Source organism: Physella acuta, unplaced genomic scaffold (genome assembly GCF_028476545.2).
Source record: "Physella acuta isolate Inbredline_101_S28 unplaced genomic scaffold, ASM2847654v3 ptg000028l, whole genome shotgun sequence".
NCBI lineage: Eukaryota > Metazoa > Mollusca > Gastropoda > Physidae > Physella > Physella acuta.
In genome coordinates, this window is record NW_026731548.1 from 48,270 (window position 1) to 192,448 (window position 144,179).

Here is a 144,179-nt window from a genome sequence, read left to right on the forward strand (position 1 = left end):
CTATATTTTGCGATATTAGTATTTTTATGGTCTGTCGGCCTTATGGTCTGTCGGCCTTTTGTCCTACACCCTCTCTCTCTCTCTCTCTCTCTCTCTCTCTCTCTCTCTCTCTCTCTATATATATATATATATATATATATATATATATATATATATATATATATATATAATATATATATATATATATATATATATATATATATATATATATATATATATATATAAAACCTATATAGTTTCAGCATAATTACATATTATTGTATCTACCCTAATCGTTTTGCTTTGCATAAATAATGTCTATGTTGGTTTAACTAAACAAAATTTTGACCGAACTGATGGTAAAACCTAAAATTATAAAACATATCGGGAGCCTGGTACAAAATAAATAACTGTATATGGCTGGAACCTTTAGCAATACAAAAATTCCTATCAATAATATATTTCTAGTTAGTATTTCTGTTTTTCGACTAGTCAATGTTTAAGTGGTTACTGGAAGGGCTATTAATTGAAGAAAGTTGTTAAGTTTATTAATGCATTAATAAATAATCATTTAAACTTTATCAGCCGGTACCACATAACTCTGTCCATTAGATTTTAGTATCGACGCTTCAAATGTTTGTAATTAGCCTGTAATTAGTCATTTGTTGTACTCAACTTTTGGCTAACTAAAATCATTGTAATATAAGACATTGCACTATTAACTGATGTTTTACGCAGTTTGTTTTGAGAGATTTTAACCAGATGAAAAACTACTTTTTTAAAAATAGCTTTTACGGACAAATATTTAACAGTAGCTTTTGCAGTCAACAATATCCACAAATATTAAACCATAGTTTTAATAAGGCTAAACAAGAAATTCCGCAATCAATATCCATTTTAAAACGTCATTTTTTTAAATAATTGTTTTGTGTAATTAAATGTATTTTACATGTATTTTACATTTTTAACAAATGGATGCTTTTAAAAGCGGTTTATTATTATTGATTTGTTTAGTCTATTGAAAATAGTTTACTATAGTTGTTTACTTAAAACTTTAAACAAAACAGATATTTAGATCTATATGAAAACCTCACAATAAAAGCTATCATTAAATTTCAAATTAAAAGACATGATTTTGTATTTTGTTTAATTAAGTTTTTAAAAAGTGTTTTTTTTTAAATTAATATTCTTAAAAAGTCAATATCTAAGGCTAGTTTTTAAGGCGACGAGGCGGTGTAGGTAAGGTTCGTTTAATGCTGCTTCTCTATTAAATCGGTCACACTTTTTGGTAAAAAAAAAGTTTTAGCTCTCAAAAAATGAATTTTTATAATTCTACAGAGAATTTGAATATTAACTTCACAAACACTATAAACATGAAGTGGTTTGAATAGGCCTATTTGCTTGTTTAAACAGTATCTGGCTTTTTGAAATAAACAATTTTTGCTAAGGTTTAATTATATTTTTGTGTCCGAAAATCATTTTAGTGGTATACAATTGACTTTTATTTTTTGTATTAACGGTATTGAAAAAATACAATTACAATCCAGAATAATCTCTGCAAAATACCTACCAGAAAATCATTAGACGAAAGTTAGTGTATAACCAGGTAGATGACATTGTTGTGATTTTGGTGATTGTAATATTTTCCTGTTAAATAAAAGCTAAATCAAATAGATCCATTAATGTATTTGAAGTTTGGCTTTCAAAGTTTTAAATGTAATGATATTGTAAACAGATGTATGCATTTGAACATTCTTATTAATGCGATACACATTTATCTCTGTAATTTTTTTCAGATGCCAAGCATTTTATTAGATACATCCAAGCACTAGATACCACATCGATGATACATGGTATTAGGGCAACCATGATGTTTTTCTTACTTTTTTTCTGTGCTCAAGTCCAACACAGCCACCAATTTATGTTGAACTTTGCCAGCAGCTCAAAGAACAACAGCACAACAATCACATCACCACCAACATGGTCAACCCAAACATCCACAATTTCATCAACGTTGGCAACAAACACATCCACAGCTACTCCACCAACGTTGGCAACAAACACATCCACAGCTGCTCCACCAACGTTGGCAACAAACACATCCACAGCTGCTCCACCAACGTTGGCAACAAACACATTCACAGCTGCTCCACCAACGTTGGCAACAAACACATCCACAGCTGCTACACCAACGTTAGCAACAAACACATCCACAGCTGCTCCACCAACGTTGGCAACAAACACATTCACAGCTGATCCACCAACGTTGGCAACAAACACATCCACAGCTGATCCACCAATGTTATCAACAAACACATCCACAGCTGCTCCACCAACGTTAGCAACAAACACATCCACAGCTGCTCCACCAACGTTGGCAACAAACACATCCACAGCTGCTCCACCAACGTTAGCAACAAACACATTCACAGCTGCCCCACCAACGTGGGTAACCAATACAACATCCACAGCTCCACCAATATTTGCTACCAATACAACATCCACAGCTCCACCAATGTTGGCTACCAATACAACATCCTCAGCTCCACCAATGTTGGCTACCAATACAACATCCACAGCTCCACCAACCAGGGCTACTCACCATGATTCCCCTGACCCCATGAGGGTACCATCTTCGTGTCAAGGCCGATGTTGGATGATCCTGTTTCCATGCTCCTGTGACGTCACTTGTCACTTGCTCCACTTCTGCTGTGATGACGTGGACACGGCGTGCCCGGAAGTGATCACCGCCAGCAGAATTCTCTATGGTAACGTCTTTGACCGTCAGGTTGTGTGTAGTTCAACAGAAAGACTTAACTTCGGCTATTTTTTAATCACCACTTGTCCAACGGGAATCCACAACGCCACTGACATAGATGGCGTCACGCCTTTTTTTCATAGTCTCACTACAAAAACAGACTCTAATTTAAACCTTGACCACATTCTGAACAATGTTCCAATCACCGACCCGAAAACAAAATTGAATTTCATCAACCTCACCGTATTTCACTGCAACACTCAAAGCAAATCCACCCCTCTCAAATGGAACGTGTGTTTCCAAAGTAAGAATTTCATACAGTCTTTAAAGAACGCCAGCGATTTGTCGGATAACATGGACAGAGGCTGCTCGTCTTATTATCTTCCACCTGAAGAGTTAAACAACAGGGTGATGGCCAAGTGTGTCCCATTCGCTATTGCTAAGTGTAGCCCTAGTCTAGCCACCCTTGATAACCAACGTAAGTGCAGTCAAAACATTTCTTTTGTAATCGATGCAGATAACACATTTTATAAAAATAGACACTGTGCTATTTGCAATGGTCTGAACGAAACGGAATTACTCTTTCCCAAAGAGATCAAACATCAAGACGCCGCACGGCACAAAAATCAACTGTCCGTCTTAGTTTCGTTCGATGAAGTTGGCATAAAATTAAAGTCTTATCCTCGACGCTTCTCGGGTAAGTCAATGCCATGGCTGACTGCTTCCTGTCATGCGCCGGAAGTAGCCTTCGACCTGGTGACATTGGACAGTTTGAGCTGTGATGTGGACAAGTGCTCGCCATCCTTTTACAAAAGCCCTGACGGCAACTGTGTGATGACCAACGTTCTGCAGCTGGCTGTCACGGATGACGGATTCCCCCTGTCCCATCAAGAACAGTTCCGGTTACCAGGGTTCGTCGCGTGCTATTTGGAACGCCTTATCGGATGGGACGTATCATATTCTGAAAACTCTACAGAAATACTGTTTGATGCTCGCCTGAACATCACGCTTTATTCTACAAAAACAGCTGTCAATGAAAATCTACAGTTCCTAAATCCCTCAGAATTTTTATTAATTGAAAAGCCGAGTCTTTTATCTATGGCAAAATCTTTCGTTTTATATCGAAGGCTCCGAAGTTTGAACTCTCGAGAGGTCACATTAAAGGTCACACAAGAGGGGACGCTTGAAAACAGATCGACAGACGCGAACGTGTCTAAAAGATTTAATTCAACCCGTCTTACTCAAAGTTTCTTCCCAGAGGAGTCGCCGTCGTGTGGAGACAGCAATCGTGTCGCCCTCTGCTACTGCACCTTCAGGCCGACTTTGCAGGAGACTTCTTGCAGTCTTAGCTGTCTTCATGTCTGCCTGCACATCAGCGACAATGAGCTGGAGACCAACCTGTGTTTGGACGTTCTCAGTCAAGGTCATTTTAACTGGCCATCAGGAGCTGTCACTGCTATTTTAGTTAGCGTGAATTGGGTGTTATTAATCGCTGATTAAAATAAGAATTTTATGTTTTTGAATTTAAACTAACAGCCAAGAAAGTATCACTTAGATATTCGAATTAATAGCAGAACTGACCAAATAAATGTCTTTAGGGTACTTTTTTTTACCGGCTGATGTTAAAAGGCATTGTGCCGTAAGAAATAAATGCATCAAACACGAATTACGCGTCTGTTTTGTTTTTTTGAACGGAAATATTGGTTGAATGATCAACAGAGGTTGCAGGGGTTTAAGTGTTATAGTTTGTACAAAAGTTAGGAGATAGAAAAACAGAAAAAGATAGAAAAAGAAATCAGGAGGAATTAAAATAGAAAAAGAGAGAAACTAAATTTAAAATAATAGAGTGGGGAAATCACAGAATGTGATTGTTCACTGTTTAATTTCACAAAAGGAATTTGGCTAGTCTACATTGAAAACTATTCAATTGATTGAATAGTTAAAAGAATAAACTTATTTTATGTGTTTTGGGTAAATACTACATTGCTGTCTTTTCTTTTCTAATACATTTGTATTTTGACAATTAAAAACAAATACTTTTAAAAATATACACCAATTCGGATATATCTAAACAACCCAATGCATGCAAAATTGGTGTCTTTAGCTGGAAATGCATAAACCGAAGCATCGGAATTTCCAGCTCATCTTTGCAAACGAACAGGCAAGTTATAAATACACAAGATGATTCGCCCGTTCAGGGAAAAATACAATGGGTGCTGGGATGATCATGGTTTTTATTGTCACCACTCCCCATTCACAGCGGTGATTACCAATGATTTACAATCAAATGATAATTAAAACCAACTGCATCATCATTTGTCTGTTCAGTATTTGGCGTCAACATTACTGTCCATTAAAATAAGACTTTTGACAGTATTTTTATATCTCACTAGCGTACCCGTCCCCGCGCGTTGCCGCGGGAATAGAAGAAAGTCCGACGAAATATATAAGAAGGCTTTCATCCATGCATTACCAATCCTATACTCTTACACTCGTGACCTTGTTTTCTAAAAGTGAGTTATTTAAATGTAAACAATGCCTGCGCTTGGATCATAAATATAGGGGCACGGGTTTACCTACACTACCGCATGAAAACCTTGAGTGTACATTAATCACTCAACGAAATAATATGGTAGAACACACCTCGGTGACCGCCCATGTGTCAGAGACGTAGAGAGGCGCACTCAGGAGCCCCCCCCCCTCGATTACACTACCGCGTAGGGGCGGCGTACCAACCCTGGCTCCTTAAAACTAACAGGCGCCATCGTGCCAAATAGCATCCTGTTAACAATGATGCAGATTGCGCCATTCGCCAAAGTGACACAATTGAACAGGATTTGTTATTTAACACGTAAAAAAAATATTTGACGTGTTTAAAACATCAGTGTGACTGATGCAATATTTTAGCGTTTCTAATGGTCTATTCTTAGATATTAGATGCTCGTCTCAATTTCTGATTTGATTATATAAAATAGATGCTAATTGCATCATTCGCAAAGTGACGAAACTGTTTGGATTTTTTTTCGGACAAAAAGAAACATCCCAGTTAATAATCTAACCTTGGTTAATTTTTCTGATTATTAAAATAAAACGTATTAAATGGCCCTCAGCGGCCCATGTGAGCCTTTGGGGGCTGAAACAGACATTTTTATTTGCAGCCTAATCGCACCCTACCAGGGCGCCAGAGGATATGCCTGATTCAATTTAATGAGCGCTTGTAACGTCCTATCCTATCCATTGTCTAACACAATGTTTAGACCGAAAGTAGTTACCATAGCGCCCACTGGAAAGACCAGGGCGTCAAATCGCATCCTGCCGGGGGCTTTCCATGCAATATTAAATCCCCCTCCCCCACCACCCACCCATCCCTATTCCCCCTCCCACCTCAGAAACCTCTGGAGTATTCATCTACTCCCTAAAGTTTTATGGCACCGGGATAAACTGTGTCGAGCCGCAATCGACGTTTATTTTTATATACTATATATAGAGAAAATCTCACCCTCCTGTGGCGCCGCCCTTGCGAAATAAAAAATGATTTTTTTACAGAACCCTTTCCTGTAGTGTTCTTATTAAGTCCCTGAAGTTTGATGGCCATCGAATGAACGTTGTGAGACCGCAATCGACATTTATTTTTATATACCATATTTGAAGAGAAAACAAACCACGCCCTGCCGGGCCGCCACCCCTGCGAATTTGAAAATGTTGTTAGCGCAGAAACCTCCCCAGGAATATTCTCAACATCTTCCGAAAGTTTCATGGCGATAGTGTGAACGGTGTCACCGCAGTTCACTTTTATTATTTTTATATACCGTATATTGAGAAAAATCGCACCATCCCGTGGCGCCGCCCTTGCAAAATTAAAAATAATTTTTTTACAGAACCCTTCCCCAGAGTGTTCTTATGAGGTCACCAAAGTTTGATGGCGATCGGATGAATGGTGGCAACACAAAATCGAATTTTATTTTTATATACCGTATATAGAGAAAAAACAAATCGCGCCCTGCTGGGGCGCCACCCCTGCGAATTTGAATTTTTTTTTCACAGAAACCTCCCCAGGAATATTCTCAACAACTTCCTAGAGTTTCATGGCAATGTGATAAGAGGTGTCGTAATGCATAAAAGACACACACACATATATTGCTTTATATATATATATAGACTACGCATTCTGCCCAGCTTCGCTTAGGCTTTCGAAAACATTGAGAATTTGAATACTTAATTAATTCGCCCGAGGGTCGGTCTACGACCTCAGGAGTTATGAAGAGGTTCCTACGTGGACTTTTTTTTTCGATTTATAGCTCATATAAGGCGCCGGTCAGTCGAGGTCACTTTAGACTTTTCGGCCAACCGGCCCCCGTGTTCTGTCCCCCCAAGGCAAGATCCTGCCAAATTTGAAGCGCCTGCGGGGACGGGAAGTGCCATATACCCGACAACTTTGCTTTATATATAGATAGAGATTAGCAAATTGCATAGATAAACAAAGATTTCATTAAAGTAATTAAGGCCTGAAATACTTTAGTATAGATATATATTATTTGAATAGATTCTAGATCTAGGTAGGGTCTACATCTGTGTAAGTCTAGTTTTTCCGTAGATCTAAATCATCTAGATCTAGAATCTCTAGATCTAGAATCCTAATAGAATTTTTTTGTAAGTTCAGCCTGAGCAAAATTGTATTGTATAAATTTTATAGCGTACTTAGATCTAAATCAAATGTGAATGAAATAGTTCATTTCTTTTTATTCCAAACGCGGAAGATGACGTCATTAGTTAATGTATAAACATTAGTGACGTGACTGTTTTATGTATTCTTTTTCACAACTATAAACGCTTTTCCTGTTGCATAATTAAAACTGTTTCTCTACATTCGAATACGCCTTTATTTTATTATTTTTCTTCTTTAAATAAAATTGTGGTTATACATTTAAAACATCTAACATATTATTTTCAACAAAAGTCCGTATAAAGGTATTCATATATCGCTGCCGATTCTGACGTGATATCCGGCGAAAATATTTTGCGGCAGCCGATCAAACACTATTTCTATGTAAGACTCGATGAAATTATCAATGACAGAGTCAATGATAACTACCGCTCTCTTGTGTATTTCTCTCGAGAAACTCAATGATAAAGCGTTAATAGTTATAAAGAGAGAGAGTTTATCAAAACGGAAATAGTTCAATTCGTTTAATTAAATTAAGCGTTAAACGTAATTATTAATTCATAATTTCTTGGCGATTGATACAATTGTTTAGGGACAGTTAAACTAGTTTTAAAAAAAAATATAGAACCTCGATCTTTGTTTATAATTTATTAATTAAAATAAGATTTTTAAAAAGATAATTAAAACAGGCTTTTTTACTATATTATTTGAAACAAAAAAATTAATAAATCATGAATATAATAAATAATTTTAATTATTTCTCATTCTAAACGTATCGAATATATTTTTAAAATGCAAGGTAATCTTTTATAGGACCTACATGATTAATTTTCATCTAATAATAAAAAAAACAAGTTAATAAAAAGTCTAGTGACAATTTAAGCGCAATTTCCTTAATTAATTTTTTGTGACCGAACGAAAGGATATTTTTGAAAACTTTCTTCGGTAATATTGTTCTACATTATTGCAGGAATCGAATGGTAAATGTTTCAAGTCGCTAAGTCGTCTGCTTGCTGAGATATGGGCCAAAAACTGCATTTTTTTCGAGTTTTTTTGGCTTTTCCAGGAAATCCAGGAAGGAATTATGGGAATTTTTTTGGCCACAATCATCCTCGGAACTTGCTTAACATATTTGCTTCGTTGAGGAGGAGATACGACTTAAAGCTGCGAACACACATCGGACACACATCCATCCAGAACGAGTTAATAATCGCAATTGTCCGTATGGAAATTGCGCTAAAAAATCTTAATAAAAAATATTAATCCTACAAATATTAGAGTAGTCTCCCTAGACAGTTTCTATTCGAATGTATTTTGTGTTGATTTTCGTCATGAAATACAGTTGACTTTTTAAATTAATTATATAAGAAAACAATCTATCTCTGTGTATATTTATTTTTAAAATATCATTACAATACTTAGAATAGGTGTTTCAGGTTAAATAGCAATTATTACATTATTTCTCATTCTAAATCTTTGGCTTTCGGGTTTTTAAATTTAAGATTATGAACACATTGGCTTGACGAAAATGATTATATACTCTTAAATACATAATAAAATTTACTTTTATTAATAAACCTACACTATTTTATGCACACATACAAAAAAGAATATTTTAGCGGCAAGTACGTAAAAAAAAACATAACAAAAGGAAATTCCTTTATACTGAATAGTTCTACCTAACTACAAAAATGTAAAAATACATAGTCCTCGAGCACACTAGCACATACATATATACATACGAACATATGTGTGTGTGTAAGTAGGATGTAAGGTAAGCAGACAGGCGGGGTGGAAAGAAAGCAGTTTGGCAGGAATAACGGCAGGTAGGAAAGTAGGTAGGCAGGCAGAAGCGCAGGCAGGTTAGTAAGTAGGCAAGTAGTTAGGTATGTAGGTAGGTGGGCCTAAGTAGGAAGGCGCCTCACTCGGTATAGTGATGGATTATAGTAGCCCTTCATATTCATAGCGTTTCGCAATTATTAAAACGAACAAAGGTACCATAGTACTCACGGGAAAGCCCAGGGAGCTAAACTGAACCTTGCCGGGGCGCCACCAAATCGAATTATTTTTTTCCGCAGAAACCACCACAGGGTATTAGCAATAGCTTCTCAAATTTAAATGACAAACGAATGAAATCTTTGGTAATGCTTAAACAAACAAACCCACATATTCGTTTATGGGGCACGGGTTTGTCCACACTACCGCCTAGACGCACCAAGGCGTACTGTATGAAAGCATTGCGTGTACGTTAATCAATCTCTGTAATAGTGAGGCAGAACACACATCGGCAACCGCCCACGTGTTAGAGACGCGTCCCTTAGCGCTCCATGGAGCCACTGGTTATACTTCCGCAGGGGCGCCCCTAATTAGGTTTAATTATCAAATGTCGTGTGCCACCGTGTCTCTATTGTAGAGTGCTCTTTAAAAAGCAAGTAGGCGATCTCGGTAGAACCCGGGGCGCTCTCTATTCTACTTAGTGAACAATTATAGTAGCCCATCTAAAACTTAGTGTCTCCTGGGGAAGCTCTTGGCCGCTCTGGGTCACTCAATCGCCGGGGAGCTGGGGAGCTGGCGGATGGACCTGATGTAGTTTTACCACTGAATCTCAGAGGCGTAGCGACCCTTCCTGGCGCCTGGGGACAACTTTTCAATTTGGCGCCCCCAACCCAACTCCTGCCGGGGACAAACTTTCAATTTGGCGCCCCCATATATTTTTTATATTTATAATCCAAAACTGTAGCTAAAATGAGCTTTTATTTTTTTCCAACCCATTTTGGAGCCCCCTTGGGTGGGCGCCCGGGGACATATGTACCCCCCCCCCCCACCCCCTCGTTAAGCCTCTGCTGAATCTAGTATTACATATGACCGCAATTGATGAGATAGCCCATACACTTAAAATCAATTTTCAACTGTCTTTTTCATTTAGTTTTACGATTAATTTCTCTAGATCTACAGATCAGCTGTCGAAGGAAGAACATGACACATGTTGTTATGAAATCTCTAGATTTTAGATCTAGACTTAGATCTAGAATCTAGATCTAGCTCTAGGGCACTAGACTTTACGTAAATTCTAGATCTAGTGTTAATGCAAATTCTACATCTAGAATCTATTTCAGGCCTTAATTTATATAAATCTTTGTTTAGCTTTAATGACCATCTAATTCGAGAATACATCGGATTTATCTATCTAGGTTCTAGAGCTAGATATAGTAGGATTACTCGCTTTATTGGAGGCGTGGTCGGTTGCTAACAACAATGGCGTCCGGACCGGACGCATGACTTCCGACTATTTTTAGGCTATGTTTACCACGAGCAAAATGGCGGGTTTTCACGTTATATAAACATGCTAAACGAGTCGTAGAATCTAGATCTAGATAATTCTATCTAGATCTAAATAATTTTAAACCTTCATTATTTTATATAAATCTTTGTTTGGCTAATTTAAGAAAAAATTTAATTTGAAACTTACAAATACTAGACTTAGATCTAGATCTATGCGCGTAAATCAAGTTGCATAAGGAGACTCAAAGTATTAAAGTATAGTATAAAAATTCATCTGCGACGTCACGAGTAAGAGCTAAGTTGTTAGTATAATCGGCTTTCATGCGGGAGGCACAGGTTCTAGACCAATACGACAATGATAATTTTTTTTTCAATTTTATTTTATTTTTTAGATGTGAATAATAAAGTTGCCTATCTGCGCTTGGCGGGATTCAGGGCAGGTGAAGTAGAGTTCATCTGTTTCTTTGTCCTAAGCATATGAAGGGATAGTGTTGTCAGAGACATGCTCGGCTGGAATCGTTTTTTAAGCGATAAAAACATGTTGTCTGAGACTTGGCGGGACACTGGGCAGGTGAAGTAGAGTTGAGTAGGTCACCTGTGACGTCAGTATATGAAGGGATAGTCCGAAATCGGTGTTTTCGGTGTTTTTAAAAGATAAAAAACATATTTTTGAATGTGGGGTCTGTTTTTTTGTGACGATAAGTGACACTGCAGTAGCATAGCGAGGGGGGGGGGGGGCGGGGGGGGGGGGGAAATATGTTCCCGGGCGCCGACCTTAGGGGCGCCAAAATGGGTTGTAAAAATAAATTGAAAGGTTGAGGGGGGTACAAATCGAAAGTTTGAGGGGGGGTGCACATCAAAAGTTTGAGGGGGGGGGGGGGGGGGGGTGGGCTTGCAAATCGAAATCTTGCGGGGGGGGGGGGGGGTTCAAATCGAAAAGTTTGTCCACGGGCGCCGGGAAGGGTCGCTACGCCTCTGAGTAACAGACGTGATGTTTTTTGATGGAAGACCCCCGAAACCCACAGTTATCCAACGGAGGACGGGTAGTCTAGTATATATATATATATATATATATATATATATATATATATATATATATATATATATATATATATATATATATATATATATATATATATTTCGGTGGTGTGAAGGGATGGGTGGGGGTGACACCACCAAATGCCGCACCAAATTAAACCCGACCTTGCTACGCAACTGGCTAAGAGTATATTTAATTTAATTATTGGTCTTGAATTTCGAATCTTTTCATTTTTGAATTAGCTACTGCTTTATGGGAGCCGGACATTTTCCTGAAAGACACTTGCCGTTTGCGCGAAGGCCGATTTCACGAATTGACACTTGCCCGAAAGGGAAAACGCCCAAATGGGCACAGTGTTTTTATATCTTTTTTTTAAAACTAAATTCACCTAATGTATTCAAGAATATGTTCGTTAAGTACCTGGAAGAAACACTGTGGTCAACTTGATTAACACTAACTTTTTGAAGTTGTGTGTAAATGTGTTATTTATTTTTCTGCGCATTCAGTTCTGTCTTGGGCGCCCTCTCTTACGCTTTCCGTGGCGGTGGCACTCAAGCGCCTGGCGTGTCACATTTGGATAAGCCTTGCTGTGTCTCACCATTCCTTACGTTCGATTTAAAGAGTGCCATACGCTACGCATACGGTAAGCTCTTATAAGCGTTTACTTACTAAATCGAATCAGACGCTTCCGCCGGAAGTAGAGTACGGTTGGGCGCCCCTAGTTTCAGAGTACGGTTGGATCCACCCAACTCTGATGGGTACCTAACTCACGTTACGGAAAGTATAGTGCTGACCACATATCCCTTGATATGCAGAGGTCAAGAAACATATGAACTCCACTTCATCTGCCCAATAGATCATAAGGTTTAAAGGGGTATTTTTACTTTTACTATACTACATTTAACCAGTCTCGTATTTCGCATAATTAGTGAATAATTATAAAATATGTAATGACAAATCGGCTGAGCAAGAGCTGTTTTATCTTTATCTCAGAGTCGTGTAAGGTCTAAAGGAAATACACAACCGTTAACGCAGCACTTTGATTTTTACTTTCAAAAGAAACGAGGCTTGAATTCACTGGGAAAATTTAATATGGAGACTGATTTTATACAAAAATTTCCAATATTTCAGTTAAATTTTAACCATGGGAGTTGCATAGAAACTGTCGAAAATTATGGCTGTTCCCATCACTATTCATGAGTAATAAATTGTTACTCAACACCGATAAAGTTATTATAAATGTGTTCAAGCTTAGTTATTTTGTAAGAAATAATGTATCTAAAATTGTTATATATATATTAGGAAATACCTTCATTACGACACCTCAGGGAGTCTGCAGTTTTAATTTAAAAAACTGTTAGCTAATTTAAAGAAATCTAAACTATAAATTATTTTGAATATTTTTTCTAGTGCATTTAAAAATATGCAATTTACTTCTACATACTGTCATTTCTGCAGTTCATTCGTAAATTTTAGACAACGTGATATAAATAAAAATGATATTTAAAAATTTAAAAACAATTTACTTTATGACTTTCAACGCCATACTAACAGTACAATAATAAATATTTAAAGAAACAATTCCAGACGATTATTAAATTGTCAGTGTTTACTGACAATGTAAACCAAATGATAGAAAGATTTGTATGATGTGGATTTACATGCAGATACAGAAGTTGGATGTACGTGTTCAAAAAAACATACTTCATTGTTCTGATTCATGTTCTACTAGTTTTAGTTTTCTGTGGCCTGGCGCAGTTAATGTGTGGCCTGGTTAAGTTAATTTGTGGCCTGGTTAAGTTAATTTGTAGCCAGATTTATTGGAATAGTGGCCTGGTTAAGTTAATTTGTGGCCTGTTTACGTTAATTTGTGTCCTGGGTAAATATTTGTGGCCTGATTAAGTTAATTTGTGTCCTGGTTAAGTATTTGTGGCCTGGTTAAGTTAATTTGTGGCCTGGTTAAGTATTTATGGCCTGGTTTATTTAATTTGTGTCTTGGTTAAGTTAGTTTGTAGCCAGATATATTTGAATTGCGGCCTGGTTAAGTTAATTTGTGGCCTGTTTACGTTAATTTGTGTCCTGGTTAAGTATTTGTGGCCTGGTTAAGTTAATTTGTGGCCTGTTTAAGTTAATTTGTGTCCTGGTTAAGTATTTGTGGCCTGGTTACGTTAATTTGTGACCTGGTTAAGTATTTGTGGCCTGGTTTATTTAAATTGTGGCCTGGTTAAGTTAATTTTTGGCCCGGTTAAGTTAATGTGTGGCCTGGTTAAGTTAATTTGTTGCCTGGTTTATTTAAATTGTGGCCTGGTTAAGTTAATTTGTGCCCCCCCACACACACCCACACACGACACACACACATATATGGATCCGGATAAAAGGCCGACAAGACAAAAGGCCGACACATTTTTAAAAATTAAAAACCATTTTAATAAACATAAAGTAAAAGTAAAACAGAACAAAATAAGGTCTAGTATGATAAATTGGTGACAGGACAAATGATCTCAGGACAAATGATCCCAGACAAAATGTCTCACGGACAAATGATCTCAGTACAAATGATCCTACGGACATAAGATACCAGGACTAAATATATCAGGACAAATGATATCATGGACAAATTATCTCAGAAAAAATCTCAGACAAAATATCTCACATCAAAATTTTAATAGTGTGTTGGATGATTTTAGTTGATCTGAACATTTTTTAATTTACTGTCATATGATCTTGATTACTTTTTAAAATATTGTTTATAGGCCTATATTATAATTGTAAGAAATGTTTGCCGCATAAATTTGTCATATTCCACTAAATATTTTAAAATTAAGATTATTAATATAGTATGTATAGTATATATAGATTAAAGAAATTGTTCGATAGACAGCGTTGGTGAATTTGCCAAACATAAGACAATCTTACCTTGTCCGGTGGACTAAAACTAGATCAAAGGAAATGAAATAACAATAAAGACACACCTTCGTATCAAGGTGGCCGCTCGATTTGACGGACATCCGCCCTCCATGGACAATACAACTAGATTCCTAAGTTAATAGGTATGCGTGGGTCACACCTTAGTGATCAGTTGACCAATGCTTATTTAAACTACATCGGTCATCGAGGATCAAAGTTTGTCGTGATGTGCATGCCCAGCTTAAGCCTATTTCCTTACATAAGTCCGAAATTTATCAATGTGATGCATTCGATAGGGCCCGTAAAGAGGACATAGAGTCTGTATGTGGATGGCACTATAAGGCTCGGCGGCGCAGAGTAATGTGGCCCGACGTAAGGCAAGCCATATAGCAGTAAGTTCGGCGGTGAAGATAGTGCCGTATACTGAAGCCATATAGCAGTAAGTTCGGCGATGAAGATAGTGCCGTATACTGAAGCCATATAGCAGTAAGTTCGGCGGTGAAGATAGTGCCGAATACTGAAGCCATATAGCAGTACGTTCGGCGGTGAAGATAGTGCCGTATACTGAAGCCATATAGCAGTACGTTCGGCGGTAAAGATAGTGCCGTATACTGAAGCCATATAGCAGTAAGTTCGGCGGTGAAGATAGTGCCGTATACTTAAGCCATATATAGTAAGTTCGGCGGTGAAGATAGTGCCGTATACTGAAGCCATATAGCAGTAAGTTCGGCGGTGAAGATATTGCCGTATACTGAAGCCATATAGCAGTAAGTTCGGCGGTAAAGATAGTGCCGTATACTGAAGCCATATAGCAGTAAGTTTGGCGGTAAAGATAGTGCCGTATACTGAAGCCATATAGCAGTAAGTTCGGCGGTGAAGATAGTGCCGTATACTGAAGCCATATAGCAGTAAGTTCGGCGGTGAAGATAGTGCCGTATACTGAAGCCATATAGCAGTAAGTTCGGCGGTAAAGATAGTGCCGTATACTGAAGCCACATAGCAGTAAGTTCGGCGGTAAAGATAGTGCCGTATACTTAAGCCATATAGCAGTAAGTTCGGCGGTGAAGATAGTGCCGTATACTGAAGCCATATAGCAGTAAGTTCGGCGGTGAAGATAGTGCCGTATACTGAAGCCATATAGCAGTAAGTTCGGCGGTAAAGATAGTGCCGTATACTGAAGCCATATAGCAGTAAGTTTGGCGGTAAAGATAGTGCCGTATACTGAAGCCATATAGCCGAAGGTTGGGCGGTAAAGATAGTGCCGTATACTGAAGCCATGTAGAAGTAAGTTCGGCGGTGAAGATAGTGCCGTATACTGAAGCCATATAGCAGTAAGTTCGGCGGTGAAGATAGTGCCGTATATTGAAGCCATATAGCAGTAAGTTCGGCGGTGAAGATAGTGCCGTATACTGAAGCCATATAACAGTAAGTTCGGCGGTAAAGATAGTGCCGTATACTGAAGCCATATAACAGTAAGTTCGGCGGTAAAGATAGTGCCGTATACTGAAGCCATATAGCAGTAAGTTCGGCGGTAAAGATAGTGCCGTATACTGAAGCCATATAGCAGTAAGTTCGGCGGTGAAGATATTGCCGTATACTGAAGCCATATAGCAGTAAGTTCGGCGGTAAAGATAGTGCCGTATACTGAAGCCATATAGCCGTAAGTTCGGCGGTAAAGATAGTGCCGTATACTGAAGCCATGTAGAAGTAAGTTCGGCGGTAAAGATAGTGCCGTATACTGAAGCCATGTAGAAGTAAGTTCGGCGGTGAAGATAGTGCCGTATACTGAAGCCATATAGCAGTAAGTTCGGCGGTGAAGATAGTGCCGTATACTGAAGCCATATAGCAGTAAGTTCGGCGGTGAAGATAGTGCCGTATACTGAAGCCATATAGCAGTAAGTTCGGCGGTGAAGATAGTGCCGTATACTGAAGCCATATAACAGTAAGTTCGGCGGTAAAGATAGTGCCGTATACTGAAGCCATATAACAGTAAGTTCGGCGGTAAAGATAGTGCCGTATACTGAAGCTATATAGCAGTAAGTTCGGCGGTAAAGATAGTGCCGTATACTGAAGCCATATAGCAGTAAGTTCGGCGGTGAAGATATTGCCGTATACTGAAGCCATATAGCAGTAAGTTCGGCGGTAAAGATAGTGCCGTATACTGAAGCCATATAGCAGTAAGTTCGGCGGTAAAGATAGTGCCGTATACTGAAGCCATATAGAAGTAAGTTCGGCGGTAAAGATAGTGCCGTATACTGAAGCCATATAGCAGTAAGTTCGGCGGTAAAGATAGTGCCGTATACTGAAGCCATATAGCCGTAAGTTCGGCGGTAAAGATAGTGCCGTATACTGAAGCCATATAGCAGTAAGTTCGGCGGTAAAGATAGTGCCGTATACTGAAGCCATATAGAAGTAAGTTCGGCGGTAAAGATAGTGCCGTATACTGGACCACACATCTCTGCCTCGTCTAACCCGTCCAAGTAAATTCCATAGCCACTCTCGGTTGATCGTCCAGGAGTAGATCCGTCTGTGTAGATACACAAGGAGTCAGAAACATAAGTGTCCAATAGTCCGAGAAATGCGGTCAGTTGGTCCTCCTTGGAAAGGGGGGACCCGGGTAAGGAAAACCGAACAGCCGGTATGTCTGGCAGGATGTACGGTGGGTACGCGCGTGCTGCTGTATCATCCTCCGGTCAATGGCATTGGTGAAGGAAAAAGAGATCGCAAATATTCTGCTTGTTCAACCCACGTCCGGCGCAACAGTCGTCCAAGTAGATGTTCTTCTGTCCGCCACTTATCCACCATCTGCCGCATGGGGTTGGTGGGGGCAGACGACGAAACCTTTCGTAGCTGGTGGTCATTGAGCGCCGGAAGGATAGGTCCAGGGATTCAATAGAGGCCATGATAGAGCAAACCAGGTCCGGGGTAAGATAGACGGATCGGAGGACCTTCGAAGAAACGCCCCAGTCTAAGGTGGCAAGGCGGACCAACCTACTACCGTAGGCCTGGTCAAAACGACGACAAATGGCGTTGACGTGTTTCTTCAGAAGGAGCTTCCGATCCAAAGTGAACCCTAGCAGGATTGGGTGGGCCTCAAAAGAGAGGGTGTCCGGGCCAAGGAGTAAACTCAGCCGATCCAGCTGACCGGTAAGGGAAAGTGAGAAGAGGCAGTAAACGGTCTTTGTGGGATTCATCCGTAACTGCCAGGTCCGACAAAAGTCCAGAATGATGTTCAAGTCCAACTGCAACGACTGCTGTATCTCCGCAAGGGAGGCTGATGTCCGGTGCAGTTTCAGGTCATCCGCAAACATAAACGGAGAGCTGTGCAACAACGGCAGCAAATCGTTGACGTAAGCTATGAACAGCAGACAAGACAGTGACGAACCTTGGGGAACACCTCGCCCAACAGGTAAGAAGTTTGAAAAGACAGAGTTTACCCTGGTCCGGACATGCCTGTCCAAAAGGAAATCTCGTAACCAGCAGTAGATCCGACCAGACACTCCAAGTCTCTGGAGCTTAAGAAGCAGTAGTGAGGGGTTGACCCGGTCATAAGCCTTCTCACAGTCGAAAAAGACAGCGCCGGTACTCTGCTTCCGAATAAAGCCTTCCCGGGTGTCCTGGAGAAGACGAATGACCAGGTCTATAGCTTGGTGACCTGGGCGAAACCCACATTAATGAGGGTGAAGAAGTCCGCCAGTCTCAAAATAATAGGACAGCCGGGCGTAGACCATCCGCTCGACCACCTTGCCAAGACAAAAGGGAAATAGGGCGAAAGATTTGAGGGATCCTTGCCCATCTTCAACAAGAGGTGAAAGGTAGCTCGCTTCCAAAGTTTGGGAACTCTGCCAGCCTCAAGTGAACGATTGGCCAAGTCTAGAAAATGCTGCAGGGCTGCAGGGGGAAATTACCGAATCATTTCGTACGAAACAAGGTCCTCCCCAGGAGCCTTCCCGAGTCGAACCTTGGAGACAGAAGTTTGAAGTTTAAAGAGAATAAAAGGTACAGAGAAAGTGGGTTCTCTGGCAAGGTGGCCTCGCGGGAAATCCGCTCATGATGGAGGGCAATATGACATGGCAGGCGCTCCGACCGTCCGAGAGACTCGTAGAACTTGTTCAGGGCCTGGGCTCGGCCAAACTCAGAATAGATTTTGCCGTGCTCAGTCTCCAATGGAGTATTTAACTGCTTGGCGGGACCAGTTCCGCCAAGCCGCCGCAGAGTGGAATTGAGGCGTTTTGGGTCCTTAAGACTGAGCCCGGCAAGATCCTCCCGTGTGCGAGTCCGTAGTAGAACCCGAATCGTCTGTCGAAGTTCTCGTCGTAAACTGTGGTAAATCCGAAGGCTGGCAGTAGAAGTCCGACGGGTCGCTCGTTTTCTCGCACAGTTCTTCCTGATACAAAGCCGCTCCAAAGGTTGATTCCAGGTCCGTCTCTTGCATAGACCAGTCCCAGGAATAGCTTTCCGGGAAGCGAATAACACTGCTTTGACGAAAGAAGCATACGCCTCATCGAGGGTTCCATGTACAGTGGAGAAAGTAGAAAGTCTCTCTACAAGGTAAGTCCCGAACTTGTCCCAATCAGCCTTCCGGTATATAAATCGAGGTACGACATAGGGCACATAGCGAAAGGCCAAGTCTAATACGGTCAACAAGGGAAGATGGTCTGAACCGACGTCTCCCAGTACTATAATAGTGGAATTAAGGTATAGTCGAGGTGTCAATAAGGTTAGGTCAGGCCGTGATGATTCTCCGCTACCCTTGCGTAGAAACAATGGAGGGGCGGTGGGAGATTGGTAGTGACGAAGTCCGAATTTATCTATATATCCTTCGATGGCTCGTCCCAAGGCATCAGCTTTAGGGTAACTCCATCGTTGGGAGCAGGCGTTGAAATCCCCGGCAAGTAATACATTACGTCCTGTGATACGAGGAAGCGAGACCTTACCTCGACAAGGCTGGTAAACACAGTAAAGAGTTAACACCTCGCCCCCTATCCTCAAGCGGATACCAAGTAAGTCAGTTGTAGTACGATTGCAAGGCAGGACCTTGACACACAGGGTCTTTCTGACCAATACCTCGGCAAGGGGTGGTTCACGAGCACTGGATTTAGGAATAGACAGGTAAGGAAAAAGCGCTATTAGTCTCGAGTCTCCTGCAGTAGGGCCACATCCACATTTTCCGATGACAACAGGTTGTACAATTCCTCCTCTCGGGAACGAAGACTGAGAATATTGCATTGAAGTACACGTAGTTCAGACATCAGGGGTAGGGTCAGTCTAATAAACACCTGGAAAGCGAAGGTGAAGAAAAGACAGGAGTGAGGTCTCTTAATATCAAAATGGAGGTTATTATGAGTAGACTATCCCCACCTCAAAACAACTCCAACCGGGACAAGGCAAAAATACTCACCTCGCGAAAAAAGTTAGCCAATCAATGAACAGAAGTCCAAAGCACAACTGGGAAGGGGCGAACAACAAGTCGAACATGTAAGCAAAACACGTAGTTCCATCGATACTGGGATGACATGGTAAAACGCTAGCCTGGACATCAAGGGTAGGGTCAGTCTTCAAAACACACCTGGAAAGCGTAGGTGAGTAAAAGTCTGGAGTGAGGTCTCTTAATATAAAAATGGAGGTTATTATGAGAAGAGGCGTAGCGACCCTTCCCGGCGAACGGGGACATGTTCGATTTGCACCCTCCCCTCGAGATTACGATTTGCACACCCCCCTCAAACTTTCGATTTGCACCCCCCCCCTCGAGATTTCGATTTGCACCCCCTCAAACTTTCGATTTGCACCACCCCCCCCCCCGTCGAGATTTCCATGTGCACCCCCCCCCCCCCCCCACCCCCCCTCAAACTGATGGTAAAACCGAAAATTCTAAAACATATCGGGAGCCTGGTACAAAATAAATAACGGTATATGTCTGGAATGTTTAGCAATACAAAAATTCCTATCAATAATATATTTCTAGTTAGTATTTCGATGTTTTTCGATTAGTCAATGTTTAAGTGGTTACTGGAAGGACTATTAATTGAAGAAAGTTGTTACGTTTATTAATGCATTAATAATAAATCATTTACACTTTGTCAGCCGGTACGACCTAGGTCTGTCCATTAGATTTTAGTAGCGACGCTTCAAATGTTTGTAATTAGCAAAAAATTAGTTATTTGTTAAACTCGACTTTTAGCTCACTAAATCCTTTAAAAAGAGGGCATTGCACTATTAACTGATGTGTTATTCAGTTTGTTTTCAGAGATTTTAACCAGTTGAAAAACGAAATCATTTTTAATAGCTTTTCGCAGTGAACATTACGGACGAATATTGAACCCTAGCTATCTCAGTGAACAATATTGATAAATATTAAATCATAGTTGTAAGGGTAAATCAAGAATTTTTTAAATTAATATCCCTTTCAAAATGTAATTTTTAAATATTCTTGTGTAATTAAATGTATTTTTTACTGGTAAGTATGATTTTTAATAAATTGATGTTTTAAAAAGTGGTTATTATTATTGATTTGTTTGATATATTTTTTTTTACTTACAACTTAAAACAAAACAGATATTCATTTGAGAACCTCACAATAAAAGCTATCTTAAAATTTTTAACTTTAAAAATTGTTTTGTATTTTGTGCAATAACGCTTTTTTAAATGATTTTTTAATGGCGTGGTGTAGGTAAGATTCTTTTAATGCTGTCCCTCTATTAGATCTGTCAGACTTTCTCGAATATTCTTATATAACACTACGTGAGATGGCAACTCGGAATATAGACATGATTTTTAATTACTTAAACTTTTAAAAATAAAATAGAATCTTAAAGAAAGAAATTGCGCGCCAAGCGAACACCAACACAAAATGTGCATATTAGTGCGGAATATTATTAGTCTAATATAAAAAAAAATAATAGTCTAATATAAAAAGCTCAATTCTGTATGTAAAATGTTTGTAAAATGATCGTTTGTAAAATGTTTGTCGTGGATACTTCCATGGATTTAAGTGTTAGATTATTATAGTGCTCATGGTCTAAATTTATGAGTTAAAAAATTACTATTGAAAGTCTTTAAAAACAATTTTCATTTTATATACTTAGAATAAAAATTTTCAATCATGAACATTACATAAAATTTAAAAAAAAAGTGTATCAACGTTTATAAAATTTCTAAAATTGTGTCGGACATGTTTTTGCATTTTGTCCTTTAGTTTTGTCCCTTGATTTGGAAAACACAGTTACTTCCCTTTAAAGAACCATTAAATCGGGGGAAGAAAGAATTTACTTTTTATTACTTTGTTTTGGTGTTAAGAAAAAAAAACAACATATTTAGCGGGGATTGATTAAGTGCAATGTCGTTGGTATTTTTAATAATGCCTTTTATTTATTCTATACACTGAACATACTGTTTACTAATATTTTTTTTTTAAATCAATAACATTTAATAAGCCAGGTCCTACAAATCCTATATGTTTATTTCTTTCCATTTACGGATAAGCTTGGAATATTATAATTTTTTTCACTAAATTGAAACAGGCGTATCCGCCGGCGTCCATGCACGGTTCGATTTGGCGCCCTGGAATATCATGTGAGCGCTATGCTGCATAATTTTGTTTTAAATAGTGCGATAGACTATGGATAAGAAAGGTTACTATAGTCTTTAAGTGAATCAAATCCGGGCGTCCTCCGGCATCCAGACAGGGTGTTATTTGGCGCCCCGGGCCTTCCCGTGTACGCTATGGTACCTACGTTCGCGTAAGTGAATTCAAAAGACTATGAATAAGTTGGGTACTATAGTCGTTTAATAAGTTGAATCAGGCGGTTACGCCGCACGTCGTCATTGTGCGATTTGGCACCCCGGGCTAGACTGCGGACACTTTGAGTTTATCTTTGCGTTTGTATTTTCTTTGTGTTTGAGTATGCGTTTGTGGTTGTGTATGCGTTTGTATTTGGGTTTGGGTTTGTTTAAGTTTGCTTTTTTTTTCTTTGCGTTCGTGTTTTCGTTTGCTTTTTTTCTTTGCGTTTGTGTTTTCTTTGTGTTTGTGATTGTGTTTGTTTTTGTGTTTTCGTTTGTGTTTGTATTTGCATTTGTGTTATGTTTGCGTTGTTTTTTTTTGAGTGTTTTGTTTTTGTTTGGTTGTGGTTGGGTTTATGTTTGCGTTTTGATTTGTTTTCGTTTGCTTTTTTGTTTGCGTTAGTGTTTGTGTTTTCTTTGTGTTTGTGATTGGGTTTGTCTTTGCGTTTGCTTTTGTGTTTTCGTTTGTGGTTTTTTTTGTGTTAGTGTTATGTTTGCGTTTTTTTGTGTGTTTTGGTTGGTTGTGGTTAGGGCGGGCAATGCAGGATAAATGCTCATTACTAAACACACAAGTTATGGTCCTTTACAGATACGATTTTCAGAGATGCCAGTGCAGGGCCTGGCCGGGACAGCTAGTACTTTATAAATTTACATGCGTTTTTTTTTTTTTGAGAAATTGGTAATAGCGTAAATTACTACTTCCGGTAAACGGAAATTACTCAAAAATTGATAGAAGGTAGAGAATTAAATCTTTTACTTACATGTGAAATTTCATTTATCTATCTGAAATAGTACTCAAGTCCATCTGTGTGTAAACACGATAACTTGAGTACCGTTAAAGCTAGGTTGATGAAATTTTATATATAAGTATTTTATCAAAATCGTAGATCCGTATCAACTTTTGAGCGATTTCCAATAACCTGAAGTGGTACTTTTTCTACTTTGAATTTTTCAAAAGCCTATAACTTGAGTACTATTTTAGATAGATAAATGAAATTTAACATGTAAGTAAAAGATCTATATCTCTACCTTCTGTCAAATTTTGACCGGGAGTACGAATTTACGCTATTTCCGATTTCTCAAAAAACGCATCTGAATTATTCCGCACTATTATACACATTTTTATTTGGCGTTCGCTTGGTGCGCAATTCTTTTTTTATGAGATTCTATTCTATTTTAAAAAGTTTAAGTATTTAAAATGGATTAAAAATCATAACCATATCCCGAGTTACCATCCCCTGTTGTTTTATAAAAGAATATTCGAGAAAGTTTAGTGGAGATCACTACCGGTTTATTTTGCACGATTACAATACTTTCTCTATACTTCGTTTATACGAGAAAGTAAAAAAAGATGTCTAAGTTTTAGCTTTCAAGATAGTAATTATTTTACAGAGAATTTGAATGTTAAACTTCACGAACACAGTGAATATGAAGGGGTTTAAATAAAACTATTTAATTTGTTTAAACAGTTTATGACTTTTTAAAAAAATCAATTTGTTTTGTGTGTGTGTCGGAAAATCATTTTTGTGCTATACTATTGACATTCAATTTTTACTTTCTCGTATATAAGAAGTATAGAGAAAGTCTTGTAATCGTGCGCAAAAATCACATTAAATTTGGACAGTTTTCAACGTTGTACTCCTCAGTTCTTTATCGCATCCGGGATGTAGAGGACTTATTTTAATCGGGCTAAAATTATAAATCCAGATATATCAAAATTTTGGCGTTTTATTGAGTAGGAAAAACTGGATTATCCAATTCTGTCCATATGTCTGTGTGTGTGTGTGTGTGTAAACACGATAACTTGAGTACCGTTACAGCTAGATTGATGAAATTTCATATGTAAGTATTATATTAAAATCGTAGATCCGTATCAACTTTTGAGCGATTTTCGATAACCGAAAGTGGAACTTTTTCTACTTTGAATTTTTCAAATTTAAATTTGAATTTTTTATTTAAACAGTAGTCTATATTTTATTTTCTACTTTTAAGTACAATAGTACATAACAGCTTGTTATCAAAGCGTTTTTTATGAAATTTTTTTACAAGCTTTTATTTAACTCACTTCCTCATCAGTCTGTCGTCAGTCGTCAGTCTGTATGGATCGGAACGCCGGAGTGAAAATTCGGACACTTCTACGTGACCGATGCGATTCACAGTTGGCACGTGGGTCAAGACATGAAAACAATGCAATCTGAAATTAAATTTGACTTAATTGGATGCATAATTAATTTGTTATGAATTAATTAAAATTTGGACCGAATTGGTAGGCATGTCTATCCAACCACACCACACGCGTCATCACGTTCAATAGCTGCGCCATCACGCTCAATGGCTGCGCCATCACGTTCAATAGGCGCGCAATGTTTTTTAGTCATGTAATTCTATTGTAAATAAAACATGTAAAGAACTGAAGCAAAATTCATAAAAAAACGTTTTAATAACAAGCTTTTATGTAATAATGCACTAAAAAGTAGAAAATAAATTATACACTACTATTTAAATTACTTTAAAGAAAAGCGTGGGTTTCTTCTCAAATATTAGTAAAGGTATCCAATAGGTACTCAAGTAACCCACGCTTTTCTTTATAGTTATTTAAATAGTAGTCTATAATTTATTTTCTACTTTTTAGTGCATTATTACATAAAAGCTTGTTATTAAATTGTTTTTTTATGAATTTTTAAAAAGTTTAAGTAAACAAAAATATTGTCTATATTCCTAGTTGCCATCCCACGTAGCTTTATATTAGAATATTCGAGAAAGTTTAGCGGAGATCACTCCCGGTTTCTTGTATTAAAGGTATTGAAAAAATACATTTACAATCCTGGATAATCTCCGAAAAATATTAGAAAATCTTTAGATTTAGTTTCTGCGTATAACCAAGAAAACCAAGAAGCTTGGGTTTCAAAGTTATAAATGTATCGATATTGTAAAAAGATTGATACATTTGAACATTCACTGTAAATGTTTTCAGGTGCCAAGCATAAATCTATACACGAGATAGATCCAAGCACTAGAACCGACTTCGATATTAAAAAATATCAGAGGCACCATGATGTTTCTATTACTTTTTTTCTGTGCCCAAGTCCAACACAGCCACCAATTTACGTTGAACTCTGCCGGCAGCTCAAAGAGCAACAGCACAACAATCTCATCACCACCAACATGGTCAACCCAAACATCTACAATTTCAGCAACGTTGGCAACAAACACATCCACAGCTGCTCCACCAACGTTGGCAACAAACACATCCACAGCTGCACCACCAATGTTAGCAACAAACACATCCACAGCTGCACCACCAATGTTATCAACAAACACATCCACAGCTGCACCACCAATGTTATCAACAAACACATCCACAGCTGCTCCACCAACGTTGGCAACAAACACATCCACAGCTGCACCACCAAAGTGGGCAACCAACACAACATCAAAAACACAACCGACGCGGTCAACTCACCATAGCTCCCCCGACTTCATGAGGGTACCATCTTCGTGTCAAGGCCGATGCGGGATACTCCAGGAGTTTCCGTGCTCCTGTGACGTCACGTGCCACGTGCTTCACTTCTGCTGTGATGACGTGGACACCGTGTGCCCGGAAGTGCTCACCACCAGCAGACGTCTCTATGGTAACGTCTTTGACCGCCAGGTTGTGTGTAGTGTAACAGATGGCTTTACCTTTGGTTATTTGTTTATTACCACCTGTTCAACGGGGAGCCACAGCGAGACAGCCAACGACGGCGCCAAACAAAATTTCAAAACCAAAGTTGACCATAACCTAAACCTTGACTACTTCCGAAATAGTGTTCCTGTAACAGACATGACCACAGGTTTAAATTACATCAATTTCTCCGTATTTCAATGCAACGCTCAAAGTAAATCATTTCCTCTCAAATGGGACTTATTTTTCCAAAGTAAACATTTCATACAGTCTTTAAAGAACGCCAGCGATTTGTCGGATAACATGGACAGATCCTACTCGCCTTATTATCTTCCACCTGAAGAGCTAAACAACAAGGTGATGGCCAGATGTGCCCCATTAGCTATTGCTAAATGTAGCCCTAGTCTAGCCACCCATGACAACCAGCTCAAGTGCATCCAAAACATTTCTTTTGTAATCGATGCAGATAACACATTTTATAAAAACAGACACTGTGCTATTTGCAATGGTCTGAACGAAACGGAATTACTCTTTCCCAAAAGGATAAACGATCAAGCCGCACGGCACATAAATCAGCTGTCCGTCTTAGTTTCGTTCAATGAAGTTGGCATAAAATTAAAGTCTTATCCTCGACGCTTCTCGGGTAAGTCAATGCCATGGCTGACTGCTGCCTGTCATGCACCAGAAGTAACCTTCGACCTGGTGACATTGGACAGTTTGAGCTGTGATGTGGACAAGTGCTCACCATTCTTTTACAAAAGCCCTGACGGCAACTGTGTGATGACCAACGTTCTGCAACTGGCTGTCACGGATGACGGATTCCCCCTGTCCCCTCAAGAACAGTTCCGGTTACCAGGGTTCGTCGCGTGCTATTTGAAGCGCCTCAAGTGGGACGTATCACATTCTGAAAACTCTACAGAAATTCTGTTTGATGCTCGCCTGAACATCACGCTTTATTCTACAAAAACAGTTGTCAATGAAAATCTACAGTTCCTAGATCCCTCAGAATTTTTATTAATTGAAAAGCCGAATCTTTTTTCGATAGCAAAATCTTTCTTTTTATATCGAAGGCTCCGAATTTTGAACTCTCAAGAGTTCACACAAAAGGTCACACAAGACGAGACGCTAGAAAACAGATCGACAAACGCGAACGTGTCTAAAAGATTTCATTCAAACCATCTTACTCAAAGTTTCTTCCCAGAGGAGTCGCCGTCGTGTGGAGACAGCAGACCTGTCGCCCTCTGCTACTGCACCTTCAGACCGACTTTGCAGGAGACTTCTTGCAGTTTTGGCTGTCTTCATGTCTGCCTGAACATCAGTGACAATGAGCTGGAGCCCAACCTGTGTTGGGACGTTCTCAGTCAAGGTCATTTTAACTGGCCATCAGGAGTTGTCACTACCGTTTTAATTAGCGTTAATTGGGTGTTATTAATCGCTGATTAAAATATGAATTTTATGTTTTTTAATTTAAACTTTCAGCAAAGAAAGTATCACTTAGATATTCGCATTAATAGCAGAACTGACCAAATAAATGTATTTAGAGTTTTTTTGGTTACGGGATGGAGAATAGTAGACATCGGCTGATGTTAAAATGCATTGTGTTGTGAGAATTAAATGCACCAATCACGTCTGTTTTGTTTTGTTGAACGAAGACATTGGTTGAATGATCAACAGAGGATGCAGTGGTTTAAGAGTTATGGTTTTTAAAAAAGTAAGGAGATAGAAAAAACATATAGAGGAAAAGATAGAGAAAGGAAAAAGGAGGAATTAAAATAGAAAAAAACAGAGAAACATAACGCAACTACCCTCACCCCCACATGGTCTCGTGAGCTGTGGTTCAAGCTAAATGTTTACAATCGTAGATCCGGGTTTAATCACGCCTATTAGGGGCAGATAATTTTGTTTGAAACTATTTTAAACTTAGGGGAGGTAACTAAGTGGAGGCTGCTTTCATGGGGGGGGGGGGGTGTGGAGGGTTTTAGTGTTTTAAAGCAAATATTTTCAGTGACAGCATTGGTACTGTCGAATTCACAAATTACGAATTACTGAAAAGTAGAAAATAAAACTAAATAACTGATACTCCGCGGGTCGGCTCGTTCAATTTATTTTATGTCTTTTGGGTAAATCCTACATTGCTGTCCTTTCTTTTTCTTATACATTTTTATTTTAACAATTAAAAAAATACTTTTAAAAATATACACCCATTCAGATAGATATAAACTAACCAATGCATGCAAAATAAAGTGTCTTTAGCTGGAAAAGCATAAACAGAAGCATCGCAACCCCCAGCTCATCTTTGCAAACGAACAGGCAAGTTATAAATACATAAGGTGATTCGCCCGTTCAGGGAAAAATACAATGGGTGCTGGGATGATCATGGTTTTTTATTGTCACCCGCCAGCCCCACAGCGGTGATTACCAATGATTTACAATCAAAGGATAATTAAAACCACCTGCATCATCATACTAAGAAAATTTGTCTGTAAAGTATTGGGGTCAATATTACACGTCCATTAAAATAAGACTTTTGAAAAGTATTTTTATATCTCATTTAAACCTAGATAATTGACACTATTGTTTAGAATTAAATTGTTACTGAAAGGACACATCCACTTCTCTGTACACAGAAAAAAAAACAATTGACTTTAGAGCAGAACTATCAGTAAGTAGCTTATACGATCACTTCACTAGTTTTCAGAATCCATTAATGGTATTTTTGTGTATTGTAGATCCATTTAGCATGTGTAGGCTATATCTGATAAAGTTGGTTAGTTAAATGTAATTTAATAATTGTGTTTCTTAACGCGTAGGTCAATTAAAACGTTAATTGTAATGCAGTGACGAACGTTTTTTTTTTAATTTAGGAGAAGCTCACTATAAATAAACAATGTCTGACATGAAGCGATGACGGCTGAGTTCGCGCTGTAGAGTGTGGGCATGTGTGTCCAGCTTAGTAGCTTAACTACAGTTGACTTTTATGGGGGGAAAAATCATATATTTGCGTTTGCAATTTTACAAAAAAAAAGCTTATGGCTTGGACATTGAATATATATTTTACTTGTAAAAGCAAAAAAATTGAAAGGATAATGATTTTATCATTGTAGATATGAAAGCAATTGGGGGCCCCTAAAATTTGGGGACACCAATGTTTCGTTATATAGCTACTGCCAGTAATACAAGATCTACATTTGTTGATTAAAATAACCGTTTAAAATCAATTTTTCAAAAAACTTGTTGCTGCCGTAGCATAACGCCTCGAGATGTTTCTTAGTTTTGTTTCGATAACCACAATTAACATGTTTTCTTCATTTTAACTTTCGATAAATAGACAACGTATAGGCCCATCACGTTCCTTTACTTAACCCCCCCCCCCCCATGAGGCTCAACGTCACAAAACTCAGATCTCTAACATAACGTGATGAATGGAGTTCCTTTTGTCGGGTTGACAGCTACAATGATTAACCTACTAGTGAAAGGTGTTGTTGGTGAATACTGTATCTTTATGCCTCACTATCTTTACTTGACTTAATTGTCACTTAGCTAACGAATGCATACATTTGACGACCAAGTCAAGCAACAGACGACAGATGTTGATCCACTCTGGGTAGACCATCTGTCAGATAACACATGACAGACGACAGCTTTTGGTCCACTCTAGATGGACCGTCTGTCAGATACCACATGACGTCATCGACTACAACTGAGTTACAAACGTTTGGATTGTAATTGCTCAACCCACCATTTGCCCGAGGCGTTAGGGTAAGTTTTAGCTTCACTTTAACTTACAAAAATAATGGATTCAGTTGGAATAGTTCGTTTAACCATAATTACCAAGCCATTTAACACAGATATGTCTGCGTAATAATAATAAACCGGGAGTGATCTCCCCTAAACTTTCTCGAATATTCTTATATAACTCGGAATATAGACATGATTTTTAATTACTTACACTTTTAAAAATTGAATAGAATCTCGAAGAAAAAAGAATTGCACACCAAGCGAACGCCAAAACAAAAAATGTGCATAATAGTGCGCAATATTATTAGTACTTTTTGAATTTACATGCGTTTTTTGAGAAATCGGAAATAGCGTAAATTAGTACTTCCCATCAACGGAAATTACTCAAAACTTAACAGAAGGTAGAGAATTAGATCTTTTACTTACACGTGAAATTTCATTTATCTATCTGAAATAGTACTCAAGTTATAGGCTTTTTAAAAATTCAAAGTAGAAAAAGTACCACTTCCGGTTATCGAAAATCGCTCAAAAGTTGATACTGATCAACGATTTTGATAAAATACTTATATATGAAATTTCATCAACCTAGCTGTAACGGTACTCAAGTTATCGAGTTTACACACAGACAGACAGACACACAGACAGACAGACAGACAGACAGACACACAGACATACGGACAAGATTGCAAAATTATGTTTTTCCGTATCAGTGAGGTTTAAAACGTCGAGATTTGTAAAAATCTCGATTTTTTTTTGCACGATTACAAGACTTTCTCTATACTTCGTATAATCGAGAAAGTAAAAAGGAATAGATCTATAGTATGCATTTGCACTCTCTTTTTCATTTAGGCAAATAAAAAAATATATAATAAAACCAGTGACAATTTCTTTAGCTACAGGTGACGCAACAAAAATATCACAATGAATCGAGTGATGCTGATGGTAACCATATTTCTTGTCATCAATGCTGTGTGCTTGGAGAGTGTCACTGGAAAGGGAAGTTCTCACTCAGGTAGGTTTGTATGTCTTTACGTTTACGTCTAGATTGCCCCCTCCCCCCTCAAATATGTACAAGGCATGGGGTAAAGAGGAATTCTCCAGGACAACGGTTAAATGGAGACGCGAAGAGTTTTAAAAAGCTGGACAACCCAATAGTAGAATTATAAGGGACTGTCATATCTGAGACTACCAACTCGACCACGCCACAACTGGACTACGACAAACAAAACAAGGAGGGGATGGCACTTTGAAATAATATAAGTAAAACAGAAAATGATGACTATTATTGGTTCTTAGAATTATAACAAAATTTACAAAAATTAATTGCCATATACAAATGCCATAGATAGTAATTTGATAATCGTAATTTCAAATGCCAAGATTTACGTGTCCTTTTATTTCTCTATAGGTGGCCGCCATCATGGTCGTTCAGCCGGTAGGTACTGAAAATATGGTCCAAGTTAAAGTAGGCTGGTTGGTAGAATATTTGGTACTGAAAATTATGGTCCAAATCTTAGTTAAAGTAGGCTGGTTGGTAAATTGTTTGGTAATGAAAATTATGGTCTAAGTAGACTGATGGGTAGAATATGTGGTGGTGAAAAATGTGGTCACAACTGAGTTACAAGATTTACCACAAATCCACAAACAGACGTTGTAACTAAGTAACATATTATAAAATTTTGAACATTTTGTGTGATTTAATTTATTCCAATCGTTGTCTGGCGCGGTTTGTGTTTTAATTATTTTATTTTTCAGAAGAGTCTTTACCAGTTCGAGCTTCCGTCGAAGAAATTGAAAGAACCAAGCAGTCTACTCGCTCAAACTTTAACAGGAAATAAAAGAGCCGAAGAATGTACACGTTCAAACTTAAACAGGAACTAAGAGATAAATAAAATGGGATAGTTAAAAAATCAGCAAATGTTCTTGTTTTGTGTCTAAAGCTAAGAATATTTTGTCAAGTGAGACTTACACATCCACTTTTCACGTAGGATCAACTGTGATATAGAGAAAAATTAAGTTAAGCAAAAAGTAATATTATGTCCCAATAGAAAGCAATAGTTGCGATTCATTATTTTTCACAGCAAAGTGAAGTCCTTAAACGTGTGCAACATTTCAATACTCATCCGATATCAGCTAGAATGTTTTAGTTCGTAGGTTGTTAATCAAATATTCCTGAACAAGAAATGATTTTCAGATCCTTTTGTTTTCCTAGACTTGTTGGGAATTTGTTGTTATTGCTTTTTTGTAAACAAATATTTCTTAAACCTGTGCACGCAACTGCACCGAAAAGCACTCGAACAAAGAAAATTGCGCTAAGGAAAGAATTCTTCCTAAGTAGAGTTCAAAATCTGCCTGCTCGCAGTATTTTTATTATGTTAGAGAGAATAAGTGAAGAGAGTCTATTCTAGCGCTTTGTCAATTTCCTCCTGTTCAAATAGATCTAGAGATTTGCAGTTAATTATTAAGATCCGTAATTAACGCACCTAATCAGGCTATACATGGTGAAAAAATCGCCCACTCGCCACGAAGGTAGATTTTAAAATTAAAAAAAAAACATTTCGATGTGTCTACACACTAGATTTATTATTAATTAAATCTAATTACAAGATTTTAATTATTACCACGTGATGCTGCCCCAGGAACGGCCTTAGCTATAGTCCAAATCTTAGTCTAACTAAAACTAATTATGACCCCAACAGTAGCCCTAATATAACCCTGAATATAGCCCTGACTACAGCCCTTACGCAATTACTAAAGTGTAAAAAAATGTTTAAAATATATTTTATAACAAAACTAAAGTCTTTAGATGATTTATGCTGAATCATAAGATTGTTATAATTTGGTTGTAGAATACGAGAAATAACTGTCTCTAACAGAACGCGGTAATTTTAAAAGTTTTAAAATGAGGTTAGAAAATGTATCAACAATTAACAATAGGGCTGGTAAGTAGGTCACCAACCAGTTCTATGGCTCATGCAGGTTTTATTGAGCCGTAGAACTGGTTGGTGACCTACTTACCAGCCCTATTGTTGTGAGCGATAGCGTATTTTAAAAGACTAGCCGCCCAGCTTTGTGAATATTACAGAAAAAAATGTGTGTTCGCTCCTTAATGTTCACTTACCGTGTAACGCAGGACGGTGGGTTATTTCTTAACCGGTAACACTGTTCGAGTTATGATTAGGATAAATATTAGGGTTCAGTAAAGGCATTATTTTTAGTTATGCTTAGGATGAAAATGTGGGTTAAGTAAAATATAGTGTTTGTGGGTCTATATTTTTTTATATGGAGTCGCCAAGAGAGCATCACTAGGTTGGATATAACTCATCCAAATACACATACATAATATTTTTTTTTCAACGTAGTGTCAGGCCCACGAATTTTGTCTCCTGGTACGGTCGCTGACCCCCTCCAGGTCACGCCACTGGCCGCCAGCAATCATAAACATAAGAACTGTTCTTTACAGGACGAGTAGTACAACCTTACTTTCAATTTTAGGTTGGGTTTTGTTCAGTTTTTCGGTTTGATCTTTAATAAGTGGGAAAATGAGTCGCGATAAAGTTGATCAATAATTCATAATCACCGATTTATTTTGTTAACCGCCCCCCCCCCCTTTCGCATAGAACCAACCTAAAACACATCAAACACAATATACATCAATATATTTGATCATAATTTGTTGCTTATATTATAACAACTATTAAAGTCCCGATACTTTAGTCACAGCCATCCCACCACTGGACATGAATGTATTACAAAAGTTTAGACGCATCATTCTCGATATCATACTTTTGTTGGTTAGCCTAACCTGACTCTCTACTCTACAGTTTTCCTCCAACTTGTGTTCGTGTTTTCTATTGGCCAGGGAAATGTCAAAGGTAAATTCCAACTTTTAACCGTACAAAAAATTATGTAGCTTTCAGACAAGGAAGATGATACAATAAATTGTAGATCTAGGTCTATGTTAAATAGGGCACAACAGTGGGGTCTCGCGTCAAATCTGGACAGGCGTTATGCGGATAATTCCTTCAAAGGAGCGTAATTATCTAATATAACATTCTTTATTTCATAACAAATAATATCACACCATCACACAATAACAACTGATAGCACATCATCTCACAACACTAACAAATGATAGCGCACCATCTCACAATCATAACAAATGATAGCACACCATCACACAACAATAAAAACTGATAGCACACCATCTCACAACAATAACAAATGATAGCACACCATCTCACAATCATAACAAATAATAGCACATCATCTCACAATCATAACACATAATAGCACACCATGGCACAACCACAACAAATAATAGCACACCATGGCACAACCACAACAAATAATAGCACACCATCTCATTACAAAAACAACTGATAGAATACCATCTTACAGCTAAATCAACAGAAGGTTTGACGTTTGTGGTCGCCGCACCATCACTAACCAACATCAGCCATCCTCATGAGGCCCGCATCATCTTCTATTTGTCAACCACCTACAGCAGCTGCAATGTGAGTTGTTGTGTTCATGTGTTTACAATTTGTCGTTGTGACTGACGCACAAATAGTAACGAGTCTTATATTTGTGACTGACGCACAGAATTAACGCGTCTTATCTTTGTGACTGACGCACATAATGTAATAGGTAGGCCTACACCCAACCACACCCTATATTTGTATCACCAGGTCTACCCAACCACACCCTTTATTTATATCACTAGTTACACCTAACCAAACTTTATATTTTTATAACCAGGCATACCTAATCACACATTATATTTATGTCATCAATTCCACATAACCCCACCTTATATGTATATCATGAAGCCCACATAACTACACATTATATTTATATCACCAGGCACACATAACAACACCTTATATTTATATCATGAAGCCCACCTAACCACACCTTATATTTATATTATCAAGTCCACACATCCACACCTTATATCATCAGGTCCACATAACCCACACATTATATCATCAGGTTCACATAACCACATATTATATTTATATCACCAGGCACACCTAACCACACCTTATATTTATATTATCAAGCCCACAAACCCACACCTTATATCATCAGGTCCACATAACCACACCTTATATCATCAGGTCCACATAACCCACACCTTATATCATCAGGTCCACATAACCACACCTTATATCATCAGGTCCACATAACTACATATTATATCATCAGGTCCACATAACCACACCTTATATCATCAGGTCCACATAACCACACCTTATATCATCAGGTCCACAAACCACACATTATATCATCAGGTTCACATAACCCACACATTATATCATCAGGTCCACATAACCACACCTTATATCATCATGTCCACAAACCACACCTTATATCATCAGGTCCACATAACCACACATTATATCATCAGGTCCACATAACCACACATTATATCATCATGTCCACAAACCACACCTTATATCATCAGGTCCACAAACCACACATTATATCATCAGGTCCACATAACCACACATTATATCATCATGTCCACAAACCACACCTTATATCATCAGGTCCACAAACCACACATTATATCATCAGGTCCACATAACCACACCTTATTTTTATATCATCATGTCCACAAACCCACACCTTATATCATCATGTCCACAAACCACACCTTATATCATCAGGTCCACAAACCACACATTATATCATCAGGTCCACATAACCCACACATTATATCATCATGTCCACAAACCACACCTTATATCATCAGGTCCACAAACCACACATTATATCATCAGGTCCACATAACCACACCTTATATCATCAGGTCCACATAACCACACATTATATCATCAGGTCCACATAACCACACCTTATATCATCAGGTCCACATAACCACATCTTATATCATCAGGTCCACATAACCACACCTTATATCATCAGGTCCACATAACCACACCTTATATCATCAGGTCCACATAACCACACCTTATATCATCAGGTCCACATAACCACACCTTATATCATCAGGTCCACATAACCACATCTTATATCATCAGGTCCACATAACCACACCTTATATCATCAGGTCCACATAACCACATCTTATATCATCAGGTCCACATAACCACACCTTATATCATCAGGTCCACATAACCACACCTTATATCATCAGGTCCACATAACCACACCTTATATCATCAGGTCCACATAACCCACACCTTATATCATCAGGTCCACATAACCACACCTTATTTCAACGGCTCCAGTCTCAATGACCAAGTCTTGATGAAAGCAAATAAAGTAAAAATATACGAGCTAAATACGATGTACTTGTGAGTTGCGCTTTTATTCATATAACTTCTGTTTTTAAAAATATGTTTAGCCTAAACATTTTGTGTTGAAGACTTGGTATTGTAATATTGAATTGATTTTTGCAGTATACTAATTGCTGGTTAAAATTTAATAAAATGGTTTAGCTCTAGATCTGTTAAATGTTTAGCTCTAGACCTGTTTAAATGTTTAGCTCTAGACCTGTTTAAATGTTTAGCTCTAGACCTGTTTAAATATTTAGCTCTAGACCTGTTGAAATGTCTTAGCTCTAGACGCGATTAAACGTTTAAATGTTTAGCTCCAGACCTTCTTAAATATTTAGCTCCAAACTTATATATTTAGCTCTAGGCCTGTTTACATGTTTAACTCTATATTTATATATTCAGCTCTAGAACCTGTTTAAATGTTTAGCTCTAGACTTACATATTTAGCTCAACAGTTTAAATGTTTAGCTCTAGACTAATATATTACTCTAGACTTTAAATATTTAGCTCTAGATTTTAACTGTTTAGCTCTAACCTGACGGTTGGCTTGAGGTGGAGCTACATGCTACGAGCTGTTCGCAGATTCAGCCTGACAGTGTTGCTACAGGCAGGCCAGGAGTCTGGTGCCACCTTCACTGCAGTGCCGGTAGAAAGCTGGGGGAAAACATACGTGCTTGCCACGCTTGAGTGAGTTCATGTTTGTTAATGTGCTAGCCACGCTTGAGTGAGTTCATGTTTGTATACGTGCTAGCCATAAGTGAGTTCATATTTCTATTAGTGCTAGTCATAAGTGAGTTCATATTTCTATACGTGCTAGCCACGCTTGAGTGAGTTCATGTTGGTATACATGCTAGCCACGCTTGAGTGAGTTCATGTTTGTATACGTGCTAGCCACACTTGAGTGAGTTCATGTGTTTTACGTGCTAGCCACGCTTGGGTGAGTTCATGTTTGTATACGTGCTAGCCACGCTTGAGTGAGTTCATGTATGTTAATGTGCTAGCCACGCTTGAGTGAGTTCATGTTTGTTAATGTGCTAGCCACGCTTGAGTGAGTTCATGTTTGTTAATGTGCTAGCCACGCTTGGGTGAGTTCATGTTTGTATACGTGCTAGCCATAAGTGAGTTCATATTTCTATTAGTGCTAGTCATAAGTGAGTTCATATTTCTATACGTGCTAGCCACGCTTGAGTGAGTTCATGTTGGTATACATGCTAGCCACGCTTGAGTGAGTTCATGTTTGTATACGTGCTAGCCACACTTGAGTGAGTTCATGTGTTTTACGTGCTAGCCACGCTTGGGTGAGTTCATGTTTGTATACGTGCTAGCCACGCTTGAGTGAGTTCATGTTTCTATTAGTGCTAGTCATAAGTGAGTTCATATTTCTATACGTGCTAGCCACGCTTGAGTGAGTTCATGTTTGTATACATGCTAGCCACGCTTGAGTAAGTTCATGCGTGTATACGCGCGAGCCACGCTTGAGTGAGTTCATGTTTGTATACGTGCTAGCCACGCTTGAGTGATTGGATGTTTGTATACGTGCTAACCGCAATTGAGTGAGTTCATGTTTGTATATGGGCTAGCCACGCTTGAGTGAGTTCATGTTTGTATATGTGCTAGCAACGCTTGAGTGAGTTCATGTTTGTATATGTGCTAGCAACGCTTGAGTGAGTTCATGTTTGTATATGTGCTAGCCACGCTTGAGTGAGCTCATATATACGTGCTATATTTAACTGAGCCAAATTAATGTAATTATTTCGTCTTAACTATATGTTTAGAATATATATATATATATATATATATATATATATATATATATATATATATATATATATATATATATATATATATATATATATATATATATATATATATATGTTTAATTGTCCTTCACTATAATTTTTTTCCTAATAATATTATTTTAATACCAAATTTACTACTTTCTATTCTTGCTAGCAAATCTCCATTTTTTCTTATAATGGCAAGTGCCTTCACATACGTCAATATCAACTTTAAAGTCAGTCCCCCAGCTCTATTCTCCATTGACTATATGGCACAGTATGGTAACGGGACAACCCTGACAGTCGAGCTTAAAGCGTAAGTCAGTTCTCTTCTGTTTCTCTATAATCATGAAAACGGCACCTAGCAGATACAAAACTTTTCTAAATTAATTCCACTACCAGATATAAAAGGTTTCTGAATGTATTTCTACTACCAGATATAAATGGTTTATAAATGTATTTCTACCACCAGATATAAATGGTTTATGAATGTATTTCTATTATCAGATATAAATGGTTTATGAATGTATTTCTACTACCAGATATAAATGGTTTATGAATGTATTTCTACTACCAGATATAAATGGTTTATAAATGTATTTCTACCACCAGATATAAATGGTTTATGAATGTATTTCTATTATCAGATATAAATGGTTTATGAATGTATTTCTACTACCAGATATAAATGGTTTATGAATGTATTTCTACCACCAGATATAAATGGTTTATGAATGTATTTCTATTATCAGATATAAATGGTTTATGAATGTATTTCTACTACCAGATATAAATGGTTTATGAATGTATTTCTACCACCAGATACAAATGGTTTATGAATGTATTTCTACCACCAGATACAAATGGTTTATGAATGTATTTCTACTACCAGATATAAATAATTTCTGAATGTATTTCTACTACCAGATATAAATAATTTCTGAATGTTTTTCTACTACCAGATATAAATGGTTTATGAATGTATTTCTACTACCAGATATAAATGATTTATGAATGTATTTCTACTACCAGATATAAATGGTTTATGAATGTATTTCTACTACCAGATATAAATAATTTCTGAATGTATTTCTACTACCAGATATAAATGGTTTATGAATGTTTTTCTACTACCAGATATAAATGGTTTATGAATGTATTTCTACTACCAGATATAAATAATTTCTGAATGTATTTCTACTACCAGATATAAATAATTTCTGAATGTTTTTCTACTACCAGATATAAATGGTTTATGAATGTATTTCTACTACCAGATATAAATGATTTATGAATGTATTTCTACTACCAGATATAAATGGTTTATGAATGTATTTCTACTACCAGATATAAATAATTTCTGAATGTATTTCTACTACCAGATATAAATGATTTATGAATGTATTTCTACTACCAGATATAAATGGTTTATGAATGTATTTCTACTACCAGATATAAATAATTTCTGAATGTATTTCTACTACCAGATATAAATAATTTCTGAATGTTTTTCTACTACCAGATATAAATGGTTTATGAATGTATTTCTACTACCAGATATAAATGATTTATGAATGTATTTCTACTACCAGATATAAATGGTTTATGAATGTATTTCTACTACCAGATATAAATAATTTCTGAATGTTTTTCTACTACCAGATATAAATGGTTTATGAATGTATTTCTACTACCAGATATAAATGGTTTATGAATGTATTTCTACTACCAGATATAAATGGTTTATGAATGTATTTCTACTACCAGATATAAATGGTTTATGAATGTATTTCTACTACCAGATATAAATGATTTATGAATGTATTTCTACTACCAGATATAAATGATTTATGAATGTATTTCTACTACCAGATATAAATGGTTTATGAATGTTTTCCTACAACAGATTTATGGCTTTCGTTGTCCAAAGCTGCGACAAGCCTTTTGTCGAGGGTTCTCTTACAGGTATTCGGATTGACAAAAAACAGCGTAATTTTATTAGTGTTTTTTTTTAGCGCAATTTCCATTCTGGAGAATTGCGTTTATTAACCCGTCATTTCTGGGTGTATGAATGAATGAATGAATGGATTGATGGATGGATGTGTGTCCGCAGCTTTAAGTCGTATCTCCTCCTCAACGAAGCAATATCGAGGACTAGTTCTAAAGCAATTATGTTAAGCAAGTTACGAGGATGAAAATAGGCTAAAAAAATTCCGGGTTTCTTTCATTGATTTCCCGGAAAAGCCAAAAAACCTCGAAAAAATGCAGTTTTTGGCCCATATCTCGGCAACCAGACCACTTAGCGACTTGAAACATGTACCAATCGATTCCTGCCATAACTTAGAACAATATTGCCGAAGAAAGTTTTCAAAAATATCCTTTCGTTCGGTCACAAAAAAATTTTGAATTAATGAAAATTTGGACCGAATTAGTAGGCATGTTTATCCAACCACACCACACGCGTCATCACGTTCAATAGCTGCGCCATCACGTTCAATGGCTGCGCCATCACGTTCGGTAGCTAGGCGCGCAATGGTTTTTAGTCATGTAACTCTATTGTAAATAAAACATGTAAAATACTGAAAAAAAATTAATAAAAAACGTTTTAATATCTAACCAATGGTTTTACTAACCCTGCTCTTGATTTACGCTACGATCAGAGCTATTTTTAGACAACATAAGGAAATTGCGCTAAAATTGTCACTAGACTTTTTAATTACCTTGTTTTTAAATTATGATCCTCTCTATGTTCCACGATTATAAATATGTCTATATTCTATGTTTAACCAAACTTTAACACTGCCAAGTGCTGCGTTAACTTTACTACAGTGCTTCTTCCAGGCATCTCTTCGGGGTGGGGGTGGGGGCTCCAAAGTCTAACCTCCCCCCTCCCCCCGAACGAAATGAAAATTTATATAGAAAACATAATTTTACCAGTGTCCGTCTCTCCCCCCCCCCCCCCCCCGAGAAAAAAGTCTGGAAGAAATGCTGATTTACTGTAAAGACTAGTTGGCTGTTTTCGTATGCCTAATACATTAGCAGTTGGAAAAGTAGATATACGGTTATTCTGTCACAACTGACGTCACTGCTATATGTGCCATTGTAACTGTAAAACTCGTGATTTAATGACGTCATCTGTTTCATTATCGCGAACACACCTGTCCTATTTTGACGTCATCTCTTTAGGTTCTACTGTGACGAGCGTCCATCCTATTGGTGTCATCAGCGGCAACTGTCACGGTCAGGTGAACACAGGTACCTGTGCCAGCCCAGGTGTTGCACCAGGTGCGACAGACCTTGTGGCAGGTAGGTCATTCAATGACAGCCAGACGTTTACCTGTGGCAGCCCAGGTGTGGAGGCTACAGGTGCCATGTGGCAGGTAGGTCATTCAATGACAGCCAGACATTTACCTGTGCCTGCCCAGATGAGGCTCCAGGTGCTACAGATTTTGTGGCAGGTAGGTCATTCAATGACAGCTTGACCAAAACGAGAGGCGTGGTCGAGCAGTAGATTGCAAGCTCGCTTACCCGAAAGTCACGAGTTTATAACCCGCAGGCCCCGACCTAACTGCCCCTCCTGTCCACGCCAGGTTGTGTGGTGAACTGGGGATAAAGCAAAAACCTAGCATAAACCCACCTGTCTTGCTATGGTAACATGGGTCAGATGAACTCGAATCTTAATTAACCCTGTTCCAGCCTGTCTTACTAATGAGCAAAAGCTTGAGCCATTAATCAGCATTATTGACGAAGGGAGACCTGTGTCAGCCCAATTGTTGAGGCCTTCTCCTACTGATACTGTGTTAAAATCATTACATGAAGGCTTCAACCTAATGTTTATTTCCTTCAACACTGTTGCAGTGTGTAAGGGGGAGGGGGGGGGTGTCCCTTTAAAAAATATTCTTTGAATTATTTTGAAATAGCCTGTTATGAATCTGCATATTTAGAAATGCTGTTGCCTGCATTCTCATTTGGGAAGGAATTCGTCGTTATGCCTGTAAGGGACGGCAGAGAAACGGTTAGGGTCTGGGTTGTCAGCGTCGAGTCCCGCACAACGCTCACCATCCTACACCCTGGCAATACGCCGCTAGTTGAGGAACACTTGCTGGACGTAGCGGGGGAATACGTGTTTGTAAGTTGGTAGATCAGTTGACAGCAGTGGCGTAGCGAGGGGGGGGGGGCGTGCGGACCGCACCGGGTGACACCATTTAGGGGGGTGATACCAAGGCAAAAAATAGCAAAATATATAGAGAAAAATGATAATTCCACTTAATTAAGTGATTAATTCGAGTGTTAAATAGTCTTTTAAGAGGTGCAAATCGAAAATTTTAAGTGGGGGGGGGGGGGGTGCAAATCAAAACTTTGAGGGGGGGTGCAAATAGAAAATTGAAAGTTTGTCCCCGGGAAGGGTCGCTACGCCTCTGGGGGGTGACACCATTAAGTGCCGCACCGAGTGACACCCGACCTCGCTACGCCACTGGTTGACAGAAAATGGAAAACTACGACATTAACAACATTTTAATGCGTTAACAAAACATGTCTTAAAACTTTTAACGCAGGGGGGGGGGGTGGCATGGTTATGGTAGACACACTTAAATGCAAGGCATATTACAAATGGGTTACACGATATAACCACAAACAATCCCACGGACACACATGAGGATTTAAATCTTCTAAGAGCGACAAGACAGACTACCAGATCATCAGACGTATAGACAGACACAAAGTCACATGGGTCCTAAATTTTACATCCCATAGTGTAAATCCGATGTTGTGTACATTGTGTAACTGGGATATTGTTTACATTGTGTAACTCGTATATTTCGTACATTGTTTACATCGTGTAACTGGGATATTGTGTGCATTGTTTGACTCGGATGTTGTGTAGATTGTTTAACTCAGAAATTGTATACATTGTGTAACTCTTCAGCTTGAGGTTAGCGGGCACTGTTTCATGACGAGCAATAATCCGGTGCAGGTGCTGACAGTACTCACGTCTGCCTGCTTGAACACGTCATCATTTGCACCTGGAGACACTGCCGTCTCCCTACTCTTACCCACCATTTTGTTCTCCAACAATTACATATTCAGGTATAGTATACCAACAATTACATATTCAGGTATAGTATACCAACAATTACATATTCAGGTATAGTATACCAACAATTACATATTCAGGTATAGTATACCAACAATTACATATTCAGGTAAAGTATAGCAATTGCTTGTTTATGCTTACTTAGATTATAGCTACACATAATTTGAGTTATAATAACTTAGGCTAGATATTTAGGGAGCCTATAGTATTTTAAAAATTGTTCTTTACGCTTTTATAAAGAGTTTTGACTTCAAAACCTATCTGCTTGTATTATAAAACTCATAATATTTAGTAAATCTTCTTTATTTGGAAGCCTTTTACAAACTTTCTCATCGTTTTAAATTTTGAAAAGCTTAGTCATTTAAAACATATGACTGTAATAACGAAACAAATAAAATATTTGAGAAAGATATATGCTAGGTATAATTGCATGTTTACTTCTTCTATGAGAATACATGTAACCTACCATAATATTCGTAATATCAATGATCACGCCTATAAGATTCAAAATGACTGTAAAAATTGTCAGAACTACAAATACAATGTAAACTTCAATGGGTCTATTAGACCCTACTATGTATAATCGCACATAAGCCTAGAACATAAAACTCTACATAGATCTGCCTATTGTGTTATTCCCTATAATGTACAATTCCAGCACGCCACGCACCAGAGAAGTGACGCCCCGCCATTTCATTAGCCTGGTGGCCACGGAGATGGTCTTCGCTCATATTTGTATGGACGAGCAGGCGTTACCGGACAGGTAAACCCTGAACATTGATATTACTGATGTCTGACAATAGACTCTTCCTACTTGCCTAACCCTCCTAACCTCACGCTCCCAGCCCCACCCTCCTAACTCCATCCTCCTAGCCTCACTCTCCTAGCCCCATCCTCATAGCCCCACCCTCTTAGTCTCACTCTCATAACCCCACCCTCCTAGCACCATCCTCCTAGCACTACCCTCCAAACCTCGCTCTCCTAGCCCCACCCTCCTAGCCCCACCCTCCTAGCCCTACTCTCATAGCCCCCACCCTCCCAGCCCCACCCTCCTAATCTCACCTTCACAGCCCCACCCTCCTAGCAACACCCTCCTAGCCTCACCCTCCTAACCCCACTCTCCCAGACCCACCTCCTAACCTCCTCCTCACCCTCACAACCCCACCCTCCTAACCCCACCCCTTTACTTCCAGATTTGTCTGGCATGATGTCGAGGGCACCAACGAATGGTTGGTTGCCAGTAGTGAGGTCAGCGAGGGCAGTCACGTGATCAGGACTGACCGGCACCAGACCTTCGGCTGCTACCTGTACGGAGTGGCTACCTCTTTTGGCTACATGCACAGTGCTGGACACAAGATCGCCTCCATCAGCGAGGTATGTTCTTAGTTCGTTTTAATTTTTTAATTGTTATCTCTCTTTGGTCATGTAATTTCCTCACATAATGCTTGTGCTTCTTAAATGGCGGTGTGTGTGTGGGTGGGGGGGGGGGGGGGGGGGGGGGGCGGGGGATCAATGTGTGGAATATTAATTTCCTTACTAATATGTCTGTGGAGTGTGGGTGAATAGGCTGGATTGTTGGATGGATGAGTAGGCTGGATTATTGGATGGATGAGTAGGCTGGATTGTTGGATGGATGAGTAGGCTGAATTGTTGGATGGATGAGTAGGCTGGATTGTTTGGATGGATGAGTAGGCTGGATTGTTGGATGGATGAGTAGGCTGAATTGTTGGATGGATGAGTAGGCTGGATTGTTGGATGGATGAGTAGGCTGGATTGTTGGATGGATGAGTAGGCTGGATTGTTGGATGGATGAGTAGGCTGGATTGTTGGATGGATGAGTAGGCTGGATTGTTGGATAGATTATGTGCGTTTCTTTTTTCATTTGCTACTAAAAAATTTGTACGAGATTACTTGAGCGAAAAAGTTTGTTTTTGTATTTCTATATTCTACGTATTTCATTATCATCTTTTCCCGTTGGTGTTCAAGGCACATGGGCAGATGAAATAGAGTTCATCTGTTTCAATAACCAAGGCCTACGTGGGGGTGATTTGTTCCCATTACATAAGTCAGGTGCCCATCAGAACTGGGTGGACGTCAAACTGACTCCAGTCTGGGATCCGAACTCGAGACTTTCAAGTTAGCAGCCGTAAGCTCTACCACCCGACCGTTGTTGTAAGGGGTTTTATGTTTCTGAATACTCCTCTCAATCCTTGTTTCAGCCTTGCTTTAAAACCCCAATGGTGATGGGTGATGGTAAAGACAACGATTGTGATGGTAGAATCGATGAAGAAATACTGAATGAAATCGGTACGTTTGACACACATTCAAATGTTGTATTGGAGTTAATGGGTAATATACTGGGCACGCCTTTTAAAGAACTTGTCACTAAAATAGGATTACTGTCACTAAAATAGGATTACTGTCACTAAAATAGGATTTCTGTCACTAAAAGAGATGACTTGTGACTGACTTTGTCACAAAAAAAGTAAAGTTATGATTAAAATGGGCTACTTGTCACTATAAAAGGGCACTTGACAATGTAAAGAAGACACTTGTCACTAAAAAACAAACGCACTTGTCAGTGACACAGACGTATGGATATGTCATAAACAATGCCGAGACATGAAATAACAAAAAAAACCAGCAAAAGTTGATGTAATTAATTAAGTGAATGGATCGATAAATAATTAGCTTTAATAAAGATGTTGACTGAAAGTATCCATTTTACAGATGATGATTTAGATACTCAGTTCAACGAGGACGTGGAACCTAACTACCCAAGTACGCATATGTGTGTATAACTAAGTGTACAAATATTGTGTACATAACTGTAAGCTAATATGTATTAATAAGTGTTAAAATAATGTATCAATAGGTGTAAGACTACATTTATAAATAAGTGTAAGCGTATGTTTACATATAAATAGTGTAATCATAATTGTACAAGTGTGAACATAGATAAATGTATCCAGTTTTGTACCAGAAAAATTTGTCCCAAATTTTGCCTGAATAAACTTTGCATTTGTCCCATGTTTGGATTTCTTTGAGAAAAGATATCCCATTCTTTGTCTAAGTGTTCCTAGAACACCATAGTTGATCTCAGCTTCAATTAAAAACAACTTACTAAGACTTGTTTTCTGTTAAAAAATGATACTGTATTTTACTCTCAGTTGATGGTCAATGGGGTATTTGGAAAGAATGGGACTGTTCACCTTTGTGCAATGATTCGCGCTTATCTCGCTATAGGTAAGTACAGAACCACGGTCACACCACGTATCCTCTCCAAACATCTTAAATTACACCCTAAACAAAAGCTTTATATTTTGCCCTTTTCGATCTTACCTCTGAAATTTTTCATAAACAAATATATCACAGTTAAAGAGGCCAATATTCAAGCCTATTACCTTGATAAATTATTGATTTAAACTGACCACAAGTTTTTACTGACAACTTAGTCTATATTTAGAGTCTGCGATGAACCTAGGCCGGCTTACGGAGGACGCCTATGCGACGGTACTGCGAAAGAGTTTAAAAATGGGACTTGCCGGAGGAAGATCTGTCCTGAAGGTTAACCACATCACCCATCCCTCCGTTCATCCACCTATCTATCCATCAATTCATTATTTCATCTACGCACCCTTTCACTCACTCAACAAGCTACCAAACCAACAACCCTCCCATTCTCCTACCAATCCAACAAGCTATCCACACACCCATCCGCTTACCCACTCACACACCTACCAACTTACCCACCCACCCATCTACTCACCCACACACCTACCTACTCACCCACCCACATATTCACCCACACACCCACCTACTTACTCACCTACCCACCCACCTACCTACTCACCTACCCACCCACACACCTACCTACTCACCCACCCACCCAAACCCACCTACCTACTCACCCACTCACCCACCCACCTACCTACTCACCCACCCACCCACCCATCCATCCACCTACCCACCTACTCACCCACCCACCCACCCACCCAAACCCACCCACTCACCCACCCCCACACTCACCCACCCCCACACTTACCCACCCATTCACCCAAACCCACACACCCCCTACTCACCCACCTACTCTCCCACCCACCCACACACAAACTCACCCACCCACCCACCTACTCACCCATCCAACCACCCACTCACCCACCCACTCACCCACCTCTAGAATGCCCAGCCTGGAGTTGGGGCGTGGATTGCCTACACACGTGCCAGAACTGTCAGAGTGAGTGTAACAAAACTTTGGGGAGCTGTGAGGTGTGTCATGCCGGCTACAAGGACCCCAAGAATGGATGTAAACGTGGTAAGCTAACACAACTACCTGTCTCACCTGTCTCAGGTAAACTTAAATGCATAATGAAGTTTTGATTTGTTAACCACGACACTCGGCCTTCCCAAATACATCAAGAATTATGGGGTCAAATGTCAAGGCCACTGTTATTCCCCGGGTAGTTACTACACAACCCCTCTAAATACCTTGACATTGAACACACAACCCCTCTAAATACCTTGACATTGAACACACAACCCCTCTAAATACCTTGACATTGAACACACAACCCCTCTAAATACCTTGACATTGAACACACAACCCCTCTAAATACCTTGACATTGAACACACAACCCCTCTAAATACCTTGACATTGAACACACAACCCCTCTAAATACCTTGACATTGAATACACAACCCCTCTAAATACCTTGACATTGAACACACAATCCCTCTAAATACCTTGACACTGAACACACTCTTAATACCTTGACATTGAACACACAACCCCTCTAAATACCTTGACATTGAACACACAACCCCTCTAAATACCTTGACATTGAACACACAACCCCTCTAAATACCTTGACATTGAACACACAACCCCTCTAAATACCTTGACATTGAACACACAACCCATCTAAATACCTTGACATTGAACACACAAACCCTCTAAATACCTTGACATTGAACAAACATATGTTCTAGTCAGATAAAACTAGTTTAACCTTGTAAAGGACCATTAGGTCTATAAATGTACATAACTAATGCATCACCGAATTCAAACTTAATTTTTTAATTGTCTTAATTTTGTTCCAGAATGTTCAATTTATCAGTACGGGATAAACTGCGCCTTTAGTTGTATTGAGAAATGTAATGCTGACTGTAGTGATAAAATCACCGGTGCGTGCAAAGGTAACAGTCTGCTATTAAAAACCTCACTAATTATTCACGGTGGTCTCAGTGTATGCATTCCTTGAATACCCTACAAACTATAAGATGTCCATAATAGCTGTCTCACACGGAGGGGGGGGAAGAGATATTTGTGACGATGTTATTTTAAACAGTTATTATGTTTCAAAGGCTAAAACCATGTTCGTTGGCAGCCAGATTGGAAAAACGATTGTTTTTTTTTTAGATCTTTTTGTAAAGGACAATGGCTCAGTCAACGTTTTAGGCAGATCTGTAGAGAAAAGAATTGTGATTAGGTAGTGTTAAGGGTAGATGCGGGACGTCGGATTAAGTATAATAATAACTGTTTGTTACGGTAGGGGAGGGGTGGGAAACTGACGGGGAAAAACTCAATGTTATTTATAGATGACTGTGATTCCTTTTGTGAACTAAATCTCTCTCCCGTCACGTTTTAAATGATTGTAAAACATTATCGTTTAAAAATAAACTTATTTATTTGTTTATATACTGTTTTTGTTTTCTTTTCCAGCTCAAAAATTAACGTTCATACCACATCTGATTGTTTTATTATCGGTCCCACTAATTATATTTATTTACAAAGTGTAAGTACGTCTATACCCCGGTACTGTATTTTAAAGAAATCAAATTCAAATGTACGTGCGCGAGGGAGACAGACCATTCTTAGGATCTGACAAAACAATCGGCTGCAAATAGTGACACAAATTAAAGTGCAGAGAATTAGAAACTTTTTTTCTAGACTCTATGAGAATTCCATCCAATGAAATGGATATATCTTTATTAGTGGCGTAAGCTGGGTGGGTGGGTGGGAGGAGGAGTTTAGAGAATGGGTTAAGATCATCCATCCCCCCTCCCAGACATATACACCATAGACCCTTTAGTTGTCTTACATACAGCTATTAGCGACGGAGCTCTGGTATTTGTCATAACAGCAACCAATATATACGTTCTCGATTGTATATATATATATATATATATATATATATATATATATATATATATATATATATATATATATATATATATATATATATATATATATATATATATATGCCCTATATTTATTTATTTAAGACGTATTGTCGTCGTTTCCACTTTACTTTTCACTTATTAAACTATCGTATAGAACTATAAATTGATGCTCATTTGCTAACAAAACTAAGATACCTCAACATCAGCTACTGAAATAACGAATACTTATCTTTAACAGGTTATCACGGCGAAAGGAGCTGGCTGATGAAGAAGATTATTTTGCTGTGTACTGAAAACTATTTATGATTAAGATTGACTGGGCAGTGAAGCTGAATTCTGAGAATATAAATTATGTAGAGTCGCTTGTATTGTTTTAATCATTACTTTTATGCTTGTTACTTTAATGTTGTGAAGAATAAAATTGATATGTTATAAAAGGCGCGGGTTTGTCTAATTTAACTGTATGTCGTGGTATCACCACGGGATTTATGGCCGTACATTAGGAAAACAGTGTCCTGCTCAGGGACATAGCCAAGTTTTAAATGTCGGGAAGCTGCATTTGCACTAAAAGGCATACGTCTATCTAACTGAAAATAAATGTCCAACAGAAAAATATCTAGAGAATTTAGAATGATTTAAAAAAATAATTGCGCCGTTTTTTTTTCATATTATATATATATATTTTTAAATTTGCAGCATAGTCGATTTCTTGTTTTAAAATAATGAATATCAGATCTAAGAAAAACATTTACAATTATTATACTGCCATAATCTCGAGTTATCAACCACACGTACCCCCCCCCCCCCCCCTTACTGAACGAAATGGAATTTATATAGAAAATATATACTTTTGACAGTCTAGAATAACACTGCACGGGGAAAAGCGCAACGAAAAAATGCGGACAAAAAAAGCGCAACGGAAAAATGCGCAAACAGAAATTTACGCTCGCAGTAATATCCGAGCACAGAAAACTGCGCACGTATTTCTGTGTGCAAATGTTTTGGTTTGCTCGATATTTTGCGTGCGTTAATTTCTATTTGCGCTTTTTTCTCTCCGTTCTCTTTTCCGTTGCGCATTTTTCTGTTGCGCTATTTTTCTGCTGCGCATTTTTGGGAACCTTTTCGGTCCTCCCCTCCGTCGGAACGCCCCCCCCCCCCCCCCATGACGCTATTGATCACTTCACAACCAGAGGCGATTTAGCAAAGAGAAGATAATATTAGCTGTTGATCTCATAATAATTTTTAAAGTTAAAGTATTTATTTTCAATTCAATTAAAATATGATGACTTGATTGAACTATGCTGATTGTGTGACTTATTGTGCCATGGCTTGTGTCAACTTCGCCTATTACGCGACAAAAGAAAATAAAACAAACATTTACGCTTTAGAAAAAAAAATTGGGCACTGAAATTGTGTAACAGCTTTTTTTTTTTTTTTTTTTTTTTTTTTAAATAAAAAAAATAAAGCGAGTTTTTATTTTTTTGAATTTTCTTATTGTCGCCGCATATAGATCTAGATCTAAAAGCTTCGTAAATGCCTTTTATGTTTGTTTTATTTTTTCCATTGTTTTCGTTACTGTTAGTGTTTACTTTGTTAGGACAGTTGAATGAACTTAAGTTTCTAAGTCAATGACTTCTGATGAAATCCTAACACTTCTCATTAAGTCAAGAGATCGAAAGTCAAGCATAGTAGGCCTATTCACCTCAACTGTTTACGTTTGCCCAGAAATTGGGTCAGACGCCCATTCGCATTTGATTGGACAAAACAAGCACACCTCCAGCTATATGTCCTTGACTGACTAAAAACAGCGCCAGCTGGAGACTGAGAAAATAAATAACAGCGTTGCATATTTTGTAGTTTAAAGAGAATTCGTTGTTGCCAAACGAGATTAGGAATAGATCTTCATAACTTTTCTCTTGTACATTCGACTTATATCAAAATAAGTGTAACTTTATAGATTTAAGGTAAGTTTAAGTTCGGTAATGTTTTCTTGATTTTCCTGCCTAAGATTCAAGATCTGTTGTAAACTAGAGACTGAGAGACTCTGTTATCGAAAACAACGGATGTTTGACACACATTGTGTGTGAGTGTCAGTGTGTACTTTTGCGTTGCCCGACACGAGTAAAGACCAAACAAGAAATTGAGCTAGATCTAGATTCTAAATCTAAGAGCGAAATCTAGTTTAGATCGAAGTCCAAACAACGTACTAGTCTAGAGTAGATTCTTAGTTTAGGTAGACTATATTCACACATATTGATTGTGAGCCACTTTTTAAAGTTTTTTTCTTGAGCCTGTTGACTGTTGGCTATCTCTAGAACCCAGGGGCTAAGGGAAGATAACTTTCAGTAAAAATCTGTCCAGAATTTCTGTCTTTAGTCTATATCTAGATATTGTTTCCCGTCATCTAGATCTATTAATGATTAATGTATTATTAATCGAAAATAACTTAAGTCCTATGAATGATATTTTATGAACTGATATAGGCCTAATTCTATTGAATTGTGATTGATTGATTAGTTAAAAGAATCACTTGCGATTCTCATTTAATAATAATTTAACTTGGTCATAGTCATTGTGAATTAGGCCTATTTGTCAAAAAATTAATTTTTATGATTTTTTTAAGATCTAGACCAAGATCATGCATTTTGTTCTATTCCTATAATTAATAAATTATATACTAATATATACTATAACTATAGGCCTATACTCCCTATAGTCCTATAGCTAGTATAGGTCTTAATAGTTAATTACCAACAATTAGGCCTACAGTTAGTCATAGCAAAAATTTGCTTTTATGAAAAAATATCATAGCAGCAATTTTAAAAAGAAAATGCAATTAGTTTTGTAAAATTTTTACAAAGAATTAGATCTACATATGTTTTATAATTTTTCATTAAACTTCAAAAACAAAACAAATATCAGTAGGCCTAAGTCCCTCTAATTATTTTTTAAACTTTTTCAATTTTGAACTCATACCCCCCCCCCCCCCCCCCCTCCTCCACAACCTATATTGAGCTTAAATAGATCTAGGTCCTACTTATTATTATATTGGATTTTTTTTTTCACTTTTTAATTAAGCTAGAAAGAATTTGGTATCAGTTAAAAGCAGGCTTTCTCTTCTAGCTAACTAATAGTAATATATGCTTTCAGGATAAAATACTCAAAAATAATGTTTTTATGTTGCTACACATACACGCAGGAGCTTCCCGTCCAATATGTGATATCATCCCAATATTTGGAAATTCATTAACTACAAAAAAAAAACAATCTCTCCAGGAGGTCTGTTATGCACATAGATAAATTCAGGACACTGTTTACCAGAACACAAAAAAGATATTGTTAAGATTTTTAATGAGCGCACCATATTAGAGCATTTGCAAGGCATAGCTCACAATTTGTCTTAATATATTAATTAAAACTAGGCCTATAACTTCAGAATAAAATACTTTTTTTTCTTACATTTGTATTCTTTTGTTATGATTTTTGTTTTCATCAATATTAGCATTTTCTTACATGATCCGTGAGGAGGTGTTATTGTCCTGTAGTATATATCGGGGGAGGGGGGGGGGGTGTGATGTCTTGGCAGTTTTTATGGACCTCCACCTCATTTATAAATGCTGATTTCTCCACTCCATTCACCAAGCATTCAAACCCAGCCTCTCCTATATATATATTGCAATTTTAATTGTTTTTACAGCTATATCTTTCTTTCCAAGATAAACATTGATCAATTTTTGTAGCACTTAAAAAAGGATATCTTCTTACTACATCTTCTATCCCCTATGTCATACAAAAAACAAAATTCCAAATGCGCTATACCTCTCTCCCCTGAGAGTGACCTTATGTTTAAGTATATGTATTGGTATTTCAGATCTGATTTCACAGATTCAAAGTTTGGCTAATAATTATTTAGAAGAAAATGTTCTTAATTATAAGCCAGTTTATGTTGTTAAGCTTTCAGAATTGTTATCTTCATTTCTCATGACTAAAACTAATAGTTAATTAATTCAATTATAAATATATTTTATACTGAAGTTTCAGATTCCATTTTCAAAATGAATGGCAGTGATTGTGACGAAATGGAAGAGCCTACAACCAACCACGTAGGAAATGGTTATGCTAATGGAGAGGACAGCGACACTATAGAGTTTACAGATGAGGAAGTGTTGGATCCCTTCTGCAATCCTGACCGTCCTGTGGAGGTGAACTTTAATGACGTCAGTGCTGCTGCCTACAAGATCAAAGGGGGCATTGAGAGAACACCTTGTAATGTGAGCATTCTGTTCAAAGCATTTTAAAAATTTAAATTTAATTAAAATGTTTTCAAAAAATTAAATTGTTTGTCACAGTTCAAAACCAATGGTTAATATATTTTTTGTTGATAAATGGTGTAGCCCAGTTGTAAAGAATCTAACCAGATAAATGATTACTAAATTCTGTTTTTTGTCATTAGCTTCAGGGTTTAATTAACTATCATGAATAATAATTAAAATGAGCCTATTATGAAATGGCAGACTGTAGTTATATTGATCAATGTTTCACATCTAGTTGATTAAAATCAAATAGCTTACACACATTAGCTAAAGGTTGTATTACTATTCATTAAAATTAAGCTTAATTTTACTATTATTCCTGCATAAAAGTTACTAAACCATCTAGCTATTTCCCCTATTCTTGTTACGATTAGTATTCTTTTAATTAATTAATTAAAGACTAATTTTGCTAAACCGAAAAGCCACGAGTTCGAACCCTCGGGCAGATGAGGCTCGTTAGCTGGGGACAGCCACTCTTCTAGGAGAGACAACTCCAAAATTAAACAACTGCTGCCTTGTAGTTTGTTCTTGGTTGGACAAAGGCTATGGAAGCAAATCCAAAAAGAAAAGCAGGCTGAAATCGGAGTCAATGGCCTCAATGGCGCATAACCAGTTGACACGTAACGCTTAATTGTGTTGGAGGCGTGGTCGAGTCGGCAAAAAGCTCATGGTTGATAAATTCGAACAAAGTCTCGAGTTCAAACCCACTGGCAGATAAATCTCGATCCCCTTCAACACAAATAATTAAGAGCGAAGAAGAAGAAGAAAGACTAATTAACTTATATAAATAAATTTAAAAATTTAATTTTGCTTACATACACTTGCATGCACAGTTTGAAAGAAATTGTGCTAGTAAAGAATGGACCACAAACACACAGACTACCAAATAAAAGTGATGAATAAAAGCAAACGAAGAGACAACTCCATGTTACATTAATAGTTTCTATTTGCTATATTACTTTCATACACACAATAACTTTTTAACTCATGCATGATTGACCAGTGTTAATGATTTTCTATTGTCTTATTGTTATAGTTATCTCAGATGTCAAAGCAGTATGATATGAAGCTCTACTTCAAGAAAGATTTTCTGCAATACACTGGCAGGTGAGTTAAGGCAACATTTACGGACTGGCTTTAGAGGTGGGTCAAGGCAACATTTATGTACAGGCTTTAGAGGTGGGTAAAGGCAACATTTTTATGTACAGGCTTTAGAGATGGGTAAAGGAAAAATTTACGTACAGGCTTTAGAGGTGGGTCAAGGCAACATTTATGTACAGGCTTTAGAGGTGGGTCAAGGCAACATTTATGTACAGGCTTTAGAGGTGGGTCAAGGCAACATTTATGTACAGGCTCTTACAGGTGGGTAAAGGCAACATTTATGTACAGGCTTTAGAGGTGGGTCAAGGCAACATTTATGTACAGGCTTTAGAGGTGGGTCAAGGCAACATTTATGTACAGACTTTAGAGGTGGGTAAAGGCAACATTTATGTACAGGCTTTAGAGGTGGGTCAAGGCAACATTTATGTACAGGCTTTAGAGGTGGGTAAAGGCAACATTTATGTACAGGCTCTTTTAGAGGTGGGTAAAGGCAATATTTATGTACAGGCTTTAGAGGTGGGTCAAGGCAACATTTATGTACAGGCTTTAGAGGTGGGTAAAGGCAATATTTATGTACAGGCTTTAGAGGTGGGTCAAGTCACTGGTAGATCCTAATTGTTGGTCAGTCAGGTGGGTCTAGGCAGAGTGTATCTACACAATCTAAAGTTGACAATCCTCTCAGTTAAGTTCAAGGGTCACTTGCTTTAATACCCACTTTACAAATGTGAGTATGTCCAATAGTTACTAATGATTACAATTTGAAATAATTTTTGCAAAAATTTAGGCTGGATTCCATTAAGTTTTGCTGGCACATAAATAAATTATTATATTTATTTACCAGCTGTCAGCTGTTTTAGAGAAGTCAATTTATTTTTCTGCTTGTCTTGACATTTAGTTCAGTTATTTTGTGAACATTATTAAAATTGTATTGATCTTTGTATGGACTTTAAATTTTATAATTAGTACACTCTAATAGTATGTTAATAGTGGATCATGTTACTTGTATATAATTAAATCCTTAACAAAATGTAGCCAAGTTTCATAAAAAACTGTATTTAGTCTAGATTGATCACATCTGTCACCATTAACTGTTGACACTGTTTTGATTTGGTCAACTTTTTGACACCTTTTAATGAAGAGGAGTGATCTCCCTTGAATATTATTGTAAATCTTATATATCATTAAGGGGGAGGGCATGTGACTTTCAGTGCAATCAGGCTTTAGAAATGTTTTTTTATTAATCTTTTTAAAACTAAATTTTTTAAATAGAATAGAATCAGGTAGAAAAAAATATTTGCACACCAAATGAACATAAATAATGTATGCATAATTGACTTGAAAATTAATGCTTAATAGAGGAAACTTTGATTAATTTTTACAAAGTTCAACACCTAATTAAATAACATTTTTGTCACAATGCTTTGTCATTTAATCTTGAGCTATGTCAAAAGTTTGAAACAATATTCACTGTTACTGATTGAAAATATTAATAATCAATACATCTATAACTAAATTTCCTTAGTGTTGAAGTGAGCCTTAATGAAAAGTGAACCAGTTTTTGACATGGGATACTGAGTATTATGTTATAACTACTTGACTGATTCCTTCTTGAACTTTTGCTTTCAGTTTTAAAGAGCGTGGTGCCAGGTACACACTTCTTCAACTAAGTCAGGTAAGTAAACATTAACAGAGACTGCTTGACGCTCTATTGATTCAATTAACCAGCTAAGATGTAATTAATACTTTGAAGTGCTGACATTAACCTTATTTGATTCTAATTAAAAGCCTATTTGTATTTTGAATTTTTTTTTAAATTATAAAATTAATGATTACCACACAGAAAATATTTTTTGTAGCTGTGTCCAAAAATAAAACATTCACATACTGCTGTTAAAATTTTACCTTACTTTTTACAGCTTGATGTTAAAAATAATGTTCTTTTAACAATGGTACTTTCACTAAGTAGGTTACATTATTTAATCAATAAATTAAATTGTTCTGACTAATTTATACAAATTTTAATTCATTTTAAAGGTCAAATTATTTAGTAGGGTTGGTTTCAGTGCTATTTTTAGAATTATTATATGATCCAACCTAAGTTTAGTTACCTTTTGCATCTGTACAGATTAGTATCTACATAAAACATTTTTTGTTTTGTTTTGTAAGCCTCCATCAATGCTTGAATGAATGCAACTTTTTATAACTGAATCTAAATAACACCACATAGTTTAGGACCATCATCCGTGTGTTAATTATTTTACTATTTGTTTTTGTTTTGTTGTTTGTTACAAAAAAATGGGTTTAATGGGTAAGTTCAGACTAATAAAAAATACACATTCTGCTACTATATAGAATGACTCTTGGGACAAGCAAAGTAACATTAAAGACTAGTTAATTTTCAGGGTTTAGTATGAAATGTAGCATACCTGACCAAATGGAGGACAGGGGTGGGCATTATATTGATCAAATTCATTGTAGGATGGTTATTAAATTGTTTGAATAATTTCCATTTAGGGAGGGCGTTAAATTTATTAAACAATTTCAGTGTTTGGTGGGCATTCTGTTAATAATAATTTATATTATTACAACTTTTAATTTTTTTTTTTTATCTTTTAAGAATACCAACGTAATTTCTTGTTTCTCATAGACAAATTCAAACCTTGGGCCACAATGGCTGCCAGGGCACTTTACTTCTTCATTAAAGATTTTATTTAAAAATCACAAATTAGTTTTAAAAATGTGTGTATTCATGTTTTGTTTTTTATTTAAGAGACTACATATTTATTCTTTTTTTTATCTGTGGCTGTATCCTAACTCAGTTCACTAAACATAGAGGTGTAGCCACTCTATGAACTGACTATTCCAGGCGTCGCCAGTAAACATTAAGCGTAGCCACTGTAGCCACTAAACATTTAAGTGTAGCCACTAAACATTAGAGTGTAGCCACTAAATATTCAACTACAGCCACTCATTGTTTATGTGTAGCCACTGTATTGCCTCAACACTTAAGTATAGCCACTAAACATTCCAGGAGCAGGCCAGGAAAGGTGTGGTAGCCGCCAGTGCAGGGAACCACGCCCTAGCCCTCTCCTACCATGGCCAGCTGCTTCACATCCCAGTCACTGTGGTCATGCCCATTGTTGCCCCCATGATGAAGGTGGAGGCCTGTCGACAGTATGGAGCTAATGTTGTCATTTACGGAAAAGATTTCGGAGAGGTATTGTGCTTTTGATACGTTTGTTTTCATTTTACATTAATTGTGTGGGGAAAAAGCACTGATTTTCCATGCTTTTTACATTTTTTAAATCTGGAAGGAACAAGACAACTGTCATCATTTTTAATTTTTTTAAAAGTATATTACTCTGTACATTAACAAATTGTGTTTGCCTTTTGTGTTGAATTTATATCTTCTCTGAAATTTTAAAAATGAAATCAAGTCAGCTATTAAATCTTTCTGTTTTCAGACTAAGCAGTATGCCATGCTACTCAGCAAAAAGAAAGATTTACTTTACATCAATGGGTGAGACCATTATTCTATTGCTACTGTGTAATGGTCTGATTGGAACCACTTTAAAAAAATTTCCTATACTCAACAAATGAGTAGTTGTGATCTTAAAAAAATGCTCATAATGTTGCTGTATTTGTGACAATCAATATTTTCTTGACGACTGCAATTTTTCTTGTAATGCTTAATTTTTTAAAAACAAAATATAGTGTAAATCACAGACATCCAAATTTTCTGTGACAAACATTGAGATAAAAACACTCATTTTCGTTATTTAACCCTTAAAGTGCGTGTCACGTGGCCTTACATGTTATAAGTTATGTAAGAGCAAAGCCACGATCGTGGCTTGGCGCGCTTTCAGGGTTAAAATTTTTGTTGTTGTTTTTCATGATAAAAAATAGCTTCAATCTTACTTTTTTGTTCAAGTTTTAATGATTTAAAAAAATTGAGCTTTTTATACTTTCCTGATATATTGAACAGCAGCAAATTTCAAATGTGCCTATCAAGCTGATGATTTTTATTTAATTAACCCTTTCCTTCCCATTTCTAGCTTTGATCATCCTCATATTTTGGCTGGACAGGGCACCATAGGCCTGGAGATCATTGAACAAGTTCCGCAAGTTGATGCCTGTATTATCCCCATTGGTGGTGGAGGACTTATAGCAGGTGCTGCAGTAGCTTTGAAGAATCTCAAACCCAGTATAAAAATAATTGTAAGTATTTCTGATTTCTCTAGTCACATATTTCTGATATAGTCCTACATTTCCACCAACTTTCCATCAATAAAAACTCTACCATTTTATAAATGTAACCTGTTTGTGGATATTAATCAAACAGTTGTGATTAATTTTCTCTTACAAACTAACATATTAATTAGTATGAATATTTCCACAAAACTAACTTTATTTACCATAGTTATTGTCAAAGTTTGTTAATTCCCTATTATTCGACATGTCTTAATAATTCAAAGTTTATATTAAGTCAGTTTTTATTCTCCTCCTATCTTTAAATATTTTTTAATGATTATAATTTTTGATGCAACTAATTTAATTAGGGTGTGGAGTCTGAGAGGTCAACAGGATTTCAAGCCGCCATGGCAGCAGGGAAGCCTGTTTACAGTCACGTCGGCCAATCTCTAGCAGACGGTTAGATTTTTTATTTATCTCTTTCCTTTAGAAAATTTTAGCATTTTATATTATTACAACTTTTAATTTATCGTTTATTTTATTTTAAAAAAATACTAACATAATTTCTTGTTTAAAGTTAGATTTCTAGGTAAAAACACTACAATACTTGTTTGGTGAGGTTTTAATTGTTATCTCCCCTGGTCATCTCTTTCCTTAGTAAAAATCCAGCAATTTTACATTAGTAGGCCTACTACTTTTATTTCTTTACCAATTTGCCTTTTTTATTTGATAAATTCCAACGTAGTTTTTTGTTTAAAGTTAGATCTCTAGTTGAAACACCATAACACTTATTTGGTGATGTTTGTATTCATAGAAGAAATAAAAAAATGTTAAATGATTTTTAAGTTTAACTGTTTTTAACATGTAACTAATTTCACAGTTAAACTGATTTCAGCGTGAAACATACATCTTAAAGTTTAAATTTTGTATTAATTCTAGAATTTTCCCCCATATTCAGGTTTGGCAGTCCCAGTTGTAGGTGTCAATGCTCTAGCCACAGCCAGAAAATTGATTGATAGAATCGTCACTGTCACGTGAGTGATCTAATGTCTGCTCCAGTTTGTGAACTTTTAGATCAAACAACTGCTGCCTCGTAGTTTGTTCTTGGTTGGACAAAGGCTATGGAAGCAAATCCTAAAAGAAAAGCAGGCTGAAATCAGAGTCAACTGCCTATTTGGCGCATAACAAGTTAACATGTAATACTTAATTGTGTTGGAGGAAATCCCTTCCAATATTAAAAATTAAGAACGAAGAAGATCAGTTTAATTGCTTAACAGTGATTTGTGTCTTTGCATTATTTTTAAGGAAGCACCATTTATCTCATTGTTAAAAATTCTTTTTACTCAAAATGTTAATACATAAAATTAAAAAAAAACCTGACATTGCAATTTTTATTTAAAAAAATATTTTGATGAATTTGTAATCTGTCTGAAAAATATCTTAAAACATTTTATTTTTTGTAAGCAACATGGCTATGCACCCTATTTACATTAACATTTAAAAAATATTTTATTGATAGTTGAATTTCTACTTGTGCTCTCATTTTCACCAGAGAAATAGTCAGATTATTCTTATCTGATGTTGCCCCAAGAAGCTGAACCTTAGACTATTGAGTTAGCATTTGTGTGCCTATCACTTGACCATGCAGTCTCATTCAGTTTTTGTACTCAATACCAAAAATAAAAGAGGCCAGAGTATTTTGATACTCTGTTTTTCAAAGCAGTCATTTTTCTTAATGCTGGTTAAGGCCAAATTAAAAGTTAATTTTTCTTCTTCGTTCTTATTTATAGTATAGGAGATTTTCTCCAACACAATAAATTATTATGTGTCAAAGGGCTGATGACCCCAACTTCAGCTTGCTTTTCTCTCATGATTTGCTGTCATAGCCTTTGTTCAGGGAACAACAATCTTTGAATAATATCAAAGCTTTCAGAATCAGGCCAAATCTTGCCCACCAGTAACTTATTTATTACAACAGACAACATAACCTGTGCCATGACATGTTCAGTGTTTAGATTTAAATTGAAACAGATCTTGCTGTAGTTTAATTACAAGTCAAGTATTGCCACATAAACTAATGCAGGTAAATTTGGTTACAGAAAGTCAAGTATGGCGACATAAATTAATGCAGGTAACTTTGATTACAGAGAGTCAAGTATTGCCCTGGCCATCTTGAGACTTATAGAACAGGAGAAAGCTGTAGTTGAAGGTGCTGGTGCTGCCGGTCTCGCAGCCATCATACAGGGTCTGGTCCCTGAGCTAAAGGGGAAAACGTGAGTCTGGTTCTTAGCTCTGAGCTTAAGGTGAAAACATGAGAACATTTCTATCATACAGGGTCTGGTCCCTGAGCTCAAGGGGAAAACGTGAGTCTGGTTCTTAGCTCTGAGCTAAAGGGGAAAACGTGAGTTAACATTTCCATCATACAGGGTCTGGTTCCTGAGCTAAAGGGGAAAACGTGAGTCTGGTTCTTAGCTCTGAGCTAAAGGGGAAAACGTGAGTTAACATTTCCATCATACAGGGTCTGGTCTCTGAGCTTAAAGGGAAAACAGTCACAAATTGTCATACTTATATGACAATTGGCACATACTGCCTGGCTTTTACTGTCTTTGCTACAGTTATATGGATATCCTAGCTAAATGTAATTGTTAGAAGCTCGTTACTAAAACAAACCCTTTCATTTGAGATTCCACTTATTTGGTCCAGTCATTTGCATGTAATTTCTACCAGTATGTGTACTAATGTATCCGTATGTATACATTTGTAGTTTAGATTTGTTATCATAATATTTGGACGATATATTTGTTTTATTTAGTTTAAACGCTCTTTATAAAAGATTAAACAACAATTTATGGTAGATAAAACCCACATCTTTAGTTTAAACCATGTACATAATTTTTAAATTTGACATCTTTGTCCGAGTTCCTTAATTTTGGTACAATGCCCCCCATCCAGATGTGTTCTACCAAACCAAATTGCCTATCTATGTTTGTGTGCAAATGATTTAATATAACCTCTGACTAAAGTCATTGTTTACTGTGTATAAAATTGAGTTTTCTCATTTCCTTGAGATTTTTTTAAAAATAATATATTAATACAACTAATTTGATTTATCTAATTTATAGATGTTTTCTGTAATTAGCATTCAACTAAATACAGATGGTTTCTGTAATTACCCCTACAATTCAATTAAATTTCAGTTCACATAGTTTTGTTTGGTCCATGTTTAGCTGAATTTTATTCTCAAAGAAAACAAGATAATTGAAACAGTCCTGATCTTGTTCATTTGTTGCTACTATTTAATTACTTCATCTTCTGGCACTGTACTATGCTGGACTGACCCTGCTAATTTCACACCTTCAGTGCCAGTATTTCCATTAGACAGCTTCACATTTAGACCTAGACTACAGAATTTAACATCAGGGGTTAAATTAAAAAATATTAACCTTAAAACTCCCCTGCAGAGTACAGTTAATGTTAAAATTAATTATAGTTTTTATTTACTGAATTAAAACAGTACTGGTCTGCCATTTCTATACAACTTGTCAGGAGAGTTGTCTTGTTTCCTTACAGTGTGGTTGTCACCCTTTGTGGAGGTAACATTGACACAACAGCTTTGGGCCGAGTGATTGAAAGGGGCTTGGCAGCTGAGGGCAGATTAATCAGATTTGGTGTGACAGTGTCTGACAGGCCAGGTGGCATCGCCGAGTTGACAAAGAAGATTGCAGACCTGGGAGTCAGGTAAACCTGGCCGCGTGTGATGGGGAAACTGACGGGTGGCTGGTAGTTTTAGGGGCTCTGTCTGGGGAATATTTGTATATTTTAAAATGTAGTTATGTTAGGGGGTCACACAGGAAATATATGTATATTTATTGATTTAAAGGGCTCTTACAGGGAAATATTTTGATATGTACTAATGTTAGGACCTCTTTCAGGGAAATATTTGTATTTTAGTGGCTCACACAGAATATTTGTATATTTATTGATGCAAGGGGTCACACAGGGAAATATTTTTACGTTTGATGATGTTATGGGCTCTTACTGGGAAATATTTGTACATTTACTGATGTAAGGTTTCTCACTGGGAAATATTTATATATTTGATAATATTTTTAAGAAAACATGTCTCACATTCTATAGAGCAGTGTTTGACTTTTTAAAGCTTATTTTGACAAAAGAGTTGTTCTATTAACTTTAAAAAATCTGAGATAAAATGGAGGGGGGTGTTGTGTTTGTGCAAATGTTAATTATGTTCCTTGCAATTTGATTAACAGAGGGGGTTTTAATGTTATATTAATACCTTGTAAATGGGTTCTTTAAATCAAAGATAAAAATGATAGTATTTAAGGCGGGGGCTTAAACGCCAGCTAATATTACAATAATACAAACAGTGTCGTCAGGCTGATTGTCACTAGAGCTGACACTAGACAAGAGACCCGGCATATTTGTAGGTCTCTGTCACACCTAGCAGTCCACAGGTAAATTTTCAAAAGTTGTTGCACAAAATCTTTCATTTTTAGTGCACTGAACTGTTGCTATTTCTGTTATTTATGCATTGTTTTAATGGGTGAAACATCATGATAGAATGAGTTTTGGAACAATATACATATAAAAATATAACAGACTGTATATCCAAATAAATCTAGAAAATGCAATTAAAAATAAATAAATTAGAAAGTTGAATAGAACAAACTAGACACCCAAGTAAAATGATACGAAACCCATAGTACATGAACTATGTATATAATTCTCTTCATGGAGACCATAGAAAACACCAAGCTGTAAGCGCGCCTAGCAGCCCCCTTTCTTCCTCTCTACCACCCCATGAGCTGTGGTTCATGCTAAATGTTTACAATTGTAGAGCCGGGTTTAGTGATGGCTATTAGGGGTAGATAATTTAGATTGAAACTATTTTAAACTTAGGGGAGGTAACTAAGAGGAAGCTGCTTTTTAAGGGGGGGGGGGTGTAGGTTAGGGGTTGGGGGAAAGGAGGATGGGGGGGGGGGTTATCATCCTTAACGACTTACTGATAGTGTTTTAAAGCAAATATTTTCAGTGGCAGCATTGGTACTGTCGAATTAACAAATTATGAATTACTGAAAAGTAGAAAATAAAACAACTAAATAGCGGCATATTATACACCACGGGTTGCCTCGTATGTTTATATTTCTAGAAGAGTTTGTTGAACAAACGTGCATAAAAACAATTGTCCTTTGTTTTAACTAACTTGTGTTAGTCTAAGTTTATTGTGTTTAGTTATGTAAACCTTCACTCATTTCGTGATGTTGTTTCAGTATAAAAGATATTCTTCATGAGAGGGCCTGGTTGAAAACTGATGTCTTCTCAGTCATGGTAAGCAGTTTTTTTATAAATCATCTTGGTACAGCTAATTCATTTGGCCTGTATTTTAATCTTCTGTGGGCCTAAAATGTCAACATTTGCTCTCTTGAAGGTGCTGGAAGAATGTTAGCGATCAGTAACTGTCTATTGTTGCTGTATCTTTGTTAGAGAAATTGTGTTTGCATTTTGTCATCTTGTCATTGAGCTTGTGTGTAGAACAGATAAATCCAGTCAGCCTAGCACATGATGAGCTCAGCTGGGCTTGTTGTTATTGTGTTATTGATGGGGGGGGGGGAGGGGGGAATAAAAACTTTAACGACTCAAGGACCTCCAAAAAAAACACTTTCATATATAGTGGTTATGTTTTCAATACTTACCATTTCAAGATTTGGATCCACAAAGTCAAAATTTTATGTCTGGAAGTTTTGTACCCCATCACTCACACCCACTCCCCCGTGGTTGAGTTAATACAATCTAGCTGTATTGGCCAGCTGGCTGTATTGGCCAGATGAAGCTGCCTGTATTGGCCAGATGAAGCTGCCTGTATTGGCCAGATGAAGCTGCCTGTATTGGCCAGATGAAGCTGCCTGTATTGGCCAGATGAAGCTGCCTGTATTGGCCAGATGAAGCTGTCTGTATTGGCCAGATGAAGCTGCCTGTATTGGCCAGATGAAGCTGCCTGTATTGGCCAGATGAAGCTGCCTGTATTGGCCAGATGAAGCTGCCTGTATTGGCCAGATGAAGCTGCCTGTATTGGCCAGATGAAGCTGCCTGTATTGGCCAGATGAAGCTGCCTGTATTGGCCAGATGAAGCTGCCTGTATTGGCCAGATGAAGCTGCCTGTATTGGCCAGATGAAGCTGCCTGTATTGGCCAGATGAAGCTGCCTGTATTGGCCAGATGAAGCTGCCTGTATTGGCCAGATGAAGCTGCCTGTATTGGCCAGATGAAGCTGCTTGTATTGGCCAGCTGCCTGTATTGGCCAGATGAAGCTGGCTGTATTGGACAGATAAAGCTGCCTGTATTGGCCAGATGAAGCTGTCTGTATTGGCCAGATGCCTGTATTGGCCAGATGAAGCTGGCTGTATTGGCCAGATGAAGCTGCCTGTATTGGCCAGATGAAGCTGGCTCTATTGGACAGATAAAGCTGCCTGTATTGGCCAGATGAAGCTGCCTGTATTGGCCAGATGAAGCTGCCTGTATTGGCCAGATGAATTGGGTCGATAGTTTCTAATATAGATATAGCTGTATAAAGCATGAACTCAGCATCTTTAAATATCAGATGGAAACATTCATGCGACGTGTGCTTTGCTATTCACATATTTTCCAGGGCTAGATGTCAGATGCACTTAGCCAGAGGGAACAAAGGGTATGGAGGGTGGGGTGAGGCGTGTTGTGGAAACAGAGGGTTGTGGGGGGGAGGGGGGTAAATTTGAATAACAGATTACGGCAAGTACGCCTAATGGATTCTCATTTTTGGATATTGTTATTAAAGATTCATTTATGCAAATTCTATTTGTCGTCTGCTTCATTTGATTGTAGCAGAAGCTGATGAAATTACCAGCCCTAAGTACAGCGCCCCTCTACATGAGAAGATAACTCGAGCACATATTTTTATTTCCCTTTCTCTGTGTTTATTATTTGTCTTCCCAACGTTATTAAATTATTGCTTCGTTGATTACACGACAGCGCTAAACTAAAGGTTCGCGCAATTTTAACTTTGTTAGCTTTGCTGTAGTGATGGCCCTCGGTCTTGGTTTCTGTTATGTTACAACTGTCAGACAGTGTTTGACAATCCATCTTGTGGTTGTGTTTTGTAAAAACAAAATTACTTTAACAAACAGCTAGATCTAGATGTAGTTTGATTGCCAACTGTGATGTATCTTCGTTTAATCAATCTTTGTAACTAGTAATTCTATAGGACATGACCCATGTTTATAAAACTAATCAGACATGACTCTTTTCTATACCGACTGTAAAAAAGTATGAACTCACACTTTGATGGTTCCATTGAATCAACTAGACATGGATCTTTTCTATACCGACTGTAAACACTCCATAGAACACACTAGACATGGATCTTTTCTATACCGACTGTAAACATTCCATAGAACCCACTAGACATGGATCTTTTCTATACCGACTGTAAACATCACATAGAACCAACTAGACATGGATCTTTTCTATACCGACTGTAAACATTCCATAGAACCCACTAGACATGGATCTTTTCTATACCGACTGTAAACATTCCCTAGAACCAACTAGACATGGATCTTTTCTATACCGACTGTATACATTTCATAGAACCAACTAGACATGGATCTTTTCTATACCGACTGTAAACATCCCATAGAACCAACTAGACATGGATCTTTTCTATACCGACTGTAAACATTCCCTAGAACCAACTAGACATGGATCTTTTCTATACCGACTGTATACATTTCATAGAACCAACTAGACATGGATCTTTTCTATACCGACTGTATACATTTCATAGAACCAACTAGACATGGATCTTTTCTATACCGACTGTAAAAATTCCATTGAACCACGACTGTTATGAACTCACACTTTGACGGTTCAGCATTTGCGTCATTGCTTAAAATGTTCACTTAGTATGGGAGAATACAACCAGTTAAGCACCAGAGTGAACCGACAGGCCAACTCTTTGATCAAACCATTTAAGCACGACTTTAGTTTATTCAAGTGCACGCTATCGATTGGAGACTTGTAAGAAGTTAATCACAGAGAAAATGTAACTTTCATGAAGAAATAATTCACGTGGTATTCACACGAAACGTCCCTTTTATAACATTCAGATACTTGACGAATGCATGCGAAGAGCTTGAAGATTATCATCTGTACTGTAAATAGCTTTAAGCTTTTTTTCTTACTGGCTTTACGTGTGGCTGGTGAACCACTAGACAACCACATGTGGCTGAGACATGAGTTCTAGTGTGACTGAGACATGAGTTGTTGTGTGGTGAACTTGAGAACCACTAGACTACCACATGTGGCTGAGAAATGATTTCTAGTGTGGCTGAGACATGAGTTCTAGTGTGGCTAACATGAGAACCACTAGACTACCACATGTGGCTGAGACATGAGTTCTAGTGTGGCTAACATGAGAGCCACTAGACTACCACATATGGCTATGATTTCTAGTGTGGCTGAGACATGAGTTCTCGTGTGGCTAACATGAGAACTACTAGACCACCACATGTGGCTGAGACATGAGTTCTCGTGTGGCTAACATGAGAACTACTAGACCACCACATGTGGCTGAGACATGAGTTGTAGTGTGGCTAACATGAGAACCACTAGACCACCACATGTGGCTGAGACATGAGTTGTAGTGTGGCTAACATGAGAACCACTAGACTACCACATGTGGCTGAGACATGAGTTGTAGTGTGGCTAACATGAGAACCACTAGACCACCACATGTGGCTGAGACATGAGTTCTCGTGTGGCTAACATGAGAACCACTAGACCACCACATGTGGCTGAGACATGAGTTCTAGTGTGGCTCACTTGAACACCACTGTCTTGCTAAGTCTACCCTCGTACCCTCTAATATGTGTATGTGAACTTAAAAATGACAATTTTCAGATAGTAAACCATTTCTAATAACCTTTTTAAATTGTCCATGTGTTTTCTTCTGTGTACGATAATATTTAAAAGCGTTATGTGTATTTGGTGGTATTTTTAGGCTTGGCTGGTCTTTTAGGGATTTGTTGGTTTCAATGGAATGTGTAGGCTTTTTTTGGTCATATTATGCGTTGGTGGTCTCGATGCAATTTTCGGTCTGGATGGATTTTGCTGGTCCTATTAGAATTTTGTTTGTATTTTGGCATTTGTTGATACAGTTCTATGTGAGTTTTTGCCGTGTTTTTGTGTGAGTTTTTCGATATTCTGGGTAGGTTATGTTGGACTGACACATATCACATGTGGGTGGGAGGACATGTTGAGATCTAATTACAATCCAAATCGCCTGCATGCTTAACACTTGTTAGATTTAGCATATTGATTACCAGTTCTCTTTAACATGCAGTGCAGTATGAAATGGACTTGCTTTAGAATTCATTTGAAATATAAAACTATTTTATTGATCAAAATTTGCTAAGCTAGGAGAGGTTGATGTCATATCTCTTGAGTGTAGATTGAGTGCTTCGGAGTCAGGGCGACAGGAAAACCACAGGCGAGATATAAACTTGAAGTTGTTAGCAGCCTGACCTTTCTGCCAAGCCAACTAGACTTGTCTGCTTAGCCAGCTAGAATTCGCTGACCTTCCCGATAGAATTATCTGCCCTCCCAGCTAGACTTGTCTGCCCTACCAGCTAGAGCTCTGCCCTCACATCTAGAGCTCTGCCTTCTCAGCTAGATTAATCTGCCCTCCCAGCTAGATTAATCTGCCCTCCCAGCTAGACTTGTCTGCTCTCCCAGCTAGACTTGTCTGCTCTCCCAGCTAGACTTGTCTGCTCTCCCAGCTAGACTTGTCTGCCCTCCCAGCTAGACTTGTCTGCTCTCCCAGCTAGACTTGTCTGCTCTCCCAGCTAGACTTGTCTGCTCTCTCAGCTAGACTTGTCTGCCATCCCAGCTAGACTTGTCTTCCCTCCCAGCTAGACTTGTCTGCTCTCTCAGCTAGACTTGTCTGCCCAGCTAGACTTGTCTGCCCTCTCAGCTAGACTTGTCTGCCCAGCTAGACTTGTCTGCCCAGCTAGACTTGTCTGCTCTCCCAGCTAGACTTGTCTGCCCTCTCAGCTAGACTTGTCTGCTCTCCCAGCTAGACTTGTCTGCTCTCTCAGCTAGACTTGTCTGCCCAGCTAGACTTGTCTGCTCTCCCAGCTAGACTTGTCTGCTCTCTCAGCTAGACTTGTCTGCCCAGCTAGACTTGTCTGCTCTCCCAGCTAGACTTGTCTGCTCTCTCAGCTAGACTTGTCTGCCCAGCTAGACTTGTCTGCCCAGCTAGACTTGTCTGCTCTCCCAGCTAGACTTGTCTGCCCAGCTAGACTTGTCTGCTCGCTCAGCTAGACTTATCTGCCCTCCCAGCTAGACTTATCTGCCCTCCCAGCTAGACTTGTCTGCTCTCCCAGCTAGACATCTGCCCTATCAGCTAGACCTCTGCCCTCCCAGCTAGACTTGTCTGCCCTCCCAGCTAGTTTTATCTGCCCTCCCAGCTAGACTTGTCTGCCCTCCCCTGCACTCCCAGCTAGACTTGTCTGCCCACCAAGAATTGTCTGCCCAGCTAGACTTGTCTGCCCAGCTAGACTTATCTGCCCTCCCAGCTAGACTTGTCTGCCCACCAAGAATTGTCTGCCCAGCTAGACTTGTCTGCCCAGCTAGACTTATCTGCCCTCCCAGCTAGACTTGTCTGCCCTCCCAGCTAGACTTGTCTGCCCAGCTCGACTTATCTGCCCAGCAAACATTTCAGCAGTTCACCGGCCAGCACATAGCTTCATTGATCTAGCCCAGACGGCTATCGATTTTGGAAAGCTATTTGACGGTCGGCCTCTCCCCCTCCCCCACCCCCTTCCCCCGGCCTGCGTGTACATGATGGTTTGCTCACGGCCTCTGTGTGTGCGCGTGTGCGTGTATTGCTCTCCGGCAGATTAAACTCTCGGGTTGCACAATTTTCATAGCTTGTTTGAGTGACATTCTACCCCGAGTTTTATCAACACACTACAAAAATTGTCGGCGTTTTGTTTTTTCTGGCCTTGCTTTTGTTTTTTTTTACTGAATTTAAAATACATCTAGGATATTTTTCTCTCCCATCTTATTTTTATCCGTGTCGTTTTTTAATCTCTTACATCACGCACTGTGATTGGTCTGGGGTCTGGTTTTTTTTTATTTTCCCCCTGACGTTTTGCTTCAATTAGTGTGGGTGTGAGTATGTGGGGGGGGGGGGGGGGTATTTTGACAAAATTTAAAGGATTTTAAATATTTTTGTTTTATTGCGGAATGTTAGATTATGTATTTTACAGGAGTTGTGCATTAAGATATAGGTGTGGGAAGAAAAATAATGGTGTAAAAATGTAAGATAATAAACGCAATATATTTTATTTCTAGCTCAAGGTCGGAATAATCATGGTAATAATAATTGAACAATACTAATAAGTATCTTTCTTTCTTTATATCTATCAAATCACAACTTGAAGCTTTGATAATAAACCCGTGTGTAGCAAGTCAACATTCGTCTCCACGTTTTAAAACGTGGCCAATGTTGTATTCTGAGATTTATAACCGTGATTATTGCCCTTTGCTTGGCAGCCATGCTAGTCTCCCATCAGGCCCTAGTTTTTTGTCCAGACCCGCCCGCCGTGCTATCGAATTAGTAACTTTTGTCCTTTATCTGATAACTTTCACTGTTGTTATCGTTTGTAGTTTAACATCTGCTCTCCTCCTTCCCCGCCTACCCTCCCTCCACCGATATCTTCCCCCGCCCGAAACCTCAACACTAGCAATCACTACATGATCGCTAACACAATCAAGATCTAGCTCAGTACTACCCATCTCTAAATACCGAAACCCCGTCTCTTACCATCACAAACTAGTATTACCACTACTACCTACATAGAAATCGGTAAGTCGTCCCCCCCCCCCCCCCCCCCCCACCCCGCCTGTCTACTGCAAATTTCCACATCGTCACTTTAAAACTCCCTCCTTCAACTACGTCACTCGAGATAATCATTTTTTTTTATATTCCAGTTTACCCCCCCCCCCCCCCCCCCCCCACTGCCAAAGCTGTGGCGATATATAGCATTTAAACTTTCTTTATAGATTTTCCTTAGATCATCTTTTAATAAAGATGAAACTTTACCGTTTTTAAATGATTAACCCGTTTATCGTCTTTAGAGTGTAGAATGTAATTTCACACTATATACCAGGGGTCTCCAAACTTTTCAATCCGAGGGCCACATCAACTATCAAATTTCAGTTCGGGGGCCAGTTAGTTCCAGACATGTCTTTGATTTTTCTGGAGAAAGTTCCTCAGCCATCACCAACAAACGTTTTTTTTGTGGACAAAAAGATCTCCGCGGGCCGGATGAGAGTACATCGCGGGCCGCATACGGCCCGCGGGCCGTAGTTTGGAGACCCCTGCTATATACAATAATAGTTTCCCGACGACCGACTTTTCCCTAAAACTTTCCCGTAATTTAACCGCCAGTTTTTTTCTTGATTTCTTCCTTCCCTGGTGTGTGTGACGCCATTTACTCAGGTCTCCTGTAGGTCATCCTTAGATCTTTTTGTAGTAGGTCATTCTAATTGTTTCATTACATTGATATTTGTATGGTAGGTCATTCTAATTGTTTCATTACATTGATATTTGTATGGTAGGTCATTGTAGATGTTTCCTTACATTGATATTTGTGTGGTAGGTCATTCTGGTTGTTTCCTTACATTGATATTTGTGTGGTAGGTCATTTTAGATGTTTCCTTACATTGATATTTGTGTAGTAGGTCATTTTAGATGTTTCCTTACATTGATATTTGTGTGTTAGGTCAACCTTAGATGTTGTGGCAGGTCATGCTTAGACTCACCAAGAGGTCAAGCAGCCTGGCGTCGTATTAATCTCGTCCAGTTGATGACACCCATTCAAATAGTAGCGAGGGTTCATTGACCGCACGGTACTTCTAGGTTACTCGCCCTGGGCCCCTACGTCCGGCCCACCCCCACCCCCCAGAGAATGGCTTAATTAATGAAGTAAAACAAAAGAACACGTCCCTAAACGTTGGAGAAAGGACTCACAAAGACGAACCCTTTTCTTTGTCATCTCTATATATTTTCCTTCAAGAATTTTTTGTTGTTTTCTGGCCAACCTAATATGTAATTAGTTCTAATTACGTAAACCTAACTAATTATATTAAATAAATTAGCAGGTCGGTATCTGGGCTAGAATAACCTATGAAACCGTTTTAGTGATGGAAAATATTTCGAAGAACTTCTTGTACGTACGCCTAGTGCACAGGTCCTTATATTTCCGTCGTCTCTGGTCCTGCCTAGTAAACACGCGTTTATAGTACACATGTCAATGTCCGAGCGAGCACACACGTCCTGTCCAGTACACACGTCCTGCGTCAAGCCAGCTGACCAGTCCTGGTAATCCCCTGTCCATTCGTTCACTTCTGTTGACTTGCGAATTCATCACGACACTTCAGCCGGCTGTTCCTTCTGTGGTAAATTACATGGTGTTGTCTTCTGTCTTCAAGTTCCGCCTGCTCTATATGTTGAACGATGGGCTGTCTCTGCCAGATGGCATTGGTCGTTTTTAAAGCTTAAATTTAAATATTCATTCTCTTTCTAGTATATCAGTATGTATAGGCATGTATATATATATATATATATATATATATATATATATATATATATATATATATACTCACACGTATATTATATATATACATACTCACACGTATATTATATATATACACATATTGACTCGTATATTAAATATATATATATATACATACACATATATATACACATAATATTATATATATATATATAAGTAGGCCTTATATATTATGTCTGTACATGTATATATATGTATGTATAAATATGTATGTGTATAAGTATATATATATATATATATATATATATATATATATATATATATATATATATATATATATATATATATATATATATAATTTTAGCGATAGCTAGCTCGAAAGCAACCAGACTTGGAAATTCAATCAACATTGATGAAATTTAGCTTGTGACGTAAGTCCCTTATGGATCGATGGGTAGGATAAATTTTGTAGGAGCTTATTTTGGCTGGTGTCCACCCAGCACTACTGTAAGGTATTAATTGAACCGGCTATTCCGTTTGTTTGAGTAATTCATATAGCAACTCAATTTGTGGATGGGGGTAAAAGCGGCCTCCTAGCCCAGTAATCGAGTTATCTGGACAAGTCAATACCTGTTCTCCAGTCATGAAAGATCGCTCAATCATGTACGGTGCAGACGACGCCTAAAATCGATACTACACAACACAGGTGTGTTCTCAACCCCTATCCCCCACTTCTCTCACAAACCCGTCACTTCCACCCCACCACCCTAATCGTTACCACCCACACGATTCCACTATATAAAATTCGATTTCTTTTTCTCATTACATTTAACGTCGTCGCTCTTTGGTTGAATGTTTCGATACCGCGTCAGTTCGCCCACTCTGCCGCAGGGGTGACCACTGTCTCTGGCAGACTATCTGCCCCAAAGAAATAAATCGTTATTTTTAGCCTAATATTTCAAAGAGTACGTGTAACTAAATATACAATTTTTTAGAGACGATCAAACAAGATACATACTTAAATATATATCAAAACATAAAAAAATGTATTAATGCGCAGCTTCTATTTATAACTGCTTCTACCCTAAGCCTTAATCTGATTAGTCTAATATTTCTGATATTCACTATACAGCTATATATTTTAAAATATATTTATGTAATTCAAACTTGCGTTTTTTCTGTATAAGCTAGCTGTCTTTAATAGAGAGTTCGAAAGTTGTTTGTGTGTAGGGGGTGTTATGTGTATGGTTGGTGGGGGGGGGGGGGGGGGGAGACGGGGGCGGAGGTTGCCGGAACAAATGAAACTGCACAGCATGGGGCTGGGTAGAACCCTGGGCTCGTTAGATGTTGTCTCCGTTCTTGGTTTAAAATTACACGTTTTCAATTAGTCTTTATATAGTTTTATCATGAAAGTAATTTACTTTCTCCCTCCTCCCCCCCCCCCCCCACTGTACTCGTTTTAATCTCCCCCCCCCCCCCCCCCAACGTCCCCCTTCTGTCTAGTAAAACAGCTTCTCTCGAGTATTTATTTATTCATGTTATCATTCTTTGATTCTAGTATTTCGACAAGCTATATTTATTCTTTGCTTTTTGTACTTTGACAAACTTATCATCCTTTGGTTTTTGTACTTTGACAAACTAATGTTAACTTTATTAACTTTGGTAGTTTGATAGGCTAATTTAATAATTCAAAGTTTGACACGATATTACAGTTCATAATGGTTTATCATAGTCAAATGGATGTAATTAATTCACACTTTGTCCATTCCTACCCAAGTCAAATCGAAGTACCTATTTCTCACTTAGCCCCTGCAACTTAAACATTTACCCTACACTAAGTATTGTTGTACACTGGGTGCTTGTAAGACCGAATATTTTAAGCAGACTTGTACTTGCTCTAACACGAAATAATTTTCCCTAGTGTTTTACAAAGTAGTTGGTTGCTTTGTATGAGGAGTGTGGTAGCACCAAATAGCACCAGGAGGGGGGGGGGGGGGGCAGTGTGGTTCTCAGTGTTAAAAGATCTTGCTTCTGTCTACTCCATTCTATTGATGTTGTTCCATTAAGTGTACTGTTCCCTTTTCTTTCATAGTACATAGTTAATTGGTGCTATTTTTCTTTAAATTGTAATTTTTGTAATAAGCTGTTCGTTTTTGCAGTATATTTGTGTAGTCAGCTTTTGTGATTGCAGTATATTTCAAATTTGTGTAGACAGCTGATTTATTGCCGTATATTTGTGTAGACAGCTTTTGTTATCACAGCTTATTTGTGTAGAAAGCTGATTTATTGCCGTTTGTTTGTAGACAGCTTTTGTTATTGCAGCATATTTGTGTAATCAGCTGTTAGTTATTGCAGCATACATTCGTGTAGGCAGCTGATTTATAGTAGTATATTTGCATAATCAGCTACCATTGCAGAATGTTTGTTTATATAACCAGCCGCTATAGCAGCATTCTCGTGTAAGCTAATCCTAACCTCACCACAACCATCAAACCCTGGCTTCCTGAAACACCAATGGCCATTTTGCATCTATATCATCATTATTTTCAACTCCTCCCCCTTTTCCCCAGACTTTCAATCTATTCTCTAATTGGTCTCTTCCCTGTGCGCATCCCTGATGAGAAAGCTCCTCCCTTGGCCTTTTCCTCCCTACTGTAAATAAAATTACATCTAGACCCCCCCCCCCCCCACCCCCGACCCTCCGTCCTCGCCAGCCTGTTCTCACCGAAAATTTCGCAGCCAAACACTTGGGAACGTGGACGTGTCGCCAGTGTCCCCATTCTTTGTTTGTTCCACACGTTGACATAGGATATCGATTTTTCCTCTCGAAAAGAGGAGTGAACAGGGGGGCAAGGAGGCCTGGGGTGGGGCGAGGAGGCCAGGGGTGGGGCTGTGGGCTGTAATTAAGTTTGACCATTATTTTCTTGCGACACCCTGGTGGCACGTCTCCTCACCAGGGACTAAATTGGTCAAGAAAATGGAGGACTATGGGGTGGGGGGGGGGGGGGGGTGAAAAGAAAATGGAGGGACTATGAGGGGGTGTACTTTTTTGGAGGGGGTGAGAAAATGGAGGGACTGTAGGGGGTGAAGGAAGCAAGAAAATAGAAGGACTGTGGGGTAGGGCCTGAAAATGGAGGGACTGTAGTGGGGTAGGGGAGGAATAAAATAGAGGGACTATAAGGGCAAGAAAATTGTTGCACTAGGAATAAAGGGGTGGGTGTGGGGGGCCGGAGCAAGAAAAAGCAAGGGTTGGAAATAGGAGCAAAAAAATGAATGAATTGTAGGGTGTGGAGTTCAATAAAATGGAGGGACTGGGGAAAGTTTTATAGATTTACTGTGACGAGGGGGGGGGGGGAACTTTGTCAAATTCAAAGAATTTAAAATGGGATAATACACTCCCAACAGAATCGCAATATCCTGTGTTTTCATACATTCATATTTTCTTTTATCTGTTTTTTTTAAGCCTACTCATCTTGGATTTTTAAAAATTTCAGCAACTATTGGTATACATGTTTAATGAAGCCTGTGACACCCACTCACCAACCGGTGAGGTCTCTTTCTATCCACTGATTGGATCATATCGAATCCCCCCTCCCCCATCCCTCTGTGGGACACATTGCGTGGGAGGGCTATCGTTCTGCGTCCTCAGACGTTGACGTCATGGTGATTGCGCTCCGTCAGGCTCGGATATTTTATTTCCTCAAGCCCAGCACCGCCATCTGCCCTGATCTCCAGAGTGACCTGAGTGAAAGTGGTAGACGTTTTGTTCAATCTAGCACATCTTCGAACTGTAAGGACAGGGCCAAGTTGGGTAGAGTTACGGGACTTTGACCGAAGTGGTATAGAGGTAGGGGAATTTGACAAAAGTGTTGTAGAGTTAGGGGACTTCGTCAAAAGCGGTGTAGAATTGAAATCTCGACAATGTCCACTGGACAAGAGTTGACCTCTGGACAATGTCCACTGGACAAGAGTTGACATCTGGACAATGTCCACTAGACAAGAGTTGACATCTGGACAATGTCTGCTGGACAAGAGTTGACATCTGGACAATGTCCGCTAGACAAGAGTTGACATCTGGACAATGTCCACTAGACAAGAGTTGACATCTGGACAATGTCCACTGGACAAGAGTTGACCTCTGGACAATGTTCACTGGACAAGAGTTGACCTCTGGACAATGTTCACTGGACTAGAGTTGACATCTGGACAATGTCCACTGGCTTAGAGTTACTGAACTTGGTAACCTTTCCAGGACACAAAAAAACTAAACCTTTGAGCAGCTTATGTCGCGAGTAAATTATTCAGTTCAAATCGATCGTTGACAGGACAGTGGCTATGTGTGAAGACATCGGTAGATAAACTTCTCACCCGCTTGCGACGTCCCCCCGCCCCACTCACACATCCCCCCACTCAACCCCACCCCCACCCCACGTGCCCCACCCCACACACTCACGTCCGTGTACACACGCCCAGTATTTCAATACCCTACTATCAACTCACTATCACAACCGCGATGTTGACCGCTGCGATGTTGAAAAACAGGAAAGTTATGGAATGTTGATCCAGTCAGATAGTCAATGTTTGCGGACAGTTCCCCAACCCCGCCCCTCCTCGTTTCTTCCTACAAACCCCTAAAATAATCAATGATGTAACTCCTTCCTTTTTAATCCTCCACAATGCACCTTGATATGGCGTTTTAGAAGTTTTGGCATCTACTTTCAGACGATATGAACTATTATAAAAATAGACAAAATACCTAAACCTTTTGACAATAGACCTGATTTTTTATAAAGGGGGGGGGGGGGATAATGCCTAACTGTGATCAAAGACCGATGTCTTGTGCGAGAAAAGCCGTTTTTTTTTAAAGATTTTTTTTTTATCTGGGTTACGGTGCGATTCTGGTAAAAGTACATATTCTCTATATAATTTTTATTTAGTTTGTGGGAGGGGTGTCTCCCCAAAGAGATGCATGAAGGAAACACTAAAGGAAAACAACTTAGTGACAAAAGTAATTTTTTGAAAGACCACATTTAAGAAACTGTTCCTCCCTAGACCCAGAGACGATACCGCGCATCTCTTCCACCCCTCCATCCCCCAAGCCGTCTATTCTTATTTCATCCTCTCTAGCAATTAATCCAGCGAGGGTAAAAATTAATTAAAACCGACATTACGATGCCTTGTTCCATCTCTGCTGCTGTCCTGAGACCCGGGTCTAGAGGCGAGGCTGGCTTTCTGCTGGGGCAATAGACGATTGACCCAGATTTTAGTGCCGTGGATTCTCCATTGTCATCTACCAAACGGGTAGAGGGACCGGTTCGAGATAGAGGTTTCAATTGTAGTATCAGAGAGAGCCAAACTTGTATTACACCAAGATGTTTTGTCACAAGATGAAGTATCAGAGAGAGCTAAACTTGTATTACACTAAGATGTTTAGTTATGTCACTAGATGTAGCATCAGAGAGAGCCAAACTTGTATTACACCAAGCTGTTTAGTTATGTCGCAAGATGTAGTATCAGAGAGAGCCAAACCTTTATCACATCAAGCTGTTTTGTCACAAGATGTATCAGAGAGAGCCAAAATGTTATTACACCAAGCTGTTTAGTTTTGTCACTAGAATTGCTTGAACTAACCCCAGGCGAAAAGTCTAATGATTGATCCCTACTCTCCTATTATTGTTTTTTTTTAAACAACCTCTGACAACAACACACGTCTCATACAAAATACAATCACTTGGAATGTATCGTTGTAAGGAAATTTTGCCTACGTGGCTTTTTCCCCCGATTTTGCAATAAATATTTTTTTTTAAATCCTAGTTTTTAAAAATGTTGCATACGACATTTTTTTTTAAATTTTTGTTAACTCATAACCTTGGCATTTTATATTAAAATCTTTTCCATGGGATTAACAAAAAACATACTTTTATTCTGTATATTAAAATATATATATAAAGAATTAGAAGGAAAAAAATGTGATTTCAAAACGCCCTTAATATTGTTGTTATAGTTAAATCAGAGCTAGGCTTAAGGTATCAACGCCCTTTATTTCCTGAGATTAATTTTATGCTACATAGTTTTCGTCTCTATACTTGACATTATGTTTTCAAATAAAGCTTACGAATACATTAATTATTAAATCGTCTGCGTGTGATATTATTACGGGTCGGTGTAATGAGAATTTAATATCTGATTAGTGCTAGCAGTCATCTTGTTCGTATGTTCAACCTGCTGAAATATATTTGAATACAGACAATTGTTTCTTGAGTCCGATTGCTACTAAAGCTCGCCTTGAAAACAATTTTGGTTTTGTTAGAATTGGTTTTTTTAAACATCAAACATACATTTTCAATTGAAAGTTTGAGTAGATTATTTCCCTTTGGTATTTTCGTTTTTAACTCCCCTGTTAAATATCTTCGGTAATTTTACTTTTTCTTATTATTATTTTTCTGTGTGATATATAATTCATTGACTTCAATGTGAAAGTTTTAAGTATTACAGTATTTTTTTTCTCTCTTTTGCGTGCTTCAAGAAATAACGATATTACAGAGAAAAACTCGTTAGTAATGAGATGGGGAAGGGGCGATCTTCCTGGTTTAAAAATAAACATAATGAAAGTAAAAAAGATGAAATGTTAAAAAAAAAACGAATCGATATTTGGTTCTGAGAAATTGCTCCAGGGCTTTGTCAGACTCTTCAGTCGTAGAAGAGGCTTTGAAGTTGTGCGGTGAACAGTGGGATCAGCCCCTCAAGTGGGCGTGGGAATCAAGCCCACAGATACAGTGGTGTGGGGTGCTGGGGGAGTAAGGGGTGTGTGGAGGTGATTACAGAAACAGGTTCACTGTGTTAAAGGTGTTTGTATGTGTCCATCATAGATTACTAATGGTATCACAGCTAGATATTAAAGGGGCATGGTAGAGGTGTCGATCATAGTTTACACAGCTAGATATTAATGGGGTATGGCTGAGATAAAAAGTGGATGAAACTACGCTCTTAGTCATTCTCCCCCCCCCCCCCCCACTCCTGGTTTTTTGGAAGCGCCGCTGGTGTTGTCTCTGTCTAGCTGTCGAATCTAATGAGATGTATCCCACTTCTCAAGTACCCTCACACCGCTGTCATGTGATAATTTTTTTTTTGTCAATCACAGAACGCATCACATTCGTTAATTGACATGACGAGAACAAAATCGATGCCAGACTTTCGCCTACAAACTTGTCTACCGTTCGCCTACAAACGTGTCTACCGTTCGCCTCCAAACGTGTCTACCGTTCGCCTACAAACGTGTCTAACGTTCGCCTACAAACTTGTCTACCGTTCGCCTACAAACTTGTCTACCGTTCGCCTACAAACTTTTCTACCGTTCACGGGATAAAAGCCAGACTTTTGCCTACAAACGTGTCTACCGTTCGCCTACAAACTTGTCTACCGTTCGCCTACAAACTTGTCTACCGTTCGCCTACAAACTCTACAAACTTGTCTACCGTTCGCCTACAAACTTGTCTACCGTTCGCCTACAAACCTGTCTACCGTTCGCCTACAAAATTGTCTACCGTTCGTCTACAAACTTGTCTACCGTTCGCCTACAAACTTGTCTACCGTTCGCTAACAAACTTGTCTACCGTTCGCCTACAAACTTGTCTACCGTTCGCCTACAAACTTGCCTACCGTTCGCCTACAAACGTGTCTACCGTTCGCCTACAAACGTGTCTACCTTTAGCCTAAAAACCTGTCTACCGTTCGCCTACAAACGTGTCTATCGTTCGCCAACAAACTTGTCTACCGTTCGCCTCCAAACTTGTCTACCGTTCGCCTACAAACTTGTCTACCGTTCGCCTACAAACTTGTCTACCGTTCGCCTACAAACTTGTCTACCGTTCGCCTACAAACGTGTCTACCGTTCGCCTACCATCTTGTCTACCGTTCGCCTACAAACGTGTCTACCGTTCGCCTACAAACTTGTCTACCGTTCGCCTACAAACTTGTCTACCGTTCGCCTACAAACGTGTCTACCGTTCGCCTACAAACTTGTCTACCGTTCGCCTACAAACTTGTCTACCGTTCGCCTCCAAACTTGTCTACCGTTCGCCTCCAAACTTGTCTACCGTTCGCCTACAAACTTGTCTACCGTTCGCCTACCAACTTGTCTACCGTTCGCCTACAAACTTGTCTACCGTTCGCCTACAAACTTGTCTACCGTTCGCCTACCAACTTGTCTACCGTTCGCCTACAAACTTGTCTACCGTTCGCCTACAAACTTGTCTACCGTTCGCCTACCAACTTGTCTACCGTTCGCCTACAAACTTGTCTACCGTTCGCCTACAAACTTGTCTACCGTTCGCCTACCATCTTGTCTACCGTTCGCCTACAAACTTGTCTACCGTTCGCCTCCAAACTTGTCTACCGTTCGCCTACAAACTTGTCTACCGTTCGCCTACCAACTTGTCTACCGTTCGCCTACAAACTTGTCTACCGTTCGCCTACAAACTTGTCTACCGTTCGCCTACCAACTTGTCTACCGTTCGCCTCCAAACTTGTCTACCGTTCGCCTCCAAACTTGTCTACCGTTCGCCTACCATCTTGTCTACCGTTCGCCTACAAACTTGTCTACCGTTCGCCTACAAACTTGTCTACCGTTCGCCTACAAACTTGTCTACCGTTCGCCTACCAACTTGTCTACCGTTCGCCTACAAACTTGTCTACCGTTCGCCTACAAACTTGTCTACCGTTCGCCTACAAACTTGTCTACCGTTCGCCTACAAACTTGTCTACCGTTCGCCTACAAACTTGTCTACCGTTCGCCTACAAACTTGTCTACCATTAACGAGATTTCCTATCAGCGAGCACCATTCGCCACGATGTTCTGGTCGTAACAACTTCCTTTAGTACAGGATTCGATTGTTAACTTGACCCACTCCTCCCCTCCCCTTCCTCTTTGAGTTTTGTCTTCAAAGAGGATTCAACTCATTACTACTGACCTAAAAAAGAAAGCTACTTTTTAAGGCGACTGATGAGATCTTGTGTGGACGCTGAGTACTCATTTCATTTGCTGAGGTTCATGGAGCTCAGGCCTAATTTCGTCTCATTAATTCGTCAACTACCGTTATATAGTTTTTTTTATTTTTATTTATTTTTTTATTTTTTTCTGAACAGAGAAAAAAATTGTGGGTTTTAAAACATTCAGTAACTTAGTAACTAGCTTACGGAATGCTGGGAAGTGTGTCTGTGTTAGGCGACACACGGAACGCTGGAAGTGTGTCCTTGTTAGGCGACATACGGTACACTGGGAAGTGTGCCCGTGTTAGACGACACACTGAACGCTGGAAGTGTGTCCGTATTGTGTGATACACGGAACGCTGGGAGTGTGTCCGTATTGTGTGATACACGGAACGCTGGGAGTGTGTCCGTGTTAGGCGACACACGGAACGCTGGGAGTGTGTCCTTGTTAGGCGACACACGGACAGAGGCGTAGCGACCCTTCCCGGCGCCCGGGGCGAACTTTCAATTTGGCGCCCCCCCCCCCCCCGCTTATATATATATATATATATATATATATATATATATATATATATATATATATATATATATATATGTATGTGTGTGTGTGTGTGTGTATAATTATGTGTGTGTGATAGTGTGTTTATATATAAGCTTGTGTGTGGGTAAGAGTGTATTTGTGTGTGTAAGCGTGTGTGTAAGCGTGTATGCTGCAGTCCGGACAAGGTTTAATAATTACATTGTATGATTTTCATTCCTTAAAACTTTACGACAATTTAATTCCCATTAAGATGCGTTTAACTTTTTTTGCGAAAGATTAGTAATGTCAGTAAAAAAAATAAGCCTGATCTGTGTTAGAGGGTAGTTTGTAGCTAACGCTAATATGTTTAGACCAGCCTTTTATGTTCTAGTTTTGAACGATCTCTGTTGTGATATGGTACATAGTTGGATTCGAAGTTTGTTAGAGTAAGGACACACAAGTGACATACAAGAAGAAGTTATCAGAAATATTTATTGTTCACATTGGAATACGACATGGGTATTTCGTTGATTGGTTGATGGTATGACAAAATAAGCTAGAGAAAACAAACTGGAATCCAACGGATGTTAACAGCTCGTAGTCTTGGATTTCGCAGATTTGCCCTGCCTTCTCGCACACAGTTTCTTCCAGGTATTTTTTCGGGGGGCTAAGCCCCCCGGAAAAATTTTTACGCCCCCCCCGAACCAAATGAAATTTATATAATTTATATATAGAAAATATATACTTTTAACAGTGTCCGCCCCCCCCCCCCGAAGAAAGTTTACCGCCTCCCCCCTCCCCCCGAAGATTTCAAGTGCCCCCCTGGAGAAAAAAGTCTGGAAGAAACACTGATCAAAAGTATCTGATCTCTCACGTTGAAGTTGAGAGAATCGTAAGAATCTTACAAAGAACTAGTCGCGTCTTTTTTTTTTTAACAAAACTGGCTATTGAAATTGTACATTACGCGTTAATACACTTGGTTTCTTTACTAAGTGTTAAGAGAGTTATCTCCTCACCAATCCAGTACAAATACTTGCGATTTTTGTTAGCGAAAAAAGCGCCCCCCCCCCACCCCCACACACACTCATCACAACCATCTTGGACAAAGTTTGTAGAGCGGTTTTTAACGTAACTAACTTTTTAAAAAAAAAAATGTTACACAATTATACAATGCACAGTACAATTCGTTTCTTTCTGAGAGCTAAAGGTTGTTTACTCAGAATCCTGTGTAATTTTGCTATTTTATTTAGCCTAAAAGCGCCCCCCTGCACCATCTTGATAAAAGTCACTAACGTATTTTACAGTTCAACAATCGTACAATACGTTTTAATACAATTGGTTTCTTTTAATAGTGGTAACGTTTATCGACTCAACAATCTAGTGTAAATTCTTCCGTTTTAAGTCTCGAAAAAGCGCCCCCCCCCCCCCCATCTAGGAAAAGCTTCAAAGCGGTTTTGCCGGTCACTGTTTCTTAAGAGTATATGTTTTACATTAAGAAATCAAGATAGAAAACAGTTAAATCAGTATGTAAATGCGTGTAGCCATTACGTTTCTTAACTTAGACAGTTTATAATTCAAAACTGCAGCATAAAATCAGCTTTAAAAAAATTTTCCCACCCCTTTTGGCGCCCCCATAGGGTCGGCGCCCGGGGCGGCCGCCCCCCCCGCCCCCCCCTAGCTACGCCTCTGCACACGGAACGCTGGGAGTGTGTCCGTGCTGGTTATTAAGCGCGTGGTCCAGCGCGAGACTTGGCGAGAATTTCCTGACAGCTGTGACGTCATTTCCGGCCGTACTTGCGGGGCTGCTGTTTGTGTGATTTAATTAGGCAGTCCACGGTAGGAGAGTTACAATAGCAGCAATAGCCTGGTCGAGTCTGTGGAGTAGGTCTTCATAAATAATACGGTTAATAGACGCCCGCTGTGGCCTAATGGTCGCAGCTATGGTGGCAGAAGTTTGGTAGACCCTAAAGGCACACGCCTTGATGTAGTTGGGGGTAGAAAGCGTGTATAGACCCCGCCACACGACACGAAACAGGGTGAAGTGGGAATGTTATGGATACTCTTGTTAAGGCACACGTCATGATGTAGTTGGGGGAGGGGGAAGGTAGAAATCTTTTGTAAACCCCCGTCTTAGTCTTAGGACATGAAACAGGGTGAAGTGGGAATGTTAGGTAGAGCATTGCTAAGGCACACGCCGTGATGTAGTGTGGGGGGGGGGGGGAATATAGAGCTTTTTATAGACCCCCGTCATAGGACACGAAACAGGATGGAGTGTGAACGTTGTGTTGACCGTCCTCAAGACCCACACAGTGATCAGCTGCGATGTTTTAAGTACCTGTGCCTCAGCATAATACCTACACGCTGTAAATATGTTCACACATGTTTTCCAACATCAACTTCTGAAAAGTGTGTGTTTAACCTAAGTCAGTTTTCTCGTTCTCCTTGCGCTATACATCTAATCTTAATTACGTCTTATTATTCAATCAATAAATATTAGTGGTAATTATCTACTGTAGTTTGTTGTATGAATTTTGAACGTTTAATGTTTTACTATAGGAGCGGTGGGGCCAAGCAAAGTGTGCTAGACCGCTAACCCGAAAGACACGAGTTCGGATCCCGGGCTCGAGTCTGTAGGACGTCCGCGAGTCTACTTAGCTTAGATGGAAACAAAGGCGGCTGGGCATAGCGCTGATCCGACGTCATTGAAACAGATGAACTCTACTTCATCTGTCCCATGTGTCTTGGGCCACGATAAGATGAATGTTGTTATTAAAATACTCTTTCTGACGTAAAGTGCATATTGTAAAGACGGGGCCATCAGATTTTGTATTGACCGTTGTCGCAGGCTTGTTGATGGCAGTTAAGACTAAGCTAATTGACATTTGATTGCCTTATAAAAACATATGGTTGTGATTCGATATTCCAGATTCTACCCCGGTCATTTTAAAAGGCTTTTAAAATATAAGTACACCTTATTTTTACATTGAGACTCGTTGGTTTGGGCGTTTTTTTTCATATTACTCTCCCGTACTTCCTTTAGGAACAGTAACTCTACTTTTTAATGATAGCGGCGGCGTGTAGCCTCCCTTACTTGTTCCTGATTACTTGCCCACTGACTTATAATTTACATTCCAGTCAGCCTAATAAGGAAATGGTCCAATCGATCGACAGTAGACCAGCTTCAAACGGCTAATTCCAAGTCTGGACATTATAATTTTCTCAAATTTTTTTTTTCAACTGTTACATTCGATTACTTTTTTTTTTTTAATAAGAAAAAAAAAATCCAACTAATTTTCAAATGAGTTTTACCCTGCTATATAATAGATGAATCGAAATGGCTGAAGTCATTTCTGAAAATGTTTTAATAATCCCTGTGGATTTTCAGTGTCGTTGATGGCGGCTGTTTCCGAGTCTGCGGAAACTGTTATGAGCTGACTGGTTGTTTTTTTTTTAGTTTGGTGATGACTTTAGAACAGTTACATGGATATCGTTAATTCATCCCTGCCTCAAAGTTTAATACAGCCATTTAAAGTCCATTATAGTTGAATCGTTAAAAAGGATTCATATCGAGGTTACGTGTATGTCTCTCCCCCCCCCCCCCCGCTCCCCCACCACAAATCACATTTACATGTTAGAGCATTACCATAGTTTGACTTAACAAACCTTGAACCCTACTACACAAAGCTTGTCATGAACTCTTCTCAAAACATCATGAACCCTACTACACAAACCTTTTTATAAACCTCACTACACAAACCTTTTCATAAGCCTCACTGCACAAACCTTTTTATGATCACTACTACAGAAATATTTTTATAAACCCCATCACACAAACCTTGTCATAAACCACACTACAAACATTATCATGAATCCCACTCAACAAACCTTTTTATGAACCCCAACACATAAACCCTGTCATAAACTACACTACAAACATTATCATGAATCCCACTCAACAAACCTTTTTATGAACCCCAACACATAAACCCTGTCATAAACTACACTACAAACATTATCATGAATCCCACTCAACAAACCTTTTTATGAACCCCAACACATAAACCCTTTAATGAAACCTACTACAAATCTTCTCATAAGCCCCAGCGAGAAACTTTAATCTAACAATAATTTATAAACCCCACTACACAGATATCATCAAACTCATATTGCAAACCCTACCAGAGTTTCTTCCAGGCATCTCTTCGGGGGGGGGGGGGGGTGGGCTTAGCGCCCCCGAAAAATTTTTACCGCCCCCCCCCCCCCGAACGAAATGAAATTTATATAATTTATATAGAAAATATATACTTTTAACAGTGTCCGCCCCCCCCCCCCCGAAGAAAGTTTACCGCCCCCCCCCCGAAGATTTCAAGTGCCCCCCCCCCCCCGGAGAAAAAAGTCTGGAAGAAACACTGAACCCTACAAGGACCCTACTACAAACATTGTCTTGAACCCTACCCCAACCACACGAGAAAACAACCACGCGACCCTGGCATAAACCCCACTGCGAACCCCACTACATTAACCCTATTATAACGTAAATAACAACCTACACACCATATGCTTGTGTATGAGTATGTCCTCTATAAAACTGCCCAGTTCACCTATGTGACAGTATCTAGAGTGCCCTTTTTGTAATTATTAACACAAAAACTGATGATGCTATTAATAACTGCAACTTTATTTTTGAAACGACAGTGATAAAACACGACGTGAGTGAAGGCAAATGAACGATTTCTTTTGTTGCTCAACTCTAGCATTAGAGGAAAATTGATACAGATAACATTCAGAAAATTCGATTTCCAACTTTTATTTTTAGAACTATTTAATTTTATTTATTTTAAAACAAAGCTGGGTTGGCGTCACATAGCTGTGGTGTTGTACACCCAGACCTCTCGTTTGTATACACAACATCGCAATACTCATCCAATTACCGAGCTTAGAGCGTGTTGTAATTACAAAGATGAGTGCTGGATTGTATTTTCTTTACAACAATAGTCGGGTGTAACCTTATCTGTCGTAGGATGCGGTGTTACTGTGTAGAAATACCACTCACCTAACTTTGTGTGTGTTGTTATTAATAGATATCGTCAAGATAATGTATGTTTTAGTAAGTCCTTGTTTTCATACAAAATAAACAATACATCTTTAAATGTTTTTCTTACATAATGTTTTGTTGAAATTAGATTTTTAGTAATTTTGAGCAGAGTTTCTTCCAGGCATCTCTTCGGAGGGGGGGGGGGGGCACGAAATGAAATTTATATAATTTATATAGAAAATATATACTTTTAACAGTGTCCGCCCCACCCCCGAAGAAAGTCTACCGCCCCCCCCCCCCCCCGAAAACTTCAAGTGCCCCCCTCCCCCCGGAGAAAAAGAGAAAAAAGTCTGGAAGAAACACTGATTTTGAGACCTCGGCGGTTCGCCTATTTCTTTTCTCACACCAACACTTTTTTGACTGGTTTTAGTACGTTGTAAAATTATCAATGAACGGCAAAAACTCTTGATAGCTATGTGTCAGTACTGTCGTCTGTGTTACTTAATGGCGGAGGGGGGGGGGGGGGGCAGGCGCCGCCCCACGCCTTGACGTCAACTGTGACCAGCCGGCCTCCAATGTTGCACTGTAAAGCTACCCGGCTAGGTGCCACGCTCCGCCACGCGACCACGCCATTTTATGTGTGCCCGCACGTGCCTAGGAAAACACAGGACACGCGCCCGGCGTCGATGACACATGTCGTAACACGCCACCCTCTTCCCCACCCTCATCCCCTCTCGAGACCGCCGGCGCGCATTAATACACGTTGGTCACCCTGCGGGGAATAACAATGGACTCGCCCAACACTCGGGTCACACAGCCTATGGGCAGACAACCCCGCGCAGGGACGGTAACTCTGTTGGCACTGTGCTCGAATCTCGAATCATGATTAACGAGATTGTGGTTCGTCCTTCTACTAAAGCTAACGACCAGTTTTTTTCCCCTGCTGCTATTTATTACTTTTCGATTGCGAACCAAGGGAGAAAACTGGGAAGGACTTCTCGTAGGTCGGTTGATTAAAATACTGTACTGGAAGCTTGTATGAATAAGTGAATTATTTCCCTTGCCCTACTCAACCAACCAGTTTTCGCATAAGATGGCTCAATGAAAGGGCCAAAATGAGATACATTTCTGGCACTAATTGGCCGCGTTGTTAGAATTTCCTTTCTGTCTTTGGCTTGGTATTTATTTTATTCGTAAAATATTTCCAAACCTTTCCCTTCACGGCCAGGCACCATAACAGTTAACTGTAAATCTTAGTTTAATAAAGAGTGCTACTAAGTCATTTCGACACTTCTTGATCGGCTATCTCAACAGTTTGATGTACTTGTTTTAAATTGCAAATAAAAAAGTGTATCAACATCAGCTATCTCAACACATCCTATCTGTATCAACATCAGCTATCTCAACACATGCTATCCGTATCAACATCAGCTATCTCAACACATCCTATCTGTATCAACATCATCAACATCAGCTATCTCAACACATCCTATCTGTATCAACATGAGCTATCTCAACACATCCTATCTGTATCAACATCATCAACATCAGCTATCTCAACACATCCTATCTGTATCAACATCAGCTATCTAAACACATCCTATCCGTATCAACATCAGCTATCTCAACATATCGTATCTGTATCAACATCAGCTATCTCAACACATCAGCTATCTCAACACATCCTATCTGCATCAATATTAGCTATCTCAACACATCCTATCTGTATCAACATCAGCTATCTCAACACATCCTATCTGCATCAACATTAGCTATCTCAACACATCAGATCTTTGTCAACACATTAGGTCTGTACCAACTTTCTCACCATACCACCCCTACTACACCAAACACCAACAGTACAGAACAGTGCTAGCGAGGGACCAAAAGATTGACAGTATACAGACCCAACCATCTGCTCAGCTGTTGGCTCCTGGGTCGTCTAGATTTCTTCTTTGTTGGCACTGTTCTGTCTTGAATACCTGATCTCTAATCTTCTGGGAGTGCCAACATAACTATCATCTAAAATACCTGACCTCCAACTTTCTATGAGTGCCAACATAACTATCATCTAAAATACCTGATCCCCAACCTTCTATGAGTGCCAACATAACTATCATCTAAAATACCTGATCTCCATTCTATGAGTGCCAACATAACTATCATCTAAAATACCTGATCTCCATTCTATGAGTGCCAACATAACTATCATCTAAAATACCTGATCTCCAACCTTCTATGAGTGCCAACATAACTATCATCTAAAATACCTGACCTCCAACCTTTTGGTAGTGCCAACATAACTATCATCTAAAATACCTGACCTCCAATCTTCTATGAGTGCCAACATAACTATCATCTAAAATACCTGATCCCCAACTTTCTATAAGTGCCAACATAACTATCATCTAAAATACCTGATCCCCAACCTTCTATGAGTGCCAACATAACTATCATCTAAAATACCTGATCCCCAACCTATGAGTGCCAACATAACTATCATCTAAAATACCTGATCTCCAACCTTCTATGAGTGCCAACATAACTATCATCTAAAATACCTGACCTCCAACCTTTTGGTAGTGCCAACATAACTATCATCTAAAATACCTGATCTCCAACCTTCTATGAGTGCCAACATAACTATCATCTAAAATACCTGACCTCCAACCTTTTGGTAGTGCCAACATAACTATCATCTAAAATACCTGATCTTCAACCTTCTATGAGTGCCAACATAACTATCATCTAAAATACCTGATCTCCATTCTATGAGTGCCAACATAACTATCATCTAAAATACCTGATCCCCAACCTTCTATGAGTGCCAACATAACTATCATCTAAAATACCTCACCTCCAACATTCTATGAGTGCCAACATAACTATCATCTAAAATACCTGATCTCCATTCTATGAGTGCCAACATAACTATCATCTAAAATACCTGATCCCCAACCTTCTATGAGTGCCAACATAACTATCATCTAAAATACCTGACCTCCATTCTATGAGTGCCAACATAACTATCATCTAAAATACCTGATCCCCAACCTTCTATGAGTGCCAACATAACTATCATCTAAAATACCTGATCCCCAACCTTCTATGAGTGCAAACATAACTATCATCTAAAATACCTGATCTCCATTCTATGAGTGCAAACATAACTATCATCTAAAATACCTGATCCCCAACCTTCTATGAGTGCCAACATAACTATCATCTAAAATACCTGATCCCCAACCTTCTATGAGTGCAAACATAACTATCATCTAAAATACCTGATCTCCATTCTATGAGTGCCAACATAACTATCATCTAAAATACCTGATCCCCAACCTTCTATGAGTGCCAACATAACTATCATCTAAAATACCTCACCTCCAACATTCTATGAGTGCCAACATAACTATCATCTAAAATACCTGATCTCCATTCTATGAGTGCCAACATAACTATCATCTAAAATACCTGATCTTCAACCTTCTATGAGTGCCAACATAACTATCATCTAAAATACCTGACCTCCAACCTTCTATGAGTGCCAACATAACTATCATCTAAAATACCTCACCTCCAACATTCTATGAGTGCCAACATAACTATCATCTAAAATACCTGATCTCCATTCTATGAGTGCCAACATAACTATCATCTAAAATACCTGATCCCCAACCTTCTATGAGTGCCAACATAACTATCATCTAAAATACCTCACCTCCAACATTCTATGAGTGCCAACATAACTATCATCTAAAATACCTGATCTCCATTCTATGAGTGCCAACATAACTATCATCTAAAATACCTGATCTTCAACCTTCTATGAGTGCCAACATAACTATCATCTAAAATACCTGATCCCCAACCTTCTATGAGTGCAAACATAACTATCATCTAAAATACCTGATCCCCAACCTTCTATGAGTGCCAACATAACTATCATCTAAAATACCTGATCTCCACCCTTCTATGAGTGCAAACATAACTATCATCTAAAATACCTGATCCCCAACCTTCTATGAGTGCAAACATAACTATCATCTAAAATACCTGATCTCCACCCTTCTATGAGTGCAAACATAACTATCATCTAAAATACCTGACCTCCAACCTTTTGGTAGTGCCAACATAACTATCATCTAAAATACCTGATCCCCAACCTTCTATGAGTGCCAACATAACTATCATCTAAAATACCTGACCTCCATTCTATGAGTGCCAACATAACTATCATCTAAAATACCTGATCCCCAACCTTCTATGAGTGCAAACATAACTATCATCTAAAATACCTGATCCCCAACCTTCTATGAGTGCAAACATAACTATCATCTAAAATACCTGATCTCCACCCTTCTATGAGTGCAAACATAACTATCATCTAAAATACCTGATCTCCATTCTATGAGTGCCAACATAACTATCATCTAAAATACCTGACCTCCATTCTATGAGTGCCAACATAACTATCATCTAAAATACCTGATCCCCAACCTTCTATGAGTGCAAACATAACTATCATCTAAAATACCTGATCCCCAACCTTCTATGAGTGCAAACATAACTATCATCTAAAATACCTGATCCCCAACTTTCTATGAGTGCCAACATAACTATCATCTAAAATACCTGATCTCCAACCTTCTATGAGTGCCAACATAACTATCATCTAAAATACCTGATCTCCATTCTATGAGTGCCAACATAACTATCATCTAAAATACCTGATCCCCAACCTTCTATGAGTGCCAACATAACTATCATCTAAAATACCTGACCTCCATTCTATGAGTGCCAACATAACTATCATCTAAAATACCTGATCTCCACCCTTCTATGAGTGCAAACATAACTATCATCTAAAATACCTGATCCCCAACCTTCTATGAGTGCCAACATAACTATCATCTAAAATACCTGATCTCCATTCTATGAGTGCCAACATAACTATCATCTAAAATACCTGATCCCCAACCTTCTATGAGTGCAAACATAACTATCATCTAAAATACCTGATCTCCACCCTTCTATGAGTGCAAACATAACTATCATCTAAAATACCTGATCTCCATTCTATGAGTGCCAACATAACTATCATCTAAAATACCTGACCTCCAACCTTCTATGAGTGCCAACATAACTATCATCTAAAATACCTGACCTCCAACCTTCTATGAGTGCCAACATAACTATCATCTAAAATACCTGATCCCCAACCTATGAGTGCCAACATAACTATCATCTAAAATACCTGACCTCCAACCTTCTATGAGTGCAAACATAACTATCATCTAAAATACCTGATCCCCAACCTTCTATGAGTGCAAACATAACTATCATCTAAAATACCTGATCTCCATTCTATGAGTGCCAACATAACTATCATCTAAAATACCTGACCTCCAACCTTCTATGAGTGCAAACATAACTATCATCTAAAATACCTGATCTCCATTCTATGAGTGCCAACATAACTATCATCTAAAATACCTGATCCCCAACCTTCTATGAGTGCAAACATAACTATCATCTAAAATACCTGATCCCCAACCTTCTATGAGTGCCAACATAACTATCATCTAAAATACCTGACCTCCACCCTTCTATGAGTGCCAACATAACTATCATCTAAAATACCTGACCTCCAACCTTTTGGTAGTGCCAACATAACTATCATCTAAAATACCTGACCTCCAACATTCTATGAGTGCCAACATAACTATCATCTAAAATACCTGATCTCCATTCTATGAGTGCCAACATAATTATCATCTAAAATACCTGATCCCCAACCTTCTATGAGTGCCAACATAACTATCATCTAAAATACCTGATCTCCATTCTATGAGTGCCAACATAACTATCATCTAAAATACCTGATCTCCAACCTTCTTAGAGTGCCAACATAACTATCATCTAAAATACCTGACCTCCAACCTTTTGGTAGTGCCAACATAACTATCATCTAAAATACCTGATCTCCATTCTATGAGTGCCAACATAACTATCATCTAAAATACCTGATCCCCAACCTTCTATGAGTGCAAGCATAACTATCATCTAAAATACCTGATCCCCAACCTTCTATGAGTGCAAACATAACTATCATCTAAAATACCTGATCTCCACCCTTCTATGAGTGCAAACATAACTATCATCTAAAATACCTGATCCCCAACCTTCTATGAGTGCCAACATAACTATCATCTAAAATACCTGATCTCCACCCTTCTATGAGTGCAAACATAACTATCATCTAAAATACCTGATCCCCAACCTTCTATGAGTGCAAACATAACTATCATCTAAAATACCTGATCTCCATTCTATGAGTGCCAACATAACTATCATCTAAAATACCTGATCCCCAACCTTCTATGAGTGCCAACATAACTATCATCTAAAATACCTGACCTCCACCCTTCTATGAGTGCCAACATAACTATCATCTAAAATACCTGATCCCCAACCTTTTGGTAGTGCCAACATAACTATCATCTAAAATACCTCACCTCCAACATTCTATGAGTGCCAACATAACTATCATCTAAAATACCTCACCTCCAACATTCTATGAGTGCCAACATAACTATCATCTAAAATACCTGATCTCCATTCTATGAGTGCCAACATAACTATCATCTAAAATACCTGATCCCCGACCTTCTATGAGTGCCAACATAACTATCATCTAAAATACCTGATCTCCATTCTATGAGTGCCAACATAACTATCATCTAAAATACCTGATCCCCAACCTTCTATGAGTGCCAACATAACTATCATCTAAAATACCTGATCTCCATTCTATGAGTGCCAACATAACTATCATCTAAAATACCTGATCCCCAACCTTCTATGAGTGCAAACATAACTATCATCTAAAATACCTGATCCCCAACCTATGAGTGCCAACATAACTATCATCTAAAATACCTGACCTCCAACCTTCTATGAGTGCCAACATAACTATCATCTAAAATACCTGACCTCCAACCTTTTGGTAGTGCCAACATAACTATCATCTAAAATACCTGACCTCCAACCTTCTATGAGTGCCAACATAACTATCATCTAAAATACCTGACCTCCATTCTATGAGTGCCAACATAACTATCATCTAAAATACCTGATCCCCAACCTTCTATGAGTGCCAACATAACTATCATCTAAAATACCTGACCTCCATTCTATGAGTGCCAACATAACTATCATCTAAAATACCTGATCTCCACCCTTCTATGAGTGCCAACATAACTATCATCTAAAATACCTGACCTCCAACCTTCTATGAGTGCCAACATAACTATCATCTAAAATACCTGATCCCCAACCTTTTGGTAGTGCCAACATAACTATCATCTAAAATACCTCACCTCCAACATTCTATGAGTGCCAACATAACTATCATCTAAAATACCTCACCTCCAACATTCTATGAGTGCCAACATAACTATCATCTAAAATACCTGATCCCCGACCTTCTATGAGTGCCAACATAACTATCATCTAAAATACCTGATCTTCATTCTATGAGTGCCAACATAACTATCATCTAAAATACCTGATCCCCAACCTTCTATGAGTGCCAACATAACTATCATCTAAAATACCTGATCTCCATTCTATGAGTGCCAACATAACTATCATCTAAAATACCTGATCCCCAACCTTCTATGAGTGCAAACATAACTATCATCTAAAATACCTGATCCCCAACCTATGAGTGCCAACATAACTATCATCTAAAATACCTGACCTCCAACCTTCTATGAGTGCCAACATAACTATCATCTAAAATACCTGACCTCCAACCTTTTGGTAGTGCCAACATAACTATCATCTAAAATACCTGACCTCCAACCTTCTATGAGTGCCAACATAACTATCATCTAAAATACCTGACCTCCAACCTTCTATGAGTGCCAACATAACTATCATCTAAAATACCTGACCTCCAACCTTCTATGAGTGCCAACATAACTATCATCTAAAATACCTGATCCCCAACCTTCTATGAGTGCCAACATAACTATCATCTAAAATACCTGACCTCCATTCTATGAGTGCCAACATAACTATCATCTAAAATACCTGATCTCCACCCTTCTATGAGTGCCAACATAACTATCATCTAAAATACCTGACCTCCAACCTTCTATGAGTGCCAACATAACTATCATCTAAAATACCTGATCCCCAACCTTTTGGTAGTGCCAACATAACTATCATCTAAAATACCTCACCTCCAACCTTCTATGAGTGCCAACATAACTATCATCTAAAATACCTGACCTCCAACCTTTTGGTAGTGCCAACATAACTATCATCTAAAATACCTCACCTCCAACCTATGAGTGCCAACATAACTATCATCTAAAATACCTGACCTCCAACCTTCTATGAGTGCCAACATAACTATCATCTAAAATACCTGATCCCCAACCTTCTATGAGTGCCAACATAACTATCATCTAAAATACCTGACCTCCAACCTTCTATGAGTGCCAACATAACTATCATCTAAAATACCTGATCCCCAACCTTCTATGAGTGCCAACATAACTATCATCTAAAATACCTGACCTCCAACCTTCTATGAGTGCCAACATAACTATCACATAACAAGCACATCCCATTGATGCAGGTGTGTGTGGTCATATTTGCTGGTGAATGTACAAAGTTGCTTGTTACGTTTGAACAGAAAGTTTGTTAGAGGGGCATCTTGTATCACATGATAAAGCTGTTGTTGAGAATTGTGTAGTGGCCAGATGTATCACATTTTGAAGTTGTTTTTGAGAATTATGTAGAGGCTAGATGTATCACATTTTAAAGTTACCTTTTTTGAGAGGAAAACCATCACACATATATGATTTTCTAATGTGAACTGTCACTGAATATCACTTGTCATACATTGTTTTGTTTTCATGTGTGTTTTGTTTTCAAACTGCTGATTGTTTTTACACTTGGACAAAAAGTTTTTATTTAGTTCAATGTAATCTAAATATTTAGTTACAGAAATTTATTGTTATATAATGTGTCTAAGTTTCAATCTTTTAATTCTAATGTTAAATAAAATGTTGCTTAGTTGTTTTTTAATTACCTTTCTTAATATTAAATTAATATTTAAATTAGCTCAATTTTTCCTGTACTTACTGATGCAATTTAAATTATAGTGTTATTTACTTTGTCATTTAATTTGACCTTATCTACATATGAACTCCTTTTACTCTCACTGTTCTAACCATCCCCACCTTAGACTCACTGTTCTAACCATCCCCACCTTAGTTCCATTGTTCTAACCGTCCTTACCTTAGTCTCACTGTTCTAACCGTCTAACCGTCCCCACCTTAGTCTCACTGTTCTAACCATCCCCACCTTAGTCTCACTGTTCTAACCGTCTAACCATCCCCACCTTAGTCTCACTGTTCTAACCATCCCCACCTTAGTCTCACTGTTCTAACCGTCTAAACGTCCCCACCTTAGTCCCACTGTTCTAACCATCCCCACCTTAGTCTCACTGTTCTAACCGTCTAAACGTCCCCACCTTAGTCCCACTGTTCTAACCATCCCCACCTTAGTCTCACTGTTCTAACCGTCTAACCGTCCCCACCTTAGTCCCACTGTTCTAACCATCCCCACCTTAGACTCACTGTTCTAACCACCCCCACCTTAGACTCACTGTTCTAACCATCCCCACCTTAGTGTCACTGTTCTAACCATCCCCACCTTAGACTCACTGTTCTAACCATCCCCACCTTAGTGTCACTGTTCTAACCATCCCCACCTTAGACTCACTGTTCTAACCGTCCCCACCTTAGTCTCACTGTTCTAACCGTCTAAACGTCCCCACCTTAGTCCCACTGTTCTAACCATCCCCACCTTAGTCTCACTGTTCTAACTGTCTAACCATCCCCACCTTAGACTCACTGTTCTAACCATCCCCACCTTAGTCTCACTGTTCTGTCCCCACCTTAGACTCACTGTTCTAACCGTCCCCACCTTAGTCTCACTGTTGTAACCACCTAACCATCCCCACCTTAGACTCACTGTTCTAACCGTCCGCACCTTAGACTCACTGTTCTAACCATCCCCACCTTAGACTCACTGTTCTAACCATCCCCACCTTAGACTCACTGTTCTAACCCCCCCCCCACCTTAAACTCACTGTTCTAACCATCTAACTATCCCCACCTTAGACTCACTGTTCTAACCATCTAACCATCCCCACCTTAGACTCACTGTTCTAACCCCCCCCCCCCCCACCTTAAACTCACTGTTCTAACCATCTAACTATCCCCACCTTAGACTCACTGTTCTAACCATCTAACCATCCCCACCTTAGTCTCACTGTTCTAACCGTCCCCACCTTAGTCTCACTGTTCTAACCATCCCCACCTTAGTCCCACTGTTCTAACCATCTAACCATCCCCACCTTAGTCTCACTGTTCTAACCATCTAACCATCCCCACCTTAGACTCACTGTTCTAACTGCCTTACCTTAGTCTCACTGTTCTAACCGTCCCCACCTTAGTCTCACTGTTCTAACCAGCCCCACCTTAGTCTCACTGTTCTAACCGTCCCCACCTTAGACTCACGGTTCTAACCATCTAACCATTCCCACCTTAGACTCACTGTTCTAACGATCCCCACCTTAGACTTACTGTTCTAACCATCCCCACCTTAGATTCACTGTTCTAACCCCCCCCCCCCCACCTTAGACTCACTGTTCTAACCGTCCCCACCTTAGACTCACGGTTCTAACCATCTAACCATTCCCACCTTAGACTCACTGTTCTAACGATCCCCACCTTAGACTTACTGTTCTAACCGTCCCCACCTTAGTCTCACTGTTCTAACCGTCCCCATCTTAGTCTTACTGTTCTAACCTTCCCCACCTTAGTGTCACTGTTCTAACCGTCCCCACCTTAGACTCACTGTACTAACCATCTAACCGTCCCTATCTTACACTCACTGTTCTAACCATCCCCACCTTAGTCTCACTGTTCTAACCCCCCCCCCCCCAACCCACCTTAGACTCACTGTTCTAAACCCTCCCCCCCCCCACCTTAGACTCACTGTTCTAACCATCCCCACCCTATACTTATGTTCTAACCATCTCCACCTTAGACTCACTGTTCTAACCCCCTAACCCCCTCCCACCCCGCCCCCCCACCCCCCCACCTTACTCACACTGTCCCCACCTTAGTCCCACTGTTCTAACCATCCCCCCCCACCTTAGACTCACTGTTCTAAACCCTCCCCCCCCCCCCACCTTAGACTCACTGTTCTTACCATCCCCACCTTGTCACCCCCAGGTTCGCTGTGTGGTGGAGACGAGAGACCTGCACCACGCCCGGCAGCTGGAGAAAGTGATGCGAGCACATTACGAGCATGTAGAGTTTTGGCTGGAGCAGTAAGGCAGGGGACGTCACTCCCGACATCTTTGTAACCCTAGATTTAACTAGCTTCCTGTTCAAATGATGCCCACAAGGACACTTTACACCACAACATAAGAGCATAATAAATACTTCCCAGAATAATTTCAACCCAAAAATTAAAAAAAAAAAACCTCTTCATTATTATATTTTTAAAAAAATCCTTGTATTCTATCCACAAAGTATCCTTCTCTTGACCAGATTTAGCATCATTCAATATTATAAACTCATATTCATCCCAGTATTTTTCACTCTTTTAAACCATTTTTTAAACTGATTTAAATAACCATTTGGCTAATAGCTTGACCATCAAAGCATCCAGCTAACATTATCTGCAGCAGTGAAATTCAAGAGCTTGTGCAAATATGAAGACTGCTGTTGAGTTCAATGACGCCACACTTGATTAGAAACTGATCCCCTGGTATTAGTTTCCCCTTTTTCTTTTCTTCATTAGCATTGTAGCTACAAATATTTCTTGCAGCCAGCACTGAGGGTTTTTAAACATTATATTATTTTGTTTTGGCTTGCTTTTTTTTTCTTGTATAAAAATCTGGATATTTTAATTTTCTTTGAAAACCCTTAAAACAAAAATAAGTGGCTGTTTTAAACGGGTTTGATGCATTTTAATTCAAAACTCAAGGGATTAATTATATATTTCTCAGTTGTTTCTTCCAGTCAGATTAATTCTGTCTTTTGGTTTAATCATTTAATCTTGAAGCTGACAGAGGAAATGACACTCTGTAGAAGGGGAGTTGAGTTAGTGTATACATGTTTGTTTTTTTATGAATGAGTTAAATGGGCTACACAGTAACAGCTCTTAAATACCAGTGAATGGATGGGTGATTCCATTCTTGCCAAAGTAGGGGTGCTAGTGGATAGGATGGGTGATTCCATTCTAAAAAAGTTGAGTGTTAGTGGATTCCATTTTTGCCAAAGTAGAGGAAGATAGAATGGGTAATTCCATTCTAGCAATAGTAGGGTGGTAGTGGCTAGGAATATGTGATTCCACTGTTACCAAAGTAGGGTGAGGGTATGTGATAATCTAAGTGAAAGAATCACTCCCGGTGTGTGATGTTGAACCCAGTGCTACCATTCATATTGCTTTTATTGACACGTGTATATGTATGGACTTTTGTCCGATTAGCTGTACATTTTTGAAGTTGCGTGAGAAATGTTTTTTTGAGGTGTAGTGGCAGGCATCTTGGCAGCTACATTGCAGCAAGATTTCTCAGTTTAGACTTGGTTACAACAAGTTTTGTTGTCATGGAGGACAGCTGGCCTTTTGGTGGTGACCTTTTGGTGGTGCATTAATTTATATCTAGGGGTGGGGGCTGTGGGGTACAATAGTTAGTGCTGGCAGGGTAGGTGTTCTCATTTTTGGTACTTAAAGACTCATCTGCCTAGATGAGTAAAACTTTTGAGACAGTTAAAGAATTTGTGTCGCCCAAATAAATCACATACATAGATAATCATGCACCAAGCATAAATTAAATCACACACAGAGATAATCATACACCATGAATAAACTTAATCACATGCACAGATAATCATACACCAGGTATAAATTAAATCACACACAGAATCATACACCAGGTATAAATCACACACAGATAATCATACACCAGGTATAAATCACACACAGATAATCATACACCAGGTATAAATCACACACAGATAATCATACACCAGTTATAAATCAGACACAGATAATCATACACCAGGTATAAATTAAATCACACACAGATAATATTATACACCAGACATAATTTAAATCACACCCACCATCTTTTGTGAGATAACATCTTTAACCCAAGGGGGGGGGGGGGGGTGTAGGTTACAAAACTTGTGAGTAGGTAAATTGGTGAGTCACACGTAATCTATACATTACACCTGATGTCATCTGTCCTCCATTACACACACACTTACTACCATTTTGTGTGTGCTAACACTACTGTTACACTGTATTTTTTATGTTTGTGTAATCAATAAATAGTTAACTTGTTAATTAACTGCTGATATATCAAGTAAAAAAAATAAGATAATAAACTTCTGTTTTTTCATCTGATAGTTGTACTATGCAATATTGCACCAACACTGTGCCTTATTTTTTATTGTGTATCCCAAGACAACGGACTAATATTGGAATCTTTACTGTATTGACAGACAAATCTCTTGTTAATTGTGATCAATGAAATGTGATTTGTGCAAAAAGAATTTTAAGACATCTCAATTTTTTAAAAATATTCTTATACATACAAATGTGTATATTTTTACCAAGCAAAATTGACATCCTTTAACCTCTATTTTAAATAGCATCATCTCATACTCCAGTTATCAGATGTAAATTAATTGATTTATTGTCGAAAAGCACATCATTTCTCATTATAGTAGAAATTTATGTTATTGACAAAATAAAAAAAAATATTTATGGCTAATTGGCATGGCATACAGACATGTACAGAATGTGATTTTTTTTTTTATGGAAATTATAATTTTCTGAATAACTTTTTTGGGTTATGAGGCATTGTCATGGGTGATATTTTTTTCTTTGTTCTTTAATTTAAAATTGTTTCTTTTTTTCAGTTTTTCATTATTCATTATGTTTTTATTGTTATTTTTTTAGTGATTACTTCTTTAGATTTACAATTCTTAATGAGTAGATTTTTTTAATTGTTATTTTTTTTTAGTGATTTTTTCTTTAGCTTTACTATTCTAAATGAGTAGATTGTTGACTTGATATATTTTTGGTTAACTAAAAGAAGGGACTGCATGACAGACTAGATGTAGCATAGAACCTACAACACACAAAAAAGTTTAACTAGCACTTAACTCAATTATATATTCCTGTATTTGCATGTTGTTGTTGGGGGGAGGTTATGTTTGGACAGTTTTCATCTCCCCCCCCCCCCCCCCCACATCCTTCCTTATGTTATGCTGGTGCTTTGTGTGTCCCATAGTTTGTCCCATAGTTTGTCCTGTAGTTCGTCCTCCACTCTCACATGATGCTCCACAATTTATTTTCATGTGTGCCTTGACTGTGTTGTTAAACACAAGTCAGAAATTTCTTATTGATATTCTCAAGCTTTTTAAAACTAAACACAAGCTAACTATTTCTCGTTGATATTCTCAAGTTTTTTAAAACTGTAAACACAATCTAGATATTTCACATTGATATTCTCAAGTTTTTTTTTTTTTAAATTGTAAAGTGCAAACTATAACTTTTTTTAAAGTAAGATATTAATATTCAATGTAAGTGTTGTCTTTTTTTTAAAAGAAAGATACTAGTAAATTATTTCAAAACTATTGTTGTTTTTTAAGACATCCAAATTGACAGTACTTTAGCTGTAGGTTAAATTATTTGTTGCTATAGAACCAGCCAGATAAACTGGACTGGTCAAATTATTTGTTGCTTTAGATAAACTGGACTGGTCAAGTTATTTCTGTTGCTCTAGATTAAATGATTTGTTGCTGTAGATAAACTGGACTGGTCAAATGATTTGTTGCTGTAGATAAACTGGACTGGTCAAATGATTTGTTGCTGTAGATAAACTGGACTGGTCAAATTATTTCTGTTGCTGTGACTAACCTTATTGGTACCTCAGGTCTTGAGTGCATTAAGTGTGAGCTCAAAATGTGGCTAAGAAATATAATTACATTTTTATGTAATACACACCAAAGATTTTTTTATCTTTTAAATAAATGTATTATGGCATTTCATTTTGTCAACACATTTATTGTAACAAAGCATTTATACTTTTGTCCACAATTTTTTTTTTTAAATGTTAGTTTTTAATTTTTGTTAAATTCTGGTTAGTTGTGGATGTTGTCCATGGATCACCTGATGTTGTCACCTCTAGGTTGACTTTGTATAAACACAGGTTGACTTTGTACAGAGGCAGGTTGACTTTGTACAGAGGCAGGTTGACTTTGTACAGAGGCAGGTTGACTTTGTACAGAGGCAGGTTGGCTTTGTACAGAGGTAGGTTGACTTTGTACAGAGGCAGGTTGGCTTTGTACAGAGGCAGGTTGGCTTTGTACAGAGGCAGGTTGGCTTTGTACAGAGGCAAGTTGACTTTGTACAGAGGCAAGTTGACTTTGTACAGAGGCAAGTTGACTTTGTACAGAGGCAAGTTGACTTTGTACAGAGGCAAGTTGGCTTTGTACAGAGGCAGGTTGACTTTGTACAGAGGCAGGTTGGCTTTGTACAGAGGCAGGTTGACTTTGTACAGAGGCAGGTTGACTTTGTACAGAGGCAGGTTGGCTTTGTACAGAGGCAGGTTGACTTTGTACAGAGGCAGGTTGACTTTGTACAGAGGCAGGTTGGCTTTGTACAGAGGCAGGTTGACTCAGTATAGAGGCAGGTTGGCTTTGTTGACAGAAAATATGTTGATTCAAACTGTTTTCCTTCATGCTCAGATCTCTCATCCACAGCATATGGGACACCAACAAAGCTGAGAAATATTTCTCTGAAATGTGATTCTAACTAGTCAAACCTAATGCTTACAGATGTATCTGATTCTAACTAGTCAAACCTACTGCTTACAGATGTATCTGATTCTAACTAGTCAAACCTAATGCTTACAGGTGTATCTGATTCTAACTAGTCAAACCTACTGCTTACAGATGTATCTGATTCTAACTAGTCAAACCTAATGCTTACAGGTGTATCTGATTCTAACTAGTCAAACCTACTGCTTACAGATTTATCTGATTCTAACTAGTCAAACCTAATGCTTACAGATGTATCTGATTCTAACTAGTCAAACCTACTGCTTACAGATTTATCTGATTCTAACTAGTCAAACCTAATGCTTACAGATGTATCTGATTCTAACTAGTCAAACCTACTGCTTACAGATGTATCTGATTCTAACTAGTCAAACCTAATGCTTACAGGTGTATCTGATTCTAACTAGTCAAACCTACTGCTTACAGATGTATCTGATTCTAACTAGTCAAACCTAATGCTTACAGGTGTATCTGATTCTAACTAGTCAAACCTACTGCTTACAGATGTATCTGATTCTAACTAGTCAAACCTACTGCTTACAGATGTATCTGATTCTAACTAGTCAAACCTAATGCTTACAGATGTATCTGATTCTAACTAGTCAAACCTACTGCTTACAGATGTATCTGATTCTAACTAGTCAAACCTACTGCTTACAGATTTATCTGATTCTAACTAGTCAAACCTACTGCTTACAGATTTATCTGATTCTAACTAGTCAAACCTACTGCTTACATATGTATCTGATTCTAACTAGTCAAACCTACTGCTTACAGATGTATCTGATTCTAACTAGTCAAACCTACTGCTTACAGATTTATCTGATTCTAACTAGTCAAACCTACTGCTTACATATGTATCTGATTCTAACTAGTCAAACCTACTGCTTACAGATTTATCTGATTCTAACTAATCAAACCTACTGCTTACAGATTTATCTGATTCTAACTAGTCAAACCTAATGCTTACAGGTGTATCTGATTCTAACTAGTCAAACCTAATGCTTACAGGTGTATCTGATTCTAACTAGTCAAACCTACTGCTTACAGATTTATCTGCTTCTAACTAGTCAAACCTACTGCTTACAGATTTATCTGATTCTAACTAGTCAAACCTACTGCTTACAGATGTATATAGTTCCAGTTTAGTCAAACTGCCTGTTTACAGATAATTATTGCTTTCAGGAAATTGATCTATGCTATGGGAGACTATCTTAGATCTGGTATATTCTAGAAAACATAATGTCTATTATACTTTATATGATTAAGAATGTTATTATTTGTGTAGATGGTTATTTAGCATTGGTTCTACTAACAGGAGCCTGTGTAGACTTGGTCGTATTTTATTGGATAGATTATGTGTCACTTTAGTTAGTTGAATCTTATATGACAGTTAAACATAGTCACAATAACAAATGTTAACCAACCATTGACTAACATTATTCTGTGTGTAATGTTTACTTTGTCCCACTAATGTTTTAACAGGATGGTATTATAATGTTATTATGATGGTATTATGATAGCATTATGCTGGTATTTTGATGGTATTTATTTAGTCATACTAACCATGGCAGTATATGAGCGGTGTTGGCATTGATCTAGTCCTATTATGTTGTACCTATGATTGTTCTGTGTTTGTGAGGTGTTGGCATTGATCTAGTCCTATTATGTTGTACCTATGATTGTTCTGTGTTTGTATTCCTTAAACCAGATGTTTATTTTTTATTTTTTTTTGCGAACTTGACCAACCTTGACCCATACCTCTTACATTAATTACACTTAAAGACAGGTTAGCATGAAGAAGAAGAATACAACTGCACATAATTTCTAGATTGTTTTTAATGCTTCCTTTTAACCATTGATAACATCATTTAAATATTTTCCAGCTCTCATCAGTGTATTATTTAAAACCTGTAATAAATTCTGGAATAAAAATCTATTTAATAGTCTTACAGGTCTCTGTAATAAGTTTGTGTTAATTTTAAAATATTTGTCGAAATTTATTGTCTTGTTTAAATATGTTTGGACTTGAAATCTTGCACTTTAAGCTGGGTATGAAGAATGGATTATATCATTTCTGTTGTGGTGGACGCCTGAATAGACTCTGTCCACTGTGTGACAGATCAGTGAGGGTGGGGTAGGTAGGGGGTTGTAGGGATTTGTTTGAGTGCCGGCCTAGACACAAGGAAAGTGGGTGATGCAAATTGTCCACCAACATTACCACTGGGACATTCCATCCCCGCCCTGTCAATACCTTTGTCTAATACACCCCTGTCAATTACAACATCCTACCCCCCCCCCCGCCTCAAGACTGTATGGGACATAACCCTCCACCTGGGCTATTGCTAATTTCTCCTATACAATAACAACCTAATTGGGACAGGTTTAGATTTAGTTAGGGATAGACATGATTATAAATATGTATTCTTAAGGGGTGGTAAGTACCCATGGGTCATAGAGGATTTATATATATATATATATATATATATATATATATATATATATATATATATATATATATATACCAAACATTGACAGTTCTAGTCTGGTCTAGTATTTCACAATCACATCTAGCAATCAGACAACCTATTCTGGCGGGGTATTTAAAATTTCAGTAAAACCAACAGAGATGGCTGGCCTCATCCTGAGCGTACCTCCTAGAAGTGGTGGTGCCAAGCACAGTCATGAATAATTCCACGGCTTAGATTGTCGTGCTATTGATTGCACTGTCGAGTGGCTGTTCATCAATTTTTACCTCGTCCACGTCAACTTGTGGGCTTTAGTAACCTGTGTTTGTCAGCCTATGGGCTTGTGTTACTTTACATTTATCTCATCCAGTGGGCTTTAGTAACCTGTGTTTGTCAGCCTATGGGCTTTAGTAACCTGTGTTTGTCAGCCTATGGGCTTGTGTTACTTTACATTTATCTCATCCAGTGGGCTTTAGTAACCTGTGTTTGTCAGCCTATGGGCTTGTGTTACTTTACATTTATCTCATCCAGTGGGCTTTAGTAACCTGTGTTTGTCAGCCTATGGGCTTGTGTTACTTTACGTCCATCTCATCCAGTGGGCTTTAGTAACCTGTGTTTGTCAGCCTATGGGCTTGTGTTACTTTACATTTATCTTATCCAGTGGGCTTTACTAACCTGTGTTTGTCAACCTATGGGCTTGTGTTACTTTACATTTATCTCATCCAGTGGGCTTTAGTAACCTGTGTTTGTCAGCCTATGGGCTTGTGTTACTTTACATTTATCTTATCCAGTGGGCTTTAGTAACCTGTGTTTGTCAACCTATGGGCTTGTGTTACTTTACGTCCATCTCATAAAGTGGGCTTCAATAAATGATCCTGTATATTTTTATAACTAAAATCTTATATTTTTTAAACAACATCCCTGGTCAATAGGTAGAGCATACACGAAAGTCTCGAGTTCAAATCCGGGTAGAGTTCTGTAGAACGTCCCAGAGTCCACCCAGCTCTAATGGGTACCTAACTCATGTTAGGGAAAGTAAAGGAGGCTGGTCACAGAAACAGGTGAACTCTACTTCACTTGCTTCTTTGGCGTCAGGTTTGAAAGGGAACTTTACTACTTATTTACCGCATTAGTTACTTAGCAGTTTGTTTTTACTGAAGCCAACTGGTGGTATCTTTTATACGCCGGACCATACTATTGGTACGCGACTTGTCTGGCATTATAACGACATTGATCTAGACTGGCATCATAACGACATTGATCTAGTCCTATTGGTACGCGACTTGTCTGGCATTATAACGGCATTGATCTAGTCCTATTACGTTGTAAAGTTGCACCTTTGCTTGTTCTGTGTGGTTTCTGAATGACCTGTTTCTGCATCCCCGAAACTTTATGTTTGTGTGACTAGCTTTATCAACTCTTACATTGATTACAATTACAGATACAGTGTTAGATAGAGGAAAAATATAAGATCATCTGGAAAGGTGAACTAGGATCCTACCTGTCTATGTAGTCCTACTGTTTTGTACTTAAACTCACTTGTTTTCTGTACATTTATCTACGCCATTGTCACAATGGTATAATTATTTCCAAAGACCAACACCTATAGTTAACAACACTTATCACCAACAAGTAGTTACAGAATGTGGTACTTATAAAAGCTTTGGACTGTATCATAATGCAAGAAAATCGCCTTTGACCTATGTATTAAAACATATTAGAGCCTTATATTGTGTGAAAGAATGCGTTATTCTACTACTCCCAACTTTTAAACCAGAACTGAAGATCAAGTAATACACGTCACCTTGACATTGCACTGAATAACTCAACAATTAAAACCGCCATTAACAACTTCGTGTTATGTAACCAAGCCATTGTGATGTTCAAATACACACAGTTGTATACGTTATTACTGACAATTCAACTATATTGAAAAAGTGGATGGCAGACCAAAATTAACAGTCCAAAAATAACAAAGTAACACAAAACCAAATACAAAGTACAAAAACATAACACACACACACATACACACACACACACACACATAAAAACCTCATGTCTGATTTTGTAATCCTTGTAAAAAAATTGAATTCCTGAACGTAATATTGAAAAGATTTAAGGGGAGTGAACATCAGCAGGGGAAATAATGACGGTTCCCTACATATTTTTAATTACATCTTTTAAATTCTATCAAGTAAATTAATTTAAATTTCCAAATGCAATAACGTATATATGTTTGTAATTAATTTAAAAACATTTTATTCTCACAATTAAATATTACTGGAATTAATCACTTACTTAAGTGGAATTATAATTTTTCTCTATATATTTTGCTATTTTTTGCCTTGGTGTCACCCCCCTAAATGGAGTCCCCCCCCCCCCCTCGCTACGCCACTGACATTAACAAGAGTTGTATTAAAAACAACAGAGAATGTAAAGAAAGAAACTGCTTTTATAAAGTCTTTATATTCTTTATAATCAGCCTTGTTGAGTTGACTGAAGATGCTGGTGGATGTGTAGGGTGATGGGCGAGGGAGTTGTTCTTCACTACACTGTTAATGCTCAATCTTTCTGTCTCTTTAATTCACTTGCTAATTACACTCTTAATTCTAAATTATCCACAAGCTTAATGGAATTTAACTTACATTCACTGAAAAAAAGGTGAACTTGAATTCGATTTGATATTTTATTATAACTTTCTCCAAATTTTCGTCTCTGCTTTTCTCTTCACGTGTCTTAGTCTCTTTCACCACTCTTTCCTTTCACCCTATTTAAAAGGTGTGTTCCCTCTTCCCATTCAGAATCTTGCGGCAATGGTTATGTATGATCAACTGCACATTTTTCAGGTTGTTTTTTTTTCTATGATATGTGAAACCTGCGGATCTGGTGTTCTTGCATCTCAAATTCCACACGGAACTCAAGCCAAAATATAGCTCTCTCCACTGCTCGTATCTCTAAAATCTCGTATGTCGCGCCACTCGTATGTCGAGGTATCACTGTATACTGTATAGTTTTTAACCTTTGGAAGCTTGTTCGTAGTTACCGCGGATATATTTTAGGGGAAATTGTTTTAAATGTTATTTAAATTAATCTCCCAAATGGCTCCACTATCTTAAAGTTGTCTTAGGTGAATGGCTACCCAGTTGCCTACGTTTCTGTTTATTTATAAATATATATATATATATGTATGTATATATATATATATATCAGTGGCGTAGCGAGGTCGGGTGTCACCCGGTGCGGCACTTAATGGTGTCACCCCCCCAGAGGCATAGAGACCCTTCCCAGGGACAAACTTTCAAATTTTCGATTTGCACCCCCCCCCTCAAACTTTCGATTTGCACCCCCCCCCCCTAAAACTTTTGATTTGCACCCCCCCCTCGAGTTTTTCTCTATATATTTTGCTATTTTTTGCCTTGGTGTCACCCCCCTAAATGGTGTCACCCGGTGCGGTCCGCACCCCCCGCCCCCCCCCTCGCTACGCCCCTGATATATATATATATATATATATATATATATATATATATATATAGGCTACATATATATATATATATATATATATATATATATATATATATAAGTATATATATATATATAAGTATATATATATAGGTATATATATATATATAAGTATATATATAAGTATATATATATGTAAACATATATAAGTATATATATATATATAAGTATATAAGTATATAAGTATATATATATATATATATATATATATATATATATATATATATATATATATATATATATATATATATATATATATATATATATATATATATATATATATATAATCAAATTTTAAGCCTAATGTGCAACCATTCTATTCCTCTAATATAACTTTACGCTTGTTGATTAAACTCCTATGAAAGCCGCGTATTTTTTTTCTCTTTCAATGTTCAAGCCATTTGTGTTTACTGAAAGCCTTACAAAACACATATCTTAAGAGAATACGTTTTCAAATTCCCATAGAATTATTATGAAGAAATTATTAATGAAAAATCCTTTGAATCCCCATCATTATATCAAGTTAAACGTCTGACGTCACTGGTCTACCATGGCAACCAACGGCTAGAAACAATCGCTGGGAAGGGAAGCTGGATACGCCGGCTCTTTTTCTGCGGGCTCTTTTTCTGCCGGCTTTCTCTTACTCTGTTCGGAGATCTGATTAAAGGCATCACTACTTGTAGCGTTTAAGTATTGAAATCAGATTTAGATCAATTTTCTTTAAAATATAATGACTGTAAAAAATATATTTTTTTGTGGATATGTGAAGAGTTGTTTGTCTTATAAACCTGTTATAGGCATGGCCGATAGGCGAGGGTTTGGTGTAGTTCAAGACACGGATAATGTTATGTGGCTTTATGGCTGTATAGACAGCTCATTTAGCTTAGACAAGACGAGCAGTTTTGGGAGATAGTGTGACTTCATGTTCTATATAAGCTTGTTACATAACTAATGCTCTATAATTAGCATTTGACTTACCAGCGCTCCATATTTTTAGATGAAACATTATTTTAGTCAAGTAGGCCTATGTAGTAAACATTAAAAACGTTGAATTTTAGGCACCGTACAATTAAAGTTTTAAAAATATATTTCACACAAATAAAATTAAATGCATTTTATACACACTAACAAGATGGTTTTAATACTTTTATTAAACCTGTAAAAATTAATATACATACACGCACCTTTGTTGGTTTACAATATTTCAGTGTTTCAATTTTTTAATCTGTGATATATATATATATATATATATATATATATATATATATATATATATATATATATATATATATATATATATATATATATATATATATATATATATATATATATATATATATATATATATATATATATCCTAGCGTGCCCGTCCCGCGCGTTGCCGTTGAGATAATAGAAAGTCTGACGAAATATATGTGAAGGGTTTCATCAATGCGTTACTAATCCTTTATTCTTATACGTGTAACATTGTTTTCTAAAACTGAGTTATTTGAATGTGCGCTTGGATCATAAATATCGGGACACCGGTTTACCTACACTACCGCATGAAAACCTTGAGTGTACATTAATCACTCACCGTAATAGTGAGGTACAACACACTACGGTGACCGCCAAGGTATCAGGGACGTAGAGCGCTCTATGGAGACCACGATTACATTACAGCAGGGGCGTCTTGTGGATCCTTAAAACTAACGTAGGCACCATGGTGCTCACATGATAACCCAGGGAGCCGAATAGTACCCTTCCGGTGCGCCGGCGGACGAGCTTAGCTTAATTACATTTACTTAGTGAACGACTCTAATACCCCATCTTATGCATAGTCTTTCGCACTGTTTAAAACTAACGTAGGCGCCATAGTACTCAATGGATAGTCCGGGGCGCCAAATCGCATTCTGCTGGGGCGCCGGCGAACGCGTCTGATTCAATTTAGTGAATGACTATAACGTCCCATCTTAACCATAGCCTTTTGCACTGTTTAAAACGATAGTAAGACATATCGGGAAAGCCCGGGGCGTCCTACCGGGGCGCTGCCCGTGCGAAATTGAATTTTTTTCCACAGAAACCCCTCAAGGCGTATTCTCATCAACTCCACAAAGCTTCATGGCATTCGGGTGAACGGTGTCGAACCGCATCCGACTTTTATTTTTTATATACTGTATATAGAAAAGAATTGAATCTCGCCCTTCGGGGGCGCCGCGCACCCCTGCGAATTTAAAAAAGGAGTATTCTCAAAAACGTTCCAAAGTTTCATGGCGATCGGATGAAAGTTATAGTAATGCATAAAAGACAGACAAACAGAAAAACACGCACTCAAACACAGACAGATACATTGCTTTATATATATATATATATATATATATATATATATATATATATATATATATTTCAGATTTTTGGTTTCTATTCTAACGACTAGTAATTTGTAAGCTAATACTCAAATGTATAAATATAAAAAGTAGCAAGCTATCCGGTATCAGTCGATTGAAGATGATATTATAAATGTTAATTATAAAAATTATTTTTTTTTTATTATAATTATAAAAGTAATTTTCTTGGTGGTTGAGTGGTTGACGTAGAACCGCATCATCCTAGCCTCATTGAGGTCACCACTTGGTCCTATCCGGGTTCCTTGTGGTCACCACTTGGCCATACCCTGGTCCATTAAAGTCACTAGTTTGTCCTACCCTTGTGTCTCCATTTAAGTCCTATTTTGATGCTACTTCAGTCAGTGTCGCGCATCACACCTAGACCTTTGTTGAAACCACGTTCTCTGCATGCCTTTGTGTACTCGCGATTTAAAAAAAAATGTACACTTCGTCTTACCGAGACACCAAAATGTCTAGCACCGTGTTGTAGAAGCGTCTGTAATTGAAAAACATCAAGCTTATGCCATGTCAAATTTTAATTTCAAATCTAATCTAAATTAATGCAGCAACTGGGGGGGGGGGGGAGACTTTCAGGCCAACAAAATTTTGATACAAACATTTTTTTTACTTCAAAAAGTCGCAGCGATCAAAATTTATTTCGCACTTTCAGAAATATGAATACCTAATTTTTTTTAAATTTCAGAATTAAATGAAAAAGTTAATAAGGTTGTCAACGTTTCAAGTTGTGGATAACCCCGTTTAGATAGATACCGCCCAAAGTGTTTCAACATAAAGGATAGGACTATCATAATGTTATGCCTATTTACAATTACACGCAACGTAATTTGAAACTGGTGTCTATGCCTCACAACAACATCCATGTATCATATTAATCATATCCACGGGAGATGTTTGTATGTAGCACAGTCGTCCCCCCACCCCTCCCCCCACCCCCTACCCGATTTTTTTTTAAATAATTTTTTTTTAATATTTTAATACCAACCCGTCTCCTCAACATTTTGTATTTTGCTAGCCATAAGCTTACATAATGTTTTAGCCATAACTCCCCCCCCCCCTTCCCCACCACCACCACCACCTCCGTCCCCCAGTGCAACCAGCTAACGAGGTGATCACGTTACAAAAACAGGCCGTCCTTTGGTCAATTTGTCTTTGATCATGACACATCGATACCTCGCACCGATACCAAACAGCGAGACCTCACTGTAAGAACATCACGTCGATACTTCACAGCGATACCTCAGTGCGATACCTACCAGCTATCGATTGAACCCACAGGAGTTTTGAACAAAATAAAAATATGATCGTTTGAAATTAGATTTTTAAAATAGAATGCACATTTTGTTTTTGCTGCAAATTTAAAAAAAATATATTTGGAATGGAGTTTTAAAAAGTTTAAACTAAACCCGGGTTTTTGAGAGGAAGCTTTCACATCCATATGTCTGCTTCACGCTGGAGCAGTCTTCTACAGCTCTCTTCTCTCTCTCTCTCTCTCTCCATAGCTCTCATTATTTCTCTCTGTTTTACCTTACATCTAAAAATGAATCTATATTTAACTTTAGATCTCATAATTTCTCTCTATTTAACCTCAGGTCTCAAAATTTCTCTCTATTTTATCTTAGATCACACAATTTCTCTCTATTTTAAATTAGCCCTAAATTTCTCTCTATTTTACCGTTGTTCTCAATATTTCTCTATTTTACTTTAGATTTCAAAATTGTGTCTCTATTTTACATTAGATTCAATATTTCTCACTATTATACAAAAGTTTTCTCTATTTCTCTCAGTTTTACCATAGTTCTGCCCAAATTCATTCACCAACGATATAAAATAACAAAAACTGAGCTTGGAACTGCCATTATTTTAACGCTAGTTTATAGAAAAACAAATCCATGATTAAAATTTTGGCTGATCTGACGAACGATCTAAGATACACGATGTTGGGTTGTGGCAGTCATAAAATTACGGATGTTTTAAATGACAGATGTTTTAAATGACGGATGTTTTAAATGACGGATGTTTTAAATGACGGATGTTTTAAATGACGGATGTTTTAAAAGACGGATGTTTTAAAAGACGGATGTTTTAAATGACGGATGTTTTAAATGACGGATGTTTTAAATGACGGATGTTTTAAATGACGGATGTTTTAGATGACGGATGTTTTAAATGACGGATGTTTTAAATGACGGATGTTTTAAATAACGGATGTTTTAAATGACGGATGTTTTAAATGACGGATGTTTTAAATGACGGGTGTTTTAAATGACGGATGTTTTAAATGACGGATGTTTTAAATGACGGATGTTTTAAATGACGGATGTTTTAAATAAAGGATGTTTTAAATGACGGATTTTTAAAATGACGGATGTTTTAAATGACGGGTGTTTTAAATGACGGATGTTTTAAATGACGGATGTTTTAAAAGACGGATGTTTTAAATGACGGATGTTTTAAATGACGGATGTTTTAAATAAAGGATGTTTTAAATGACGGGTGTTTTAAATGACGCAAGTTTTAAATGTCGTATGTTTTAAATGACGATGTATTAAATGACGGATGTTTTAAATAACGGATGTTTTAAATTACGGGTGTTTTAAATGACGGATGTTTTAAATGACGGATGTTTCAAATGACGGATGTTTTAAATGACGGATGTTTTAAATGACGGATGTTTTAAATGACGGATGTTTTAAATGACGGATGTATTAAATGACGGATGTTTTAAATGACGGATGTTTTAAATGACGGATGTTTTAAATGACGGATGTTTTAAATGACGGATGTTTTAAACGACGGATGTTTTAAATGTCGTATGTTTTAAATGACGGATGTATTAAATGACGGATGTTTTAAATGACGGATGTTTTAAATGACGGATGTATTAAATGACGGATGTTTTAAATGACGGATGTTTTAAATAACGGATGTTTTAAATGACGGATGTATTAAATAACGGATGTTTTAAATGACGCATGTTTTAAATGACGGATGTTTTAAATGACGGATGTTTTAAATGAAGGATGTTTTAAATGACGGATGTTTTAAATGACGGATGTTTTAAATGACGGATGTATTAAATGACGGATGTTTTAAATGACGGATGTTTTAAATGACGGATGTTTTAAATGACGGATGTTTTAAATGACGGATGTTTTAAATGACGGATGTTTTAAATGACGGATGTTTTAAATGACGGATGTTTTAAATGACGGATGTTTTAAATGACGGATGTTTTAAATGACGGATGTTTTAAATGACGGTTGTTTTAAATGACGGGTGTTTTAAATGACGCAAGTTTTAAATGACGGATGTTTTAAATGACGGATGTTTTAAATAACGGATGTTTTAAATGACGGATGTTTTAAATGACGGATGTTTTAAATGACGGGTGTTTTAAATGACGGATGTTTTAAATGACGGATGTTTTAAATGACGGATGTTTTAAATGACGGATGTTTTAAATAACGGATGTTTTAAATGACGGATGTTTTAAATAAAGGATGTTTTAAATGACGGATTTTTAAAATGACGGATGTTTTAAATGACGGGTGTTTTAAATGACGGATGTTTTAAAAGACGGATGTTTTAAATGACGGATGTTTTAAATGACGGATGTTTTAAATAAAGGATGTTTTAAATGACGGGTGTTTTAAATGACGCAAGTTTTAAATGTCGTATGTTTTAAATGACGATGTATTAAATGACGGATGTTTTAAATAACGGATGTTTTAAATTACGGGTGTTTTAAATGACGGATGTTTTAAATGAAGGATGTTTCAAATGACGGATGTTTTAAATGACGGATGTTTTAAATGACGGATGTTTTAAATGACGGATGTTTTAAATGACGGATGTATTAAATGACGGATGTTTTAAATGACGGATGTTTTAAATGACGGATGTTTTAAATGACGGATGTTTTAAATGACGGATGTTTTAAACGACGGATGTTTTAAATGTCGTATGTTTTAAATGACGGATGTATTAAATGACGGATGTTTTAAATGACGGATGTTTTAAATGACGGATGTATTAAATGACGGATGTTTTAAATGACGGATGTTTTAAATAACGGATGTTTTAAATGACGGATGTATTAAATAACGGATGTTTTAAATGACGCATGTTTTAAATGACGGATGTTTTAAATGACGGATGTTTTAAATGAAGGATGTTTTAAATGACGGATGTTTTAAATGACGGATGTTTTAAATGACGGATGTATTAAATGACGGATGTTTTAAATGACGGATGTTTTAAATGACGGATGTTTTAAATGACGGATGTTTTAAATGACGGATGTTTTAAATGACGGATGTTTTAAATGACGGATGTTTTAAATGACGGATGTTTTAAATGACGGATGTTTTAAATGACGGATGTTTTAAATGACGGTTGTTTTAAATGACGGGTGTTTTAAATGACGCAAGTTTTAAATGACGCAAGTTTTAAATGACGCATGTTTTAAATGACGGATGTATTAAATGACGGATGTTTTAAATGACGGATGTTTTAAATGACGGGTGTTTTAAATGACGCCAGTTTAAATGACGCATGTTTTAAATGACGGATGTTTTAAATGACGGATGTTTTAAATGACGGATGTTTTAAATGACGGATGTTTTAACTGAAGGATGTTTTAAATGACGGATGTTTTAACTGAAGGATGTTTTAAGTGACGGATTTAAAAAAAAAAAATGAAAGATTTTTTAAAAAATGCTATGGAAGCAAACGCAGAAAGAAAAGCTGGCTGTAAAATGTCTCAAAAACATCAATTTTGTACCCATAACAATCATAAAGGATATTTTTAAATTTCAATACAACATTAATTCTTTCGGTAAGAAATTGTATCCTAACAAAGAAAGACAACCCAACTAGTAAGAAATGTTACTCTTACGAAAAAAGACATCACATATCTGAAGTATGAAACACAAACTGAGTCTACCCTAATGAAGGTTGATATCAAATTTACTAGGCCAGCAATTTTGGCCAATTTCAACTGTCAATTTAACTCACGTATCTGTGATAGTTCAAACATTTTCTGTCCAATTTTCATTTGATTAAAAGCAAATCTTGCGTACAAAGTCGTTGTCCAATATTTTAACCTTTGAATAGGCCCAAAAGACGTGGTCCAATATTTTAACTTAAAAAGGCTTAAAAAACGTGGTCCAATATTTTAACCTTTTGAATAGGCCCAAAAGACGTGGTCCAATATTTTAACTTAAAAAGGCTTAAAAGACGTGTTCCAAAATGTTGTAACCTTTTGAATAGGCCTAAAAGACGTGGTCCAATATTTTAATCTCTTGATCGTGCGTGAAACTACATTAAAATTGTGAGTCATTTGTCCTATAATTTAAACGAAACGTACACAGTACCAGTGTAAACGTTAACCACTAGACCACTCCGTCATGCAGTACTAGATTAAGGTGAATTTAGGCAGTGTTTCAGACTTTTTTCCCGGGAGGGGGGGGGGGGAGTGGGTGGACACTGGTAAAATTATATTTTTTCTATAGACCCCCGATGAGATGCCTGAAAGATACTCTGGACTTAGGGATTCGAACCATTACTTACAGTATACAAAGTAACACTACATTTAATAATTTATGCCCTCTGTTGCTAGACGATTGCATTATGTTCACACGTTTTGCAAGGGGCATAATTATCTACTTGACAAACGTTGTTGCTGAACTTATCATGATAAGAATACAACAAAATAAAAATAATTTACATCTTTAAAGATATTATAAACCGAAATATTTAAAGCGTTTTTAATAGTACTAATTATAGGCAAAAATTTAAAGATAACACCAAAACTAACCTTAAATCCAGCCCTAACTCTACTAAATTCTAACCCAAAAGTTACCTCAAACATAAATCAACCCTTAATGTAATCTTAACCTTAACGTCAAACTAAATCAATCCCCAGTTTCCCACCATCCCTGACCTACCTTCATAGCCCCTGCTCACCGTGCTTAGTTCCCGTCATCCACCGCTCAGGTCTGCCATTGTTCCTGGCGCCATTTTCCCACGGCAATTGTGTCGTCAGGTCCAGCCGAGATTTTCTTTTTTGTTTTGTTTTGGAATAATCAATGTGTTATTGCAACGTGTCATGCATCAACACCATTGAAGCTATCGATCCCCCCTCCCCCCCCCCCCCCACCTGTACACACACTCAGCACTTAACATCCACTCCATCAATGCGAGCTCCGCAGTAACTACATACGTGCAGCCAGTCACGTGAGCAACATGGCGTCGTCACTGCCTTATACACAGACTAGCCCCAGTCAATAAATTACGATCAACCCTTCAAACACAAAATCTGACAAGCGTTCATTAGATCAGGGGAGATAATCAATACATGTCCGAACTTTACAAATCTGATAACGAATTTTTTTTAATTGTTTTTTTTTTTAATAAGGTACCTCGTCTATGTGATTGGTGGGATTAGTGTGGTGACTGGATTATATTAAGGATTATTTTATTTTACTTGAAAAACTGTATTGTAAGAACTTAAAATTCTGCAACGTGACACAAATATTCATTAAGAATACGAATATTCTGTTAGCTACACGCGTATTAATTGTTGTATAGATGAAGTTCGTAAATTGAAGCATTTTTATAATTGTTTTAATTTGTACAATTGACATGTCTATATTTGAATACATGAGTGGCATTTGAAAAAATAGAAAATTTAAAGGTTCAATTTAGTAAATCACCAATTATAAAACCTACAAAAATACACGGCTACACACTTGAAAACACCATTAGCACACACCTCACACACACATGTATATATATGTATATATATATATATATATATATATATATATATATATATATATATATATATATATATATATATATATATATATATATAAACACTGCGCCTCCACACAGACCGCCGTGTGTTTCAATGACATTTTGGCTAGGTTACAGTAGGTTAGGTTAGGTTAGGTTAAATTAGGTTATGTTAGGTTAGGTTAGGTTAGGTTAGGGTAGGTTACATTAGGTTAGGTTAGGTTAGGTTAGGTTAGGTTAGGTTACATTAGGTTAGGTTAGGTTAGGTTAGGTTAGGTTAGGTTAGGTTAGGTTAGGTAAGGTTAGGTTAGGTTAGGTTAGGTTAGGTTAGGTTAGGTTAGGTTAGGTTAGGTTAGGTTAGGTTAGGTTAGGTTATTTACCACGGGTTTTTTCAAAACTATCCTTAGTTATTCTACTGATTTTTTATGATGTTACACACGCACTAAACAGTGCAGTCGTTGTTCCCTTTAACCATTAAGAAAATAAAATTGAGAATTTTGTCTTCAAACGATTAAAAGTCCGGTGACAAATCTCCTATCAATATAAAGTATCAGATACATCCCTACAGATGCCGCCAGATTAGCAGACCTACATCAGGGTTTACGACGTCTGTTTTTCAGCATTTTGACAAGTAATCTGTAGAAAACATGGTTAAGTAATGGAAAACTCAATAAAATCTAAGGCATTACAACAATTATGTTTGGCTGGAACACATATTGATACATCAATGTATGTATGTATGTATGTATGTAAATATATATATATATATATATATATATATATATATATATATATATATATATATATATATATATATATTATGCTCTTTTACGCAACTCTATTACACAGATAAAGAGTGTTTTACATGGAGAAAATGTTATGTCTATATACAATACTATATGTCAATATGCAATATTACAGTTGTCATTAAAATGAATACATGTGATCTTTGCAATGCAAATGAGTGTATGTTTTATGCACAGGGATGTCTTAAAGTATGTAAGTATATAGACGTTTGTTTACGTAAGCACATACACAGAGGCTGTATGAAATGTGTGTGGTGTATTTTAGCATGCACATATTTAAAATCTGTCTTTTACGTATGTATGTATTTATGCATGCATATATGTATTAGGTTGAATAAAATGTAAGTATTTAACATCTGTACACTTGTGTAATCACAGGTTCATCATTTCCACCAATCGTCTTCGGTTAGATGTCAGCCATGTTGGAATAGCAGTATCGCAGCGAACGGGCCAACCCCTTGGCATTCACCGCGTGCCTTAATAGTGTCCATACACCAAGGCCTACACAGTGAACACTAACAAGAGCCCTCTCTCATCTCATCTCATCTTCATCCTCTTCTTCTTCTTTTTCTCCTGCTCTGGTCATGATGTAATCATCTGGTTTTCCTTACATTTACACATACATATAATACACACACAAAAGCTATTATTATGAGCAGGAAAGTTTTTAAAAAAAAATTCAATTAGTGTAGTTACATCATACAGAACTTGATAAAAATATTAATAACTTTTTTAAAATTAAATTCTTAATTTCATTTCGTTTTTATTTCATTTTATTAACATTCGTAGCATAAAATCTTAGCAAAATATGAAAATAACTGCTTATGATCTCATGATTAGGATTATGTTTTCGTAATTTACATTACATATTGTCATTTACACATATTTGCAAGTTTTTAAATTACGCTTAAAATTCTTCAAACAAACACGTCATTTCATCGTCCATCTATTCTCTCCCCTTCACTGAGTCCTATCCCCATTCCAGTGACTGAAGAGTCAATGTTTTGTTAAAGTTTTAAGTTTAAGCTAAAACATTTGAAGTCAGTTTTTTCGAAAACATCACTAAACCCAGTAAATTTAAATTTAGCAGGAACATAAATTTGACTACAAAAATGAAAGGTATAATTTTGTTTATATTAATTTAGTTGATACTGAATTATTTTCTAATTGCTGTATCGGCTATAGCTTTATTCCGTGTCTAGAAAACAGCTCAAAAGTTTGATGATAGAAAAAAACATCGGTTCTGTTTTAGACATCGCATGAGTGGGGCTAATTGTAGGCCACCTTAATCTTGGTGACCAGCACACAATGTAATAACACGGACCGGATCAATGATTAACGACCAGGGTAGAAAAACTATTGATTGGGGGGGGGGGGGGGTAAACTTAGAGGGAGGGGATGGCGTAACACCGCAATCAACTCACCATGCAGGCTAATGGCTGACCAATCGAAGCACGCGATTTCGTAACCGAACCTTGAGACCCTCCGCATCCGGACGCGGCGTAAAAAGCATGGGCTGTTTTTTCACGGCACGGAACTTCCATGCCGGTCGACCGTTAACGGTTCGATAAGCTGTAACCGAACGCCGGCAATACAGTGCCGGCATCGATCTCCGGTTCATTTGACACTGGTTCCGGTTAAGGCACACCGTTCCGGTTAGGGTACACCGTTACGGTTAAAGTGCACGTTAACCCCCCCCTTCCCCACATTAACTTTATGCCTTGTTTTATTCCCTTTCATTTCGTTCTCAATTAACCCACTCATTTTGTTTCGTCTTTAAGACCGACACAATCCTTGTACGTCTTTTGGGTTTTTTTAACTACATTAGTTCAGCGAAATGTGAGAAAATAATATTTCGGTTTCAAAGCTCCCTACACCGTTTGTACTGCAATGATGCTATAGCTAGACCAACAATTTGAAAAAAAAACACTCTCCACTATTTGTAAGGCGCCGCGATATCCTAAAATATCACTTGGCGCAGAGAGCAACTCTAACTCCGTAACAGTTCTTAGAGTTTCCAGAGAAATAAATACACCTGGAAAATGTTTTAAGAAGACAACAACCCAACCCCCATCCACGAAACAACTGACCCACAAATTGAAGGTGGCCTCACATTAAGTTACAGTTGTTGAGGACAGTAGGCATGTACACATGTACATATTAACATAAGATAGTACCCCCCCCCCCCGCTCTCTCTCTTTCGACCAATTTCCGACTATGTCACTGTCAATGATGATTACCTAACAAAATCAAAGGCCCTAATATTTTCTGACTTAGCATAGTGTTGTGTGCTCACCAACAGTGAATTAGTTTTTATGACGTCATCCAAAGTTAACACGTGTTTTCTCTTACAATTTGCTGTCACTTCTACTTGACTCACTTCTACAATTGTACCAATTTTTTTGACACGTTCACCGAAAGCACAACACTCTAGATCCCCTCGAGTTTCAGAAAAGCTACAAAACCCACCTCACAGCTCGTGCAAGTTTTAGTCCAGTCTCCCCAAAACTAATTGCCACATAAAACCCACCTCCTCGCCTGATTCATTTGATTTTCAAATCCCACCAAATCCCGAGGACACACAACCAGCTCCCAGCTCTAATTTTCTGGCTACAAATCCTGCCAAGCCCCACGGTCACACAACCTAACTGCATCACCAACCATGCACGCAAACTGATTTTTTCAAAGTTTTTTTAATCAGTTCCCATCCTGTCTCTCCACCCCCCCCCCCCCCCCACCCACCCTTGTGTCACATCTAGCAGGACTGACTCACCCCGTTCCAGAGCTTCTAACAAAGCCTGCTCCATCCGCCTGGTCGGGTCTCCCATCGATTTTTCTCCCCCCCCCCCCACCCCCGGGGCCCTCTCGTCCTGAGCTGATGCCACTCCCACCCCAACCCCTCCTTAAGCCTTTTCTTTTTCAAATGTGTTGTTTTAATGTGGTCACTGCCACTAACCATCCCAGTTTTAAATGTGTTGTAGTGTGGTCACTGCCACTAACCATCCCAGTTTTAAATGTGTTGTAGTGTGGTCACTGCCACTAACCATCCCAGTTTTAAATGTGTTTTTAGTATGGTCACTGCCACTAACCACTCCAGTTAAATGTGTTTTAGTATGGTCACTGCCACTAACCACTCCAGTTAAATGTGTTTTTAGTATGGTCACTGCCACTAACCACTCCAGTTTTAAATGTGTTTTTAGTATGGTCACTGCCACTAACCATCTCATTTTTAAATGTGTTTTAGTGTGGTCACTGCCACTAACCATCCCAGTTTCCGACACTGTATCTCAGTATGACGGATTCGATTCTAATGGCTGGAATCAGACCATGACTAAGCCCGTAAAACTCAAAGAGATTCGGTTACCCGGAAAATCGTTACATCTCAGGATTCGAGTATTACGTTCAGGGATTTGAGAATCGATTTTTTGTTTCCAGGCCTAATCTTTCATACGATTATATTTCTTTTCTCTGGAGTTATCAAAAGGTTACCATGGTTACCAAACCAACAAGGAATCCCTTTTTTTTTTTAAAAAAATCCCTACTATACCGCATCATTTTAAATTACCTCTAAAGGAAAAAAAAAACTATTTAAATATTACCACGCAAATTTAAATTTAAAACTTGTTTTTATATTGTGTTGGTTTCTAAGCTGTTAGTTTTTAATTTTAATAATAATTTTGCGTTGGTTTGTAATGTAATAGGATCGGTTTTCGTTAACTACAAAATGTGAGTTTTAAAGAAAGAATTTCTTTACCGATACAATTTTCCTACGAGTTTCTGCAATGGTTTATTTAAACCGAATACTATCCGGAATTTATTTAAAAATTTTCACATGGTAAAATAAAAGTATATAAACTGATACTTACAAATTTATATTACATGTTCTCCAGCTGTAGTCGCTTACACATCATTACATACAGTAAATACATCATTACATGCACGAAGCACATAGTTCCTTGATACAGAAAGCTCCCTATGTCTAGAAGCTGTACACTTCTAGAACTGATCAAAGCGTGTGCGATTTCGTTTAGAACAGTTGGAAGTGAGTACCAGGGTCTCGGTGCCAGAGAGACACGGAGACACGTCCTGCTCACTCTGCCAGGCGACACTAACTGGATGCATGAGAAATGTGCCTGCACCAAACGACCCCCCACCCCATCCTACCAATCTCATTTAGTCCCGTCCCCCCCACTCACACACTCCCCCACCCCACCATTATTCCAGAACCACGCCACAGCTATGGCTGGGCTACTCATTAGTAGCAGCAAATCAAAAGGAGAAAAATCGATAATTTTATTCCCGTTCCCAACCAGCCGACTGTCAACCCCCAACCCCCTCCTACCCCCACTCTCACGCTAGCACCCACTCCTCCTCCCCCCCCCCCCCCCCCCCCCGTCCCTTCCCCCATCCTTCAAACTCATTTGTTTTATTAAATTGCGTACCTCATTCTGTTTTAATCTCATTATATTTTCCAGCAGGATAGAACTCGGCTGGTGAGATTAAAACACATTACATATTAATACACTCATTTCATCTGGTGAGCAGTGTTTCATCTGGTGAGCAGTGTTTCTTAAACAAACTCCCGGGAGCGACCAACGCACGTGCATCTGTCTATGCTGCCAGCAAAAAAAAATGATCGATTCAAAACGACCATTTTCATATGACGTGGTTTGTAGGTTTTTCTATGGCTTTATGTTGTAAGCTAAAATGGCATGGTTAGCTGTTATATTTCTTACTTCGTTCTTCTTACTTCTGTGTCTTCACTATAACACGCCAGTCAAAAAAAAATCTAGTGTAACGACGATCTATATTTAAAGCTATACACATTATTTTTTCATAAAATCATCGTTTTTTTCTTCCTCTCTTAGTTTATTATTCACATTTTACAGTACATCTACGTTAGATGTATGTGTGGAGAGTCAAAACTTTTTTTTTTAAAGTTGAAAAGAACGAAAGCGTACAGCAAATGCTGGGTACTTAAAATGACTCACAAAGCGTGCGTGACGTAGTTAAGTCCTTCTGTCGCTTCTAGCACCCCCCTTCCCCCTCCCTCATCGACACCGCCCCTTTCCCACGTCCGAAATTAGGTTTTAGCTGAATTAGCTTAAAATGAGTGTTCTCAAAATTTTCCGTTTGGAACAACACACACACGACCCCCACACAAAAGGCGGGCCCCCCACACACACACACGCCGAGGCTGCCGTTATCAGTCAAGTTGGGCCAAAAATTCGATCGATACCAGGCCATTCACATGGCCCCTACAGAACAAAGGCACCTAACCTCGATTTTTTTTCTGGGGTACAAATTTGATTCTGTCGCTTGCACTTTGGGAATTCCCGTCCGCATCTGTGTTCTAAGTCTTCCCCCGCCCACACCCCTCCCCCCTCTGAGCCTATACAACTAGCTCTATGACACCTATCCTAGATGGCTATGTCTAGACTCTGGTAGTTATCAGAAGAAACCCCAATCTACTATTGGTACTGAGGAAATATGTTTGAGATTTGTTTCTTAGTAACAACGAAATGAAAGATCGCCTCGTTATTTGGCCACCCCACCTCCCTCAACACGACAAACACGATAGTAGAGCGGTAAAGTGCGAACTCCCAGGATACCGCCAACTCGCATAAATTAAACAACAGAAAAATATCAATTTTTAGAATATTGCTGGCTCTAACAATATCGACTACGAGGCCAACGACCAAAAAAACAATGTCAGATAAAATATTGTAAAAAATGGACTTTGTATATTTTTTTTCTCTTAAAATTTCCCTATTAATATGAGATGTGCTTATTAGCTCTAACGTTTTTAAATACTGAAGCTACGTTTTCCTACCATCTTAAGTTTAGAATTTTAACGTCCTATCGCATACCCCCCCCCCCCCCACCATACCCTCACCCCCTCAAATCCAGTTATACCATCTTCGATCCATTTTCTCTAGAACATTCACCTCCCCACCGGCAAGACGTGTGCGCTGGGCCGTGTAGCCACAGCACTCACCCCTCCCAGACCCACGGGCATTCAGGGACGGGGTGGCGTGTGCCATGGCCAGATGGCCAATGGGGTGGTAGACTGGGGGGGGGGGGGAGGGTGACTCTTAAGTCATTAGATGGACCAAGTCATTACTTTTGCAAGGGTATTGATTTTTTTTTTATTCACAGAGAGGCTGCTCTAGCCGAAACTGATAACATGATAACCGTTGTTAGTCATGGATTAGTACAGGAGGGGTGGGGGGGGGGGGGGGTAATACAAGTTATCGTGGACTGGAACAAAACTAAAGTAATCTTTACATTAGTTATATTGGACTGGAACAAGACTAAAGAAATTTTAATATTAGTTATCATGGTTTGGAACAGAACTAAAGTAATTTTAATAATAATTATCATGGACTGGAACAAAACTAAAGTAATCTTTACATTAGTTATATTGGACTGGAACAAGACTAAAGAAATTTTAATATTAGTTATCATGGTTTGGAACAGAACTAAAGTAATTTTAATAATAATTATCATGGACTGGAACAAAACAAAATTAATCTTTACATTAGTTATATTGGACTGGAACAAGACTAAAGAAATTTTAATATTAGTTATCATGGTTTGGAACAGAACTAAAGTAATTTTAATAATAATTATCATGGACTGGAACAAAACTAAAGAAATGTTTACATAAGTTATCATGGACTGGAACAAAACTAAAGTAATTTTAATATTAGTTATCATGGAGTGGAACAAAACAAATATTTAATGATACTTATTTTGTATTAGAACTTCAGATTTTATAACGATTATACAAGGACAAATTATTTGATGAAAGATCATTCATTTATAAAAATAAATGATATTTGAATGTCTATTTATTCTTTTTAAAACATAGCCCTCCTTAACGTATTTAAATAATGCACGCCATTTTTGTGTCAATGGGACATAACCCACATAAAACCTTTTGTAATTCAACTCCTCTTGTTACGGCTTACTTTATGGGGACTCCCCTACCGAAGTAGGTCATGCGTAACATCGGGCGTCCCCCGTCAGATGGGGATCACCAGCCACCACCTGGTGGACTGACCCTCTTACAGAGAACTGGGTCAGTCTATTTCTGGGACAGGTTGGGTGATCAAATACAAAGGGCGATAACCAGCAGTGAAAGGACGGTTTGCAATCTGTCAGCATTTTATTACAGCTTGTTTGAACTCACACAATGCTTGTGATTGCTCTACTCTGTATTCAGTGCTCACATAGCTTCAAGCCAACTGAGAAGTTGATAGGGTACTCAGCTTAGTAAAAATAAAAAAGTGTACTAGTACAATATAAGTGAAGAATATAATGACAAAGAAATAAACTGATTATCAAGAAAATCAGTATGTATTCATTTATCACAGTAACATTTAAAGTTAAACAAATGCATTCTGAATTATTCAGTTTTTAATATGTAAAGAAAAGCCGTTTGTTATATAAAAAAAACGGTAATTGATAAGAATATGAAGACTCGGACGTTCTAAATCCCGTGAGATTGGCAGGTGTAGTGTGGTATCAATTCAGATTGTATCGATACATCAAATATCGAAATGTGCAGTGTTTGGACTACCTCACACGTATCGATACTTGCAAAATCGCCACTTTTAGACAGGTGCAGTATCGGGATAAACAAACATCGATACTTGAAAAATTGCCACTTTTATACAGGTGCAGTATCGGAACAACAAACACATCGATACTTGAAAAATCGCCACTTTTAGACAGGTGCAGTATCGGGAAAAACAAACATCGATACTTGAAAAATTGCCACTTTTATACAGGTGCAGTATCGGGACAACAAACACATCGATACATGAAAAATCGCTTGATCCCTCGTGTAACGGCCATCGGCAGACGTCAATCAAGGCTCTTGTCACCTGAGCATTGAAAGCTGATTTCTCAGAGCCATGTGCCACTCCAGGCACTACTCACACACGCACGCACGCGCGCCCCACACCGCCCCACACCGCCCCCTTTGTTAGCAACAAAGGCCCGGAGCGGTACACACACACACACGCACGCAAGCACTCATACGGCACAACGCCTCACATCATGTGTGTTGTCCTTAAACCTTGCGAGGGGTGGGTAGAGGGGGTGGGGATAAGGGTGTCGATGAGGGGCGTGGGACATCAGGACCCTACTCAAAATGCCGTGTTTGGTTGTATCCTTCAAGTATAGACCACATGCTTAGTATAGACTAACGGCTACCTGTCAGGCGCCCCCCTCCCCGCACCCCAACTAACACAATCACGGCCACCATGTTAGGCGCCCTCACCCCAGCTGACACGGACGCCATTTTGAGTTATTGACATACTGATCTAAAAATAGCAACCACCCGTTTCAATGCGAGAATCGTGAGGGGAAAAAAAGCTGCTAAGTGCCAACAATCAATGCAGAAGCAGAAAATTAAGTAAAGTTGCTTCCCATCGATTAGGAGAGCCAGTCATGTAAGGAATGGATTCATCATAGAGTACAGCACAGCCTTACGTAATGGAGCGTGTGATTCGTCAAGCAAATTGAATAAAGTAGAATACTCTTGCTAAAACTTAAAAGGTATAATATATATATTGCCTATGTACGGATCTTACAGAAGTTTTCTTTTATATATTCAGTCCGTATATTCGGAGATTTAGCAATAACAATACGGATGTTAGCAGTGGGCTATAGAAACTAGCCCAAATATTAGCCATGAAAGCTATAACAATGGGCTATAGAAACTAGCCCAAATATTGGCCATGAAAGCTACTGAACACAGAGTATTGATGGGGGTTGGTTGGTTAAGGGGGGGGGGGTTTATGACGTCTATAAAAATCAATTCCAGATAAGGCACTACTACACGGTTGCTAGGCCCGTTAATTAGCTTAACTAATCATCGATTTTTTTTTCCTTCTTTCTATGCACAAAACCTCTGTTTCATTCTTTGAGAGTCGTAACGATTGTGTTTAATGGAGTGACGTCACAGGCTTCTGGGCATGAATTAAACATCATGTCGTGACGGGTCGGCCTGTCTAGAAGCAAGAAGACATGGGTGTAGAGTTAGTTCATCACGAGTTCGACTACAGACGGTTATGTAGGTCTGTAGAGAGAACGGCATTCGGTGCATTATGGGATGGGTTGTCTGTCGAATGACCAGTCTCAAGACCTTAAGGTTCGGTAACTCATGCACAACAATAGTCGGAGTTAATGTTCCTGTCTGCTGGTCATTTAAACCTGACATGTCACTCAGTGTGCGAGTGGCCCACCCACCCCTCACCATCCTTCCCCCCCCTCCCCCCCAACCCCTGCATCCGTCTAACTAACTCAACCGCAGCGGAGTATTAGTATGGCTGCTCACTCGTGCATACATAGCACGCATCCCCTACCCCTCTCCCCCACCCCCAGTCTGAGGTAGACGACCGTTTGAAATGTGATCAGGGGAGAGGCCAAACATGGACAGTGGCTCTATTGATGGCCCGCCAGGCCAAACATGGACAGTGGCTCTATTGATGGCCCGACAAACATGGATAGTGGCTCTATTGATGGCCCGCCAGGACAAACATGGACAGTGGCTCTATTGATGGCCCGCCAGGCCAAACATGGACAGTGGCTCTATTGATGGCCCGCCAGGACAAACATGGACAGTGGCTCTATTGATGGCCCACCAGGCCAAACATGGACAGTGGCTCTATTGATGGCCCACCAGGCCAAACGTGAACAGTGGCCCAATGTTTTACACGACAGTGGTTCTATTTGTTCCAGGGTAAATCTGGCCAGGATAAATGTTAAAAACATAAGCCAAAACTCTTCAAGACTTATTAGCCATTTTTTTTAAAGTTCAGTCAATCAAATTGAACTAATTTTTTTTAAAAGTTAGATAACGGATTTTGAATTTGTGTGAGAAATTTTTTTTAATTAAAAAAATCCTATTATATTTTTTAATTAACTGCTATCGCCTTTCAATCTAATAAAATAATACTTTGTAATTATCTAATCTGGCATCTACTTGTTTTATCATAGATTTTGTTTAATTCGAGAGTTACTGGCCCAATGTTACAACTATATTTTATCAAGCGTGTAACATTCTTTGCTTCACAATACTACTTCAACAGATCAGGATTTACCAACCCTAAGATTGTACCAACCCCAACACTGTACCAACCCTAAAACTGTACCAACCCTAAAACTGTACCAACCCTAAGATTGTACTACCAACCCTAAGATTGAACCAACCCTAAGATTGTACCAACCCTAACACTGTACTAACCCTAATACTGTACCAACCCTACCATTTTATCAACCATATTACATCACAACATCGACCTCAACAAATTTTAAAAACATCACAACATAAACCTCAACTAATCTTAAAAACAAAAATAAGACCGCCTTATTTAAAACCTAACAGATATCTACATGGGTTATATAAAAAATATATTTTATCTTTTCCCGGCCCACGCACGACGAAAACCCCCATAACAAGTCACGTGGGATGAAGAGCACGTGCTGATTGGCTGAATTCGATTAAATTAACACAAAGCAAAACGAGGCTAATTGTTAACATACAACCTTCACAAAACATAAGAAGCTTCATTTTACCCTTTATAATCTACATGTTCTAATTAAACCAAATTATTTCAGTTGAATTTCTATATTAAAATAACGAAAAAAAAAAAGAAAACGAATTGCAGTTTTTCAACTAGAAAATGTATCCCAGAGATCTCATTAATTATATTCTACTAACTTCAATGCCAACCTAATCCCTAAAGAACTCCCCTACTTTAGCTACTCCCAGTTTTTTTTACTCCCCCCCCCCCTCCCCTCTTCTCCCTCCTCATTACAATCCCCTGCCTGCTAATCTCATTAAAGCTATTTGTTTCCACACAAATTTTAAGCCTTTTTCATGTCTTTGCTTTTATGTTGGATATTTTTTTTAGCTCAGCCCATGGTTTTTTTTTGTTTCTGTTTTTTTTAACTGTCGTCTGTCGTTTGCACAGTACGCATTTTCTCGTGAGCGCGGGAAAAAAAATCAGTAAATGGAATATCTTCTGCTTGTCGGCTGAAATCAGCTTATTTTCCTGATCTGTTGGCTACTCTACACAAACACATACGCAAACAAATACCTTGTCTAAAATACTTGCCGGCAAATTACTTTTTTTTTTCTTTTATTGAAAAAAAAATCCGAAACTATCTGTCTCTATTAACGAGAGGAGAACAAAGGGACTGAACTCTCCTACAGAAGTGGACACGCGGTCCGGAAGTAGTCTTAGTAGTTGCCATGGCAACCCGCCGCTAACAATGGCAGAGATTCGAAAAGTAGACTTTGAGCTACTTCCGTTAGAACGACGATTATTCTTTCTTCTTCTTTAAAAAAAAAAACATTATTATCATTATTGTCTAAAATGGAAAAGCGACTTAACATCAGCTTTAAATGACTAACCAGATTCAACATTTTAGTTATTGTATTATTAGTACTATGTATCTAAGTCTATGTTTGGAAATTTTAAAAGTTAAAAAATATTATGGGGGAGGGGGGGGGGGGGTATGAGTAGGAAAAGTCGCACCAAACGATCTGCGTAAACAGACTAACAGAAGAGGAATATTTCTTTTTTTTTTTAAGAACTCTCTTTAGCAATAACATTTATTTTCTGATAAATCTCAGTAATGTCATTGAAGTAAAAAGTATAATTATTTGCCAGAAACAGGATTAAAACTTTTAGAATAATGCTTTAAATGCTTTAAAAAATGCTATTTGGCGCGAAAAGTTCTTGTTTCTGGTTTACTTGTAAGAAATTGTGACGATTTTGTTTTTCCTATTTCACTCCTGACTTCATTGGATGAAATTCTGCTGTTGTCAGTGTTTTCCACTCGAAGATTATTTTTTGTAAGTTGAGATAATATTTTAAAACGGCGTTAAACAATACATTCAAACTACGTCATCTGTTAGCTTATCCTTAATCTGGATAGGATGAGAAGTTTGTTTTGTTGGACGCTAATCTAAATCCTGACCTTAATTATTTAAAGCTCCACGCAATCCCCAGATTTGATAAACTGATGTTTTGTGCGTGTGTGGCAGTGTATGTAGAATTTGTATGCTCGTATGGGCAGAGCAGAATTCTGCATCAAACCTCCATTCAGGCTTTTTTGCACTTCCTTTTTTTTCAGGGTGAGCACTAGGAATATGTCAATCAGTAGCACGTTATATAAAGGTGTGATATATGGCAGATAGTTAATGGCTTTTTACCAATATATTGTATTTAAAAACTGATGAACTGAAATTCTTTCTAAATTGGATAAAAAGCAGAAAAAATGACAGACTTTCAGACTGGGATAAAGCAGACGAAAGACTTTCAAACTAGGATAATTTAGACAAAATGAAAGACTTTCAGACTGGGATAATGCAGACAAAATGACAGACATTCAGACTGGGATAAAGCAGACAAAATGAAAGACTTTCAGACTGGGATAAAGCAGACAAAATGAAAGACTTTCAGACTGGTATAAAGCAGACAAAATGAAAGACTTTCAGACTGGGATAGAGCAGACAAAATGAAAGACTTTCACTGGCAGACTACGAGATTAAAGAAGACAAGCGATGCCAACTCTCGTGCCTAGCGCGCGCAAGACGTGAACTAACCCAATTAGGCCATCCCGCTCGGCCCTTGGTCATCTAATTATCTTCCCTTCCCAGAAGCCCCTCGCGATTGCCCGGATGTTCAAGACCTCACAAGAAAAAAAAATCGTTTTTTTTAAAGTCTCGTCTTCAACGAGACTGTCGAGTCACGTGACTGCTGGGTGAGCGATGGTTGGTGACTGCTGGTTAGCAGACGGGTGTGGGGAGGGAGGGGGATGAGAAGGGGAAGTTGAGTTGATTGGAGCGTGCTGAGGGACAATAAGTATGGAAGATGGCGGTGTCGTCTGCTACAGTGTCATTAGTGGGTCATGGTGATGGGGGGGGGGGGGGGGGGGTAAAGGGCTGTCTGGTCAGGGGGTTGGGTGGTCAGAGGGTGGGTGTACGAGGTAGACAGAGGGGTTAAATAATGGCGAGGGGGGTCGTCAGGGGACGGGTAACAGACGCAGTTGTTCACCCAGTTTCAGCTAGACAATTTTAATTAATTGTGGACCTAGAGTGCGAGTCTGCAAGTGTTTTGTTTGCTAACGATTTCATCCACTAGTGAGCTAACTGTAGATTATCTATTGTGCTTAGATTTCCAATGCGCAATCTTCCAATGGTCTACTAGACTATGAAGTTATATTTGATACTCTATAAACTATACACACTTTTAGTATTTATATCTTGTTGTTCTAACAATATATATGTCCCTACTATACTTGTTTAACTTTTTAAAGTAGTCTACTGCTGAAAGTTTCACTTCTTTGTATCTAAGCTGATAAGGTTATACAAGTGTGGACAGACTAGAGGCAAAATAGAGGCAGGGTAGAGGCAGACTAGAAGTAGAATAGATGCAGACTATATGCAGACTAGAGGCAAACGCCTATCCCATTTATCCCGCTACAGACAACACACCAAGAAATCGATCCAAGCACCCGCTTTTAGATATGTAATTGTAATCGATTACATGTGTACAACAGAGCTTCTCTCACGATACCACTGTGTGATCTTTCAAACCTTTGATGCAGCTAGCTAGGTCTGCTAGAGATTAATTAGGATAATTACCAAGTTTTATCGGGTACCATTATAAACGCAGCGATTATCCTGAGCCTAACCTAATTCGATCTTGTTAAAAGACTAAAAAATACTAATTTGGAAATCGACTTTTTGTGCTAACATAATAGACTTTAACTGTTGTAGATGTCGACTCTTTGTAAAAACAGATTAGCGTTTAAATATGTTGGTTGTTGCATTGGTTAATCTTTGTTGAAAATAGAAATTTATTTAACATCATATTCAGCTTTAGAAAGATGAGTTAACCTGCCCCTGAGTTACCATCAAACACTGCTATTGAAGGATGAGTTACCATCCCACACTACAACAGAAAGATGTGTTACCATCCCACACTACAATAGAAAGATGTGTTACCATCCCACACTACAATAGAAAGATGAGTTACCATCCCAAACTACAATATAATGATGTGTTACCATCCCACACTACAATATAAAGAGTTGTTACTATCCCACACTACAACAGAAAGATGTGTTACCATACCACACTACAATAAAAGATATGTTACCACCCCACACTACAATATAAAGATGTGTTACCATACCACACTACAATATAAAAATGTGTTACCATCCCAGACTACGATAGAAAGATATGTTACCACCCCAGACTACAATAGAAAGATGTGTTACCATCCCACACTACAATATAAAAATGTGTTACCATCCCACACTACGATAGAAAGATATGTTACCACCACACACTACAATAGAAAGATGTGCTACCATCCCACTCTACAACAGAAAGATGTGTTACCATCCCACCCAGCCAATGAAGAGCGTGGTAACATTCCACCCTGTGAGTGGGGTGGATGAAGAAATACTCACCTTCTTCAGCTGCGTGGTTGTAGCTCGGAGTGAGTTGTGTGCTCTCTAGCTGCGCCACAGTGTCTGTCTGCTGAAGATGTCACGTGACATGGGAAGTCTAACGCTAATGTCATGATAATGACATGACAAGTCTAACGCTAATGTCATGATATAGACAAGTCAAACGCTAATGTCAGGATAATGACATGACAAGTCTTACGCTAATGTCATGATATAGACAAGTCTAACGCTAATGTCATGGTATAGACAAGTCTAACGCTAGTGTCATGATAATGACATCACAAGTCTAACGCTAATGGCATGATACAAACATTGACACGGCAAGTCTAAAGATAATGTCATGATAAAGAAATGAGAAGCCTAACGCTAAAGTAATGATAAACACACAAACACGAGAAGCCTAACGCTAAAGTCATGATACAAACATGAACACGATAAGTCTAAAGCTAAAGTCATGAAAGAAACAATCACAATAAGCTAAAGTCGTGATACAGACACGATAAGACAAACTCTAAAGTCGTGATAAGGCTAAAACTAAAGTGATGAAAGAGACAACCACACTAAGCCTGACGCTAAAGTCATGAAAGAAACAACCACACTAGCCTAACGCTAAAGTCGTGATAAGTCTAAAGCTAAAGTCATGAAAGAAACAACCACACTAAGCCTAACGCTAATGTCGTGATAAGTCTAAAGCTAAAGTCACGAAAGAAACAACCACAATAAGCCTCACGCTAAAGTCATGAAAGAAACAACCACACTAAGCCTAACGCTAATGCCGCCCGCGGCCAACAACCACAGACAAACACAAGCACAAAGGGAAGCAACACGAGACCTCACGAGATCTTGTTACACTTATCTTAAACCCAAACACGAAGCCAATTTTTACCTGTGATCCTTCCTAAAACAATTATTTCTAAATTATTAAAATGTAATTTATATTAACCATATCATATTACAAGTTGTTTTTTTTTTCGTGGCGAAATCATATTTTACCTTTTATTTTTCAAAATCTATTAACTTGTAATGTATCCCGCAACATGTCGTTTTTTTTTTTCTAAACACAGGAATAATTAATTAGAAAAAATGGAAACATTACTGTATTTCTTTCAGCCTGATTTGACCTCCTGTTTGTTGATTTTCTCTGGCGAAGTCTTGAACAACTTTGCCACATCAGACCTGAAAATAAACCAAGAAAATTTTTTAGGGTATTAATACTAACAATAATAGAAATAAACTTTATTTTGAGACAGTTACTAAAACAGGCACGAAGGCATTTTTACACAATGGCCGTTATTAAACAAAAACAACTATCAACGACATTTAAATAAAATATTTAAAAAGACATAATAGTAACATCTGGAATAAATAAATAATATACATTTATTTATATCACATAGATGAAAAGAATGATAATAGAATTGATAATTTTAAAACGTTGCGAAGACTCGGTTTCAAAGATCATGTGTCGTTTTATAATACGAACAACACAAATAGTCTATTTCCACTTAGCAGGTATAAAAAATGGTGGCTTTTTATTGGTAACTAATTCTACGCATCCACGTTAATTAAGAAGTTTTAATATAACGTAGTTTGTTATTTATAATTTATAATGCTAGAAAACAGTCGTAGGTACTGTTAACTTAATTTAATATGTAGGCCCTACAAGTTTCGCTTTTCTGACTAAAAATACGTTTTCGTTTTTCACAAAAGACTTTTTATTTATACAAGTGTGTTTTTTCCTTAAGATGAGGAACATCCTATATCTGAAAATAAGACAGTATGATGGACATATATTGATACTGAAATGCACTTTTCAATTCTCAGTTAAATTGCCGTCTAAATCAAACTACTTAATCATTCTGTATTCAATTACCGCAAATACACGTCTTTGACAAACATTTTAAATGAAGCTAAGATTCTAATTTCTAATTTATTTCTGGAAAAAAAATATATTTCATTAAAGTGAAAAAATACTTTTCCTCAGACGCTTGGAAAAAACAGAATATTAATTTGTATTAACTCAGTCATTAGGAGAGGAAATTTAAATTAATTTATAATCCATTATTAAGGTGCACATTAAATTTTAATTAACCTTAGTGTTTTTTTCTCGTTAGCCTAATGTTAATAAATTCGATTCGTTTATTAATTTATTATTTCATTCACAAAGTTGTCTGACGAGATTACCGTGCTATGACACGAGAACGAGATGTTACGAGACAAAGTTTTTCTGCTCTTCAATGTTTAGGGAGAGTTTTGATGATGGGACAAATCACCTTGATGAGACTACCATAAATCAATATTTATAGAATTTCGTTCACTCAACATTATAATCGTGGTTGATATTTTCTTACAAGAATTAAAAATAAAATATTTAAAATTTGGAACCGGAAAACATGGTAGTATTTCTATTTTTGTCTATTTATCTATCCTTTGAATGGTTGGTTAATCCAATGAAAATAGGGGACACAATTAGATAAGAAGCTTTAAACTGGGAAAGTAGTGCACGCAAGAGAAGATAACTGTCACATTTTAAAACTGATTAATTTATCACACAGCAAAAACTAGTTATCTTTACACGCTATCTTTTGCATAGATAAATACTATGAGCACATCATTTACAAGGCAAAAAACTCCCCCCCCCCTCCCTTTCCCCACGTGTATTTCTAATATTCCATACTAGACAAAATTCTTTGGACGAAGTCAAACAACAGCTACAAAAAGCAAATCTTACTGCTGCGATGGTTCCATGAAATTGACAGTCGCGATATTTGAGAGCAGACGATGGTTCCATTAAGGCTTCTAGTCCCAGAACTAGCACCAATTAAATAAGTCTGGAGTCCAGGGATTCGCCGGGCAGACGACCGTTAGTCCTGGAGTGGACGTCTTGGTGCGGCCATGAGACCATCGCACGCGCTGGTCGCATGCTAGTAACGGCACTGGAGCAGGCGACGATGAGTTTTTAATGAAGCTGGTCAAGACAGGGGACCAATCAGTGCCACCTTTAACACCCCCCTCTCCCCATCCTCTTACCAGACCACCCCCTACCCCCTGTGTACAAAACGAGGCAGATGGCAGATTAAGCATAATTCGTAGAACTATGGAAGGGGGGGGGGAGGGAGTAATCAATACATCTTGTCATTAATTAAGTACGAACTGCAAGACTGAAGTGCGTCCAATATTCCGTCCTTAGTGTGTTTATCTGCCTATATATATATATATATATATATATATATATATATATATATATATATATATATATATATATATATATATATATATACACGTTTGCGTATGAATGTTAGTTTTAAACATGTATCGCGCTAAGCTTGGGCCACATGGCCCATTGTCTGCCTGTCATGTTGGCCATTGTCCTATCCGCCCCCTCCCACAACAGACTGGCCAGTGGCGAGAGATCGACACGTGACCAACACACGTCGACGCGAGGCCACCACAAAGCTGGCCAACTTGTCCAGGGGCTTGGCCATATGGGCCGCAGTCAGATCATCTCTGACAGTTACATGGGACAATTCCGTTAGCAGGCCCCAACAGACAATACAGGGGTTTTTGTCTTTGTGACCGGCCCGGGGGGGGGGGGGACTAGCTGTTTTCGTCACGTTTACCAGATGGTCCCTTTTGAACGCTGGTTTACAGACACGCGAACAAACGTATAGACAAACACACACATACATTTATACTTCAACAGACTTATAGACAAACCCATACTCACATTTATATATGAAAACATAATAGACAACTTTCTTCTAAATAGCTTCTTTCTCCTCTTCTTTTTCGTTCTTAATTCTAGCATTGGAAGAGATTCCCTCCAATACAATTAAGTATTACGTGTCAACTTGTTATGCGCCATATAGGCCGTTGACTCCGATTTCAGCCTGCTTTCCTTTTTGGATTTGCTTCCATAGCCTTTGTCCAACCAAGAACAAACTACAAGGCAGCAGTTGTTTTATTTTGGAGTTGTCTCTCCTAGATGAGTAGCTGTCCCCAGCTATCGAGCCTTATCTACACGGAGGTTCGAACTCGGGATTTTTCGGTTAACCCACCCGACCACGCCGACCCCAGAGTAAACTCGAGTGTAAACTATATGTAGTTATACAAGATTGCATGTGTTTTATAAAACAATAATGTGAGAACGAGGGGACGCACGACCCAGTCGGAGAATTGATTATGGATACACACACTCACGCACAGACATACACACCAACAAATGTACGAACTGGAATTACTATATATTTTACGAGGTAATTTAAAACCTCTCGTATATAATTTAACTTTGTTAAAAATAGTTTCTATTTAAAGCAGGAATCGAATCACCGGCGTCATCGATTCTGCTACAACAGTTCTAGCACGGTTCTACTAAACTACCAACACGAATAAAGAATCGATGCTCGGGTTACCATTCGTGGGACAGTATCGATTCCTCTACTTGTGAATTTTTTTTCATACTCGACTTTTGTATAGCTTTCCATAGACTCTACTTTCCCTCTTGAATAATAAGTTTTCATAGAGAATTTTTTTTGTTTTGTAAGCCTTGTCTTTACTAAACACAGACCATAGCTGAGAACCAAAATGGTGTGTTCTTGTAATGTAGTTGTCGTTCTTGATGAGTTACTGTTCTTGGTTGATACATGTTAAATGTTTTTCGCTACTTCCCTTATTCGCTTATACCCCCCCCCACCCCCCCCCCCCACCACACACTCCCCCCCCCCCCTCACTAATAACCCCAACTCTTTTTATTATTAAGTTGAAATTTGATAGGGTCTGTTGAAATCACACCATGCTATGTGCTGCTTGTAGAATCTTGTAGGGGGCAATTACCTTTCCCGGTGATGAAAAAATAATCGATTCACAACAAGGCCTGACTGTCTTGAAAAACAGCACGCATGTACGAGCTAGGCAGCATAATTTTAGGTCAAATAAGACATAATCTGCTTTTATTAGCACTAAATGGAAATCAATTAAACTAATTATTGTTATTGCATTTTTATATTATTGATGGCGGGGGGGGGGGGGAGGGGTGGAGATAATTTTTCGATGTTTTGTTATGGTAGTTCCGAGTATAAGAGTTCCATCTTCTATGAGATGAATATATGACTATTTATCCACATTAAAAAAACCTGTTATTCCTTCGCTCCCCCCCCCTCCCCCCCACCCTCACAATCACTACTATAAATAGCCCATGCTTTTAGCACAGCTGACAGACGACTACCGTCTGTCAACCAGCAGACTCATCTGTCATACCGTAATACTAAGACCCGTCACTACTTAAGCTAAGAAACGGATTGTTTTTTTCTTCTTCTACTCGCTACAGATGACAAGTCAACGTGACATGTATCTCTTCACCTCACCGCCCCACCCATCATCCCATCATTCCATCCCCCCTGTCCCTCCCCTCCACCTGACCGCCCCACCGTCGACCCTCCCCCCTACCACTTACAAGATTTGCTGCTGACAGTAATGCCAATCTGAGCCGTTTTGACATGTACTGATCAGGTGTCAGGTTTAAGTTCCTCAAGCTTTGTACATGTGTACATCGATTCAGTATTAGGTACACAGATTCAGTATTGTGTACTTTACCTCCGTTTTTGTGTACACCGAATCAGCATTGTAAAATGATTCAATATTATGGACATAGATAAAGTTTTGTGTGGCTTAGACTGATTCAGTACTATGTACATTGATATACAATTGTGTACATGGATTCACGATTGTGTAAATTGATTCACGATTGTGTAAATTGATTCACTATTGTGTACGTTGATTCCGTGTTGTGTACTTTACTTTATGAACTACCTGCTATTGTGTACTTTGCCACATCATTTAACATAAGGCTTGGACAATGCCTCACTCCCAATACCACAGCAAGTACAAAACATCTGAACACAAGTTTGAAAATATTCGCTATATCTTTCTCGTATCAGGGATTCAGTCAAGATGGTATCGAAATAAAAAACAAAACTAACATTAGAAATATAAAATATGTAATCGTCATTTGTTCAACACATTTATGAAATTATTTTAGTCACCATAATTAAAATTGAATAGCTATGTTTAGAATGGTAACATTTCAAATATTCTGGTTTAAATGTTATTTTTGAGATCAGTTAACAATAAAATTGACGTCATCAGCTACGCATTTGAAAGGGTTTCAAATGACCGTGGTTGTCGCGCGGCGGGTAGGTTGGGTGAGGGGTGGGAGGTCGAACCCCGATCTAACATCATGCTTGATTGATGATGATGGATGCATGACTGCTTGACGTGGCTAGTCAGAGTTAAGCCGGCTCTGACGTCATCAATCAATCGATCGCTATGGGTTTGTTTGTTCACCAGTCGGTCGATGGACTTGTCAGGTGAGTCCATTGCCGTGTTGGGGCCATTGTGAGCGTGCCTCCCCTCCCCCGGGCCAGCATCGCACACCTGTCTAAGTTACCTGTGAGTGTGCATGACTAAACGTGTCGGAGACTCCCCCCCCCCCCCTCACACGTGGCAGATTAGCGGTCAGATCGTGTGACCGTTTGTGCCAGATTTTTCTGGTGTGTGGAGTTTGTCGTGTGGTGGGTTTAAAACGTCCAGCCGGACACGAGAACGTGAGTCATCGGTGTCTTCGATCGCACAGGTGCAAAAGATCATAATACAGGTGCAAAAGATCATAATACAGGTTCTCTAAAATATCATAACACATGTGCAAAAGATCACAGCACAGGTGCAATAGATCATAGCATAGGTGCTCTACAGTACAGTTGTCTGATGTAAGAAGATACACCCTTTCCTAAGGCCGTTACTTGTCGACAAAATAAAAGAATTCAGGGACGCAACAGCTACTATACTTCAGGGCCGCATTGTTAAATTTCTTCTGTCGTAGGTTGATGTCGTCTGTTGCTGTTGTCTGATGCTGTCGTCTGATGCTGTTGTCTGATGCTGTCGCCTGATTCTGTTGTCTTATGCTGTACTCTGTTGCTTTAGTCTATGGGTGTCGTCTATTGCTGAAGTCTGTTGCTTTCGTCTGTTGCTGTCGTCTGTTGCTGACGTCTATTTATGGCGTCTATTTCTGCTCCCGGCTCCCTCCAACCGACGACATAAACAAACCCAGACACAGATTTCACAGATAGCCCAAAGTTCGTCTGCTACCTCTAGAGCCGGGTCACGTGACAGTGTTACGTCACTGATCAATATTTCATCAGATCTGATATCGATTAGGCGACAGTTTAAACAGTCTGAATGCAGTCAGTGAATCGCTCCGTTCCTTAACAATGCGTCACACTTCTCGCCTATTTCTGACACGTTTAAACAATACATTTTTATTTTAGATTGCAGCTTGTGTGCTCTACATACGAATTTATAATGATTATTTGATCGTCTAATAGAACTAGAAATTAATTTAATAAAAGTAATTTCTTAGCATTTTAATTAATTTTACTAATTAAATGTTTTGTCTTCCTGATTGCCAGTATTCTATTTAGCTGCTCATATGATATTGATATTAATGTTACAGTTTTTTTTTTAATTTTATTGTTTTTTTTTTAACTTTGAAACGTTGTGAAATGCACTACTGCGCACATTGATGAGATCTATTGTGTTATGCAATTGTTGTTTTTTCCCGTCTCAGCGGGATTAGATCCCGCATCACGCCGGTTTTGTATCAGTACGTGGTTACACGTCACATCCCATCCCGTCACTACACACGCACACCGGCTGTCAGGTACTCACCACAACCGTAAGCCCGTTACCATGACAACGGCGCAAAACGTTTTTTTCTCTTTCTTCCATGAGCTAGTTGGACATGAGCCATGATTAAACAGGAAAAAAAAATCTATCCAATATGATTGGACAATTCTAGATGCACTTTTATGGTTTCATTGATTCTCTTTCTCCTACAGAAATAATATTACCTACAAAAAATTTCGTATTGAATTAAATATTTCAACAAGTTGTTTCTTTAAGTGTGTGCGTTCAATTTTAATTAAATTTTATAAAAACTAAATGTAATGTAATGTAATGTAATGTAATGTAATGTAATGTAATGTAATGTAATGTAATGTAATGTAATGTAATGTAATGTAATGTAATGTAATGTAATGTAATGTAATGTAATGTAATGTAATGTAATGTAATGTAATGTAATGTAATGTAATGTAATGTAATGTAAATATAATGTGCAGAGGTAATATGTAAGGGTGGACGTTTTCTGACAAGAAAGACGGTTTAACTCTTCTGTGTAAGATCTCATGGTATGGCTAAATGAAATTTTTCCGTAGTTTCTGAAATTGAACTTTTATACTTTCCGAGAACTAGTTTTAAAAACATGTGTATTTAATTAATTGTTTAAGGTATTATGTTACTGTATATATATTTTATGAAAGAATGTATCTTTTATTTAGCTTGAGCTCCATATTGGCCCTACGTTGATTAAAATTATAATAGATATTCTTTGTGATATACGCACATCTGGCACAAAGAGAATAAAAGAAAAAAAAATTTAAAAAAAACGCATTTCGTTGTCAATAGTTGAAATCATAGCCGTTGCTATGGTAACCGTGTGTATTAAATATTTATAACAATTTTTCTCGTGATTAACCCTGCGGTATTCGTCCTTACTCCCTCTTCGTCGGCAAGCACTCAGATGATTGGCTGCTATAAATAGCCACACGTGCCGCAATCTTTGTCTGGACTGGCCAAGACGGCTGGCCTGAAGCCCTTCACTGATCTTCAGACTTTCTAAGGTTTTATGTAGTACACAAATGAGTTGCTAAATTTAGAAGCAGTTTTTTTTTCTTATTATTATTACTAGATCTGTGTTAATTAGAAATCGTACCTTACTTAGCACGAACCATGTCAAACCTGTTTTTTTTTCACTTGTTTTTCTCAGTTTTTTTTTTTTTTTACCTACCGCTACGACCAATCACAACCTAATCTAGATCTAACCACAATTAGTTTCTACCTCGGCGCTGCGTCATGCTGTAGATCAACGTGAAAGCAAGACATTTACGAACGTGGTGGAAGCAGCTTGACGTGCAGCATTGTGGGTAGGGAAGAGCTGAAAGATCGAATCTGATTGGTCGAGGAAATGAGGTGGGGCCCGCGGGGCGCCCGATCTAATGACGCCAGTGGAAATCAAAGGAAGTCCGGTCTAATTAGTCTGACAAGAGGGAAGAGGGGGGATGGAAGGACACGCATTTTCAATTAAACAATAGCTTGTATATCACCCACTCTCTAACTCCCGGCTCCCAGCTCCACTCCCGACTTCCGGCCTTCATGTCTCCATTCCGGCTTTTGTTCTCACTCCCGGCTCCCACCCATCTCACTCCCGGCTCCCACCCATCTCACTGTCAGCCCCCCCCCCCCCCATCTCATTCCCGGCTCCCAGCCCCCCCCCCCCCACCCATCCCCCTCCCAGCAGCTACCAGACTCCCACCCATCTATATCCCGGCTCCTAGCTTCGATTTTAAACCACCCTTCCGGCATCCCATCCTATCCTAGCAAATGTATCTTTGTGTTTTACGTATGTGTTACGCGTAAAACAGTAAATTCCTTTATTATCCCTCTTTAATGCCAAGTTTAAAATCACAAATATTTTACAAGTACAGTTGCCACGGTCATTCTATAAATTGTCATACCCTACACAAACTCTTTCACTACAATAACATAAATTGACAGTCGCGATGATATTGACGAGTAATTTCGCCAAAACGATACCGTTTCACCTGTGTCGTCTGGAATTCGGCTGGTGGCTCATCGTCTGGCATTATGGCTGATAGATGCGTCTAGCATCTGGCAAGTCAGGGTTGCCAGGTTGGACGAAAATATCATGGATTCAGATTTGATAAAGTTGGCAATACGATGAATGCTTGACGTCATTCTTTTAGCACTGTCATTAAATTCTAAGGTGGGTGGTTGCCATAGTTTCGATTTGGAATACAAGGTTGAGGGGTTGGGCAAGGATACGACCGCTGGGAGGCGGGGTGGGGGAGCAGAGATAATCAGAGGATCAGACACGTGGTTGCTACTTCTCATTTGAATAATTTACAAAGTTTTTATTCAACTTTAGTTATACAGTTTTAAGCCTTTTAGACGAACATTGCAAAAGTGTATCCGTATCTTCGTTAATTTACCTCAAACCTCATTGATCTAGATAAGCCTTGACAACCCGTAGTGTTCTAGATATTCAGTGACAACCCGCAATGATCCAGGAGTATCGACAACCCGCAATGATCGAGTACCTATCGACAACCCGCAATGATCGAGTACCAATCGACAACCCGCAATAACCCAGCACGTATCAACAACCCGCAATAATCCGGCACGTATCAACAACCCCCACAAATCGATTGATGTATCGGCAAATCGCATTGATGCTGCCAATGCTGAGAAGCATTGAGCAGACCGGATATGACGCATTAAAGAAAACACAGGCACTTCCGGTTAGGATTCTAGAGGCCGTGATGGATTCGGGAAAAATCGAATTTTACTAACACCAGATTTTTTCACGCGAGAGTTTTAAATCCTTTTTTTTTTAAATAATTTTTTTAACCAAGCATGCTGATCGTTAACGGTCAGTTTCGGTAAAAATAAATCTCAGTTTAACGGTTTGAAAATAGGGAAAAAATAATTTGAAATGTTTAATTAATGTTTGTAAAACTGCGTTGATTGATCGTAACAGCGTGTCAGAGATTACATTAATATTCACACATTAATATTCATGAGCCCGCCCAGTGAGATAACGTTGGAGTTGTTTGACCAATCAATATTGATCTTGCCATGACTTTCAAATAT

General features: G+C 38.2%; 4 protein-coding genes and 1 long non-coding RNA gene across 6 annotated transcripts; 4 read left to right on the forward strand and 1 right to left on the reverse strand.

The window, feature by feature from the left end:
- Positions 1–1,875: 1,875 nt before the first annotated feature.
- LOC131941171 (uncharacterized) lies at positions 1,876–2,651 on the reverse strand. Its single transcript, XM_059300185.1, has 2 exons — positions 2,582–2,651; positions 1,876–2,465 (listed from the first exon to the last, which is right to left on the reverse strand). The coding sequence occupies exons 1-2, from the start codon at positions 2,649–2,651 to the stop codon at positions 1,876–1,878; spliced, it is 660 nt and encodes a 219-aa protein (XP_059156168.1).
- Positions 2,652–30,701: 28,050 nt separating this feature from the next.
- Positions 30,702–31,638, forward strand: LOC131941284 (uncharacterized). Its single transcript, XR_009386628.1, has 3 exons — positions 30,702–30,821; positions 31,218–31,244; positions 31,565–31,638. It is a non-coding gene; the product is annotated as an uncharacterized LOC131941284 (long non-coding RNA).
- A 569-nt stretch (positions 31,639–32,207) lies between these two features.
- Positions 32,208–39,873, forward strand: LOC131941178 (uncharacterized). The gene is made up of 7 exons (XM_059300197.1): positions 32,208–32,338; positions 33,634–33,684; positions 34,211–34,326; positions 36,035–36,135; positions 36,646–36,804; positions 38,071–38,211; positions 39,768–39,873. The coding sequence occupies exons 1-7, from the start codon at positions 32,308–32,310 to the stop codon at positions 39,871–39,873; spliced, it is 705 nt and encodes a 234-aa protein (XP_059156180.1). The 5' UTR covers positions 32,208–32,307.
- A 2,955-nt stretch (positions 39,874–42,828) lies between these two features.
- Positions 42,829–49,537, forward strand: LOC131941271 (uncharacterized). 2 transcript variants are annotated; one of them, XM_059300427.1, is made up of 11 exons: positions 42,829–42,983; positions 43,649–43,753; positions 44,184–44,364; positions 45,210–45,297; positions 45,721–45,771; positions 46,161–46,236; positions 46,457–46,557; positions 47,171–47,305; positions 48,092–48,187; positions 48,714–48,786; positions 49,413–49,537. In XM_059300427.1, exons 1-11 carry the CDS (start codon positions 42,847–42,849, stop codon positions 49,465–49,467), a joined length of 1,098 nt encoding a protein of 365 aa, XP_059156410.1. In that variant the 5' UTR covers positions 42,829–42,846; the 3' UTR covers positions 49,468–49,537. The 2 variants fall into 2 exon arrangements, with proteins under 2 accessions (XP_059156410.1, XP_059156419.1); XM_059300436.1 differs by having other exon boundaries at positions 48,092–48,175.
- Positions 49,538–50,871: 1,334 nt separating this feature from the next.
- Positions 50,872–99,774, forward strand: LOC131941259 (L-threonine ammonia-lyase-like). Its single transcript, XM_059300398.1, has 13 exons — positions 50,872–51,138; positions 53,210–53,445; positions 54,524–54,594; positions 56,215–56,260; positions 57,620–57,805; positions 58,053–58,108; positions 58,644–58,806; positions 59,148–59,238; positions 59,738–59,813; positions 60,927–61,052; positions 62,350–62,517; positions 64,071–64,128; positions 98,283–99,774. Exons 2-13 carry the CDS (start codon positions 53,230–53,232, stop codon positions 98,382–98,384), a joined length of 1,359 nt encoding a protein of 452 aa, XP_059156381.1. The 5' UTR covers positions 50,872–51,138; positions 53,210–53,229; the 3' UTR covers positions 98,385–99,774.
- The last annotated feature ends 44,405 nt before the right edge of the window (positions 99,775–144,179 follow it).

What these genes read in the sequence shown, in the direction of transcription:
- LOC131941171 (XM_059300185.1), bottom strand. Translation starts at nt 2,651, where the DNA reads ATGGAAACAGGATCATCCAACATCGGCCTTGACACGAAGATGGTACCC. An exon ending in ATGGGGTCAGGGGAATCATG is followed by an intron (nt 2,466 to 2,581) that starts GTGAGTAGCCCT and finishes TTGTATTGGTAG; the next exon opens with CAAATATTGGTGGAGCTGTG.
- LOC131941178 (XM_059300197.1), top strand. Translation starts at nt 32,308, where the DNA reads ATGGTGAAAAAATCGCCCACTCGCCACGAAG. An exon ending in CCACCTACAGCAGCTGCAAT is followed by an intron (nt 34,327 to 36,034) that starts GTGAGTTGTTGT and finishes TTATATCATCAG; the next exon opens with GTCCACATAACCACACCTTA. An exon ending in GAGCTAAATACGATGTACTT is followed by an intron (nt 36,136 to 36,645) that starts GTGAGTTGCGCT and finishes TTAACTGTTTAG; the next exon opens with CTCTAACCTGACGGTTGGCT.
- LOC131941271 (XM_059300427.1), top strand. Translation starts at nt 42,847, where the DNA reads ATGACGAGCAATAATCCGGTGCAGGTGCTGACAGTACTCACGTCTGCC. An exon ending in TCCAACAATTACATATTCAG is followed by an intron (nt 42,984 to 43,648) that starts GTATAGTATACC and finishes GTACAATTCCAG; the next exon opens with CACGCCACGCACCAGAGAAG. An exon ending in GAGCAGGCGTTACCGGACAG is followed by an intron (nt 43,754 to 44,183) that starts GTAAACCCTGAA and finishes CTTTACTTCCAG; the next exon opens with ATTTGTCTGGCATGATGTCG.
- LOC131941259 (XM_059300398.1), top strand. Translation starts at nt 53,230, where the DNA reads ATGAATGGCAGTGATTGTGACGAAATGGAAGAGCCTACAACCAACCAC. An exon ending in CACTTCTTCAACTAAGTCAG is followed by an intron (nt 56,261 to 57,619) that starts GTAAGTAAACAT and finishes TAAACATTCCAG; the next exon opens with GAGCAGGCCAGGAAAGGTGT. An exon ending in CCTGAGCTAAAGGGGAAAAC is followed by an intron (nt 61,053 to 62,349) that starts GTGAGTCTGGTT and finishes GTTTCCTTACAG; the next exon opens with TGTGGTTGTCACCCTTTGTG.